Genomic DNA, 135,796 nt, shown 5'->3' with positions numbered 1-135,796 from the left:
TTTCTCCCAGCTCATTGCTGATGCTTTGGTTTCAAAAAACAACAAAAGATATTACATCTTAAAGTTCACTTTCCCAGTTTTCTTATATATTTTTTTGTTTTCTGTTTCCATTACAAATTTCAATTTAAGATTTTTCGTTGTAGCTTGAAATTCAAGCATTTATATTTGAGCTTTTCCATTTCAGGATTTGCATTTTTACTTTTCATATTCTAAACAACATTTAACAATATTCAAATGTCCTTTCAACGCCCATTTTCCATTTTCAGTTTCCTTTTAATATTCAGTTATGCCTTTTTATTCTTAATAGTGGAGTAGAATCATGTTGATTTATCACTCACACACAGGGCACAATCAGGGAGTGTATCTTTAACTAATGTAACAGTCAATTGCCTCATTTCCACTGCATGGTACGGCAGTCAACTCGACTCGACTCGCTTGGAACTGTTCATTTTTGGTTTTCCACTGACAAAAGTTGTGGATAGTACCTGGTACATTTTTTGGTATCACCTCAGTCGAGGCTCCAAGTGAGCAGAGCCGATACTAAAAGGTGGAGTTAAAACACTGCAGACTACTGATTGGTCAGAGAGAATCGTCACTAGAATCGTCATTTGATTGACATGGGACATCCTGCACAAACCCGCCATTTTTAAACCACAATATTTTTATTCGCTCGACCCAGATTTTAAGAAATGGCAGCTCACACATGCTGGAGTCAGCTGACGAAGTGCAGACTGTTTATCTGTTTGGTTGCCGATGAAAGGATCCAGCGAGTGTGACACGTTGAAGATGATGTCACTACAGTTTCACGTCGCTATGGCGATCAGCTAAGTATCCCGCCTACATTGAGGGGGAACTATCTGCAGTGGAAAACAAAATCGAGAAAACTACCTGGTACCAAAAGTGAGTCGAGTCGTACTGTGCAGTGGAGTGTTTGTAAATGCACACAGTACATAATGCAGGCAGCAATGGACTGTGTGTGCATAGTTATATTAGGCTCTTACCAGCCACTATAGCACACTACCTCCACACTAGAGGAATACAAATGCATTGTTATTCACACTCTCCTCTCCTCTGAGCAGTGCGTCTCTCCAAAGCTAAAATTAAACCCTCGTCACGGGCAGAGCTGAAGCTGGCCCGTGATGAAGAAGGTAAAATGTGCAAAGTTTTCTGTTTGTAAGTCATGTAAAATGCATGCAGTCTGTGACTCACTTAACATTATGACTCTGAATCCACAAACTGGTTGGGCTTCAGTAGGTCAACTAGCTAATGTTAGCATAGCATGTCATAGCCCTTGTGGCTAAACAAAATAAAACTGGTAACCGTAACAGTGATGAGTTATAGAAATTGTTGGTAGTGTTGTTACAATCAATACCACTAGTTGAAAGCTGGGAAGACATTTTGGAATTTAGAAAAACTGACTCCATGGCAACAATATACTTCCTGTTTACATCACTCGAACCCCATAAATTCTCCCGTAGTTCTGTGCTTTCCCGTTTCTCTCCTCTCTCCTCCTGTCGCTTTCAGCAGGTATTTCTGCCTCCGGAGCTGCAGAGTCTGGATCTGTGGTTGTGGGCCGCCTGCTGCCCCCGTGTTCCTGCTCGACAGCTGCTACTACAGTTGTTGTTATTGGCTCTGTTACTGATTAATATTAACACTATATTACTATTCTACTATATATTAAAAAAAAATATACGTGGTCTTTGCATTGTGCCTCCCTAACCCTATCCTCTTCCCCCAAACCCCTCTCTCTCTCTCTCTCTCTCTCTCTCTCTCAAAACCTAACACGGCAGCGGCGGATGGCCGCCCACCTTTGAGTCTGGTTCTGTCCGAGGTTTCTGCCTCTTAAAGGAAGTTTTTCCTTGCCACTGTCGCCAAGTGCTTGCTCATGGTGGGATTTGTTGGGTCTCTGTAATTAATATTATAAAGAGTACGGTCTAGACCTGCTCCATAGGAAAAGTGCAATGAGATAACTTCTGTTATGAATTGGCGCTATATAAATAAAATTGAATTTAATTGAATTAAATTATGGGAGCTGTAGTACCAAAATATAAAGCATGATTTTCCCCTAAATTGAAGTAAGATAAAGAATAATAATTACATAATAGTTACAAAACCCATTACAATTGACTTTTGGGGGGTGTTGTCTTAATTTTGTCGGGGGCAGAGTGTCAGTGGCTTTGAAAGCCAAGGGTATAGATATCTATGTGCGAGAGCATTGTTGCTACGGTGAGTGGTTTTACTTTAATACAGCGTGTGTCCTCAGTGTCGTGGCTGCCATTAATCAGCTAGGACCACCGATGTACCTCTCCACTACAGCTGACTGCCTGTAACATATGGGCGAACTGACTTCTCCAGCTGTGCGAGACAACGACAGAGGTCTCCTGAGGGCAACCACAGCAGACGGAGACCAGGCTTGACATACGGCTGTGTCTGGTAGGGATTCTCAGGGTAATGATGGGATGAAAGAGCTCCTTTCCAGATAATAGATTTGTAAATGAATCATTTTCAAGAAGGGTGTTATCACAAACAGACAGTGAAAAGATAACGTTTATCAATATAACCTTGAACTCAACGTCCACTTACTAGCTTTTCCCGGCGCTTTAAACGGCGCCTCACAGCTTTCATCCATGAATATGGTTCGGTTGTCATCAAATGAAAAACGTCATACATCATATCATTCGTAGGTCATGTGATAATAACTGAACCATCTACAGAACAACTGAGCAAGCTCTATTTGCTGATGAAGGCTGTGAGATGTGACCGAAAGCCCGAAAAAAGTAAGTAGTAAGTGGACCTTAAGATTATTTTATCGAACTAACTGTTCACTTGCTCAAGGCCAAGAAAGAACTGTATTACGTCTTCAAAATGATGTAAAAACACACACTAAAAGTCTACCTAGACAGCATAAAGGCTCATGTTCCACATAACCACAACAAGTTCATTGTCTTCTGTTTTAACAGTGATTGCTTATTATTAAAACACCTACACGCAGTGCTTTGCTAGACAACGATGGAGGACTGAAGACGGATTTTAGTGTAGATTTTTAGTTAGGATTTCACCATCTGATGGCACCCCTGCAACATTAACCACATGTATCGCAGGTGACACTGTTTCGCTGTGGCGTGGGCTACGTATGCACTTATAAAACCGGAGTTACATTCTGGTAACTTATGTTTCGCCTCGTCTCATCTATCGAGTCAAAATAATGAATTACTGTTACTGTGAAGTGAAAATTGTAAGATAGTAACTTTAAACTTTGATGTTTTTTATCTTTATAATGTCTAACTGTTCTTTTATCATGTCATTTTTTTTCTTTTCTAGGCAGGCTTCCACAGATTGCAAATCCAGGAGATGTAAATGCATATTTCTGTCTCTCCCTCTATTCAGCAGAGGTGTGTCGCAGCTCTGTCAAACTGTTCAGTTTGTCTGTCCGTTAGCAGCTCTACCTTTCTTGATGAAACTGTGAGTAGAGCAGCACACTGTCTGCTGTGCAGCCCAGTGAGGGCCGACAGGGGCCAGATTTGAAACTTGCAGGTGACAAACTGGCCCTGCGCACTACAGGGGACGTGACCAGTGAAGACTGAGTAAAGAAAGGCAGTGTTGACTCTGCTCTGTGACGCCCTCAGCTGAGTGCTGATGTCAACAGAGGGGGAAGGCTGGAGAGGAAACACATTTGTTTCCAAACAGCTCACTTCTCTTTGCTCAGGCAGCTACCAGCGCACGTGGGAGAAGTTTGCCTTCAGGGCTTTCTGGCAGAAAGGCTTTCTTTTTTCCTAAACCTAAGCAAGTAGTTTTGGTAGTAGTAAGGCTTTCCGGCAGAAAGATCTGAGGGCAAAGCCATTTGCACTGCGAGCATGCAGAGAAGAGTCAGAGCTGGAGATGCTGGGAGAGAAAAGACGTCACAGGTGGATCTCTCCTCCAGTCAGGACAGAGGTTTGGCAACAGCAGCTGAGTTTTCTTTATGGAGCTAATGACAAGAGATTGTTAGCCAAGTGGCCACTGCTCATCAAGGGGATTGTAGCCATTAATGGCCACAAAAGAGAGGCCAAAGTGAAACCAAAACTCCCAGGTTCTGTTCCACAAGTAAGAAAACCTCATTAAAAATCCCACTGACTACGCTAATAACCAAAGCTCCGGCTTGCTTCATATGTTTAGATAAGTTTAATATCGTTGTTTTTTCAATATTTATGTTTTTAGAGGCAAGTCCATGAGTGAGTCAAGGGGTCGCGGTTAGTTCACGTCACCTAGCTTTCCAGCGTTATTCTTCCTGCCTGATCTGCTGCTCTTTGACTCGTGCTTTTGGGTTCAAGCTTCTCTAATTTCTGAGCCGTTACAGATACGTGCCCACTTGATTTGGCAAACTTGAAAACAATCCTTTAAAGGATCATTCTAGTTTATTACAACTGGAGTCTCAGAGATCCACTTTAAAATACAAGGACGTTGCTCCGGACGGGATTTAAGTTTGAGTTCACAGAAAAACAGCAGGTAATTGTGGCTGTAAGTATTACTGGGTTGGGGGTGAAATATTACCCACACACGCGCTCTGGGCGGGATTAAAATCATTTATCAGCACACGTAATGTTAAAATCTCCTCCCCTACAGACACAAATCCAGTCTGAAGGGGGCTGTAAACCCTCTCACTGCAACCTCATTCAGGATGAAGCCTGTTAGTGGTCTGTTGTTTCTCATTATATACAGTCTAACATTACCAACATCTAATTAGCTTTGTGTATGTATGTGTGTGTGTGTGTGTGTGTGTGTGTGTGTGTGTGCATAACATATCATGACTTATACCAACACATGTGCCTAGCATCCTCTGTGGCCTCCATCTCAGCTCTGTGTGCGCTAGAGGAGAAACTCCACTCAGCTCAATGACTTGTGAAGTGGCCACAGACCGTGCTGCTGATCGAATCCAGGCCGCTGGCTGCAAACTGGCTTCCTGTTCCTTCAACACGCACAGATTTAAATACCTGTCACTGTAATGAACTGCTGTATCACTGCTGAGTCTCTAAGGCACAGGTGTACCCAGCGGGGTGGATTTCAAGTTTGAAATCAGTCTACTTGTAAAAGCCCTGAAAGATGCACGGACACAAACTTTCCTCAGATCATGTGTGTGATGACTGGATTATCGGGATAACCACATGTAATGAATGCAAATGCCAGTACACATGTCAATATGTACACAGTATGTACAGTTCTGCTAAATATCTACAGTTTTGAAATATTACCACAGAAAATATACAGTTATATATAATAATATATATATGTATGTATGCTCAAATAACAGAATACAAAAGATACTAAATATGATTAAATGTTAATCTACTAGTTGATCTGACTAAATGCTGGTAACGTACATTATTCCATCCGTCACATATGCAGTTAATAGATCGTGAATATGCAAGTTAATTCATCATGATAAAACAGTTCAAACAACCTCTTTGTTGGACAGAACAACATCCTTTTACTAACTCGACCCTACCAACTGGTTCTTAAAATATGAGACAGCCAATCAGAGTGAGGTATTGCCATGACAGCAGGTATAGGTGGGGCCACCGGGGGGATTCACTCGGGCGCATTCAACTTTTGCTAATAGAGTGTAGGAGCCGCTGGTTCCTGAAGTGTTTTTCCCATTTAAATGTTTCTTTAAACAATATTTTACTTACAGAAAAACACAGGACTCAGGATGAAATAACCGTCATATAGGTTTATGTTCTGACCACCACTTTAATTATTTCAACCCTGTCTGTCATTTTGGTGGACGGCTCTAAAAACTGCAATACCCATGAAACTCGGTTTCCGTTGCTATGGAGATGAGGCGCGAATTAGAGTGGCAGTTAATTCAAACACTTCGGCGTTACAGTTGTTAATGAAACACGGCAACACAGAATCAGAAAGTGAATTCATTTTGGCTGCAGATTTTAAAGTGATGTTTCTCAACTGTGCAAACTTTAGCTTTTGCTCACCGTTAGCAAAACACTTAGCAGAATCTGAAGTACTGCAATTTGATGCTTCATAACGAAATGCACCTCGAGAGTGGCAGTTAACTTCCTGGCACCGCCGCGGCTCTACGGCAGCGCAAACATCACTTAAAATACATTTGAAAAGAGTTTTGTAGACTTGGATATTGTCTAACTCTCACCACAAATTACTTTTAACAAATGCGCTTCATTCTGTCTCATTTTGTAGTGCTACATGAAGTCTGTCTAGCTCAGCCGTTGGTGATGTAATAATGACAAGAGCTGAACTCCAAGCCAATTCACTGCGAGATAAAGGAAAGCATGCAGCACGACATCAAACAGCACCAACAGATCCAGCTGCCAGGCGTCTGTCCTCTGCACACGTCCATGACTGGAGGGACAAAATACATTCGGATCAAGGCCTCAGTCTGATTTCCCAAAGGGGGTGTCCTGTCCAGCAGTGACCCAGCTCATCTCCCCTCCCCTTATCTCTCTAAACCTCAATTATAGAAGCTTACTGTGCCAGCAGATTCTCTTCTGAGGAAGTCCTGCAGCAGACTGGCCAGCAACGTGCCTCCATCTCCACAGGAAATCCCAGAGAGTGCGATTGTTTCTGCACAGAGTGCTGATGAGGAAAGCCACTTTGAGTGATGATGTGTCTTATTTTAAGCTGCAGTTTGTGTGTTGAAGATGCTCCAGAAATCCCTGTAATTTAACATGACAAGTACATGGAGATAAGATAAGATTTTTCCCACCGGCTGTTCAAGTCCCTGACAACAAGGCTGCTGGAGGGGGCTCACACACTGCAGCAGCAGACACTGTATATCAGCTCGCCTGGAAAACACAGCAGCTCTGAACTGCAGAGGGATTTGCTGGGCTTTCATATGGGTGACTCACTTTGCATACATTAGCATTAGTTTGATTTATAAGAAGAATAAACACAGAGACGAACAGAGGACATTTAACGAGACGAAGCTCAAGGATTTTATTTCAGAAGAGAGAAGAACCAGAAAGCTCGACTGGAGTTAAGAAGCGATGCTGCCTGAGAGGAGAAGGTGCAGAGAGAGAGAGAGTCTCTGCTCGTGGCCGAACGGCAAAACGCGACGCATCGCTGTCTCCCCCTCTCCCCCGTTTCCTTGGTTACCTGTGATGGCACACACACACACACACACACACACACACACACACACAGTTGCTATTTGTGAAACACAGACACACAGTGAGTGAAGAAGCATTTCACCAGGCTGGCATGAAATGTGGTGAACTCATTTTTGTGAACACCTGACACCTTGCATAATCACACACACACACACACACACACACACAGTCGTGTTTCCATCACTTCAGAGGACATTACGTTGACTTACATTCATTTCCTGGCGACTCACCCTAATCACTACTTGCCGTATCCCAACCCTAAACCTAACCTTAAACCCTTCACCCTAAAGTCTTCACCCGAGTCCCCACAATGTGACTGTGAAAACAGATTTATGTCCCCACAGCATGAGTAATACACACGCACACACACACACACACACACACACACCACAGTACTGTATATCTGGTTCAGTGAGCTAATGTTGTCATGATAGCATGAACTCTTCTTCATGAGCTCCAGTGTATGTATTGACATGCAGTGCATTCGGGTCACAGAGGGAACCATCGCTTTCTCTAAAACACCACCAACCGGTGATGTTAGAAAAACCCAGACGGTTGTTTAAAAACACTTTGACAGTATTTTCAGATGAAAAAATATTCCGTCCGCTGCACGATAAAGATTTTTAACCCATTTCCCGGGTTGCGACTGTTTCCTTTGTTTTCTTTGTTTTGAACAGTCTCAGAAACTCATTTCGACTGCTTCCAAACAGGAGAGTGTGTGAGGAAGTGACTGATAGACAAGCTTCACAAATGTGGGATTTACTTTTACGTCTTATAATCAGGGTCATCTGACTGTAAAGGCTCACTGAAGCTCACAGAGGAGCGAACGCTGTGTCAGTTTCTAGACAGCAGAGATCACAGCTAAAATGTTGGGGGAAAAATAACTTTAGAAGAGAGCGTTGGTGAGTTTTATGGGTGATTTTATATTTTTTTCTGTGCTAAAATAAACATTGTTTAATTTTGTTAAAATCACGAAATTTCTTATAGCAACTGCTGTAGTGGAGCGGATTTATCTTGGATTTGTCTCTGTGTGTATGTATGAATGCACTAGTGGAAAGTAAACTCCAGAAACACGTTTCCCTTTTTCAGAAAGACCGATGACAGAAATGCTGAATGAGAGACTGCGCGGAGTTACACAAACTGGTGGAACAGAGGCTGGTACGGTGGCCGACAAGGGCAACTGCACTGCAGCTTAAGAAAACATATGCAAATAGTCAAAACACAAGCAAATATAGAAAACATCTTCATTAATTTGGCAGCACATTCGCAGCATTTAGAAAACACGCTGCAAGTACACACAACACAACGGAAGTGTTTCCAGAGGACACTAAAAAGGTTTGTGACTCGTGAAGTCGGGTCCATATCGTCGTTCGTTGTTTTTCAGTTATTTTGTTTCTCCACTTTGTGCCGTCCAATCTGCAGCTGCACTTACCTCGTGGGAGATTCAAAGAAAAGGTTTATAAAGCATTTTTGAAACGGAAAATTACGGTAAATTTGAAGGAATTAAAAAAAAAATGTTGGAAAACTACTGTCAATCAGAGATAATAACCGGGTTCATCAGTGATGACAGTCTAATGTGTGGATTTCTGGTCTAATAATGCCTATATGATTATCAACACTGGTGGTAGGATAGTAACGGTTGCGAGGCACATGCGGCGGTCACTTTCAGCGCAGAGTAGAGCAGAAGTCAGAAACCCGACTTCAAGAACTTCATGAGTCTCAAACTGCGGCAACAACAAGTCGTGTTCCCGTGTTGTAAAATTAATGAAGATGTTTTCTTAATTTGCTTGTGCTTTGTCTATTTGCATGGGTTTTCTTGCAGTTGCAGTGCGTTTGCCCTTGTCGGCCACCGTAGGCAAGACAAGAAGTGACGTCATGACTTCAGATCTCCAGTCATTTTCTATGGGGCACGAGCAATTCAAGGCCTTTGCAAGGCATTGTGGGATTCCAGGTAATGCAGGACTGACCAGCGACCTGAAAAACTAAAGTTGAAACATATTTAATTGAACTAATTTGCCGGTAAACTCAGTAGTGATTTGCTGGAAACTCGACAAAGAAAAGGTGACGTAGTGTTGGGACAGGTCAACCCTTGTCAACCTTTTTGTTCAGCTGTATTTATAGGACAATAAGGTGAAAAAGACTACTCATACCATTACTGTTTCTTTTGAACGATAAGACCGTTAGGCCTGAAATGCAGATTATATAATTAAGAGTGTTTTAGGATTTTCAAAGACCCACAGGAACCCTGAAAGAAAACAGCTGCTAATTTGATGGCGGCATTCTGTTTGCCCGTAAACAGGCTTTCATTATTATTTGTTGTCACATAATGTTAACGTTAGTAACGCTACCGTTAGCCTCTTAGCGTTAAATAACGTTAGCTAGCGTCTACGTACGATGATGTGACCAAACAAACAATTTAAAATCGTAGTAACGTTACGCCTAGAAAAGTGAAAACTACTTGAATTGAAGCGTTATTAAGGTCACAGAGCTGCCTTCACGTATGTGGTCGCTGTCCGTCATTGTCCGTTATATTGTTGTCGTCACTACTGCGTTGCATTGTGGGATATTTATGCCAGCGTAGTGTCCAGTGTTGCATACTGTAAAATTTCCCAGAAAATAGTATGCATTTGCGTACTATTGGTTTCATACTAAGGATTCGGACACACTAAACGGCATGTTAGCTTGGGATTTCAGACGCAGCCTTATTCTTTACTTGCTGCTGATAAATGTCTGTGGAGGAGAGGATCACAACTTCATCCAGAGCTGCGTTCAGTTGTCTGCTCTGTTTTTCCTGCCATCTAACTCTGGTGTCATTACAGATCCAGCCACTCCGTCCTGCCCTGCAGTAATCCCTTTCCCGCCCGTGCCCTCACCTGACACTTACTCACCTGCCTCCCATTTCCCTAATCAGCCTGGCAGTACATATACCGGCCCATCGCCACTCTTTCCCTGCCAGATTGTCTGGTTTGCATAGCGTTCCTTTGTTTTTCCCAGCATGACCCCCATCTGGATAGGTTTGCATGTTTTTGTCTTCTTGGTTGCGACCTCAGTAAACTCTTATCTTACTCCGACTGTCTTTGTGTTGTGCTTGTGGGTTGAAACCTGCTGCCATTCTGAGCCATTGCAGAGAGTAGTAGTTTCTAAGATCTCTCTTTTATATGTCCCTTGCATCCAAGATTACACAAAAGCCAAGTGCTGATTGGCACAAAGTCACAGAAATTGTAGGAAAATGTCGCAGGTTTCTTTTATTTTTATTTTTACAAATTTGCAAAGAAGTAAGCTGCTCACTAGCTTGCGAGAATTGACTTGCCCACAGCGGCGAGTGAGAATTCAACCAAAACGGTAAGTAGAAACATCATTAAGCATCCATTAGTATCAAGTGTGTTACAAAATGACACTCCATGATGCTCATGTGTATTGAATAATCCTTCTATGGATTGTTTGCTCTCACCCAGTTCACACACTTCCAACACAAAGGCACACCAGGATATAAATACAATGGCACTGCAACTCAATTAATGAGCCACCCGCCGTTCAACTGTGTGGTCACTGAGTGCTATCTAACAGTGTTAAGAACCGTTTGCTGAGGTTTTTATGTGCTCTTTGCCAGACTGAACTGTAAATCTGCGTCTAATGTATGAGAGTAATTGAATGTTAAGCCGTCTGTCATGTTAAAAGGACCGTACCACGCACCCGATCCAAAGGAGACCTGATCCAAAGGAGACCCGAGCTCAGTCAGAATTAATAGGTGGATGAAACAGGTTAAAAGTGCCGCTGAGTTGTGACTTTGTTGTTGTACTGAGGTGCTGTGGAAATGTACATTATGCTGAATTTTGTGAGAGCCATTGTTGTTGGCTACAGGTATTTTCACACCCCTCGATGTTTGCTCGTGCTGGCCACGTCCCCGTTACTTGAGCCAGTATTTGAATACCGGCTTTTGTATAATACTTTTCTGTAAGAACCCAGTTGTAATAAAGCAGAATTATCCTTTTAAGATTTGTTTTTATGTTCTATAATGTAGATTGAACTCCTCAGACTAATGTAGCCAGTTTCCTTGTGGATAAAATGAATTTCTTGAAGCTGATGTTCTGTTGTGTGTTTGAATTCTCCTCTTTTGCTGTACTCTCGAAATACTCTTGTCCTCGACTTCTTCATCATTAAAAGTCCCAAGGAGACGTTTGGCTCAGCAGACGAAAACCTTGGTTTACGTCGTGTCAGGAGGACTCGTTCATCTGAGAGGATGTTGCTGCCCTGCACACACACTTTTTCCCGCGGTGCTGCTGGATTTCAAGGGTACATCTCAAGAGAAAAGATAAGAGAGCATAGTTGATGTGTGTCATTGTGCCACACCACATCTCCAGGATCAGTTCAGCAGACTGCTAAATAATGACAGAGAAGACTGATTAAATGACTTCCTCAGCGTCTCCCCACCTGCTGATTTCCTACTCTCAGATCTTCACCTCGCCCATCTCCTCTGGAGTTTGTTGCTCCTAGTCATTTTCTCAGGGATGCTGATATTTATCTGATAACTAATCCATAATTCATGGGGCTGTTTTCCATAAAATAACTGGGGGGAAATGTGCCAACTTAATATTTTATCAGGAAAGGAACCCACAAACAACCTACAGTGCCAAAACACCAAAACCTATTCTTACTTAAAGCAGAAGATACTCGCTCCAAAGTGTCTCCTTGTAACGCTTTCTACAACCTACTACTCAAATTACAAATCGCACACTCTGGACACGTGGTACTGACGCAGCAGGGACAAGTTCCTTTGATTAAGGTGGTCACATCATTTCCGTCCCCATTCACTTCTATTGAAGCCCGAACGACAGACAACGACAGACAAGACCAAGCTGTTTTGACCAATAGCAAGATAGCATGGTAGGCTAAACTGTAGGCTGTTGCCACTTGTATATATGCACTATTGCATATTTGCATTGCTCTAATTATCACAGAAGCAGTAGGCCTGTAAGCAGAAATTAGGTGCATTTCCATCCACCTGTTTTTAATGCACATTTTCAGTTTGTGCATAAAGAAACCTGAGTGGACTCGCCCAAAATATTCGGGGGAAAAAAATCTTGAAATATCTCACTAAAGTTTTTCCTCTTGGCTGAGGTGGAAAAGTTGGTTTATCGATAAAAGCAAAATATGACAAAGTGGAATGGAAACAGACTCAGTGAATAAATGATGACGTGCATGAAGAGCTGAAAACATCAGATCTGTGTGGAGCGATGAGGAGGCTGTAATCTTCCTCACATTAACACATGAAACTAACAGAAACGTCATGTTTCCATCATGTTTTCCATCGTCTGAGCTTTGGAGGTCTCTTAATGGCGTCATCTCGCTGCGTCCTCTTCTTCTGCGATGCTTTAACGGCAGCGAGTGGAGAATTAGCTCCACCAGCTGTTTACCTCCATCAGCCGATGAACTCATATTCACACAGCAGCAGCAGATCAAGACAATATATTTATATATTTATGTTTATGAAAAACAGGAATGAATGTACATTCAGCGTCTCTGTTGAATTTAAACGTTCAATCTAAACTTTATTAAGTCCGAGGTTTGTTTAGTTTTCTAGAGGATCTTCCTGCTCTGCGAGAAAAGAGACAGATTAAGTGGCTGAGCTGTTGGATGGAGTCTGTTTGCTTTTCTGATTCAGTTGTTGAGTAAATGTTACAGTCTTCTATAGTCGGAGTCAAAGCTTAGTGCAGCAAAACAGAGAACAACAGTTAGTGTGTTAGCAGAAGCCCTCAGTGCCTGCAGCTCCACCCGGCTAATCGCTAATTGCTGAGTATAATATGATCTACACAAACTAATTAACAGACTGTTGGTCTTCATGATTCAAAATATTGTCTAAAACATTTTCAAATCATTATGAATCAATTTTCACATACAAAATAGCATGTTGTGACTTTAATTGCATCTTCTGAATGCACCTATATGTACAGTTTTCACACACAGAGGTAGTGAACATATATATATATTCGTCGGGGCTCTGCATGAGATGGCGATGGAGAAATCCCAACGTAAAGGCGCAGAGGATTAATGGAGTTGGTTCTTCTTACTGTCAAACTGATCCTGGATTAGTTCTGTAGAGTGTCAAACAAAAAGGCAGTCAGGAGCTCACATGAGGCAGATCAGCTTATTTTTGTATTTTTGTTCAATCATTTATAGTCTCACTTCCCCGAGATCCCAAACTCCCATTTAGGTACGATGTCAAATAAAGCTCAGTGGAAACAATGAAATGATAAAAGTCCGTAAACGTGACACCTAAACCATGATGGTGAACCCCAAAACCATAAGCAGAAGAAAATAAATGCAATAACTGAAAAACATACAGGAGTTTTGTAGCAAGGGGGGGGGGCACACTATGAGTTAAACAACTATATATATATATATATATATATATATAATATAAAAACATAATATATAACACATACAGTATCTCACAGAAGTGAGTACACCCCTCACATTTTTGTAAATATTTTATTATATCTTTTCATGTGACAACGCTGAAGAAATGACACTTTGCTACAGTGTAAAGTAGTGACTCAAAATAACTCAACACACAGCCATTAATGTCTAAACCGCTGGCCACAAAGTGAGTACACCCCTGAAGTGAAAATGTCCAAATTGGCCCAATTAGCCATTTTCTCTCCCTGGTGTCATGTGACTCGTTAGTGTTACAAGGTCTCAGGTGTGAATGGGGAGCAGGTGTGTTAAATTTGGTGTTATCGCGCTCACGCTCTCATACTGGTCGCTGGAAGTTCAACATGGCACCTCATGGCAAAGGACTCTCTGAGGGTCTGAAAAAAAAGAGTTGTTGCTCTACATAAAGATGGCGTAGGCTAAAAGAAGATCGCCAAGACCCTGAAGCTTCGCTGCAGCACGGTGGCCAAGACCACACAGCGGTTTAACAGGACAGGTTCCACTCAGGACAGGCCTCGCCACGGTCGGCCAGAGAAGCTGAGTGCACGTGCTCAGCGTCGTATCCAGCGGTTGTGTTTGGGAAACAGACGTATGAGTGCTGCCAGCACTGCTGCAGAGGTTAAAGGGTCTGGGGGGGTCGGCCTGTCAGGGCTCAGACCAGACGCCGCACACTGCATCAAACTGGTCTGCATGGCTGTCGTCCCAGAAGGAAGCCTCTTTTAAAGATTATGCACAAGAAAGCCCGCAAACAGTTTGCTGAAGACAAGCAGACTAAGGACTTGGATTACTGGAACCACGTCCTGTGGTCTGATGAGACCAAGATAAACTTATTTGGTTCAGATGTTGTCAAGCGTGTGTGGCGGCAACCAGGTGAGGAGCACAAAGACAAGGTGTGTCTTACCTACAGTTAAGCATGGTGGTGGGAGCGTCATGGTCTGGGGCTGCCTGAGTACTGGGGTGCTGCAGCTCACTGGGGGGGACCATGAATGCCAACATGTACTGTGACATACTGAAGCAGAGCACAACCCCCTCCCTTCGGAGACTGGGCCGCAGGGCGGTATCCCATCGACCCCAAACGCACCTCCAAGACGGCCACTGCCTTGCTAAAGCAGCTCAGGGTAAAGGTGATGGACTGGCCAAGCCTGTCTCCAGACCTAAACCCTATTGAGCATCTGTGGGGCATCGTCAAACGAAAGGCGGAGGAGCGCAAGGTCTCTAACATCCACCAGCTCCGTGACGTCGGCGTGGAGGAGGACTCCAGTGGCAGCCTGTGACGCTCTGGTGAACTCCAGGCCCAAGACGGTAAAGGCAGTGCTGGAAAATGATGGTGGCCACACAAATTTGACACTTTGGGCCCCATTTGGACATTTTCACTTAGGGGTGCACTCACGTTTGTGGCCAGCGGTTTAGACATTAATGGCTGTGAGTTATTTTGAGGGGACTGCAAATTTACACTGTTATACAAGCTGTACTGTATTATATTATATACCTCTATTACTCTCGACAGTACATGCACCTCTGCTTATTTTGTTACATTGTATTATACTGTACTATCATCAACCGGTAAACCCACTTGGTACTTGACACTTTAAGTTTCTTATACTTATACCCACCTGATACTTAATTTATTTTCTGACCTGTTTTTATAGTGCATCATATTGTTTGCTAGTACTTTCTCCTGTGTGCACTGACGTAAAGGCGAGCTGCTGTAACAGTTTCCCTACGGGGATCAATAAAGTATTTCTGATTCTGTACACTCACTACTTTGTAGCAAAGTGTCATTTCTTCAGTGTCACATGAAAAGATATAATAAAATGTGAGGTGTGTGTAATCACTTCTGTGAGATACTGTGTATATATGCTTTTTATACATATAACCCCACTTCTGAAACCAAACCTACACCTAGTGAGGGGTTTCTATTATTTAGCCTCATTAGCATTGATGTCAGTGGGGTGGACAAAATAATAGAAACACCGGTCAGTATAACACAGCTGTGGTAGAAAAATTGATCAGGTATAAAGGAATGTGTTGTTCCTGACGTCACAGCGACCTTCACAGCATGCCGGCCATGTGAGGAGGCTCAGCCTGTCTGGGGGTAAGATTAGAAGGACCTTGCAGATGTTCCATGTGCCGCCATCCTCAGATATGCAGGGGAAGAAAACACGTGTATGTCTGTTGATTGCAGACGCTGTGGCTCCCTTTTCATGACAGACAGTTGAAAGATATAAGCTGAGACAAAGTAAGGGGTTTTTGGCGTGGGACTGTAGCGCTGTGTGTGCTCTCTGTACCGAAAGCTTCTCTGACATCAGATATGTGAGAAATAAACATTTATATTCAACTAAGGCTGATTGAGTTATGTTCCTTTTATTCATCAAACTAAACACTGACCTGGAAAGTTTTCTTCAACAGCACCACAAACTACATCCTCCAAAATAACCGTAACGTTGAATCAACACCTGAAACATTTGAACCTTCATGAAGGAAGATTTACTGCAGGACTGTATTAGACTGCATTCGTTTTAGCCGGGTGAACCTCAAACTGAGTGAATGTTTGAGTCACTTTATCTACAACGGCGCTGTTAGACTGACATCTGGTGGTGACCAAACATACTGCATGACTCACGTGTACACAGTTACAGTAAAATGTCTCATGGCGCTGATCCACCGGATGTGACTAAGTCCTGGACAAAAACCATCACCAGGACAACAGAGCTGAATTATTTATCTTTATATCTTCATATATTATGGTTTTAGTTTTCCACTATTCCACTAATACCATAATTAAGTTGTTAGGCCTTTGAAACCTAAATTAGTTTTAATCTGTGATTCATTACAAAGTTTTGTGTTTGGGAAATGCAGAAAAACCAATTTTCAGAGTTCCCTCCGTGTTTACTTCGTACCAGACACCTATGAACTATAAACTCCTTATATTAACTTGTTTAGTTATCACTTTCAGAATTTATAATCATGAGTTCAGCTGACAAAATGTCCAGTTGATCGTTTACTTAACTCATCAAATGAAGTCATTTAGAAACCTTGTTAGCAACGGCATGCGCTGTATTAAGGTAAAAGCCACTCCCTGCAGTGGGTTAGAAATACTGTACAGCAAAAAGCTGTAATGGCTAAAATATATTGCCCATGAGGGATAAAACGTAATACGATAAATGATCAGATGAAAATAAAAACTGGAAACCAAACTCATTTACTAGAAGGAGGACAGGGAGTGCAGGGCAGGCTGTCTGCCTGAGAGTAGTGGAGTAGTTTCTTTCTTGCCTACAGTATAGTGTATGTTTTCTTATATAGAAGTACGCTAAGTGTCTTCGTATAGTCTCAGTTTTCTTGCACAGAACAGTGTAATGGTATTGTAACCGAGCGTCCTGGGTTCGCCGAACTGTATAAATAAGGAAACAATAAACGGGACGAAGTCCAAACTTCCTGAATTTAAACATTATTTATTTAGAACATTTTGTTGTAACACACCACACAAAATATAACCCCTCCCTCCTTCCCTCTCCCCTGCCAAACAGAGAAGAGTTGAATCTCACTCAATTGTCCCTCCCGGCTCCCTTACAGCCAAGATGGCGGCGAAGATAACAAAAACGGGGATTTATTCATCTCGTATCGTGCTTAACTTTAGTGGATCAGAACATGTCGGCTATGGAATTAATCTGCAGCTGCTCCGGTTCCAGATGAGACCAAGCTTTTCGAAGGCCAAAATGTGGCCTGCAACAGGGCCGTGTCTCGATGGTAACCCTGGATTTGCGAAACTCTCACGAGATTTGCACGTGTTGTTTCTTCTTTGTTCGCATTCCTAAACCTAACCAAGTAGTTCTGTTGCCTAAACCTAAATCTCGCTAGAGTTTCCACAAATCCAGGGTTACCATCTAGACAGGACAGCCTTGTTTTTAGCCTAGCTGATTGCCAGAAATGCCTTTTGTTATGTCGTGACGCATATCGTAAAATGGCGAATACTGCTGCAAAGACGAAAGTCTACGCTTTACGATAGGCTCAGTCAATAAAATAGGTTTCCCAAAACTCTGAATCAACGCAACCACGAGAGCATAACGTCAAACGTGCACCAAAAAATATCAGGCTGATGGGTCCAGTAGTATGTGAGATTAGCTGCAGACAGATTCCCCCCTCCCCCACACACACACGATCATATAATAAAATGAAACATCCAAGTGGACACAGCGTTCAGATTTCAGCTACTTTAACGAACTCCAAATTTTGTAGAAGTTTGTTGCCTTGAAATTTTGAGTTTTCTCAGCTTCACTTTTTGCACAAACATAATCCAGAAAGACAAAGCGAAAAAACATTTTGTAAACACACTGAAAACTGACTTTTAAATAAATTTGCAGAACAATTCTCTTTGTCATTATATATGTGTAGAATTTATTGTCAAAAAAAGGACATTTAATCAATGTAATCTATAACTCAATAAAGTGTGCAAAAAGTGAAGGGGTTTAGAATACTTTGGAAAAACTTCCAAAGTATTCTGTATTTGTGTTTTTCACCGTCCTGAAAATCTAAAACCAGCTGACAAATCAATGACGAGACATTCGAGCAGCAGCCATTAACTTATTTATTATATTGAATTTACGAAAAGTAAAAGCAAACACTTGAATAAACAGTATTGTACATTTTTAGTCTGTTACCTTAATGGTTTTTGTTGTGGTTGTTTTTGATTCCACTGTACACAAGGCTGATGACATTTTACAACCTTTTTTTTTGTAATCTTTTTTAAAAACACCCAAAAGCAGACGACGTGGACGCTCCGGCGCAGACGCACTGGAGTAAGGCGGACACAGGTGTGGACACGACCCCTTCACTGCCATTGAGGTGCAGGGAAATCATAAGACCCAGGCTTTTACTAGTACAGGGGGGGGGAATAATAATCATCCGCAATGTTGGTTTTTTCTGTGGCCTCTCAGCGTTTAACCGTCCAGACTCCGGAGCCTGGCTTCCTGTCTCTGGAGCCTGGCTTCCTGTCTCTGTGGCTGATGGTGGAGATCTTTAACTGTACACGATTAACTGACATGCATCTGAGTAAAGAGCTTCAAATAGACAAGTGGGGGAAGTCGGACTGCTATTTTTTTTTTTTTTTTAAATCATATCAGCTGAATGTTACACTTAAAACAGAAGCATTTAAAGGACAAAATCCTGTATTTTTCAACCTGGGTCTTATTCTTATAATTGACTCTGGGTCAAAATAACTTTCCACTCGTCACCTCCGTTGTAGTTTTGAGAATCTCCAGAAAAAAAACATATCGGAACATGAGCCTCCTAAAGCTTTCTAAATATACACTTCAGTTTACAGGAAATATTTCAAACACTTGCCTTTGAGGCTACACAAAAGTAAACAGTATGCATGCTAGAAAAGTCATAGCAAACGACTAGAGCTGATAAATCAACTAGTCGATAGACAGAAAATTTATCTGCAACTATTTTTCGAGCAAAAAGGCCAAACGTTCACTGGTTTTAGCTTCTCAAATGAGAGGATTTGCTGCTTTTCTCTGTCACATATGACAGTAAATTGAATATCTTTAGGTTTTAGACCGTTGGTCGTATTAAACAAAGACTTTAAGACGTCGCTGTGGGCTCTGGGAAACTATAACAGGCATTTTCACTGTGTCTTGCATTTTATATACAAAATGGTTAATCGAGAAAATAATCGACAGATTAATCGATACTGAGGATAATCGTTAGTTTCAGCCTTACAACCGACAGAAAACTTGTGCACGTTACTTTCTTCTAAGGAGATTCGAGAAGAGCGACAGCTGGTTATCCAGTGGACTGTTCGAGGACGATCATGAGTCATTTCACTTTGATGGTCGACCGTGTTTATTCGAACCACAATCAAAGAGCAGATGTATGTTTCAGCCTTGAGGAGGAAATGATTGCCACAGAGTGGGACTTGATGCCAGACTTGGAAAATCTAGAGAGATGAGCGATTCCAGCTGTGTTACTACCACAAACCAACACTGCTGCGCACCTCCCCGAAATCAACTCGGAGTCGGATATCGGAGAGTTGTTTGAGTGTTTGAAATGATTTCTGTAAACTTTAAGTGTATTTGGAAAGCTTTCAGAGCCTCGTGCTGCTTGCCCCGATATATACTATACATATGACCCAGAGTCAGAACAATAATGAGAATAAGACCCGAAAAATACCGTATTTCTAAGTTAATAAGTGTGCATCTCGACCGCTGTAAACGCAGAACCCAAAGATGGATTAAAAATTAAAATAATAATAATAATCAAGGCATTTTTCTACACTTTGTTTTAATCCTGTCAGCTGAGACAAAACGCCGACTAAATGACTGAACATTTTCCTCATCAACACAAACACGTGACGTCATGTTTATGTAGAAACATTTCATTGGTAATAATGACAGATAAGATAATAAGATCTGACTTCAGTTCAGTCAGTTGATAAATTAACCGCATTGACTTTGCTCCCAGGTGGTAACTGTGCAGTTTGGGCCAGATATATAATACAGTGGTAATCTTTACCTTTTTGCCTGCTCACTGACACTAGCACTACATACTTCTATAGTACTTCAAACCTTTCTTCTGTACGAGCTAATCCATGTCAGAAACAGGAAAAAAAAAGTGTACAAAATGGACATCAAATAAAAACCTAAATCTTCGGTTTGGAATGGAAATTTCAACAGTAGCAAAAAAAAAAAAAAAACATTCACTTTTATTGACATTTCATGATATTCTACACCTTGCAGGGCTTTGTAGGCAAGAGAGCAATACCAATACTTCAATGTGGACTAAATTATAGTATAGTATGGCCTGTAGTAAGAGTCCACAGTGCTAATCCTCCCAGATACCCTGACGGCCCTCTGTGTGTGAATGTTTGGGATGTTTGGAGGTTAGCGGGTGCTCTCACCGTCACCCTACAGCAGGAAGAACTGGGGGGAAACAGGAGGCGAATGAAAAAGGAGGTAAATATGGAAACTACCACACATCGACGTGTGTGTTTCTCTGGGTGGAGGGGTAAAGCAGTAGACGGACAGTGGTTTAGAAGCGGTTGGGTTGATAAAGGATGATGCAGAGGTACCCGGAGATGACAGGTGCAGGAGTATGGGAGTCTCCGTCAGTATGATGGGGGAGATTTGAGGGCAGTTCTGGGGGCAATCGCAAGGCGCCGGCCCCTACTAGAAGGTCTTCCTGTGGATGGCACGTGCTCTGTCTTCTTCATATTCCCGCTTTGACACCCACATCTTTTTAAAGGTGTCCAATGATGCCAGGATAGAGCCACTGCCGGGAGGAAAGGATGGTCAGATTACACATTTTATCAAATGTCCCATATCTCATCCTCACGCACAGGTCAGTACTGAACTCTGAAAACTGAATTCTTCTTACCCAATCCACGTGGAGTAGAGCCTCTCTTGGGGAGCAGAAATCTGGACGAGAAAAAAGCAACCACAGGTCACAAAAACACGTTTTTACAGAGCATTCATATAATAAGCTGTGCTGACTGTTAACGCCTCATGTCCACTGGATCCGGCTCCATCGCGTCGTGTTTGCTCTGTCACATCTCAGTTCAAATGTCTACTGTTCTTCAGCAGACACATTGGTTATATAGCTCAAGTTGTTTTGCCCACATTTTCCGATGAATACAGATTTGCAGCTCATTTAGATGTGACAACATGCTTTGTGACTAATTTAAGACAAATTTAGCTAAGTTAGCTGTGATGCCAACTGAAAAGATGACGTAGCAGCAGGAAAACTGTCTGTCTCCCTCTCTCATTACATGACTTAAAATTTCATTAAAAACGTGTTTGCTGTGTCCGTAACAAATGAAATACACCATTAAATGATAATTAGTCAACTGCCAACAAATACAGGCATGTATATACATTCACAAGAGAATTTCAGGCTTCAGAGAGTGTAAAGATAGCGGAGCAGAGAAAAGAGCTGAGAATGGACAGCGGCCATTACTCATTGACAGCCATGACATGTAGACCCAGCGCAGCCCAGCTAACCGAACAACATCATCTGGACCTACCTTGATCTTCACGTCTTTGGGTGCGAGCTTCTTGACTTCAGTTAGTAGTCTTTCTCCAAAGCCTAAAAGAAAAGAGATGGATTCAGCAAGTGAGCATTTATATCAGTGAGAGACAGAGTGAGTGTTCAACTGGGGGGGGTGTCTTAGCTCCGCTAGAAGAGACCTGAGCTCACGAATTTGGGGTCTTGAAAAACAGATAAATACCCATTAGTATTTCTAATGCTGCAATGAATGATATAAGAAAAATATAAAATCTAATGTCCCGTCAGCTGTAATTTGAAATGTGTGTGCTGCTCCGCCCTGCTCGGTGCGACTGACTTTATCGTCTGTGTGTAACATGATCGATCTGGACGTGTGTTCTTTATGTGTCACACCTTTGCGAAGCAGGTTTCTCCTTGATGTCAGCCACAAACACAAGATTTCAGAATAGAGTGGATGTAGGAAACACAATGACAAATTAGACATGTTGAAACAGGCCAAAATTGTGAATGGTGATTTTTTTTTTTTTTTATTTCTCTTATTAATATTTGTTATTAGAGGCAGCGATAGCCTAAAGGCGTTTTCACATTAAAGCAGAAAAACAAGGGTCCTGCGCTGCTCGCTCCGTGTTGGTCGGCACAGTATTTACCACTCCGAACCTCCCAGTGGTGCTGCAATAAACTGGCACCACCTTAGCTACATGCTAATGTTTTAAAGTTTTGGCATCTGATAAGTTGAAAGCGGACTTCCTGGTTTGTGTTGCATGTGTATTTCTCACCAGTACATACAATGTGCCTACAGCAATGCAGCCCCAAGCACTTTTTCACACAGTGCTGTATGTGGCCTGAAATTATGTTTTCTGCATCCGTGTAGCCATGAAGCTCTAGGAGACGTCAACTTTGTCATCTTCGCAAATCTACGAGGGTCTGCACTGACATTCGTGAGTCGTCCCAAATTTACGACCACATGTGTGGAACGCCCAATGAAAGATGTACATGTGTTTCAACTGAAGTGTATCAGAGACTACAGTGTTTGAGAATGGGAGGCATTAACAACTGAATGACTACCTATCATCGCTTAACACCAACCTTTGATCAATGTCGATCCCCCACACAATACTATGGTGGAGAACAGTGTGCGTCGGAGGTCCATGTCAGACTTCTGGATAGCATAAGCCAGGACCTCGTGGATCCCAGAGCTTTCATCTCCTATCAGGTCGGGTCTGAACAGCAGCTCTGGAGCGCGGAACCTGGCCGGACCGATCTGAAAATGGAGGTCACATTTCAGGATTTGTGGTCAGGATGGGGAGGTGGTTTTAACAGAGGAATATTTGGAAATATTGAACGCCTTCCCCAAAAAACTTCTCAGTATCTGTTCGACTCACGTTTAAAGTGCTTCCATCAGGGAGAACATACTGGGCCTTCTCTGTTTCTAAAGTCTCGTCCTTTTGCGGGTTGAGAGATAGATAACAGGCTCTCTGCAAAGTTGGAAACACATTTGATTGGACAAAGTACTCATAAGTTATTCATATTTCAAACCAATTCACACCGACCACCTTACCTCTTTGACGGTGCGAACAACCTCGAACTCTGCAGAGGTGTTGAAGTTGTAGCCTTCCTTGCGCAGCAGCAGACGGAGGTACCGCGAGACGTCTCTTCCAGCAATGTCCACCCGCATGATGGAGTGTGGGATGGCAAAGCCCTCGTAGATGGGCACAACGTGGGTTACACCATCCCCTGAATCCAACACGACACCAGTGGTACGACCTGTGGCGTACCTGCATGAAACAGAGGCCAGTCGCATCCCATTTACAGACTACACGATCAGTTTCCACGCTTGTCATGTCCCTGTAACCTGGATCTGTCTGGATGTTTCTGTGTGATAAAGATTAAACTGGCTATTAAAGTGATGCAAAAGGTCAGAAACAATGTTTAGGTTCACTTCAGTCCTCAAATGATGTTGCACTGACACTAAGGAACACTGGGTACCAGCACAGACGACACCTGGCAGGATGGATTTATGATTTATGAACTTCCGACACCGTGTGAGCTCGTCACAACAAAGACGTGTCAAACCAGCTGATGATTCTAGTTTTAGTGGTCGCATCTCTGCTGTAGCTTAATGTTCTTCTCCTCTAACCGGGCTAACTGGATGGTTTCTGTTTATCCTTCAATATCAAGTACCAAACTCCCACTGGGGCGGCCGATTCTGCGATGCCAGAGCTGGTGCCTCTGTGGCATCAATGTTTTTTTTTTAAAGAAATGTTTGTTTTTGTAGACTTGGCAAATGTGCAGATACAGCTGTTCAGCGAGTGACAGTCATGCTGTATGGTGTGGTTAACAAGCAGGCCTTTCTGACAACACTAACACATTCTACCCCAACACGTAGCCTCTGCCTCACTCCAGCACTAAGTCAGCAGTCATGTGACAGTGATAACACTGTTTTTTTGTACTCAAACCACTAAGAAGTTGCAGAACTTGATATAACTGAGGAGTTGCACCTCATGAAGCGAATACTAAACTGAAGTGCAGAGCCATAAACAGGTGTTTCTCCATGAAACTAACAAGTACACAGAAAGGTGGACTTACAAGCTAAGGACAGCCTGCATGGAGATGAAGAGAGCAGGAACGTTGAAGGTCTCAAAGAAAACCTCTGCAGCCTTCTCCCTGTTCTTGCTGGGGTTGAGCGGCGCTTCAGTCAGCAGTACAGGATGCTACCAAAGATACCGAACAGAACGGGATTACCGACGTGCCGATATCAGATCTGCCAAACATGTAACCTTAGGAAGAAGAGGAGCTCACCTCCTCGGAGAAAGTCTGCAACTGCTCCTTGGAATAAACATACTGCCAGATCCTCTCCATGTCGTTCCAGTCCTTCACTATCCCGTGCTCCATCGGATACCGAACCGACAACAAGCCCCTGTGCTCCTGATGATCAGATCAGAGAGGTGGTGAGACACAGACAGCAGATATTAGTGAAGTGGAGATCAACACTACCAGCAACTAAAATCAAAACGTGAAGCTAAAATGCATTTGTAAATTTGCATTTCTTCACTGCTACTGGGTGTGTTCCTTCCTTTGTACATAAGGCCTTGTAATGCTCTGATTGGCTACTGAGACAAAGTTTGAGTCACATGCTTCAAAAACTGCAGAGATGATGAAAGAAACTGTACATGAATTCTGTTTACACTGTATATGAATGTATGCTTGGACATACAGATTATATTTTGAACTTGTGTTTGTATTAATTGCATTATTAGTGTGTGTGTCTACCTGCACACGGACATTAGCTAGTAGCTAAATCTGGTACATCTTAATGTTTTTTGTACATGATCTCTGACAACTAAATGTAGTAAACCGAACTACAGCAGCTGTTGCCTGGGTGCATCACCAGTTTTAAGGCAGAGTGGAAAAGACTCTCACATGACAGCTCAGCTAGAGTTTGCCTGAAGGCTCATGTGAGACAAAGTGGAAGAAGCTTATGGGATCTGATGAAAATGGAGCTTTTAGGATATCACACTAAATGCCAGTATGATTTGGTGTGATCCAAACACTGCACACAAGCAGACTCACAACACCATGAAGCCTGGCGGAGGCAGCGAAAACGGGCAGTGACACCCCACCTACCACCCTCTGTACTACATCCAGTACTCCTATCATGGAATAATACTTTAGTATTATAAAATACTTAGTTTGTGGTAATTTCACTAAACACACAACATGCACCATGTGAGCACAATATCAACTCAAATATATAAAGCTCTTAAAACTAGATTTTTTTACACAGGATCCCCCTACAAGACTGGGATATTAGCTAATATTGCCCGACCCACCTGAATTGATACTGCAATTAAAAAAATTACCAAATCCTATTGAAGTCAGTAAAAAATTGCCCACTCCGGGTAATCCATACTCTGCTGGAAAATATCCTTGCGGCATTATCTGGTAGAAATGAATACAATGAACTGATGTGAAGAAAGCAGGAAGTGTGTGTGTGTGTGTGTGTGTGTGTGTGTGTGTGTGTGTGTGTGTGTGTGTGTGTGTGTGTTACCTCTGCCTTGGGTCCGATGAAGAGGTCTCCCTCCAGGGCTCCTGCCATCACACGCACATGCTTGGGACGCCCCACACTGTATCACACACACACAGAAATGGACAGTCAGACAATTGACAGTAAACATAACACCGACAAATATGCAGAATTGAGTAAAACACAAAATATCTTGACACTACAGTAGAGCTGAAACCGTAAGTCAAGAGACAAAAAAATTAATCTGCAACTTCTTTGATTGTCAATTTACTCATGTGAGTCACTTTTCAAACAAAAAATGCCAAACATTTGCTTGGACCAGCCTCTTCAATGTGAGTACTTTCTGCTTTTTTCTATCTTATATATCATTGTAAATTATATATCTTTGGGATTTAGCCTGTTGGTCAAGCCAAATAAACAATCTGAATATGTCAACTTTAATTATGATGTGTATTTTCTTTACATTTCTGGCATTTTATACACAAAGACATTACGATTAATTTACTCGATTAATCGATAAAACACCTTGCAGATTAGTTGATAATGAAAAAAACGTTGCTATGAGTGCTGTAGGAAGAGGTCAAGGAACACTTACTAGTTAGGGAAGCAGTATTTGGGGATCTGGTCACCTGCAAAACCAGCCTTGATAACCCCCGAACCCTAAAGAAAAGAGAGATATGACATTTAGGCCCAAAATCACAGGGTTATGGTTGAACGAAGTGTTTCTGAGAGAGAGCGCGGTCATAAGACACAGCCTGAGGCCACCGGCAGTCACACACTCATGCTCCGACACCAGCAGCTAGCAGAAACACTGTGTCCTAGATCCCTTCTGTCTCAAGAGCTACTTTGTCCTGTGCTGTCATGACTAGCAAGGCTGACACTAAATATATATATATATATATATATATATATATATATATATATATATATATATATATATATAAAAACAGATGATGTTGTGCCAAAGTCTGTTTCTGTTGCATTAATTTGTGTACCCTAACCCCAACCGTGCTACGGGAAACACTATTTGAAGGAAAAGGGAGACACTTTTTGAGGGAACAAACTTTTACACAACAGCGATGTTACACCAAATTCTCTGAATTTCAGCTATACGGCCACTGCAAACAGTAAACATCACATACTATATTCTGATTAGTTTATATTGATCACACATTTTGATAGTTTGACAGTTCGATGTATGTGTTTACCAGATATTGACAGGTGAGGTGTTGGTGCTCTGCAGACAGACCTGTAGCGTTACTCTACAGTTTCTGCTATCACAGCTATCAAAATATGCAAGTTATTCTGTATCAAAGATCTGAATATTATAGATTCACAATCAGGGTGGGAAATTAACACCAGCCACCAGCCAAACACTGGTCAAATCTGAACGCGGCTGGTAGATTTCAGACACAAAATAATGATTTACTATTGAGTGGCTGGTGAATCTGAACATGTACCTGTCAGTAGCTGGTAGATGTTCACATTTAAAAACAAAAAAAAGTTAAATTTCCCACCCTGATCACAATGTTTGGATAATCGCGATTCAAGCGCTCTGTAAATAATAATAATAATAATAATAATAATAGAGGAGCGTGTACGTAAAATATGTGACAAACATTTGCAGGTGCGAAAATCCTATTCGGGTCACAGAATCTGGTGTAACACCGGCAAGCAAAGACGTCCACTGTGCAATAGTTTGTTTTCCTTTAACTGCGATGCTAACATCCGTGTGGTTAAGGTGCCGGTGCTCAAAGCAAAGCTACTGTTTGCGCTACATAATGAAGGCGCAAATAATCTGTATCACGTACAGCTAATGGCTCGGGATGACTCTTACATCCTCGCTGACAGCTCAGCCCGCTACGCTAGCTATTTAGCATTACGAACACAGCGGAGATTTGCAATGATCCCGCTACAGTACCACGGACAGCTAACATTTAGGATCTGGCAAACCGCAGCTTAGCTAGCCGGTTAGTGCTGTATGCTAGCTACAGCTTTAGCTAGCGCTTGCTTTGGGGCTGGATAAATCAAGGGACGCTACATATACTAGCAACCGGAGCAATGCTAATAGCGTTTAACGTGCAACACTGTAAAACAATGTTGGTAACTAGTGCACATTTAATGACGGTGGCCGAGGTCGACCACCTATATTGTTAGCTGTAACACAATAGTTATCTAAGCTAACAGTTAGCCAACGTTCCCAACCAGCGGCCTCGGTTTGGGTGTGGATGAATGACATCATCATACTTACATTATCAATCACAACAGGCTGGTTAGCTAAAATGTCATAGGATTCCATGACGGACTGGGTGTTTAAGATATGTTTCTATCGATCCGTATGTGTATTCCTCCCGGTTTAGTGTTTTAATCATGTAAAAGATAACGCCCTGTCACTCTGCACTCTGCCGTCTCGACGCCGCCGCTGCTCGGTGCTGCTGCCGCTGAGGGTTGGACCGCCTCCCCACCACAACAACATCAACGCGGCGTCGGGTTGACTGACAGGAGAATCAGCCAATCATGTTGACCAATGCCTTGACTGACAGGAGGGACAGCCAATCACAGTGTTTGACCGAATAGCCATGCGTTCCGTACTTGTTTGCTGTCAAGGCGCAGAAGCAGCATCTTTGTCAAACCTGTGGAAACCACAGCACGTCTTTGTGAGAATAATGCCCAGTTAATGGCTACTGGTTTATTCTGATCTACTGGGTCGACTGCAAAAATAACGGTACATTTATAAAGAGTACTCAGCTCTGCATTTACAAAAGGATTTATAAGTTGTAATAGTTGATAAATTAATTTACAGGTATGAGGTCAGCCATTAATAAGAACAACATTTGGATTGCCAGGAAAAATCCCATTGGCTGGTGTTTTTTTCCTTTCCATTTGGTAATAATGTAGTGGTAATCCATTAATCAGTGCTAATGGGGTTCACGCTTTCTAATAAGTCATTAAGTCTGCAGTTATACATGATAATATGTCATTAATAAAGGGGTTTTAATCATCAAGTCTGCTGTTGTAAGTGTTAATAAGTTGTTAATAAATGGATTTAGGTCCAGATCGTCTGCAGCACTTTTCTACAAATAAGTGGTCATACGATCTAACCAGCAAATGGGATTTTTTCACAACCTGGAAAACCAAAGTATGTCCACCAAAAAATGCTTTAATTTCTTATAAACATCTATAAACCATTAGTAAATTATTTATCAACCATCAATAACGGCATTAGTTGCGCCATGTAAACACTTGTTAGAAAGTGGTACCCAAATAACAATAATAAGTCAATGAAGAGCAAGGTACAGCCTGCAAGACAGGATGTGGATCTTAATATAGTAAATGAGGCAGATAGAACAAAGCTTATGACAAACAGGACAGCAAGTCAAAGTAGCAATAGCACACTATACAATTACTCCAATACAAGTTAAAGTCCTGCATTCAAAATATACTCAAGTAAAGTACAAAAGTATTAGCCCCAAAATGCACTTAAAGTATCAAAAGCACAGATCAAGAGTCAGTATTCACTATGCAAAATGGATCATTATTTTTGATGCAAGCAGGACTTAAATGTTGTAGTTTGTTGACTTTAAATACTGAGTATCTTAATCTATAACACTGCAGCATATTTTATAAACTGATGGTATGTTGTGTATTTAAAATATGAATCCCCATGAAATGTAGTGAAGTAGAGGTAGTGAGAAAATACTCAAGTAAAGTACAAGTTCCTCATGATGCTGAATGCTGACATACTGAAGTACAGCACTTGAGTAAATGTGCTTAGTTACTTTCCTCCACTGTCGCCAAAAGAATGACGCCGGAAGCTCAAGTTTTGTGGTTTCCCACAGCCATTGAATGCAGCAAGTACCGTCACAGCCACCGACCAATCAGAAAGCTGCTAAAAGCCTAGCTAGCATGCTATTGTCCCGCCCAGAGAGTCACATCATCGTATGAGCAAAACACAGCACACAAGTACGGGTTGAATAGTGAACATTATTATATATTTGGATATATTCTTATTTTTCAGGTAAGTGTTTGTATATATTAGTATCACACAGTTGTTTTCTAAACTGACAGGCAACGAGGGTAGCCATACTATTGGCTAACCTAGCTTGGTTGCTAGCTTAATGTAAAGTAACACCTTCTTAGCTGAAGTTAACTAGTTAGCTATCTCTCTTAGCGTTAGCATGAGAGTTTTGTCTCTGAGGTCAGGGCAGGTGACATAAGACAGTTAAAGACAGTTAAATTAAAAGACAGGGACAGTGAGTGGCGATGTTAATGTTCCTTTTTAAGCTGGAGCCATAAAGTAGCTAAATTAACTTATTTCGCAAGAGTCCTTTTACTGTTGGTTTCAGTTTGTAGTAAGTGTGTTCAAGTGCTCTGTCACATTTGGGCACAAACTTTGGGCTTGGAGGAATGTGTTTGGGGACAAAATTAGTATCACTAGTTTGGTTTCACGTTCAGGACGACCAAAGGTGGTTTCTGTCTTCACTGGGCTTAGATAAAGTGAGGGTAAAGCTATAACTGTCCAGAAGTACTGACTGAGATATTTGACTTAAGTAAAAGTAAGTAAGCAGCTTTCTAATGTTGGCAAAGTGAGGCTAATTTTTAACAACTTTCAATGCTGTTGGGTGGTATATTGTCTATAACAGTGCATCATAGTTTATCAACTGATATTTTACGTGTAAAATCAATATCTTCAAAGTAACTAGTAACTATAGCTGTGAAATAAATGTAGTGGGGTAAAAGTTTGATTATTTCTCCCAGAAATATAGTGGAGTAGAAGTATAAAGTAATAAAGTAAAAGTACCTCAAACAAGGTGATTATATGTCAATGTTATCAATTAATGCAGGTAAGAATCCAAGTTAGCGAAATGTACTCACATTACATTCCACCACTGTATCTTTCGCCCCAAAATAAGCCATTGCAAAGTGTATGCATGGGTGTCTATGTCCGTGATTATGTGAATCAGCCTGTAAATGGTCTCATTTCACAGGTCCTTGCTGCAGTTTAATGGGTTCACGATAACATCTTGGAGAGCAGAGCCCGTTCAGTACCATGGCCCTTGCTGAGGAGCAGCCCGAGAAGTAAGACCACATCTCCTGAGTGCGTGTCATGTCGGGCTTATTGCACCATTTCATTCAGCCATGAGTTTTTATGATGAAGGCATTATAATTCTTATATCAAGCAGATTATCTGTACATGACTTGTACAGATAAGATCTGGAACATTCAGGAATGTCGTTCGTACCAAAGAAAAAATTCTAAATACGAGAGAAGTTCTCTAAAATCAGTCATACGTTCCACTCAAGAACAAATCTGCTGTTACGAGTAGCTCTCACGAGGCCAAATGTGTTACTAAAGTCGTGTTGCTGTTGAATTTTTAAAATAGATTCTTTAATCCTGCGAGCACCACAAGTGAAATTCCATTCATCTCCATTGTATTTGGGTGGCGGTAGAAATGTCAGAAACAGAAATCTGGACAAATAAAACCAAAACTATCTGCGTGGCAAGATACCACCAGGGGTGAATGAGATTATTTACTATTTTATTTAGTTATTTGAGTAAACTGGCCAGTTTAATGGTCTTAAAAATGCAGCTCCATATCATGCAAGTGTTTACATAATACCTCTGATTGCATTTTGTACATACAGATAAGGAAGTGGCTGTGATTGGTTCCTGCCATAAGCTCACTGCACTGTAGCTTTTGATGGTTAATGTAGCCTGTGTGTGTGTGTGTGTGTGTGTGTGTGTGCGCTGTCCAGACACTGTTGGGTGTGTTTTGCCACTGAGAGAGACGACTACAGTGCAGAGTGGGTGAGCCCCTGCAGGTGTAAAGGCTGCACTAAATGGATCCACCAGTCCTGTCTGCAGCGCTGGCTGGACGAGAAGCAGAAGGGAAACAGTGGAGGAGCAGTCAACTGTCCACAATGTGGCACTGAATACCATATCAACTTCCCCAAGATGGGTAAGTGAAACTTTACATCTTTACAACAAGAAGGCCAAGTGTTCAGTTAGTCTCTCATGTCCTAAGTCCAGGGAACCTTCAGGTGCTCTTGAAGATGAAAAAACTGGTCACAGAAAAAAACAAAACTTCACTGACTTTTGGCAAAGCAAGGAGAAAAGATATATCAACGGCCTTTATTTAGTCGGCATATTGGTTTAACGCCGGCTGGTTTCAACCTCACAGCATCAGGGTGGAAATAGTAAAAAAGCTCATGAAGACACTGTGAGGTTGAAACTGGTTGCCATAACATCAATATACCCAACTAAATAAAAGCTTTTAATATCACTCCTTGCTCTGGCTGAAGTCCAATTTATAGTTTCCGCATCCACGTGGTCACGAGGGTCCGTGTGACGGAAATTTCTGCCCATGTCTGCAAAGGTCTACCGGACCGTCCGCCTGCAGCCCGAAATGTACAGGCCTGCTGACAAATATAACTCCACTGTGATCAAATTATTCTTTATCTTCTGTGCTATCATGTAAATAAAAAAAAAAAAGATGGACAGGAAGATTTAACACATTCCTCAAATTGTAGTAGTAACTGCAGTTCACCGTCTTTAAGGATAAAGCTGGCGGTATTCAAACTTTTCTTTGGTCTTTACGAATCCCATAAAAAGACCCAAACCAACAACATGTTAGTCCTTCTCTCAACTCTTTCTGACTTCCTGTCTGCGGCTCTCAGCTCCAAGCCCATTGGTTCCTGCTGAGGATGTAAATCTTTAAAAACACCTCACAAATATATAGTTTTTTTTTTTTTTTTTTTTTTAAAGGCTCAGTAATTTCCTCAAACAGCTGCTCGCTGTAGTTTTTATCAAACCAACAGGAGGAAACAGTGCATTTGTTGGGGACTATTTCCAGCGGCGGATGAATCCACATGTGGTGCTGTAGTGAGTGTTTGGGGCAGCAGGACGGTGTGTGTGGGACTGAGCCAGAATAAACTACAGTGTGTGTGTTCATGGTGATGAAGGAACATGTCACCCAGTGCAACAGTTATTAAAAACACATCAGTGGCTCACTGATGTGTTTTTAATAGTTTCTGGACAATGATGGAGCTCTGTGGCTCAGAGAAAGAAGGCTGTGATACACACACAACACCTGTTAGCGGATACATTCATGTTGGGTTTGGTCTTGTCATAAGATTTGTTGACAATAAAATATAGAATATGACCAGACATATCCTTTACGTGACTGTTTTTTTGCCTTTCCTCAGGCCCGTTGGTGTATTTCCTCCAGCAGGTAGACAGAGCTCTGTCACGGGTCAGTCCCTTCGCTGCTGTCGGGGTGGTGGTCGGCTCTGTCTACTGGTCGGCTGTCACATACGGAGCTGTGACTGTCATGCAGGTCCTCAAAGCTAACTATATATATCACAGAAAGACTGTAAAACCAGAGAGCGTTACAGTCTGTAGGACCTTCACCTCTTTATATGTTCATGTGCAGGTTGTGGGACATAAGAAGGGTCTGTATGTGATGGAGCGAGCCGACCCTCTGTTCCTGTTGATGGGGCTGCCCACCATTCCTGTTCTGCTGGTCCTGGGAAAGATGATCCGCTGGGAGGATTATATAGTGAGGCTGTGGCAGAGATACTCCTACAAAGGGAAGCTCCCGCCAGGTATATAAACAATTTATTTATGTCCTCATAGAAGAGAACAGTACAAGGACACAAATATTGGAGGTGCAGTAGAGTACACTCACAAGATCATGGAGCAGTGGCATAGGTCTTCACAATACAAAACATACAGCACTTCTCAGGGGTCTACGCCATGTATGACAGCTACCAATGATAACAGACAGCACAGTATTTTGCAAGCTGTTTAGCCCCTTTTTTGGGCATCACAAGTTGTTGAAGCCCTCTTACAACCAACCTGTGAGTATGTCCTAGGCTACCAAGTATGAAAACAGGTAGCCTGCACCTGTAACCGAGCCCTGAGATGGTATTTAGGAGTCGTTGGTATTTAATGACCTTGGTCATAAATGTTTGTATGCAAGCTTGATTGTCACGATCAGACACATAGTCCACAGAAGTTGCCAGTGCATCTTGCTTTGCAACTATTACATTAAGGATGGTAATTACGACAGGTGTAGTTGTTAGATTATATAAAACAGTTGGCATTCACCTGCACTTCACCCAATCACAGTAAACTGTCGGTAAGCTACATTGCTGGACAAAGTACTACCAATCACATCACATAGAGTGAGATTAGTATTTTGAATGTTATTGACCCACGACATTTCACGCTGCAGGATTTATACTTATATTTATATTACTTGTATTGATAACATGAATGTTTTTTGTAATTTAATAATTTAAATTGATTTTCTGTTTGAAGTTCATTTGTTAGGTTCTGAATCTACTACTAGAGAATCTGTAAGCTTTTAACAAACTTACTGACTTTATTTATTTTGAGGTAAATAATGATAGTGATTGATATGAAAAAAATATTGAAGATTATTTGCCATATTGCACAACCCTAAAACCTATTGTATGTTGTATACTTCAGTATACCTTTCCACCAGAGCCAAATCGAAAATAGTCTACAACTTTTTGGATCATTGATTAATCATTTCAGTCATTTTTCAAGCAAAGATGCCAAATACTTAATAGTTTCAGCTTCTCGTGGTAAGAATTAGCTCATTTTCTTTGTCTTACGTGATAATCAACTGAATATTTTTGGGTTTCAGATGGTTGGTCAGACAAAACAAGACATTGAAGATGTCGACTTTGGCTTTAAGACGTTTTATAGACTAAACAAATAATTGAGAAAATAATCGGCATATAGATCAATAATGGAAATAATAGTTAGTTGCTCCCCTACTATTCATCAATGGATGGATCAGTGATCACCAATGGAACAGATGAAGTTTATTAACCTTCCAGTTAAAGTTCAAGCAAGATGTTTGCTGACATCTGATATATAACCTTTTATTTAATCTCACTGAGACCAAGAGAGACCTGAGTTCCGCAGAGAAAAAGAAAAACAAAAGCACAAACCGCATCAGAGACCATCACAGACGTCCCTGAATAGATCTGAAGTTAAACGTTTAGAATCGGCCAGTGGGATGAGACATTCAAGCTCTAAAATCCTCTGTAATTCGTTCCATTTATACGGTGCAAAGTAGTGGAAGGCAGGATTTACCTGAGGGGCGACTAGAGCGCTTCTGAGCTGTGGTTTTAAATGTGAGAAGAGACCTGAGGCAGCTTTTGCAGGAGACATTTCTAAATATAAATGATAGAATGTAGTTCTCTTGTTGTTGCTAGGACCAGCCTACTTTTTCATGTAGTACACAGTGATGAGGACGACATCAGAATCAGAAATACTTTATTGATCCCAGAGGGGAAACTCTTTCATAATAATAATAATAATAAAACTTTATTTATAGAGCACTTATCAAAACAAAATACAAAGTGCTTCACAACAAGAGAAATAAAATACCACAGTGAATGACGAAATATAAAGAAATAAAATACACAAAAGCAATAAAATAAACAGCCAGTTCAAGTCAAATCAGGATCTGCTTTCAGATAAAAATGTGTTTTGAGACGAGACTTAAACGAAGACTCTGACTCAGACAGCCTGATGTCTTCGGGCAGGTTGTTCCAGAGCCTCAGGGCCCTGATGGCCAAAGCTCTGTCCCCCTTAGTTTCCATCCTGGACTCAGGATCAGGACATTTATCTCCCGTAATGAAACGCAATGATAAACTGCATCAAGTTGTTTTAAGTTGGAGCGAGCAGCGTGAGAATAAAGTTTATGTCCATACTCAAGCTGATAATCATTAAAAAACGAACTCTCAACTCTCTTCTGAAAACTGGCAGGATTTCACCACTGCTGCCACTAAAAATAATAATTAAAACATGATACTACTAATAACAATGATCATCATCATGTGCATCAGGTACTGGTGAGGAATACAGTCTAAATAAGAAAATGCAAATCACTGAATGATTTATGTAGTTTTGATGAATCCTACATTAAGTATGGAACCAAACAGACTTCGGAGAAATGACCGGGCTGTGTGTTTTACCTCAGGTACCAGCCGTTATCTGCCCCGTGTCCCTGTTGACGGGCCCAGTGCAGGAGATCACCTCTCTGTGTCCAGGACTCTGTGTGGAGCTCTCATCTTTCCCTCCATCGCCAGTCTGGTGGGAAGGCTGCTGTTCAGGCGGATGCCCTCTAATCTTCAACGCACTATACTGGTGAATATACCTAAGTGTTTTTGTCTGGACTAGAAGTCATTATCACGTCATTAGTCCACTTGTTTTTACGCCATTCTGTCCTCGTCTTTCCCCACAGGGAGGCATCGCGTTTGTGCTGATCAAGGGAGTGATGAAGGTGTATTTCAAGCAGCAGCAGTACATCATTCAGGCCAACCGGCACATCCTCAACTACCCAGAAAGAAACGGAGACGGACAGAATGAAGGTGCAGATGAGGACACAGAGGACAGTGGGAATGAATAGTTCTGCTAACTTGGAAAGAGGCCAGCAAAGGAAGCCTGTGGGGCAGGAAGGGAGCCAGACTAAAATGTATTACAATAAAACAATGCAGAACATTGATCTTTTAAACTAAGGTGAGTGCTCATGTAGATGAGGAGGAGGAGGAAGGTTTTTGTAAGCGGTGGTTTGTCTGTTAAAAAGGAGTTAGCTTGATCTGCCTTCATTGGAACTGTTAATAACCAGAACTCTTATCGAGCCGAAGGAACCTTTTACTTTGTAAGAAGTCTCCAACATCTGTGTTAAACACATCTAAGCGGCCAAATCTCAGATTACAAAATGACTACCTACTTCTCACTACTAGTACTAACACTGTAGTAGATACTGGTGGCCACTTCTGTCCCTCTCAGCCGTTCATTCTAGTCTCGACGACAACATACTTGAAGATATTTATAAAAAATGGTGTGTTGCCTTATCTTTTAATGAGGTCAACTTTCTGCATTTATCTGACTTCTTAAACGTCTTGTATACGAGAAACCCGGTCGAATTATTGGGGTGGGGATTTAGAAGATTTCTCCTGGAGGCTTTTTTTACACATGAGCGTGTGCAGGACAAAGACTTCAGACGGGGAAAGTAACTGTGACAGCAGAGCGGCTGAACGAAAGGAAAGATCATTATTGTCATTACACGTAGAGAAACATCCTCGTATTCAAAATAATTCCATCCAAAGTCCGACGGGCTTCCACCACTGAACTTTTGACTATTTGTTAAATTCACACACATACAGACACATTCGACAACAGAGTCTGTCCTCCGACACACACACACAAACAAATGCACACACACCAAAATAAGTAATTCTTCCAAAATAAGGTCAGGGGAAGGAGAGAAATCTCACCACTGATCTGCATGTATTCAGATTTACAGTAACCAGGTCACTACAGTAGTGATATTCTGATTACCTGCGTAACCTGATTCCTCTGCGTTACCTGGTATCTGGAGCCTGAAATGAACGGTCAAACACAGATAGATGTTGTGTTCATTATTCCACATCATTCTCACTTACCACTCATCACCTTGACCCAGTGCATATTAATGTCTTCCTTTTACGTGCCTTATTTGAAGCACTTTTCCACAACAAAACAAGCTTTACAAAGTCACTTGTCCTGGACTGTAACATGAGACAGACTTGCAGACATAATTCACTGTCTGCTGACGTTTCCCAGTTTGTAGCGCCCTCAGTAATCATTATTGGATAGTTTTCCTTGACGCATCTAAAGCTGGTTTATTTCATTAAGATTTTTTGATCTAATTGATAAAAAAATTGCCCCCTGACTATTTTCCTACTAACCAGATATTTAAATACTTGGTTGGACTCTAAATGTACTGACTTTGTTCTGAGTTTTTGCCTGCTTGATAAAAGGGCGGTGCTGCTGTTCACAAACACAATCAGTGACCTACTGTATTATGAACTTTGATCCTTGTTATTTGATGCAACTGACGTAACTTAAGGAACTTTTAACACTCACACACAGTTCACATGGTCTTCCTGACAGTATGGGTTGTGATATTTTTAATTTTTAAATATATTTTGAACTGCTGAATCACAGTTGCTTGCAGACTGAGGTATTTGATGCTTTAGGGATACGGCCAGTGGGATGTGAAATGCTCCCACAGCTCCCAGTACTAACAGGAGACTCAAACCAAAGCATTTCATAGTTGTATTGTACACGATGAGTCGAGGTTGTGGTTCTTGAGCGATTGTTTTCACTTGTTGCACTTCACCTCTTACGGAACAGCTAAAGCAGAGTTTCAGAGTTGTTTAGACTATGTTCAGTAAAAATAATTTAAGTTTGAGGTTTATTATTGGTTTGGAGCGCTTCATGCTTCTGAAAGTAAAGCAATGTGCCATGATCAAATCAATTTCTGATTTGGGTTAAAAACAAAAAAGGCGTAATTGGTCATCATAAGGCTGATTAAGTTTATTAGAAATTATTTCGTTTTCTTTGAAAATTGTGTCCCCTGCTTTTGCTAAATGAACATGCTCTGGGACTTTAATTGCACATTTTCCATTTAGTCATTATGTATATTAAAAGAAACTCTTATTTTATGTCTTGGTGGATGATTTGTTTAATAAAGCTCTTTGTAAAACAAGTGTCTTTTTTTTATTACTCCTCACAATGACAACTAAAGAGAATAATGTTCAAAGTAAAAAAAAAAAAAAAAAAAAGACCTTATTTCCCAAATAGACTGTTTAGTCTGAGGACCAGACAAGATTTCAGTCCCACTTAAGGTGCTAAATATAATTATTTTTGAAAAGTATATGTGGGTTATGTGTTGTTATGCTAACCGTTGCTGAGTAGCAGCTTTGTCACTCATCAGTTACCCACGCACAAACGTCGGTGTCCTTATTTAGGCTCAGTTACGAACATTTATGAATGTTTTACTTTAATATGTTTGGTATAATCTTAAAGAGTACATTGGCTTTCATTCAAGTCCAGTAGTGAGTCTGTCAGACACAACAGAGCTCATCAAACTCTGTTACATTTATTTTTCCACAATTGTCGTCTAAACTGTGGTGTTTGTTTTTGCACTGTGACAACTAGGAACATCACAAACACAAAAAAAGCTGAAGACTCGCCTTAACTCCTCCCTCTAAGTGTCAGTCTGTATGACCCGAAGTCACTAAACTGGACATTTATCATTAACATCACTGCAATACTTGACATAATTGTGCAATATTCTCTGTTTACTACTGCTGTGCAATATACTCTTTTCAGTTTAATTTATTGATATTTATTCATACTTCTATCACTGCTGTGCAAAATCCACCATCTCATAATCATCTTAAGAAGCTACACTTAACATGACAGTTCTCATTATTGCATTTATTACTTATTACTTATATTATTACATTGTAATATTATACCGTGCATACTTGTCAACCTGTAAATCCACTTTTGTACTTTATATCCACCTTGTACTTAATTTATCTTAGCTGTATTATAGTGTATTATATTTTGATTTGCATATCTCTTATTTCTTACTAGAAATAATTGTCTCGTTGCCGACTTATTTTATTATTATTTCTATTTCTATTCTATTAGTACTTCTATCCCTGTGTGCACTGACGTGACAGTGAGCAGCTGTAACGAAAGAGTTTCCCCTCAATAAAGATCAATAAAGTATTTCTGATTCTGATTTGTGTTTTTATGTTGTTGAGTTAAGTATTAGCAGACCATTTATGTTCAGTGACGGAAGAAGTATTCAAAATGTTACTTGAGTAAAAGTATTAGCATCAAATTATACTTAAAGTACCAAAAGTAAAAGTACTCATTATGCAGACTGGCCCATTTCAGAATAATGTATATTATATTATTGTATTATAATTACTGGTGCAATAATGTGTTCATCACTTTAATGTTGCAGCTGGTAAAGGTGGAGCTAATTTTAATTACTTTATATACTGCTGGTAGCTTGTGAGTCTCCCTCGAGGATCAATAAAGTTTTATCTTAACCCATAATAATACATCATAATTTATTTGTTGATTACATTTGGTATTATTAATCGGAATCTGCAAAGTAATTAGTAATGGAGTAAAAAGTACAATATTTACCTCTGAGATGCAGTGAAGTAGAAGTATAAAATGCAGAAAATGGAAATACTCAAGTAAATACAAGTACCAGAGTAAATGTACGTAGTTACTTTTCACCACTGTTATGTATTTGTTGTGAGAAGGGACAAGTAATGTCCCTGCTCCTTTTTTTTATTAATAAATGTATTCTCTGTTTATTCTGTTACAGATTACAGCTTTAGTTAGTGTAAAGTTTTGCTGTAAAGTTTTAGTGAAAATAAAAAATTAAAAATATTTAGTATTATATTATATATATTATAATATTTATATTAATCTGGTGATTCTGTGGAGATCCCGCCCACTCGGTTTACTGATTGGCTGTTGCGTTTTGATCTACATAGCTGATTGGCTAACACCGCTGCACTGGGCGTTTGAGCGGAGAAGAAAGAGGAAACGGATTGTTGCCAAAGAATGTATTTTAATGGATAAAAGTCAGCGCAGTCGGCAGTTTACGTGATCTTATTTTGCCATGAAAAGAGTCACACTGTTTGTCAACGGAACCTCAACAAATGGAAAGGTAGGAAAGATAAAACGTAAATAGGTGTGTTGGTTAGCATACACGCAACGTTACTGTAACGTTATTCGTGCTACACACATACACAAATGGCTAGTTTAGCTAACCTCACGTTAGCTAGCGTTACAAGCTAATGTCAGACATTTTGTTTAATGTACGGTACTGTAACGTGAGTCGACGTGTGTTATCGGTGTTATCGTACAGGTGGTGGCCGCGTACGGCTCTCTGGAGGATTTACTGTCTGTGGCCAGCTCGAAGCTGGGAATAAGAGCCTCTAGTGTTTATAACGGGAACGGCGGCCTCATAGACGACATAGCATTAATCAGGTGAGACCTGAACCTGTGCACCGGTAGCATCAGGTGTTCAGTTTGTTTTCATGTAATTGTAAAAGACTGTGCGTGTCTGTGCCTGCAGAGATGATGATGTGCTGTACATATCAGAGGGAGATTCATTTGAAGGTAAGTTGGAAGCAGTGGCGAAAGCGTTCAGATCATTTAAGTAAAAGTATCAATATCAATAACAACGTAAAAACTACTCCTTTACACGTTAGCAGCAAATGTACTTAAAGTATCCAAAGTAAAAGTACTGTTTTTGCAAAAACAACCCAAAACATCTCCTGTGACTGATATCTGATTCTGTCTGACATTATTAGATTATTAATACAGATGCATCAACGTTAGAGCAGCATTTTACTGTTGTAGCTGCTCGAGGTGGAGCTAGTTTTAACTGCTTTATATACAGTTAGCTAGTTTTAACTGCTTTATACACAGTTAGCTAGTTTTAACTGCTTTATACACAGTTAGCTAGTTTTAACTACTTTATACACAGTTAGCTAGTTTTAACTGCTTTATATACAGTTAGCTAGTTTTAACTGCTTTATATACAGTTAGTTAGTTTTAACTGTTTTATATACAGTTAGCTAGTTTTAACTACTTTATATACAGTTAGCTAGTTTTAACTGCTTTATATACAGTTAGTTAGTTTTAACTGTTTTATATACAGTTAGCTAGTTTTAACTACTTTATATACAGTTAGCTAGTTTTAAATACTTTATATACAGTTAGCTAGTTTTAACTGCTTTATATGCTGTTAGCTAGTTTGAAGTACTTTATATACAGTTAGCTAGTTTTAAATACGTTATATACAATTAGTTTTAACTACTTTATATACAGTTAGCTAGTTTTAAATACGTTATATACAATTAGTTTTAACTACTTTATATACAGTTAGCTAGTTTAGTCCAGTGGTTCCCAACCTAGGGGTCGGGCCCGTCCAAAGGGTCACCAGATAAATCTGAGGGGTCATCAGATGATTAATGGGAGACGAAAGAAGAAAAAACTGATACACAAATGTATATTTATTTTTTGGATTTATTTTGGATTCTTTGCTTTTTTTGTGAAATATTGGATCATTTTTACTCTTTTACCCACAAACAGTTATTAAAATACCTACCCCCCTACCTGCAAGTTAAAAGTGGCGTAAGTGCCATGCTGTTTTTATGTGGCATATATCAACAATATACCAACAGTCAGCAGTGAACTAAATCTGTAAGAATTGTCATAAACTGGTGGGGAGTGGTATGTGGCAGTGGAACACCAGTGACTTAACGTTTTCATAAACTATATGTTTGTCATACTGCAGCGACATACCACTAAGAATCAGCATATGACAAACGTCAGTGTATGAGGGTGTGAATGGTATCTGCCAGTAGAACATGAGTGACAAACTGTTTATGCCATAAGCCAGTAAAACGGCAGCAGCATACCAAACACCAACAGTGACAGATGACTCAGAAACCACACTAAAACAAGATTGTGATACCATCGGCCACTTTTCGATCTCGGCCTCACTCGTCATTCATCCTCTTTGTTATTCGTCAGTTTCCTTGATTGTATGCCAGTTACCTACAGTACCTCTGCCTGTGTGTAGATCCTCAGGAAGACCTCAGAGGCCTTGAAAGGGGTCAGACACACACTGATTGGCTGACGCTCAACGTTGGTGGACGCTGCTTCACCACCACGAGGTAAATATGACTTGTGGATGCGTCCCATTCCACTTTATGACACCGTGGATGGGCAGGATTGAGCCATTGAGGCCTGTGACTCTGCTGTTGTGTTTCTCCTATATTGGAGCTTTAAGCTGCAGTTTGGCATTAGTGGCACATGGTCGCCTCCTTGAACTGTATGGTTTTATTGTAAATAGGTTCTGTGTGTGTTTCCTCAGGAGCACGCTGGTCAGTAAAGAGCCTGAGAGCATGCTGGCCCACATGTTCAGAGAAAAAGGTGATGTCACTCAATAAACACATAACTTTTTATCTTAAAGAGAAACAACTCTTTATTTTACTTCATGCTGTTATACAATATCTGTTCTTTCACCTTGTGTTTAATTCAGATGTTTGGGGGAACAAGCAGGACTCTCAGGGGGCGTACCTGATAGATCGCAGTCCAGACTACTTTGAACCCATTCTGAATTATCTGAGACACGGACAGCTCATCATCAACGAAGGCATCAACCCTCTGGGTATAACAGACACACTTTTAAACATCCATTCGACGAGTCATAGATTGCAGCGCTTTCTAATCTTCAGTCTTTCCACTGCAGGTGTGCTGGAAGAGGCTCGCTTCTTTGGTATTGAACAGCTTGCTGAACAGTTGGAGACCCTCATAAAGGTGTGTGAGTGTGTATAGATCACACATTTTGTAGAATAAAGTGTATTTTCAGTGCCAGTGGTTTGACCTCCACATGTGTTGCTCCTGTTCAGTCCTCTCAGCCCCCCGATGACCACTCTCCTCTGAGCCGCAAGGAGTTTATTAGATTCCTGTTGGCCACGACGACCAAGTCAGAGCTCCGGTGTCAGGTAGACAAAAATAAAACACACGTACAGTCACAAACATTCGTACCACCTTCAGGGTTTCCCCTAACCCCGTTTGGGACTGTGTCATCCAGTGTGTGGGAGACAGAGAAGCTCAGGGAAGCGACCGTGTGCTGCTCTTAATCAGAGGTGGGGAAGTTAACCAGGCAAACATTTTCCAAACCAACCAGTTAGTCTTCATCAAGTCTTCTCTCTTGCAAAACTGAAAAATACAGTTTGACACTTCTGATAAAGCATAAATCTTACCTTTATGTTTTGTTTTTTTTCGAGCGTGGAATGGGCTCATTGTTGTCCCTTTGGCTGTTGGGGGGAAAAACACCCACTACAACTACTGTGATGTAATTGTGATGTAATAGTAGTAGTAATAATAGTTTTTTGAGAACCGTATTGTTTTTTTGTTGTTTTTTTTAGTTTCATACAGAATTTGAGTCTGATCTGTGGTTCTGTATCGAGGTAGCTGAATCTCTGACTCCTTATAAGACCATTATTTTATTACATAAAAATGTAATACTTTCTTTTCATGTTAGCGGAGGCTCTCTTTATTTCAGTTTAGCTGTCTCCACTATAAACACTGCGTGAAACCCTGGAAACATACGCACAGTCCCTCAGATGCTTTGTATGTTTGTGGTCTGTCAGGGTCTGAACTTTAATGGCGCGGACCTGTCTCGTCTGGATCTGCGCTACATCAACTTTAAGATGGCCAACCTGAGGGGAGCCAACCTGACCCATGCTAACCTGAGCGGAGCAAACCTGGAGAGAGCAGACCTGTCCATGGCGTGTCTCGATGTGAGTTGTGTTTTCATTTAATACCAGATTTGGGACAGTGAAGCCTGAATGCCTCGTACGCTGCTCTTTGTTAATAAGAACAGAGCAAGGAGAGATAGGAGTTTTGATAAGAGATTTGTTAGCCTCTCAGCGTGCGTAGTGGATTTGGGTATTCAAAATCAGTCTCGGTAATGTCTGCGCATCTAAAACGACACAGGTCAGACACAGAACCGGCGCGGGGTTCTGTGCGTAAACACACTGACAGCTCCAATAAACATTTATTCAAACAAGGTGGCAGCGTCCTCAAAAATGCAGCGCTACTTTGAGCAACTACGTTTTTAATGGAAAGTATGAATAAAAGAGAAAAATATGGAGCCACAGATGGCTGGAAGATGCAGACAGTCTAGCAAAGTTCAGTTTTATTTCACAGCTCAGTCTCAGTCAAGACTACAGTTTAACCACAACATGTAAAATATTACTCCAGTAATATTGAAGCATCTTTTGACAGCAGCCATGTTGGCAAATTCAAACTGCACATCAAACGACAACTGATGTGGCAGAAATGTATAATTCCGAAATTAGTCAGGGGTGACAAATTCAGGCTTAATATGTGTAGCTTAAGTCTAATATTCACTGGTTTGGTTTACTTCAGCTCTGCAGAGCTAGCAGTCCTTTCATATGACAGGGACTCATTTCATTCAGCATTCATAGAGAAATTTAACTTGATAGAGTTTTAATTTGCTTCTTGAAGTAGTGACATGTTCATGATGTGTGTGTGTGTGTGTGTGTGTGTGTGTGTGTGTGTGTGTGTGTGTCCATCCCAGGCAGCCAATCTGCAGGGTGTGAAGATGCTGTGTACCAACGCTGAAGGAGCGTCACTGAGAGGCTGTAATTTTGAAGATCCTGCTGGAATCAAAGCCAATCTGGAGGGTGAAGCAGCCAATCCCACGTGTTTGTCAGGCAGACCTAAGCAGGTGAGGTTTGTATTGAACTGATATGTGAATGTGTGTGTGTGTCTGCAGGAGCCAACCTGAAGGGTGTGGACATGGAGGGGAGTCAGATGACGGGGATCAACCTCAGGGTGGCCACACTGAAAAACGCCAAACTGAAGAACTGCAATCTGAGAGGAGCTACACTGGCCGGGACGGACCTGGAGGTGAGAACACACGCAGACATCCACGATTCACCTAAACCTGCGACTGTGAGACAGATATGAATCTGTGATACATTCAGGTGTTGTATGTTTTTCCCAGAACTGTGACTTATCAGGATGTGACCTTCAGGAGGCGAACCTGAGAGGCTCCAATGTGAAGGGAGCCATCTTTGAGGAGATGCTGACTCCTCTGCACATGTCTCAGAGTGTGCGGTAAAACACTTCCATATAGTGCTTTAAAATCACAACATACACTCCCAGGGGAGAGGAATTAGTCTCAATAGTAGGGACGAATGTACAAAGTACAAACAAAACAACGTGTGAGTAAATTATGGTTTTCATAAATACGTCTTCCTATCCACAAACAAATACCACCCGACTTAAAACATGTAAAATAAATCTACAAGGGCTGCAATAAACAATCATTTTCCTAATTAATTAATCTTTCAGTTGTTTTCTTGATTAATCGATTAGTTTTTTTAGTGTATAAAGTGTCCAAAAATAGTGAAAAATGCTCATTGCAGTTTCCTGTGACGTCTTTAAATGTTTTATTTGTCCGACCAACAGTCCAGAACCCAAAGATATTCAGTTAATATGATTAATAAAACAAAGAAAAGCAGCAAATCCTCACATTAGAAAAGCTACAACCAAAGAACGCTGGGCATTTTTCCTTCATAAATGACTTAAAAGATAAATCGATTATCAAAATTGCCAATTAACGTTCTTTTGATCGATTAATCGATTAATTGTTTCAGCTCTAAATTCTACAAATAACAACTTGAATACCCTTTAGTGTTCTGCATATATATTTCCAACTTCTTGTTTATTAATCAATAACACTTGCTTTTGAAGTGCTTCCGGTGTATTTCAATGTCTAAAAATATTAAAGCTTTGTTGCATTTATTTACAGATTGCTGAATCTGTGTCAAGTTTGAACGAATTCGAACAAACACGTAAAACAAAGCAAATGTTAGATTAATAAACTTGCGGTTTGAAAATTAGAATTAGAATACAGGCATTTATACAAGTGGTTGTTTTTGGATCAGAAGATACATTCGTGAACATCGTAATTTACTCACAAATCATCGTACACATTTATATCAGTGTTTTTATTTGTGGATCATGAAAAACCACATTTGTCAGCAGTATTGTCGCTAATTTCTGTCCACACACATCTCCCTCTGACGACGACCAATTAATGCCAAACTTTGTATTTTGCTCTGAACCAAACACCAACATGTCGACATGTATTTTAATAAACACCTTTAGATTTTCTACACATTTCTTTACATCCGTCAAAGATAGAAGCACGCAGCCTGTGTGTCTTCTGAACAGTTGGACAGCAATGACAAAGGGCGTTAGCGGTGGGCTTTTGAATGTAGTTTTGGATTGTTTATAAAAGTAATCTGAGTTTAACACAAGTTTATGATATTCATAAGCCTTCAAACCTCTTATGAGCAGAAAGTTGTTTCAAATGCATTTTAATTACATGTAATCAATGCAACACTTATTACTGTATATCAGAGGTCTTATTTTTCCAGTTGTGTTAAGTTGTAAACACATTTTTAGAACTGCAGTGGGATGCAAGTGGAAAGGAGTCTGAAATGTGAAATCATGGTGACGAATTAATCACAGTTTCAGTTTCTAAGATAGTTTTGTTTGCAATTTTTAGATTTAGTTTTACAGCTCCATATAAATTACAAAAAGTGTTGTTAAATGATGTTTTTTCACAGAACGACACAGACACCGGCTGCTGGTGAGGGAGGTTTGTTGTATTTTCACCAGGTATTAATTGGAAAAGGGTGTTTAATGTTCTCAGAGGATGACTGTAAATGAAACAGGCTATTTGAGACCAAGAAATACATACTGTAAAATATATTCAATCTTTGTGGAATTATGTGTATTTGAACAAGCTCCACCTCCATCATGTTACCTCTGACAGTTGCTTTCTGAAACATTTCCTGCTCGTTGTCTTACTTATTAAAGTAAAAATGACTTGTACAACAGTTCCAATGTAAAAAAATAAATAAATAAAAAGTGTGCACATTTATATCTGCAGTATGTGACAAACCTGTAAAACTAAAATTTAAAAGTCAGATGTATTTTAGAAATGTTTAAAAACCTTTTCTGAGTCTGGGTATGATGGTGATAGTTCTGCTCATTTAACTGCTGTTTTTACACATGATGTTTAGTTATTACTGTGCTAACGGGAACATTTAGATTTTAGTAAATGTCAAATCCTACTGAACGGTTCTGTGTGTGTGCGTTTTGTCTTTAAGTCTCCGGCTACAAGAGTCAAAGCACGTTACATGTAAACTGGTGTGAAATGTGAAACCATGAGGTGCTAAACCGTCTTTTCTGCTGTGTTGTGGTTATTTTATCACGTTTAATAAATGCTTTTCTTCAAACCTTATCTTGTTTGCTTTGTTACATAGTTTGTTGTACTTTATTATTTATTATACTATACTCATACAAAATTACATTTTATATTCTATGCTATATTGCTGCTGTACTACACTATATATTATGTTATACTACATTACTACATTTCACCATACTATATTATATTGTACTGTATTATGTTAATACTGTTTTTATTACATTACATAGTATATTATATTTCAATTACATTTCTATATTAATACAGACAAACACTAAGTATTATTATTAACCTTTTTAGATATTATTCTGGTGTATGCTGTTATAGTAGATATTAACATATTACTTTTCTGCTACTAATCACACCACTGTTGCACTTCACTGCAATAAAGTACAACACTGGTCGTGGGCTATGTATACCACTGGCCTGGTAACTAGCGATGCACCAGTCTAACACTTGGAATACATATAAAGGAGAGTGAAGTTGCTGCTGGATGTTGTATGTGAATAACCCAGCAGAGGGCAGTGTTGTCTCAGTGTCAGTGACTGCTGCCATCTCAACATGTTTACCACACTTGATGGCAGAAGTACTTAGATTCTTAAGTAAAAGTAGTAAAACCACAGTGTAAAAATACTCTGCTACAAGTAAAAGTCATGCATTTAAAATCTGACTTGACTAAAAATCAGATTTTAAAAAACAGCTCACAAATATATAGTCTAATTTAAAAAAAAAAATGCTCAGTAATGTCCTAAAACAGCTGCTCGCTGTAGGTTTTACCAAACAAACAGGAGTAAATTGTGCATTTGTAGGGGACTATTTTCAGCGGCGGATTAATCCACATTTGGTGCTCTTGTCAGCAGTGTTGTAGTACTCGAGATCGGTCTTGATCTCAAAACCCCTTTTTGAAGTCTCGGAATCGACCGCATTTTTACTCGGTCTTGTCTAGCAAAGCTAGCTAGCTAATGTTAGCAGTCTGCCTCTGCACCAAAACTCACAGAGGAAGAAGATACATCAGGCTGTGATACACACACACAGTACTTGTTAGTAGATACATTCAGTGTTGGTTTGAGTCTGCACGTGAGATTTGTTGGAAAAATATAGAATATCACCAGACGTGTCCTTTAAGTGCCTGCACTCTTCCGCTCTGTGGTGTTGATGGAAAACCTCCAGATCCGGGCCCTGACCCCGACCTTCCAGCTTCAGTTAGTTTCTGTCTCGTTTGCGACCGTAGCAGATGGTGATTTGGCTGCGGTTACAGTTTTTCTGCGGTTTATTTATGTACACATACACATTCTGGCTTGAGCGTAAACACAGGAACGTGTAAACAGGTCAACCTGAGCTCTCTGTGATGGCAAGAACATGATGGAGCTGTGTTCCCTCCGCTTTGCTATATCTGTGGTGCTGCTGTCTCTTATCCGACCGCTGCAGCACAATGTGGCGGTGTGTTTACATGGGGAAATGAGGCTGTGGGTGGAGGGGCTTGATTGGTGGTTTGTGGCTGAGATACAACGCCAGTGGCCAACTGGTCCAATCATAGTTCAATACACATCTGTAAACCGCAGTCACAAAACACAAGACCGTGTTTGTCATCTGAAGCTGTATCGCATCACGAACACTCGGAGAATTCGGGTCCTTAAAGCTGCAGTAAGTGATTTCTGGCCTCTTGACCGAACTGTAAACACAACGCTGACGTATTAGCACCTTCTAAAAGCTGTTATGGTGAACTTGTTTGCAAACAGTCGGTCCAGCAGCAGTGGTGGAATGTAACTAAGTACTCAAGTACTGTGCTTAAGAACAATTTTGAGGTAGTAACCTACTTTACATGAGTATTTCCATTTTATGCTACTTTCTACTTTCTACTCCACTACAGTAAATATTGTACTCTTTACTCCACCACATTTATTTGGCAACATTAGTTACTTTGCAGATTCAGGTTAATAATACAAAATCTAATCAGCAAATAAAATTTGATGCATTCATTTGTGAATTTGCGTTAATCATTGGGGGCGAAAAGTTTAGGTAATGTTTGATGACGTCATGTCGTGACCACATCGCCCACTATGCCTCGTCATGTAAATCCAACATTAATAATCTAAGAACCTAAGCTACGACTTTATTTGAGGTCATTTGTTTGATATAATTACTTTAGTTTTAAAGTTAAAGTTTTAAAATGAGGACATTTTAAATTATTCACTCCGCCCGCCCCCGTCAGGCTGAGCTCTGACCCGGCCACTGCTGAACGGTCGTGAAGGAGGAAAGGGCAAAGAGACAGAAAATCCTTGTCTGCGCAGAGTATGTAGTGTGCAGCTGTGTTAGTAAAAGAAACTGATTAAAAAGTCGTCATTACAGTATATGTGCCAATGTATGTACATGATATGTGTGTGTCAACAATTATGTGTTGAATTATTTAGGAATTATTGTAGGTTTATGTGTTTTTTGATGTGGACTCTTGGAAGATTTGCCAGTGAGCTAAAAGAGATCGAAAGAAACCAAACCAAACCACATATAAAGCGGTACATTTCTCTCAGGAGTTGGTAGAGACCAAAAACAGAGTTAAAAGCGAGTGAATATATATCAGGAGGCCACAAACACGACTTCAAACGAAGGATCATGCTGCTCCGTAACTGCTGGATGAGTAAATAAACAACTGTTTGCTAACAGGTTTGCCATATAGCGCCCCCAAGTGGCCAAAAAAAAACAGTTACTGCAGGTTTAAGACAAAAAACCCTCACATTATGTTTGCTACAAAAACACAATTTTGATCTCCTTTCCATTCTTGAAGTACAAATATCACCTGTAGAGTTACGCCCATCAGCACTGGTTCGTCTGAAATGTTCACTGATTGAATCACTTGGATCCATATCATGTGATGGTTTTTGATTCAACCAACGTCAGTAGTGTTGCGGCCTGGCTGGTATAAAACATCCTGCCAAACACAACCCTCCCCCACGCTTTACTCACTGTGTGTCAAAGGAAACCGGTGGGTGTATTGTCAGCGGGGATGTAAATTCTGAGCCCAACAGGAGAAAACTGTGTTGCTTCACTTCATGTTTGGTCAGCCTGGCCTCTTGGCTCATAGGAAGGAATGAAATGATTGACTGTGGGCTGGAAGTGTTTACGTAGAAGTGGCTGGTCTCTGCACACCTTATAGGGCTGAGTGCGCTCATTACAGTTTGGTCAGTAACACTGCTGGGTTTCAGACGGTGTTGGTGTATGCAGAGGGATGTTTGGACTGCGGGGAGAGAGGGTCTTTCTATAGGAAGTTTCAAACCAGCAAAATACACAACCTGGGTCAAAAATGCCAACAGACTTTTGGCTGAAGGCGGGGACCCACATTAGGACTGCTGAGCCGATGATGAATATGATTTGGGCGTGACGACTGATGGGAGCAAGTTGGACCGGGTCCGTTCCAGTCTGGGTCAGTTGGACCGGGTCCGTTCCAGTCTGGGTCAGTTGGTGTTGACAGTCGGCGGATAAAATCACGTAGGGTGTGATATGTAAACAGTCTAAGCTGAAGTCTTCAGATCCAGTCGCTGCCAGTCGTTCTCATACGTTCGTTTGATATTTGCGACCGATGTCACCCGAAGGAGCCGTCCCTGTAAATAAACAGCTTTACCTGAAGTTAGCATCGTTTTAGTTCAGTCATCTCCGGTTCCCTCTGTGGGCTCTACAGTCCTACACGCCTCTCCATCCAGGATCTCACCGAACTCTGAGCTTCTCTCCTCCTTTTGTGGCCTTTTCAGTACAAATGACGCTGCTATATATATATATATATATATATATATATATATATATATATATATCAGAATCAGAATCAGAAATACTTTATTGATCCCCGTAGGGAAACTCTTTGTTACAGCAGCTCGTCTTTACGTCAGTGCACACAGGAGAAAGTACCAGCAAAAAATATAATACAATACACTATAAAACAGGTCAGAAAATAAATGAAGTACCAGGTGGGTATAAGTATAAGATAAAATAAGTGTGAAGTACCAAGTGGGTTTACCGGTTGATGATGATAATACAGTATAATAATACAATGTAATAATATAAGTAATAAGTAGTGGTGCATGTACTGTCGAGTTAAGTGTAGCTTATTGAGATTATTATGAGACGGTGGATATTGCACAGCAGTAGTGGAGGTATGAATAATACCAATATCAAAAAATAGGAAAAACTAAACTAACTAAATATTGCACAGGTATATATATATATATATATATATATATATATATATATATATATATATATATATATATATATATACATAAACAAGCTGCTGGTTGGCATCCATGTTTGTTTTGGGACAAGAACACGTGACAGTTGGCGTTCTCGTGGGATTTTCGAGGTCATCTACCTCCAGAACTCCAGTGGTTACTGAGCAGTGGTTCAGCGTGCTGTCTGGTGTATTTACTCAGTCGTCAGGTTTATGCTTCTTCCTGACTGTCAAAGACAAAAAAATCTGTGGTGGAAACAGTCTTTATGTGCGGTTTGTCCAGTCTTCGTAGGTTTCAGATGGTCTTCAGCCTTGTCCCAAGCTCACCTGGAATTCCCTGCACTGCTGGCACATCAGCTACTGCAAAACCGCAAAATGCTGCACTGTGGCATAGGGAAAAGCCACAAAGAGGGTATATGCCACATACAGGAAACCTGTATTAGTACAGGAAGGAGGAACAGTGGTCACAAGCAGACCCCCGCTGGCACTGACTTAAAACCACTTAACAGAATATTTGACAACAACGATGTAAACGACAGCTGCAGAATTACCAAATGAATTGAATTTAGTTTCACTTCCCACACTTACTTTATTCTGCTTCCACCTCAGTACAGTGGAGGTGAATGGAATTTCATTTGTGATGCTCACAGCATTGATATCGAAGTATTGATCCCTGCGGAACACCATATTTAACCTTTGAACAGGAAGGTGTAGTGTTAAGACTATATGAGTGGAATCAGCTAAGTGGCAGCCGCTTGAGAGCAACAAGCTTCCCGAGACGGCTACATTTTGACGGCTGTTTTCATGAAGCCAAATAGAAAGACATGTTGTTATGGTCCTACATGGGGACATATGTCCACGTCCTGGGCTAGAGAAAGAAGATTCAAGCAAACTACGAGTACTGATCCTTCATCTCTCCCACTCTGTAAGCTCTAATCGACCTAAAAATAAGCTCAACTGACGATTCTAATTCAAAGTAATGTCAGCTGTTTAAATCTAACCGCATCCATCCACATGTCTGTCTCGGTGTCGTAATGACAGCAGCCCACTCAGATATGAGCTCATGTGAATGAACGGCTGAGTCACTGTTACGTCTGTTCCACTGACATCACTGGAACAACAACATCTGTCTGCCGCGTAGAAAACCATCATCCCTAATGCCGTCTGTCTTATCATAATGAACCTGCTGGGATGCTACCAGTGATACAGGAAGGGTGGAAGAGATAACATCAGCATGAGTGGGTGGTGTCAGGCATCGATATGCCCACTGATGTGCACATTGTTGTGTCTTGTTTTGTTTGTAAATTCAGTTTTCTGCTGTGGTACCCGGAGCTCTTTCACCAGAGATGAGCTCATGAACATCAGGGCGACAACACCTTTATCTTTCTTTATATTTTCTACTTACTGTGTTTCTTGTTATGCACCAGCGTATCAAAGCAAATTCCTTGTGTGTGAAAACCTACTTGGCAAGAAACCTGATTCCGATTCTCTTTGTAATTTCTCAAACGTGATAAATATGGTGTTTGCGTGCATGCAGGCTAACAGCATTTTCCCCGGGGGGTTATTTTGGTTCACATTAATTAGTAGTCATGGCAACCAACCGCAACGAAACATATCAGCGTACGAAACGCGTGGAAACAAAACCATCTCATATCTGTTGTCGTGTTGACTGCCAGGTAATGTATTTTCACGTTATCATTATCTATTGAGTTGCATTATGGGAAATGTAGGCTGCAGCGGTTTTGGAGCTTGACTCATACTCGGGACTAAAAGCCAGCACTTCTTTGATCATTCTTTTTTTTTTAACCTCTCTCTCGTGAGTCTCACAGATTTATGAAAGTGCAGTGCTAAATCTCTGGCGTCCCCCTTTAATACCACTTCACATGGTGCATGGTGAGCTGTCCAGTCCTGCATTTATCACAAGAGTCTCTGTCTGCCAGGCCATGATGTCACCTCCCACATCACAAGCTGACTCTGAAATGATTTGTCGTGACGACGCCATATATCCATAATCATATTCATTCAGCCCGCCTATATCTGTACGACACATTAAAAATAACTGGTCAGTCAACAAGAGTCTGATACTGATCAGGTCTTTCGTGAGGCTGTTTGACTGTTTGTCACAACACCTTCCTCTGTTTAGTCATTTTTATACATTTTCCTGTTTTTCCAGTCATTAACCTCTCCTGTCGTTTCAGATACCTGCCGGTCACCTGATCCCCTCATTCTCCAGCACACCTGTTCCCCAGTCCCTCATTAGCTGCATATATACCAGCCCTCACGCCCCAGTCATGTGCCGTATCGTCTACATACAACCCAGTCTTAGCGGTCCAGACTTCAGTCCAGTTTCTTTTCCCCATTGTTCCTGACCACAGCCTGTTTCCGGTTCCTCCTGCCCCTTGTCTGCTTAGTTTGCCCTCGCTGACTGATTACCTGTTGCCAAACTCTGCCTCAAACTTCTTACCAAGTAAACCATTCATTGCTAAATTGCTAAATTAAATGTTAATAACAGATGGAACTTTTTTTTTTACTTTGTGTGTGGGTGTTTTTAAAGCTATTCTTTATGTGGGTGGGTGTGGATGTGTGTGTGTGTGGGATGTGGCTTTCTGAACTCAATGAGGGAACATTCTCTTCAGGCCAAATAAAGCTGCCCATGTAAACTCCACATTCCTGAGCTTGCGGTGTTTCTGTCTCAAACTCTCTCTCTCTTTCTTTTATGGAGGGAGGAGGCTGCATATGTGTGTGTTTTTGACTTTTGAAGATCTGACATTGAGTTTCACACACTTTCTGCTTACTGTAGCAAAATGTCTCTGCACTAAACTGCACATGTTAGAGAACTGAATTATCTCTATTACTTATTAGTGTATTTAAAGCAGTTGTTGGGGCTATCATAAAGTCAGCAGCTGTATCATGAATGAAATCCTCTTGGAGATACTCCTCAGGGCTGTGCAGAAAAAAAACAGATGAATCCTGATATTTTTGCTCCTCATTAGCTCCACCACTGTTGGCATCGGTGGTGTAAAGTAACAACAAACTGTCTACAAACTTGAGTATTTCCATTTCTACTTCACTAAATATTGTACTTTTTACTTCACTACATTTACTTGACAGCTTTAGTTACTTTGCAGATTAAGATTTTATATTAAAAATAGTGATTCCCAACGTTTTTGGTTGTGACCTCTGACATAAAACATTATCTGGCTGTGTCTCGTTGTCATGTTTCAGATGTCTATGAATTGTTAGCAGTTCCACCAAAGAGACATTTCCCCTCCAAACTTCTCACATGGTTTCATTTAAATTATTGGTTTTAGTCCAAAGAGATAAAATGATCCAGTATTTCACAAAAAAGCAAAGATTCGACAAAAGTGCAATTTCTGTATGAGAAATGAGAAATTTGTTTTTTCTTCTTTCCTCTCCCATTAATCATCTCACGACCCCTCGGATTTATCTGGTGACCCTTTGGAGGGGTACGACCCCTAGGTTGGGAACCACTGGACTAACCTAGCTAACTGTAGTTAAAACTAGCTAACTGTATATAAAGCAGTTAAAACTATTTTACTGCAGAACCAGTACTTTTACTGCTGATACTTTAAGTGCATGAAGCTGATAATACTTCTGTACTTGTACTTACAACAAGTAAAAGATCTGTGTGACAGAAGTTTCAGGATGTAAACATTTAGATAGAGTCTTTGTATCGCTGTCCTCCCACCCAGGCACCAGCAAAACCTCCAACCAGCTCCACAACAATCTCCCTGTGGGTACAGCCTCCGTGACCTCAAGGGGGGAGCGCTCATCCAAACTCCTAGAAAGAACCACACACACAAACATGCATGCATGCATCCACACGTTCACAACTGAATTACAGGCATATGTGCAGTAAAAGACCACCCAAGGTGTTATCACACTATAAAACTATAAAACTCTCTCCACTTGATTCAAGGCAGTTCTGCAAATACATAGGCCTACTATCACTCACACACACGCGGCGTTATCGTGCGTTGCCCAGCCCTGAACCCGGACTCTGTCATTAGAGACGAGCTCAGCGGGGTTGGACATCTCGTCCAAATTACACACTTTCGTTTCTGAACCTGAGAAAGCCTTCAGGACGTTCCTGTTCAGCACAGCAGCATGCGGCCCGGACAAAGGCACAGAGAGGACACGAGGGTGTGCGTATATGGCCTGAACTCAGAGCTGCTCGGACGTGGCTGGCTCGGCCTTCGAGGTCACTTCAGCTCCAATTTGCATAAATGTTTTTTGGGCTTTCCACAGCTGAAGTGGAAAAAATCGCAACACACTACAGATTTTCCAAGAGTGACTGAGAAAGAGAGATACACAGGATCAGGAACTGAGTCATTCTCAGCTATAACAGAAACTCTTTTCATTGGCTCAGATCCTGTTATGCATGAATACTCTAACTGTCCCCAGAATATTAAAGCCAGTGTAATAAATCTTTAACTTTTGCCAACCTAAATGTTGAGCTCCGTGTGAAATCTCTGGTTTAGTCCAACTAATCATGCCAACAGCTCTGTGAGGCTGTACTTGAGCTAAATGCTAACGTCAGCATGCTAACATGCTGCAGGTAGAATGTTTACCATGTTCACCATCTTAGTGTTAGCATGCTAACATTAGCTAATTAGCACTAAACTGTGGCAGCTGTGGCTCAGCAGGTAGATTCAATAATAAATCCTTTGTAACTCTCATTAACCCAGATAAAGCTCACATCATTGTAAACAAACTATAAATAATAAATAACCACAATCTGAATGAAAATAATAATACATATGTAGCAGTAGCTGTAGAGTACATTAAGTAAAAGACTAAATTTGAAGTTTTTGTATAAAATAATATGCACCATACATTCATTATATGGCAACATTAGGAGAGTATTTTAAGTCGGGTCCAGGCAGACCGTTTTTGGACGTGGAAGGGACGACACCCGTCTGCTCGCAACCATTTTTCAGCCGAAACCGAACATTAGAAGGAGAATTTGAAACTAACACGTCCATATCTGTGTTCCAAACATGCGCACACGTAGCGATTTTACTCGATTTTCATGATTTCTCTTTTGCCGTCCGACCAGTGATTGCTGGGTAGTTGTTGAGATATTTCAATCAAGACCACAAATGTCAACCTGCTGGTGGCGCTAGAGGAAAGGTCAGAGGATCACCAAAGTCATTCATCCTCGGGGAACGGCTGAATGTCTGCACCAAAGTTCACGGCAATCCATCAAACAGTTGTTTCATTCTGGACTGACAGTTCTCGAGCGAGCGGCAGACCGATAGCATGACTGAAAACTAAACATGGACCTGCACCAGCTTCAGTTTCTCTCCACTGGCTCCCTGTTACTTTTAGGATTGATTTTAATGAAGTCATCACATCGTCCTGTCTCTTGAGTCGTTGTCCTCTGACCTCTAGGAGGAGCCTCAGGACCTCAGGAAGCTGATGGAGCTTTTGCTGTTTTTGCTCCAACAGCCAGACAGACAAACAAAACGGTCACATCTTTAAAAAGCATTTTCATTTGTTTTGTCTTGATTGTATAACTTTTACTTTGTGGGTCGTGAACTTATTTCTCCTTGTTTTTCATGCTGTTTTCTCCGTCTCTTCTATCTCCCCCCTCCCCTTCTCTTCTTCCTGTAAAGCACTTCTGTTTTCGAAAAGTGCTGCACAAATCATCCTTCTGTTTGCTTGTTGGAGGAATCTGATGAGAAGAGCACCTGTGTTTGCTGCTGAAGGCTGTAGGAGTTAGGAAAAGTCTTGAGGCCGGGTTTGGTGACTAGGAATGTGCTTTCTATTGGCCTGGCATGTCCTGGCTCTGCTCTGCTCCACTCTGGTCTCTCCAGAGTCTGGGGTTTGGCTCAGGCTCCAGGTTTGGGTGGGTCCAGACTGGTCTGACTGTGTGGTTTAGCAGGGTCAGTAGTTAGCGCTGGGCTGGGGCCGGGGCTGCTGCTGTGGCTTTGGCTCACCAACTCACAGAGACATCTGCTGGATGCTCTTATAGGGAATGTCCAAAATAATGAGTGAATATAACTCTCCTCTGCCGGGAGAAGACTGGACGACTGATCGCCGCCTCAAACCCATGCAAATATACACTGTGGAAATATAGAAGAAAAGAGAAAACTAAAAGCATTAATAAATAAATAAGGTAACCAGCAAGGCTTTTTGAGTTTGAATGGTAAATGGCTGCATTTATATCCCACCGATGGCAGTGAGCTGCCATGTAAGGTGCAGGACTGACGGTCTGTCTTCAGTGTAACTAAGTACTGTACTTGAGTATTTCCATTTTCTGCTACTTTACACTTCTACTCATCTACATCTCCGAGGCAAATATTGTTCTTTTTACCACACTACGTTTCTCTGACAGCTGTAGGTGCCAGTCACTTTGCTGATTAGAGATTTGAAATTAAAAAAAATCACGATACATTTATATGATATGATGCAGTACTGTAATCTACCCAGTAGTATATAAAGTATCTGAAATTGGCTCCACATTGACGAACTACGACATTCAAATGCTCTTGCATATATTCATCAGTGATAAAAGACTGAATAATAAAAATAATATAATAATAAAACACTCTGAAAGGAGCCATTCTACATAATGAGTAACTTTTACTTTTGATACTTTAAGTACATTTTGCTGATATTGCTTCTATACTTTAATTAGCATTTTGGACTTTACTTGTAAGGGAGTATTTTTAGACTATGGTATTTCTACCTTTTCTCAAGAGAAGTATCTGAATACTTCCTCCACCACTGAGCGTCTTGCCCAGGGACACTTCAGCGTCCGGTTCCAAACACATCTCTGTGTGTACTTGTGTGTACTTTCTACCTCTACTCCACTGCCTTCTTAGAGGCAAATGTTTGACTTTTTTTCTCCATTACATTTATTTAATAAATTTGGTTACTAGTTACTTTACATATTATGATTATTAACACAAAATATTGTAAACAAATAAATGGTATATTATTATAGTTTAAGCTACCTCCACCTTTACCAGCTGCAACATTAAAGTGATTTATTACATTAATCTTTCAATGATTATAATCCAATAATATAATACACATTATTCTGACAATAATAATAATAATAATAGTACTTTAAGTATATTTTGATTCTAATACTTGAATACTTGAATGCAGGGCTTTTACTTGTAACAGAGTATTTCTACTCTGTGGTATTGCTACTTCTACTTAAGTAAAAGATCTTAATACTTCTTCCACCAGCATTATTAGCCTGTTTACCAACCAGAGATCGTGGGAGCCTCACAGGAAATCCACTGAAGTAATATATGTTTCCTAGCGCAGAATGTCAAAACGTTAAACATGTTTCTATGATGTACATCAGTAATGTGCATAAGAAGACCAAGGAGAAGAGCTACTGGATCCAGTTCAAGCTCAGTTCCCAACATGTTCTGCATTTCATCCAGTTCAAGCTTCCCAATGTTTTTGTGATTCGGGACAAGCCCAAAGACGATGTGTAACAAGGAACGAATCAGCTGAAATGACTCTGAATCACTGACTGAATCATCAATCATTATGTTTCTATACATGTGCTTATAATCCTAGATCAGATCAGATCACACACACACACACACACACACACACACACACACACACACACACACACACGTGGATTAGCAGACAATACCTACATTCAGAGCAGCCCACAGAACAACATGATGAAATGTGTGTTCACTACTTTCTGTCCTGTTTATTTTGAATGAAACCCAGTTTAGCACAGACACTGACTCATATATACACACACATCCAGTATATATATATGTATCTACTGTAGATGGACAAAGACAAATAAACAGCCCGGAGTTAAAAAGGCCTATAGCACCGTATAAATAAGGGTATGTGGAAACTTCACGTTGGGTTATTAATGGATGCTGGAAATGCTTTTGAGCCTAATTTAGCAAAACAGGAAATATCGGTCCACGCCGCCCCTCACCCTTCATCCATCACACCAGTGGTCCTGTCTACATTTCATAAATGAGATACACGAGCCAGAGAGACGCAGTTTGTGCAGCATGTTTCAATGATTGGATTATTTCCTCTTGTCTTGGAGTATGTTAGATCCATAATTCAGACAATATGTGGAGCTCAAAAAGGAAAAAATGTGTCTGTTTTCACATTATGCTCCTTTACGTTTACTCAAGTATTTAAGAACACATTTGAGGTACTTGTACGTTACCTTTTCTTTTCATGTCACTTTTTACTTCCACTCCTCCACATCTCAGAGGGAAAAATTTGACTTTTTACTTCACTACATTTATCTGTTACTTTACAGATTAAGATTTTTACACACAAAACATTTAGTTTATAAAATATGATGTTTTGTTATAAATTAAACTCCCCAACAGCTTATACAAGTACAGCTGAAACAATTAGTCGATTAATCAATAAGTCAACTGACTATTAAAATGATTGGCAACTATTTTGATAATCGTTCAAGTCATTTTTCCTGTAAAATCACTTCCTGGCTGCAGCGTCTCAGATGTGCAGATCTGCTGCTTTTCCTCTGAACGACTGTAATAACTGTGATGTTTGTTAATAACGTCGAGCTTTGGACTGTCGGTCGGACACGACGACACGGTGAAGGCGTCACTTTGGGCTCTGGGTCGTCGTGACGGCGTTTCTCACTGTTTTCACGAGTTTTCCAAACCGATCGACCGATTGATCGATGGAGAAAAGACTCAGCAGATGGATCCAGAATGAAAAGCATCATCAGCTGCAGTCCGATACAAACCGGTTCAACATGAGCTCCAGCTCCACCAGCTGCAGCAGCAACATCCTGCTTTACATTAATGCACGAGGAATAATAACCTGATGATAGAATATATAACAGCACAGCAGCCACAGGGACGCTGCACTGCTTTAATACTTTAAGTACATTTTCCTGATTAAACTCACATACTTTTACTGAAGTTACATTTTCACTGCAGGACTTTTACTTGTGGAGTATTTGTACAGTGTGGTGTTAGTACTTTTACTTAAGTAAAGGATCTGAATACTTCTTCCACCACTTGCAGCTTCTATGTACAGAAACGTCCCCCTTTGGCCTCCTCTCTCTCCCCTTATTTACAGTCGTCTCTCTGCTGCTGTCCAGAAAGGGCATAAAATGCCCACAATTGAATAAAATGTAAATAAAAATGTCTCCAGGAGTTTCTACAGTGGGCTCCATCTGCGTGAAAAGAAAGATGTTTTGTCATCCACCAACAGTCAGTAACCGAGCAAGAAAGACTTTACATCTCACAATGTAAAACTTTGTGCACAATAACCGTTTTATTCTGCCTCCATCTTCAGATGTTGAGTAGCTCTTCATTAACTAGCAGCCGTAAGTTAAACAGTCATGTTCTGCACAGTTCAAAGCCCCTCCCTGCACTTGTATTTCCCCTGTAACAGGTGCAGAAAAATGACTACAGTAGGACCTCTAAAGCTACAAAATACTGTAACCACAAACATATAAAGACAGTAAAGCCTGTTCAAGTCCACAGCAACACTTCATAACCCACATTTCAACAGCAGTCAAACCCACATCCTCAGGCTTGTGGACAGCAGCACATTTTTATCCTCCAGTGTTTCACCACAAAATGGCTTAATAACGTCCCGAGGCATTAACAGTTGAATATAGCCCAATGAAAATATTGATTTGGCTTTAAATTCCACCCTTCCTTTGATACTAATGTGATCCATGTGTTCCCAAACTCTCTTCTTTAAACTAAACAAAGGAATATTTTCATATGTGGCATCGTTCCGAAATCTCCAGCAGACTGAGAAATCACTGACAAGCTTATCTCATTCATACATTCATACACTCATACTGTGTATATGTATATAATACACAGTCAAAGAAATTCGTATTAAGTTGCACCACAGCTACAGTTATTTCTCCACTTCAACACGCTACGATTGCAAAAGGTTTTACTCGACCTCAGAGTGTGTCAGTCATTCATATCTCATCAACCAGCAGCCAGATTGCCGGTGAAATTCAGTGTTTTATTGTTGGTCCTCAGAGGATTATTTCATCCACATAGATAGATACTGTATTTATCCCCGGGGAGAAACCCAGCAGTACACGAACAAACCACATGGCGCAAGAATAGTACAAAAACAAATGTCAAACACTAACATAAAAGTAAAAAAGTATGCCCCTTTTAAGCACAGACACGCATACAAGTGTGCAAACTGACGTAAGGGGTGCAAAATGAATGTAATTATAAGTTAAAAAGTAAACAAATAGGTATTTCACTAGGCCAGAAGTTAAGGAGAAGTCCAGTTAATGAGTCCAGTAAGACCTCAGCAGCCTCCCAGTCCGCTGATGCCCCCCTCCCCCGCGACAGAGCGGGATGAGTTAAAGTACAGTGCTTGAGTAAAAGTACGATCCTGTTCCACATTTTGTGGAATGTGATTGATGTTTGTGGGAGTTTAAGACGTTTGCAGTCATTGTAAAATCACTGGATATTAATATTCAGCTAAATGAATATGAATAAATGATGCCGAGGACAACGTGACAAAGATTTGGTGAAAGATCGGCCATGCAGAAGTGTCTGTTTGGTAAAAGTGAACCGCACAATAGGCTCTCTGTCTCGGCCCTGCGCTCTGCTGTGCACTCACAGACACCCAGAGAGAAACACTCAGATGCATTGTTCACAGCCTGACACTCTCAAACACACATTATGCCAATCTGCCAATGAATTCACAATGGAGTCCATCTGTGGGACATCCACTGTGTGTGTGTGTGTGTGTGTGTGTGTGTGTGTGTGCTGGGTGGTGATGTAACCAGGGCTAGTCTAAACAGCTGATTATGATCACAGGAAAGTGCAACAGAGACATTCAGAAACTTTCTCCACCCGGTCCTCGTGCGTGCCTCGTTGAATCATCAAGTTTTTAGGTCATAAACAAACAAACTTCATGATTAATTTCTGCAGTTTTAATATTCCAAACAACAGTTTACTACGTAAGCAGTTACTAATGTCTGATTGTGTTTTGCATTATTCCTTAACAGCAGTGGCAGAAGTACATTTACTAAAGTACTGTACTTAAGTACAGTTTTGAGGTACTTTACTATTTCTGCTACTTTATACTTCTACTCCACTACATTTATCTGATAACTTTAGTTACTTTACAGATTCAGATTATTAATACAAAATATAAATCAACTCATAAATGATGAGATATTATTATAGATAAGCTACCCAGCAGTATATTAAGTAGGCGCTTTGAACACCACAAGCTGAGCGCCATATAATCCCATTATATTCAAAAAATGCAGACATCTCTACGGCCGATATCTCCAAAACTCTGCACATCACACCAAAACGATCCAGATGGATAAACAGCGCTGCAGGTGAGAGGAGAAACGGGTAGTTTTGATCTGGGGGTGAACTGTCCCTTTAAGTAAAGGATCTGAATACTTCCTCCACCACAGGTTAATCCCTAACCAAACGGCCTGGGTATGTCTGCAGACGGAGACTTTGAATGGGAGGGGTAGCTGTCAGTCAGAGGCTTACAATCCTCTGTCAATCAAAAACTCATTTCTAACTTTCCGAAGTTTTCATCTCTAGTCAAAGGATCAAAGTTTTGAGCAACGTTTTTAATCAACATTTTAAAGTTCAGAATATGGTAACTTTCACTGCTCATTTAAGAAATCACACGTCGTGAGTTCATTAGAGTAGCTGGCGGCTAACTGCGAGCTAATGTTAGCTAACCCGCTAACCTCTATGGGAAATTACAGTAGTAAGCTAACGAGCTAGAAAAGCAGGGGAAACCGGCAGTGCCTCGGTGCCCTCGCCTTGCGAAAGTCGGAACAAACTTGTAGATCTAATATGAGTGAAGATTCAGAAACTGCATTGCTTATTTCTTCATTAATTTGTTCAGAAACAGATTTTGGTGGACTGCTAAGGTGAAATAAGTGAAGTTTATGTAGCCAACATCATAAAACAGAGGGGCTAGGGGCCTCAGGAGGGAGGACTGCAGTTGGACCCCACTCCGCCCACCGTGCACGATCCTGGGAAAGTGAACGCTAGCTACGCTAGCTAATGCTGGAAGCCAGAAACAAACATCTACGATCCATTGTTCGTTTGATAATCTAATCAAAGAGCACGTTTTCTTGCGGTGGCCTTTCTAAAATGAGCAGTGGTGAAAGTTACTATATTCTGTTACGCTCAAGGAGCGTTAGCTAGCGCACTAGCTAGTTTTGTTTTTGTTTTTTTTATTGCAGAATTTACGAACAAACATGGCAACATATAATCCATTTCTCCGGTATAAAGATATATAGAAAATATAGTCAGAGGGAACAGCTTTAAATAAAAAAAAAAAAAGTCTTTGGTAACATAAAATCAAATAAAATACAATAAATTGAAATAAATTAAAATAAACGACTGATAAGAAATTATCATACAAGGGGAGAATTCAGTCTAAGTTCGGTCATTTACTTCAGCGGGGAAATATTTTAGGATGTCATGTAAGCGAGCTAGCTAGTTGAAAAGTTGTGTACAAAACAAATGACGAGTTGTTAGTCCCGCCCCCTTATAATACTAAAAAGTGATTGACAGTGGATTGTAAGCCTCTGATTGGCCGAATTAACAGTTACCACGCCCTCTCAAAGTCGACCACAAAGTTGACCCAAACCTAAGCGACCAAATGAAAACAAGTCGATAGGGAAAGCTTGTTGACAACGGACCGTGCACAGCAGGAATGTAAAGGAGCAGGAAATCCTTCCCTTCCTGCTCCTGCAAGACAAAGAGGAGGGGGCTGGTGGACACACGGTGCGGGGCACCGGGGGGGAGGAGACGCGGGTTCGAGGCTCGGTTGCGCCACTCGGAAAATGGAGTAAATAAAATGATGGCACAGTTGGGGGTGTGGGGGGGAAGGAACCTCCCACTGTAGGCGTTTCTCCTCTGTGAGTGTATACTGAGACAATACCGTCAATGAGCTGCACTTTTCCCACGTTTCCTCTCCAGCAGCAGCAGCAGCAGCACCGCCGACATTTTCTGCCCGCTGGCGGAGATGTGTTGAAGCAAGTGTGAGTCACTCAGAGAGCATTAATAAAGCCCAGCGACACGCCTGGCCCAGAGGTTAGGCTGTCTGATGAGGTGTGCTACAGCCGGGAAAAGTTGCTTCCAGTCAGTGTTTTACTCACAGCCGGACTAGCGAACCTTTGATTTTTCCAATTCTGCCTTCCCCTCCTCGGATATAAGCGAACAGCTCACTGTGGATAACTCCTACAGGTACGGCTCCAGTTCACCTTTAAATGCGAGTTTTCTACAGAAAATAAGCTGTTTGCGTGCTGCATTACTTTTGTGGGTCTTTGCATAAGTAGACTTTGTCGCAGCTGTGTGTTTGTTGTCTGTGTTTTCCAGTAAGTGTTCAGATCCTAAAGGCTACTTGAAGCTAAAGTAAAAGTAGAAATCATGTAAAAATGCTTCATTGTAATGTCAAAGCAATGTCCCAACGCTGTTATTTCATTGATTTGCTTGAGTAAAAGTAATACTGCACTATAAAAATACTCCATTAAAAGTAAAACACCTGCATTGAAAGCTTTGTTTAGGTTAAAGTACATAAGTATTATTAGCAACATGTACATAATGCAGAAAATGTCTCATGTGAGTGTTCAACCTACTCTCATATATTATACTATTAGTTTTTACACTATAGAAATACGCCATTACAAGTCAAGGTCCTGCATTGTAAAGGCTACTTAAGTAAAAGTATGTTGTTGTTATTATTATTTTTAGCAAAATGTACTTAAAGTACCAAAAGTGAAGGTACATAATGCAGAAAATGTCTCATGTGAGTATTAAACCTACTTTATATATTATATTATGAGATTATTATGCATTTTGCTGTTGAAGTTGTCTTGCATTGTGTATATTTTGGATTTGCACCTTCTTTATATTTTATATTTGCACTCACATACTTTGTACTGCAAACTTTCTCTGGGGGATAAATAAAGTTTCATCTTCAGTTGAGGAAAAAGGCTTATGTGAGCGTTAGACCTGCTTTTATATGTTATATTATGAGATTATTATACATTTATTGATGTCGATGGTCCAGGTGGAGATACTTTTAACTATTTGAAATACTGTTGGGTACTTTAATCTGTAACAAACCGTCATATTTTATAAACTGATCATATGTTTTGTAAGAAAAATCTGAAAGTAACTAGTAACCAGTGGTGGAAGAAGTATTCAGATCATTTAGCCTACTTAAGTAAAAGTAGCCGTACCAGAACTATATAAATACTCCATTACAAGTAAAAGTCCTGCATTGTAAAGGCTACTGAGGTAAAAGTATGTTATTATTATTATTATTATTGTTAGTAAAATGTACTTAAAATATCAAAAGTGATAGTATAATGCAGGAAAATGGCTCATGTGAGTGTTTATATTATGATATTATTATCATTAGTAGGTTGTTTTAACTAATTTTAACTATTTTATATACTGTTGTGTAGTTTAATTTATAACAAATCATCATATTTTATAAGCTGATCATATGTTTTGTTTGTAAAATCTCAATGTGTAAAGTAACTAGTAACCAGTGGTGGAAGAAATAGCCCATTCAGATTATTTACTGCAGTCAAAGAGGCAATACCACACGTCAATACTGGTAAAAGTCCTGCATTTAACATTTTACTAAAGTAAAAGTACGTAAGTATTATTACCAACATGTACACATCAAAAGTAAAAATATTGCATTACACGTAAAAGTCCTGCATTCAGAATGTACTTTGAGTATCAGAAGTTACCCCACTGGTTTTTACAGTGTAGTATTGCTACTTTTATGCAAGTAAACGATCAGAATACTTCTTCCACTGCTGTAAATACTCTTCAGGTGAGTTACATCTGGTATCTGTCTGATACTAATACAATATGGCAGATAAATCGTGTAGTTAAGGCTCAGTGTGTCAGTTTCTCCTGCTCTGGTATTTCCCAGCAGCAGCGTGGTTAATGAGAGTTTTACAGTGCATAGTTACTGTCGCAGTGATTTGATAGTAATCTGTCTCTGCTAGGCTGTTAAATCCAAATATGTGGAGTGTGCATGAAGAGTCTGACTCACTTTTCCACTCAGCCCAAACCAGTAACCCCTACTCTGAATCTCCTATTCGTTTGTTCCTATTAGTTCATCTCTTTCTGCCGTTTCCGTTATCATTTGAAATAGTCAGCTGCACTCAGACCAGCACAGTTTCTTCTTCTTTCTCCTTTAAATGAACTCTCCGTGAGGTCTGCAGCCGTCTACGTCCAAATCAGCATCTCTTCCTGTTTGGCACGCGCTGGCTGTATGTTGTTTTCCACTCAGATGGATGGCTGGCAGCAGTAGTTGGTGTGTTAGTATGACAACTATTCAGAGCTGCCAGCCTGCTGCAGAATCTGGTGTGTAGGTGAGGGCTTCAGCACAGGAAGCTTAGCAGAGAGGGTGGGCGAAAGTGACAGAAGTTAGTTAAAAGCTGAGGAATAGATAGTGTGTTAGACAGGATTTAAGGATTTGCAGAAAGAGAGAAATAATAATCTATGAAGTACTTTGCTGTGCAGTCAGCGACCCCATTTACATGTAGTCACTTCCTGCGTCTTGGGCGGATTGGATCGCTCTGATCGCAATAAAGCTGAGTGTAAATGCATCCAAGTAGCATTCAAGGCGGATTGAAATCCGATTGCTCAACTACCTCTGGAGGAGACGCATAGCCAGATGTTGAAAAGGTGTAAATAATAATAATCTTTACTCCTCCCATAGTGTTTCCATCCACCTGTTTTTATGTGCTTTTTCCATTTGCGCATAAAAAGCAGCTGGATGGAAACGGCGAAAATTCAGAAAAGAAACATCGGAATGGTTTTTTTTTATGCTTGGCTGAGGCGGAAAAGTTGGTGAAGCGTTAAAAGCAAAATGCGACAAAGTGCGATGGAAACAGACTTAGTGAATAAACGACGTACATGAAGCTTGTCTTCTTTTAAGTAAAAACGTTTTGGTGGCTGTCGTTTCTCAAATGCGAACATTTGCTGGTTTCCCTTTTCGTCTATGAAAGTAAATTGAAGATCTTTGGTTTTCTTTTTTAACGAAACAACCAATTTTGATGAGCAAACGATTAGTCGATTAATCCAGAAAACAACTGGCTGATTGATTGATTGATTGATTATGAATATAATCCTTACTTGCAGCCACCAGACCAAGATATGTAGTGAGCAGGACATTTTACAGTTGCACGATTGACTTGTTAGCGCTCTCTGGTGGACAAACAGTTTCTAAATGACCCCAAACATATTATATATATACATATTATATATATACACAACCTTTTCTGTACTGATATTTCTTGGTACTGATCATCTGACATATACAACGATACTGTTATCTGTGATCGGCTGAAATTGGCTCTGAATCGAGCTTTGAACAGCTTCAGCTTTCATTTTGGTGCATGATGCTGTATGTGAATCTGTTCCCGGGCAGTGTGTTTGCTGAATATGTTTGTGCCTTTTGGAGGAGCTGTTCACATTTGTGTGGAAAACAAGAAAAAGTTGTGAAGGTTTTTGTGAGGGGCTCTCGTGTGCAGCAGCCCGACTTTCACGTAAAACTCTTCAATGCTCACAAAAAGCCTAATTAATTTAAGTGTTTACTTCATATGTGCGTGTGTAATGTATTAATTATGTCTTCATAAACCTGGAACGCTCCGCTGTCATGCTCATCATACTCGGGGACGCCACCCTCAACCACATGCTCCGCACGCTCTGCAGCATGAAGCTGAAGGACGGACTCCGTAATGAGATGGCTGAGCGTGTCAGCAGCTACAGGGCCGGCAGGTCTCCTCTGTGATGTCCCGGCTCTCAGAGCTGGAGAGAGTGCGAGCTGAGGGCTCAGTGATGGCAGCCAACCAGCGTTCATCTTGTTTACGAGGCTCATAAGTTGATGAGTGTCCCACTGCATTTACTGTCCTCTACTACTCCTTCACTGTTCAAGTCACTTTCCAGCTTAACGTCTTCCATCGAGCCACTGATCGATCTGTTCTGGTATCATCGTTTAGTGCATAAACTGCACATCACAGTTTCTCTTTGTGTCCAAACACTGTCCGAAATATAAAGGTTGAACTGATTATCTTTGATATAAAACAGAGAAAAGCAGAAAATTCTCACCTTGCAGAAGCTGCAGCCACAGATTGATGAGACATTTTCCCTTGAGAAATAAAACTGATTGATGCTGCCCTCAGCAGCTGCAGATGGTATGTAAATCCATCAAAATTGAACTTCCAAGTCACAGATCACCAAATTATATAGCTGCGAATCAGACCACGAGCATTTTCTGTCTCCCAGCAGCTCTGGACTGCAGATTTCTTTTTGTTATTGTTCTGTATAAAGTGCCGGTAATACGTCGGCTCAACTGGAGCGATGCCTGCACTTACCGCCACTTACTGCAGAACCCTCCCAATCAGTTTAACGCAGTGAACCAGTATGGATCCATCCCTCACCTGAGCACCATTTTTCAGCAACACCTTCTTCATACTGACACACCTCGGAGCTGCTTTCTTTCTTTTACCTTCTTCCAGTGCAGCTTCCTGATAGCCGATTCATTGTTTCAGTCTTTTTTTTCAAGCAAATATGCCGAAACATTTGATGGTTCCAGCTTCTCAAATCTGAGTCCTTGCTTTGCGTTGTCAAACATGAAAGTAAACTGGATATCTTTGGGTTTTGGACTGTCGGTCGAACAAATATCTAGAAATATAGCAACTTGCTGGAAAACCTTTTTTTTTACTACACTCCACACGCTGATCGACATGTAGATAATCCATTTTCAAGCAAAAATGCCAAACTTTTCTATTGCTGTAAACTAAATATCGAACGAGACATTTGAGGACGTCTCCTTGGACTCTGGGAACTTTTGATGGCCATTTTGGCTTGATTTTCTAAAATTGAACAGTTTTTGAATTCTACATATTGTTAGAAATATGCGATTGCCCTCTACTGGTTGAAACCTGGCTGGTGCAATTGAATTTTTCTATTTGCCACCTATAAAACCAACATCTCCTGACTCTGCAGACTGTGGAGAGGAGTATTAGTGAAGAGTGGATTGAGCAAATTGCATGGACTGAGTATAGTGATCAAGTAGTTAGATTGTATTGTCAGCATAGATTATTTACTCCCGAACAGTAGCGTTAACTGCGATAAACAGCATGGCTACGACTATGTGCTGCCACTCCCCCACAGAGACACACCGGAGAGCCACGAGCTCGGCTACAACACAGGGACCCACACAGGGACTCTCTCAGGGACCCACACAGGGACCCTCTCAGGGACCCACACAGGGACTCTCTCAGGGACCCACACAGGGACTCTCTCAGGGACCCACACAGGGACCCACACAGGGACCCACACAGGGACCCACACAGGGACCCACACAGGGACTCTCTCAGGGCCATAAAGGTGCTTCTCGTGATGGTCAAAGCTCCAGCAGACTCCCGGTCTTTCCAGCGGACGACAGGAGTCTTGACAGCAGCTTCTCATGACTGACGACCGCCCCCACGTCGCTGTCCATGCAGCGCTGAGCTGTCCTCCGTGCCCCCCGACCCTCCGCGTCATACGCTACGTAGCCGCGGTCGTTGCTCCCTCACTCCTCTGTTGCACTTTTAAAATACGCTGGGAGGAAGGGTTCTAGCTAAATTTGAGGGTGTAGTTGCCCTTTAATAGAGGAACTAGTCGGCAGATTAATTGATAATAAAAATGATCGTTAAGTGCAGACTTAGTTCCGTGATTATGGGGGAAAACACTTTCGCTGATAAATTGTTATTGCATTTGGCTTATCTGTTTAAAAAAATCCAGGTTTGGCCGGGCTGCAGTCGTCTCTCCTCAGCTCCCATACCAAGATAATGCATTTACCCGAGGAGGAGGAGCGTTTCACACCCTCATGGCGATGCATGCAGCAAATGGTGTTGGGGTCTGCCTGGGTGTTTGTTTTAGGTCGCGTGCACATCTGTTTGTATGTGTGATTCACTGCTGCACTGTTTTGGTTGACACTTGACAGTTATTTAGTAGTCACAGGTGAGCTAAAGGGGGGGGTGGACTCCCAAGTGTCAAAGGTTTATGGATCCACATCGCCATGTCTTCACCTACTCGGAGAAACAGCTGCACAAGTGTGAGCAGCCTGGGAGAAAACGCCGTGGAGCAGCAGGGTGCTGGCGTCATTCATTTCATTACGCATGATGTCGCAGAGACCCAAATGCTGCTGGAGAACATTTAGCTGTCTTTATTTGTTTTGTCATTTATTATCATGTGGCAAAGCGAGCAGAGACCGATGTGAAGGATTTTCATTATTGATTAATGTGTAGATCATTTTTCTGACTAAGCAGTCGTTTAGTGCATAAACTGCACATCACAGTTTCTCTTTGTGTCCAAACACTGTCCGAAATATAAAGGTTGAACTGATTATCTTTGATATAAAACAGAGAAGCAGAAAATTCTCACCTTGCAGAAGCTGCAGCCACAGATTGATGAGACATTTTCCCTTGAGAAATAAAATTGATTGATGCTGCCCTCAGCAGCTGCAGATGGTATGTAAATCCATCAAAATTGAACTTCCAAGTCACAGATCACCAAATTATATTGCTGCGAATCAGACCACGAGCATTTTCTTTCTCCCAGCAGCTCTGGACTGCAGATTTCTTTTTGTTATTGTTCTGTATAAAGTGCCGGTAATACGTCGGCTCAACTGGAGCGATGCCTGCACTTACCGCCACTTACTGCAGAACCCTCCCAATCAGTTTAACGCAGTGAACCAGTATGGATCCATCCCTCACCTGAGCACCATTTTTCAGCAACACCTTCTTCATACTGACACACCTCGGAGCTGCTCTGTGCAGCTTCTTCCAGTGCAGCTTCCTGATAGCCGATTCATTGTTTCAGTCTTTTTTCAAGCAAATATGCGAAACATTTGATGGTTCCAGCTTCTCAAATCTGAGTCCTTGCTTTGCGTTGTCAAACATGAAAGTAAACTGGATATCTTTGGGTTTTGGACTGTCGGTCGAACAAATATCTAGAAATATAGCAACTTGCTGGAAAACCTTTTTTTTACTACACTCCACACGCTGATCGACATGTAGATAATCAATTTTCAAGCAAAAATGCCAAACTTTTCTATTGCTGTAAACTAAATATCTGATGTGTTTTTAATAGTTTCTGGACAACAATGCAGATCTGTGGCTCAGAGGAAGAAGATCCATCAGGCTGTGATTCACACACAATACCTAAAATCTAGAATATAATCAGACTTATCCTTTGATTGAAAAAATAATCAGCAGATTAATCGATTATAAAGATAATCATTAGTTTTAGCCCTACTTCTGTGAAATGAATGGAAACCATTGGCTGCCGTGAAGGGAGGAAATCAATGTTGAAAGTGATTGTTTGCTTTGGAAAAATGGTCGTCAGTAATCTTAAGAAAACACAATTTGCAGTAAATTGCCTAAACCATGGGGAACGCAGCAAGGGTGATGAGCATCTTGTCTTCTTGTGAGTGTAATTTTACTGTCTCTGTTCTCTCGCTGCAGTGTGTTCCCACTCTGGAAGACACAGTAAGTTGATGTGTTGGGACACAATGTCTTCCCCCCGCTGCTTCCTGCTGCTGCTGCCATGCGTCCTGCTGGTTCTGCTGGTCCAGTTTCCTCAGGCTCAGTCCAGACCGGCCACAGAGGACACAGACACAGGTAAGATCCTTCGCAGATGTCTGAGTGTGGATGTCAGAAGTCTTTCTGTCTGTTCTGTAGAGCTGAACGACTTGAGGAAAATATCTAAATGTGGTTTTACCGATTGATATGCTGTGGCTTAAATTGCGATTATTTACTTTAAATTAGATGAAACCCCAGGCCTGTCTTTGTTAACGATTGCACCAAAGCAAAATCACCAAAATCTGTTGTTTCTACATGAACAGAATCCGATAAAATAAGGCTGTTGCGTGTTGTTTCAGTCCTCCCGGGGTTAAAACTAGTAAGTCAGACTAGTGCTGAAACGATTAGTCAATTAATTAGAAAATGAATCAGCAACTATTTTGATAATCTATTAAGCATAAAAAAGTGCCAACCCCCCCCCCTGGTTTTGTTGCTTTTCTATCTAATGTGAAATTAAACTGAATATCTTTGGGTTTTGGACTCTCGGTCGGATGAAACAAGACGTTTGACAGACGCCAGAGAGCACATTATTAACCAGACAACAAGGTTTCCTTTTTGTTGTTCGGCATACTCAATATAGATTTATATTGTACTTTTAGATTATAACGTCACTGTGGTATTTTATTGATCTTGTTGTGAAGCACTTTGTACTTTGTTTTGATAAGTGCTCTATAAATAAAGTTTTATTATTGTTAGAAATGCTGATGCGTTCATGTGTAAGTAGCATTTTCTATGCTGTAGCTGGCAGAGCTAACCGGTAAATCGGCCGATATTAGCTTATTGCAGATATATCGGTATTGGCGGCAGATAAGTAACAGAAATGCCAAACTACTGTATGTTTGCGGTCATTTAGAAACAGCGTCACCGTTACACATTGGTCCTCCACAGAGAGCTGTGACAGCTTTGTAAAATGTCCCGCTCAGTATGTATCTTGGTCACAGTTCTTTAAAAACAAACAGATATATGGGATCCGAATCAAGATTGTTCGTTCAAATTACCATCGGCTGATATATCGTTATCAGATTTCGAAAACTTCCAAATATAGATATCAGCATCAGCCTCAAAAATACAGTATCGGTCGGGCTTTAGTATTATAATCTTAACTGTTTGATGTACTGTCAGGTAGTTTAATGTATGTGTTATCTTTGCATCATATTTTATAAACTTACAATCGTTAGGATTGCATCTTTATCTTATCCATACTCTTATCGGCCGGTTCTTTATCAATACTAAAGAATTGGGTTTTTAAATTATATATATATTTTATATATATATATATATATATATATATATATATATATATATATATATATATATATATATATATATATATATTTTTTTTTAAGAATAAATTGAACAGGATTAGAATTTATTTATATTTTAAATATAACTAAATATTGTATGTAAAGTAACAGCAAAGTCACCATATAAACTCAATAATATCTCACTGGAAACAAATCTAAATTGTCAGTAAAATAAATCATATCCCTGACATCGAAATACTGTTTAGAAAGAATGAGGAAGTCAGACATCAGTCAGTGTCGGTCCCTCCTCCTGTCCTCCTCCCTCTGCTGCTGCTGTGATTCACTGCCTGCAGCGACCGCTGGTAGAGGGGGGGGGGGCTGCCGTCTCAGCCGGCGGCAAGGTTTATGAAAATCTGCCAAAAGTTAAGATTTGTGGCAAACTAAGATAAACAGTTAGGCTACATACAGACAGCTTTCATTTCAGCTTGTTCATAACAATTCACTATTAGGTTGGGCGGCTGTCAGGCGGAAGGTCGGCGGTTCGATCCCGGCTTCCCCCAGCCCGCATGTCGAAACGTCCTCGGGCAAGACACTGAACCCCAAATTGCTCCCGAGGTGTCTTCAGTGTGTGAATGCTTAGTTTGTTTGTTTGAACTGATGAGCAGTTGGCGCCTGCCATCAGTGTGTGAATGTGTTTAACCTGAACACTCATCCATGGGGACGGTGGTGTCACCGCGGGGACAAACATTGAGGTCCCCACAGGTGGAGACTGCTTTTTCAGGGTTAAGACTTGGTTTTAGACACCGGTTAGGGTAAGGGGCTAGGGAAAGCTTTATGTCAATGACCGAGATAGTGAAACAAAAGTGTGTGTGTGTGTGTGTGTGTGTGTGTGTGTGTGTGTGTGTGTGTGTGCAGCAGGGTGGGGAGGGGCAGACCGACTGGCAGTGAGAGATGCTTCGCTGAAGTAAAAATATTTTCGGTTCTTTTTGAAACCAGGTAATTAAGGTGAAGCGCTGTAAGTTATGATTCAAATCTTGGCTCTTGTGATTTTTTTTTTTTCCAATCACGAGTTTGATGTAAAACTTCCTTCTGTTCATTACGTCCCTCTGCCTCTGTACACGGATGTAACGTTCAGTTACCAGTTCTGCCGGTGTGTTTTTAGCCTTTTTTAACTGGTGTGTGTGTGTGTGTTGTTTTAGACCTTTCCTCCTCTCTTTTGTTTGAGGGCCTTTTCATGTCTGATCGCAGCTGTGGTCGTGGTGACTTTTATTATATAAAAGACTATAAAACTTTCCAATGAGCGAATTTCTTTAATAGGAAAGTGACTTTTTTTCAAGGTTTGGCTGTTTTTGGCTTTGAGGCATCTGAAACTAGTTAAAGTGATTTTTCATGGTGTAACCGAGGCTTGGCTCTCAGCGTGCTGGTTATGGTCTGTGTATCCTGTCCAGACACAGTAACAGATGCACACAGTCTGGTGTGTTATGGCCACTCAGGCTCTCTCAGACATAAACACAAGAAACCCCTTTCAGAAAACATTCATACTCCTTCCTGCCAGTATTTGTGTTTGTGTACATATGCATGTATATACCTTCTGCGGGTGTGATTGTTCCAACCATCTGGACTCCAGCTGAGTGCGAGTCTATGTGATACTGTTGTTTTTGAGCCCATAAATTCTTGTTTTTCTCTCAGTCAAGAACACATCAAATTTAGCCTCTCTGCTGCAGACTCCTTTCATAAACAAAGCCTGCTTTTAATTTCCCACCTCACTCAGTTATATTCTCTCAAATGAAGGTTTAGTCTTTTGAAATCAAACCGCTTCCCTCCTTCACACTGTCCGCTTTCTGAGACTGAGGATAAAACCAGTTAAATGTAAAATATTCCTGTAAAGGGGCCATGAACTCTACTCAGTTCTTGTAAAAAAGCATCCCTAAAACCCAACCCTGTCTTTTTATAAACTGTTTGATGTGTGTAACAGAAGCTGCACATTAGCCATAATCTATATTTTCAGTACCACAACACAAGGGTTTACAGGGATTCCCAGCTTTACATGTGACTCAGTGGGTTGGGTTTTTTTGTTTTGTTTTTTGGCTTCTCCTGTTCACCTTCACGCAGACTTCAGGGCCAGAAACACGTACAATGATTCGTTTTTCTTAAGGGAAGGTAGTCTGACTTTTTTTTTTTTGGAAGAGCAGGGGAGGGTCTTTTATTTTTTTCTTTACCACAGAGTTTTTAAAAGATTCATTGTTTTAAAAAAAGGAATGACGCGTTACAAATTATGGCTTTAGTGTCGGGCAGTGGGTCGTAAAACAGAACATTTAAGCACTTTGTACTTTGTTTTGATAAGTGTTCTATAAATAAAGTTTTATTATTATATTATTATAACATAACAGTCCTGTCTCTGTATTAGGGCTTTAGTGTTCCCGTACCAATCACTAGTTAATAGGACCAGTATGTCAGCTGGAGAAACAGACTCTTTATGGATATAAGAGATTATCTCAACCAACTTCCACAAAAAGGAAGCCAGAGAGAGTCTGCAGCCATGTGAGCGGCTCTGTGAGGCTGAAGGAAGGCACAGCGCTGCTTTGAGCTAAATGCTAAACATCAGCATGCTAACAAGCTCACACTGACAATGCTAACATGCTGATGTTCAGCAGGTATAATGTTCACCATCTTAGTTTAGCCTGTTAGCATGCTAACATTTGCTAATTCGCAGTAAACACAAAGTACAGCTGAGGCCGATGGGCCGCTCGCACATCATGGAACTGGTTTGATTTTGACGGACGTGTCGGGCTACAACTAATTCATATTTATTTTTTATTATTTGGCTCCAAAATATTCTGGTTGTCGTCCAGCAGCAGCCACAGAGCGGCTGCCTGCCGGTTCACTCATTCAGTGGCGGTCATAAGTATTTCTTTATTAGAAGCTCGTTATTCAGAAATAGAGAGTGGCTGGAATATTCACCGTTTTTTGTTGTTTGTTTTTTGCCATAGGGATGAAACAATTAGTCAAGTAATGGATTGGTCGAACGACAGAAAACGTTTTTAAGCAAAAATACCAAAAATTCTCTGTTTCCAGGTTTTCCAGTGTGAGGATTTGCTGCTTGTCTGTGTTTTATATTATCGTAAGCTGAATATGTGTGTGTTTTGGTCTGTTGGTCGGAGACACCTGGCTTTGGGAAACTGCACCGGACATTTTTCACTCTTTTCTGACATTATAGAGGCCAAACGATTAACTGATCACGTAACGGCTGCTGCTGGTACATTTTCACTGCGTGTGTTGATAAATGTTAAGGTTTAAGTTTGGTTACGCAATTAAAAATGATTTATGCTTTTAGTTATTAATGATGAAACAAGTTGCACTTGGGGGGGTCTTGTAGTCAAAGAGAGGGTTCAAAGGAAATATTAATAACTCTGGGGAGGTTGTTGCTTTTTTTAAAGAAAAGTGCAGGGCTCGGCCCCGCTCCCCACAGTCCCTCAGCAGGGGAAGACTGGAGGGATGTGTGTGTTTGCATGCTGTTAACGGCCGGGGCAGATAGGGAGGAGGTCTCTGAAGTCTCGGAAGTGGTTGGGTGTATTACTGTGCTGCGGCGACAGCTCCTGTCTGCCCGGCTGTCGAGTAGGACGGCTTAAAGCCTCATTCACAGCGAGCCTTTTTACTGAGCCGGGGTCAGAGGTCAGAGGTTAATCCACAAACTGGTTTCATTGTCTGTTGGAGGGAACATCTGAGACTCCCGGTAAGAAGCCTTAAAATCCTGTTTGCACACATCAGCTTTTAAACATCTAACTTCTTTTTTAGCTGACGCAGTTAAATCCTCTGAAGACGAAGAAGACGATGAGTCATCCTCGGAGGAAAATAAACTGTCCAATGAATTGTCAACAAGCAACGAAAAGTTCCAGTGTAAGCCTCAACCTTTTTGTTCTCTCTCTCTGTTCCTCTGCTTTTGTGTTTAAAAACATGAATCAAACACAAATGATTGTAATTATGGTGTTTACCTCGTTGCGTCTCCTCGTTAGTGTTGGCGCCGCAGTGGGTGATGCCAGAGAAGATGGAGAAGCAGCTCCACGCCGTTCCTGCCAGTAAGACCGTAAAGTTTCGCTGCCAAGCAACTGGAAACCCCGTTCCCTCCCTGCGCTGGTACAAGAACGGGAAAGTTTTCAGGAAGGACCAAAGAATCGGAGGGTTCAAGGTGTGTTTTTGACAGTTCTTATAAACAGAAACCAACAGAGGGCCAAACAGTTGTTTTTTTATTAAACTTTCTTTCTTTATCTATCTTCAATCTTTCAGATCAGAGACCACATGTGGACTCTTATAATGGAGTCAGTGGTTCCATCTGATAAAGGCAACTACACCTGTGTGGTGGAGAACGAATACGGGAGTCTCAAACACACCTACCTGCTGGATGTAGTTGGTAAGAATACCTAGCGGTTGCGACTGCGTCCACACTAACGTTTCCAGGTCCTTGTCTCTGTCCAAACTCCTGAACAACAGGAAAACGGCTAAATCTCTTCTTCTCTTCAATTCGCCAAACAACAAAACTGTTCCTCACAGCCAACGTCTGGTAAAGAGACAGACACAGGAGGCGGTTACACTGCAGTCTCAGCCTCCTGCTCTCTGTGATCATCTACACTGTGTTTTAATAACGGACCCGATCCCGATGTGAGTCTTTTAATATCCGATACTTGCATTTACATAGCAGCAGACGATATGCAGTGTTGATTAAATATGTATCAGGCACATTGGATTATAAATGAAAGTCAGTAGGCTTCATCTGTTATTTCAAACACCCAAGGTCCTGGTTCAAAACTGTTATGTTTATAAATGATTGATAAGGTATGAATGAAGGTTTAACTGGGAGAACTCGTGATATTGACGCGATCAGCTCGCTCGCTCTGTTGGAGTTGTTGGAAGTACAGAAACACTCTGACTGTACAGAGGTGTTACGCAGTGGAGCTTCTTCCCTCACAGAAGATCTTTGGCCGAGTGCAGAAACGCAAACCGACAACAGACAAGTTTCATTTTGTTTTGTCGTCAAGTTACCTCAGAGTTAACGTTAATTAGTGGCCGCTGACGTGACCTGCCGCTGGAGACATATGCTAAACTCTCATAAAGGAGAGCAGCGCTGCAACACCAGCAGGCTGAGGGGAAACACAGGAAAGTTAAGTAAAGGAAGGTTCTGCTTTATTTTAGCCGATACCGATCCATTAAAATATGCTCAGATGGGCCCCGAACCTGATCCAGACGATCAGCTGAGGACATCTCTAGTTTTAATGGTAACGAGACCAAGCTGCCTCACTGTGCTGCTGATAAAATCATTATTTTATGACTGTGACGTCGTCTAACACTGAGATTTACACACTCTGGAGACCAGTTGAAAGTTTTAGGTGTGGACTGAGGGCTGAAATGGAGAGAAAAATGTGTGGGTTTTTATTTTTTTATTTAACTGGCTTACTGTGGACTTCTTCATCCTCTCTTAGGATGGTAAATGACTGGCACCTCTGACATGTTTTAAACGTTCTGTTCCAGAGCGCTCTCCTCACCGGCCGATCCTGCAGGCGGGTCTGCCGGCGAACCAAACCGCAGTTGTTGGCGGTGACGTGGAGTTTGTGTGTCGAGTGTTCAGCGACCCGCAGCCTCACATCCAGTGGCTCAAACACATCACCGTCAACGGCAGCAGAGAGGCGCCGGACGGACACCCGTATGTCCTCGTTCTCAAGGTTTGTGTGTACAACTGTTCATGTGTTCAAGCCAAGTTAAACCACAAGTGTTTACCAAGTAGTTTAGATTCACACATCAGTAAATTAAAACAGATTTACACCCAGCTGCAGTGACGTCCTGTTGATTTAGTTTGATTGGACGGCTCTACAGATGTTTTCTCATTTAGACATTACTAAAGTCTTTACAAGCTAAGATAATCCTCAAGTTTTAATGGTGCAACTTAGAAAGGACTGTACACGACCCAGTCCTGGGCCTGAATAGTATTTGAAAACGTGGTAACATTACACTTTAAATTGGATACTAAGGGAAAACACAGTAAGCTACATTATGTATAAACTGATTTTTTGAGGTCTGCTGTTAGTCACTGACATAAAAGGGATGTGTATTTGTTATAACCTTCACTAGCAGTGGTTTCAGTCTTTATTGCATGACACTGGTTTCATATCTCTCTGACAGAGCAGAGAAAAACCACATCTGTGATGTATTGTGGACTTCTGATGAAAGACACTCAGCCAGTGTGGTTTGTTGTGTCTGGCACGTAGCCAGGAGCTTCGCACGTATTATTATGTTCCTTTTCCACAAGAAAGGCTGAATACAATGAACGTCTGGTGATTGGATGGTAAAAGAGCGAGTTTAAAACTGAATCTCATCAGTTATTTACTCATTTCTGAACCGTGAATGTCAGTAGCACCAGTCGAGTCTAGCAAAGCGCAGTACCAGTTACCCGCAGTTATCCCCGAAGCAAACGCTCGAGGTGCCAGTGTACTGTAGGGGTGCACAATGGATCACCACAGTGATCTGTGCAGATTGCAGAAGCACCTTCGATGGATTGAGTTCACTTGTGTTTCTGCCAGCAAAGAAACAACTATCCAAAATTGTGCTTATGTTATGCACAGCTGGAGCGTGTGCATACTGTCAATAATTATCTTCCTGCATGACACTGGGCTTTAAAGCTGCCCTGTGGGGTTTTCTTGAAAACAAACAAAACTCATTGTGTGTATCCTTGATGTCAAACAAACGGGTTGAATCCTTCTCCAGAAAATATTTGCAGGGCTGAGTTTTTGAGTACTTCAAATATTGCAGTCTTCTTTTTCTTTCCCTTTTGTTGGCGCATCGCTGCGCTTCTGTGCTCGTTCCCGCTGCCGGCTGTCAGTTGTAGTGTCAGTGGAACAGTGTAAACCTGACAGCAGGAGTGTGCATCGCCTGATAACACTACTAGTGTTCAAAAACTCATCAGGGATAAGTTAAAGGATACGTCTGGTGATATTTTATATATATTATATTTACATACAGACAGGAAGTCAGAAAGTAGACAGACTAACACATTGTTGGTTTTGGTCTTTTCGTGGGATTTGTTGACTATAACACCAGCCTTATCCTTTAAATAAACACGTCCACCTGCACACAGTTCTTTAATTCACCTTTCTCTCTCTTCTCTCAGACTGCAGGTTTGAACACAACGGATAAAGAAATGGAGGTTTTGATTCTGAGGAACGTAACTCTGAACGATGCTGGAGAGTACACCTGCCTGGCAGGAAACTCCATCGGAGTCTCCCATCATTCTGCATGGCTCACTGTAGTCGATGGTATGTGACGATATTCAGAAACTTCAGAAGAGAGAGTTGATCCTGCCAGAAACGATCTACAATATTGCTGTGACCTGAGGATTTGACTGTCTGCTGATCTGGTGTTTCAGACCTGCCCCCCTCCCCGCTGCCCTCTCAGACGTACTTGGAGATCTTCATCTATTGCCTTGGGTTTTTCATCGTCATCATCCTCACAGCCACAGCGGTCATCTGCAGACTCTGCTGCGCCCCGAAGAAGAGCGACTTCAACAGCCAGTTAGCGGTCCAAAAGTTAGCCAAGAGCATTCCTCTGAAGAGACAGGTAACACGTCCGTCTCTCTGGCTCATATTCGCCTTACCATTGCCAAACCATTTGTTCAGTTTCCTGTTTTGTCTCTTCACGTCCTGTTGCTGTTGCTGGCTGTAGTAAATACAAGTCAACAGTCCCAGTGCCGATCGGTTCACGCAGCCTGCTGTGCATTTATGAAGGTTGGGAACACACGTCCGCATTTATGAGGAGGTCATGTGACCTGACGACACCACATCCACCACACCATCAGATTAACCTTTAAATGCATATCTCAGGTCTTTAGTGACTCAAGACTGTATTACACCCTGTCTAATTCATTCATTTAATTCAGTTAAGCACCAGACTCCCTGGTATTCCTCAGACTGTGTTTTTAACAATGTCCTGGTGTCAAAATGATAGAAAGCATTGTTCTCTAATGTTTTTCTCTGAGGTATGTTACATTTTTTTATTCACGGTATGCTGGATGCAAGTGAGAGCGGGTAATGTTTTTCCTGTTTGGCCTCATGATGGCGCTGTTGTCTCACTGTTACTACGAATACATACAGACGCAATGATGAAAAAGTTGTTAACATTAGCTTACTGTCGCAGTAACATGGTGCAGCACCTGGGTGTCAGGTTTAGTACACAAGGTACAAAGTGATCACAAGCAGCAGATGTGACAAATCCCGACTTCCGGCGCAGACAGGAAGTTAAAAGGTCGCTCACAGCTTCTCTGGCTTCTCTGCAGGTGTCAGTCGAGTCCTCGTCCTCCCTTCAGTCAGGGATGTGTTTGATGCGTCAGTCTCGTCTCTCCAGTGCAGCCACCACCATCCTGGCAGGAGTGTCGGAGTACGAACTTCCCTATGATCCTGTCTGGGAGCTGCCTCGCGACAGGTACGACAGCCTATAACATATAATCTGTCTCTCTGCTTTCTGATCCACGTTCCCGTGTTTCTTTTACACTTGATGATAAATTGTTTATTTCTCTTTCCTGCATTTAGTGAGTCACTTGACTTGCTGCAGTCTGTCGGTGGCCCAACCTACACTAAAGGCTACACCCTATATTTAGTCCTGTCTTCTGTTGTTACCTTGTGTAACCTCATGACAACGTCTATCTGTCTACCAGGTGGCTATAAAGTGCTGCCAGTAGATCCTCAGAAACCCACAGGAGAGTTTCTAACTTTTTCTAATTTCATTTCTACTTGTGTGGCCGTTGTCGACCTTGAAGCGTCCTTAAAGTACAGAACAGAACAAAAGTCTTGTTTCACTCTGCCTCAGGCCGTGTTCGGACACCAAAACGACTCAGAGTCCAGCAAAAAGTTGAACCTGGCTCAATCAAAAAATCACATTCCTGGGAGATAACGTGAACGCTGTATTTCTACTGTTCACCTAACAGTCGTCATGGAGAAGGATACAGTGATTTCTGCTGTGGTAATTTTACAGAGTTGTAAAATCCTGTCTCATAATAACCTCTGTGCACCTCTCAGGTCTCTTACATGCTAATGCACAGGGCGCTATGTATGGTGTTTGTTTTGATTTGTGAAACGTGCCAAAGTGAGCGAGAGGAAATGATCTCATCTTGCAAATCGCAGCTTGCATGTCGCAGGGCCCCTGCATCATATTTTAGTCGAACCGGCGCCTGAGACAACACTCCCCCACCAACGCGGCCTCTAACGCAGGTCTCTTTTCAGTCTGAACGTCCACTTTTTCATTTCTCAGTCGAGGACAAAAGTATCACAGAAACGTTCAGGAAAAGGGTGTTTCAACGAGATACAGTATGTAATGGATCAAATCTAATAAGCGCATATATGTAGTCCACTTTCCCAGTATTTTACATATAGATCCTATCGAAGTCTTAAGGTAAAGGTCAGTTTCTCCACACAGTTTATTTGTTGACAGCTGCGGTCCAGTTGTCCTCTGTCGGAGGTCATTTCTGTCTGGCTTTATTGTTATTCCCCGCCTCCTTCATTTGATCTTTTCACTCTGACTGTGATTTCAAATAACTTCTTAAAACATACCTGTTTGTATATCTGTAGGTATGTTGTGTGCCTGCATATTTTTGGATTCATGTATTTGATCTTTGCTCCTTGAAGTCCTGTAAAGCACTTTAGATTAACTGTACTGGACATTATACACCGATTAGCTGTAGCATGCTTGTGTCTTGTGCCGGTATCCTCGCAGTTGAAACGCACCGTGCACTGACGTGATGGTAAAGTGTCTGCTGCGTGTGTTGTCCTCAGGCTGACTCTGGGGAAGCCTCTGGGAGAAGGCTGTTTTGGTCAGGTGGTTCTGGCGGAGGCTGTTGGGATCGACAAAAATAAACCCACTCGCCTCACAAAGGTGGCTGTGAAGATGCTTAAAGGTGAGAGCTACTTTCTAAACTAAGCGACTTAATTCTAGTCTCTGGATTCAGCCAAAACAGCTTCTACTTAATATTTTTATTGTAATCTTGAAAAATAAATAGATAAAAGAAAAAAGAAAACAACATAAAGAAAGAAAAGGGGAGGTGATACACATTAATAATAATAAAACTTTATTTATAGAGCACTTATCAAAACAAAGTACAAAGTGCTTCACAACAAGAGAAATGTTAATGCTTCTTTTTCATCTCATTTCATTCATGAATCTCTGCATCATTTCTTTCCAGGCGTGGGTGCAAAGAAATTAGGATGTAAACCATAATTTAGTTATTCATTTCTAAGCAGACATCCTTGAACACACAAACCTCCATCCAAAACAATATATTTTTTAATTTCCTTAATTATTTTGTCTTCAATGTTGGGGCAAAACCAAAAATATGCCTAAATGAAGCGACTGTGACTAAACGAGCGCGGCTGTATTTGTGCTGATTTGTAAACTTATTCCTGCATCTGCTTCCCATCTTATCTGAGCTTTTACATGTTCATATAGTCCCTGTTCTGAAATGTTGTTTTAGCTTTCAGTTTGCTATTTAACATTAGTTAGGTTATATTCTTTCCATAAATATTTAATTAGTGGATGTAGATCATTTATTGACCTTTCTCTAAATCCAAGATTGTGTAAATATCATCTTTAGCGTGCAGATATCTAAAACTGTCCAAATATAATTAATACTTTCTTTTGAGAGCATTTTTCAAAAACATTATCTTCTTGATTTGGAGTAAAAATCTGGATCTTTGCATATTTCTCTTGATGACAAATCCTTCGTCCACATTCAGTGTTTCTCTAGTTTTTACTCATGATGTTCTATTGTTTCCAATAGTTTATTAATCCGTGAGTGTCGTTATCAAGTTGTTTTCTTTTGACTGGTTATTGATCCAAACCCCGACACTGAGCGGGACGATCAGGAAGAATGAATCCACCTTTTAGTTTATTCAACTTTAAACCTTTCACCCCTTTTCTCTCCCCGTCCCATATATAACAATGCACGAGAGAAAGATATCTTACCTTAACACGAAGCTGAAGTCATCTTCGCTTGTTGTGTGCAGCGGACGCCACAGAGAAGGACCTGTCTGACCTGATCTCTGAAATGGAAATGATGAAGATGATTGGCAAACACAAGAACATCATCAACCTGCTGGGAGCCTGCACTCAGGACGGTGAGTGTGTGGATTCTGTGTGACGCCTAAATCAGTAGTGAGGTGTGTCGGACAGACGTTAAAGACGACGCCTCCACCTCCTGTGTGTCTCCGTCAGGCCCTCTGTATGTGGTGGTGGAGTACGCCTCGCAGGGAAACCTGAGGGAGTATCTCCGGGCTCGTCGACCGGTCGGGTTGGAGTACTGGAGCGGCTCCAGGCAGGCTTCTTTGGGCAGCTTGGAGATCAGGGAGCTGGTGTCTGCTGCGTACCAGGTGGCCAGAGGAATGGCGTACCTCGCCTCAAAGAAGGTCAGTTTCTGTAACCATCGTATTGGACGATCCTGCTCTACGTGATTTATGTCCAGTGGCTCAGTGCTAACACAAGAAGTCATGTGACGTCTGGTCAAAAGTGAGGAAAAAAGAGGAAATTATTTTTTTAAAACGGCACCAGGACTGACGGCACTAAAATCAAGTTACCTGAAGTCGGCCACAGCCAGTTAGGCAGACGGACGTCCAGCCCAGAGCGGTCGAACTGACAATGAGAACAAGATACATTTTCACCAGCCTCATCCTTTCAGAATGATCTTGGTAATCCTTTATTCCTCTGCTGTCTCTTATGAAAACTGCGCGTCTCCTCTCTGCTGTGCAGTGTATCCACAGAGACCTGGCAGCCAGGAACGTGCTGGTCACAGACGATAACGTGATGAAGATAGCCGACTTCGGCCTGGCCCGAGATATCCACCACATCGACTACTACAAGAAGACCACCAATGTAAGACGGATTGAATGGACTGAATATTAACATTAGGATGATTAGAAGAGATGTGTTCTGACTGACATGTTTCTGTTCCTGCAGGGTCGTCTGCCGGTGAAGTGGATGGCGCCAGAAGCTCTATTTGACCGCATCTATACGCACCAAAGTGACGTGTGAGTTTTAACTTTAAAGACTTGTGATTGCTGTTTTGTCATTTTTCTGGACGCGTGTTCTTGTGCGAACAGTTGTTTTTCTTTCGGGCACCTCGTTACGTAAATGTTGCAATTGTTCATGTACGTACAAGGCAACTTTATTTATACAGCACATTTCAAACACAGAAGTGCTTTACATAGGCAAACAAAAGCATCAAAAAAAGCAATAAAATCAATAAAAAACAATAAAAGATAGAAGTTAAGATAGAATAAAAAGACATTTTAAAATGAGATAAGTGGAATAAAATACATATAGAAAAGACCAGAAACACTGTCACAGTTGCAGATGAAACAAAGGAAATATATAAGTGCGATAGAGAAACCAATCAGTCAAGTCGCAACAGCAATCTGGGCAGCTGATTATTTCCCCAATTCATTGATTTGTTTTGTCTATAAAATGTCAGAAAATCCAAAAAAAATAACGGCAACAGTCCGAAACCCAAAGACATTCAGATTACAATGATATGAAACAGGAAAAGAACCAAATCCTGGAGCAAGCAAAGATTTAGCATTTTTGCTTGAAAAATGACTCAAACGATTAATCGAAAATAGCTGACAATGAATTTTCTGGTGATTTATTAACCGATTGATCAACTAATCTTTTCAGCTCTGAATAAATGTATCGCTTAATTATCATCTCTTAAGCACAAAGAAAAAAAGATGTTTAATTAAGCACGAAACACTTTGACTGGACCAGTTTTAAGGTGTTGAGGAGATTCTTCTCACGTCAGAGCAGTCTATCATTTTGTTCCCTAGCGGAGCAGGAAGAACATAATCAGACCAGCACTCCTTCCCCAGTCTCACACTGGGGACCTCACACTCTGCTTTATACACCACTGGAAAGGGTTGGTCACATGGGGCAGTTACATATCCCGTGTCTGAAAAGGTTTTTGTGATGTTTCCCGTGTGCTGCTGCTGCTGCTGCTGCAGGTGGTCGTTTGGAGTCTTGCTTTGGGAAATCTTCACCCTCGGGGGGTCTCCTTACCCCGGAGTCCCCGTGGAGGAGCTGTTCAAGCTGCTGAAGGAGGGGCATCGCATGGAAAAACCCTCCGCATGCACTCAGGAGCTGTGAGTACGCCCGCACACCTCACCTCACCCCATCCTCCACACGCAAACACAGCTTTTAAATGGATAACAACAGTCATTTCACTCACACTCTGTCTTAAGATAGTTCTAGTAAATCTGTGTTCAGGCTCCAAATAACTTCAGTGGTGGAAAGTAACTAAGTACATTTACTCCAGTACTGTACTTAAGTTCAACCAAAGAGACATTTCCCCTCTAAATGTCTCACATGGTGTCATTTAAATAATTGTTTGAGGCTCAAAGAAATAACAAGGAACGAGTATTTGATGTTGATACTTTAATTACATTTTGCTCATAAAACTTAATGTACTTAAAGTGGGAATATGAATGCAATGTTTTTACTTGTAATGGAGTATTTGTACACTGTTGTATTGGTACTTTTAAGGATCTGAATACTTCTTCCACCAAAGATCAAAGTAATTTACACACACAAAAAAAACTTGTTCTGTATAGTTGCTTTTATATTAAAAATATATTCTATATTTAAGTGTTTTATGGATTACACAAAATAGATTTCTTACATTTACGCATGTGTTTATATTTATTTGGTGTACAAATGTTATTGGTAATCAATGTTTCCAGTTAAAGTGACCTTCATTCATGTAAATGTACAACAGTAGTTAAGTTCATCAGTTGTTAGTTTGTGTGATTTACAGTTTTTTATTTTGGACTTTTAAACATTTCTGAGACAGAGAGGCAGAAAATGTTTGCTTACTTGTGAGAAGAGGGGCAATAGTCATTAATTAAGGCTTCAACAGCAAAAACCATTTTAAAATACATCAGTAATGCAGGTAGAGAACATAACATCACCAACACCTGTGTCTGAGTGGCACAAAGCCATGACTGTGACAGGTGAATGAATCCAGTAATGTCTGCAAACGGCTGAACACTGGCTTGGGTTTCATCAGGTACCTGATGATGAGAGACTGCTGGCACGCCGTCCCATCTCGCAGACCGACTTTCCAGCAGCTGGTAGAAGATTTAGACCGCACCCTTTCTCTCATGGCCAACCAGGTAAAGTGTTGTTTATCAAGACTTTTCATTCAGTAAAATAGATATGAATAGGAATTATCTTCAGCATATTCTCACATACTGGAATCAGAATCAGTTTTATTGCTTTAAGGAATCTGCTTTGGTATTTTGGTGCTAAACAATAAACATAGTAAAAATATAAGAAATATAAAGCAAGTACTGCAGGTCAAGAATCATCAATAGAAAATTGACAATAAGATATTAAAGAATATAAAAAATATTCTAAGAAAATAATAAAGAATATGTATAATGTGACTCTTATTTAATGGGCGTATGAGAGTCAGTGGGGGTCCCGGGCCTTGTTGATGCGGCCGGCTGCAGACAGAAAGAAAAGAAAAACGGTGTAGACACACAATTCTAACTTTTTAAAATGTTCAGCTTAATTTGGGCATCTGATTATCTATTCAGACTTTGGATTATTTCATACTTTGATATATTAATATAATTTAAAATATTCATTTTCTTTCAACATTTTATTTCATAGAAATAAATGGGCTGATGCGTTCGATGACAGTGGGAAATTCCACTTTCTTGAACTTAAAGTTCAGCTGTTTTCAGCACTTGCACATAAACCAACACTAACTTCTTTCACTGCTTTCACATTAACTAACCCTTTCACCCGTTACATGTCAACTGACACTTGAACTGCTTTAATCTCTTACATTTCAGCTGACAGTTCAATTGTTTTCAGCTCTTACGTGTCAACTAACATTTTAACAGTGCACGCACTTGAACTATCTCCAGCGCTTCAACTGAAATTTCAACAGCTTTCATCTCTTACACTTTAACTGGCAATTCAGCTACTTCCAGCAGTTAACACCTCCACTTACATTTCAACTGCTTTCATCTCTTACTCTTCAGCTGACATTTTAACTGCTGTCACTGCTTACACTTCAGCTATCTCCAGCGCTTCAACTTCAGCTGAAATTTCAAGCGCTTTCATCGTTCATAGTTCAACTGACACTTTTTTTCATCTTTTTTTCTTTAAACGACACTTCAACTGCTTTCATCTCTTACACTACATCTGACATTTCAACTGCTGCTGTCGACAGCTTAAACTGGCAATCCCACGTCCAACCCTCTGATTCTGTCGCTTCAGGAGTACCTGGACCTGGCCGTTCCTCTGGTCCAGTATTCTTCGGTCGGCTCTTCTGCCTCGGCTCATTCCTGTAACTCCACATAGGCGTCCTGGGACCTTTTCCCTTCCCGGATCACCTACATCCCGTTTCCTCTGCTGCGCGGGGCGGCGGCAGTCCCAGACGAGGCCCGACGGAGGAGCTCAGACAAGCTGCTTCACTGTCGTCTATCACAGCAGCAGCCTGATGTGAAGAACAGCTGGACTGAGCTGGACTCCCCAGCAAGGCCTCAGGAAGCAGCTCGCACACCATCTCATTCATAAAGGGTGTAAAGACTGAGTTCACCCACTGATAGAAGACTGTGAGAGCTGGGTTTGGCTCCTGTACTGCCTATTGCATTAGTGCTTTGCTAATGTTAATAATAATGTTCTCAGTGTGAATACTGTAAATAATAGTTTGTGTTATATGGAAGACCAAACTGGATATATAAGAGAAATATGAAATGAAAGAGAGATGTAAAAGGGAGAAATAGGTACTAAAAAACATAAAGGAATGAATAAAATAAACAAAATATATATATATAAATATGTAAAAACATATATTTCATATTCATTTTACTTTTTACCGTTGCATTTGGATTTATTTTTCCATCAGCAGACTCCCTAATGCCTCTGGAAATAATTTATTACTCATTTATAGATTTATTTTTCAAGTTTTCTTTGTGCGTTTTCCACCAAAATGTATGTATTTCTCAGTCAGGTTTGGTCCTTCGCAGTAATGTCATGTTGCCAAAGATGATGTCTGACAGTGTTACAGTTCAACATTGCACTTATCCTCCAGCTGATTGCAGCCTGCCGTTTGCAGAAAATCTAGCTGAATGTGTAACTGATTAACAGTATTAAAATCCTTTTTGAATTTTTACTCCGGTTCAGACTTTGTTGTGGTTAAATGAACAAAAATGTGATATTTGACAAATGTAATAATGACAGTTCGTCCACATTAAGTCGGTCACATTGGAAAACACATCTCGCACGTGACCAGGGGGAAAATGTGGAGAGCATGTAAAGATTCATAAAGCAACAATAAACCAAACTAACCAAAGTTTTTATCAGACAGAACGACACGGACAAGATGGAGGACAGAAAAGAAAAACATTGATCAAACACATGAAAAGTGACTAAAAAGAGCTTGAGAGAGAAGTTCAAACCCTGCCTCCACTCAACTGACCAATCACGCGTAAAGTGGTCGTGATCGGCAGATTGTTGGTTTCGTAAGTTTACAACAATCGTCAGACCCCCCCCCCCCGAAAGGGGTTTCAGATGCTGTTCGACCATGTGACCCCCTTTCCTGTTGGTCAGTTTGGACAAAGATCTGGAAACACTCGAGTGGACGCGTGTTGTTTACACACGAAAACAGCGTTTTATAAATTAGACAGCTTAAGCGGCCGGCATGCTTCTTCTGAACTGTTTGTCGGAGCGTCGGACGGCTTCAGAGAGCCCCTCTGTCCGACCGTTTCTGTAACTTTCCAAAAGCGACAGTCTGTCATTCACACCCACTTTACGCCGTGATTGGTCAGCTGTGTGGAGGTGAGAAAGTAAGCAGGGTTTGAATTCCTCTCAGATCTCTTTTTTCATTTTTAACACAAATATTTGTGCAAACTGTGTGCAACACGATGAATGTCTTCCAGGAGAGACTGTCTGAAAACGGGACCCCCCTCCGACGACCAGCTTTTCACCCAGGGCCCCAGGGCCTCCAACAGGAAGCATCCACTTGTTGAATATGTGTGTGGAGATGGATTGTGGGAAGAGAAGCGTAGTCAGGGCCTCTGCACCATCTATCACACACCTTCCTCTGGCTGGTTTTCTGGTTTTCTCTGCGGAGCCTGAAGCAGCGTTTCCTTCCCACAGAGAGGAAACGTTGCGCTACATAAGACAGGAGGCTCCGTACATCATGCAGTTCTTTCTGTCTGTGACATTTTATTCCCTCTGTAGCTCCTGGCTGACATTACAAATACATAACTGGTGTGCAGTGTATTTTGTTACAGCCTCATACTAAATTGAATCAGTATGAACTGCCTCTGGCTCCCTCATCCCTCTCCTTACTGTTCTCTACAGTAAACCATCCATTTTCTCTTTCTGAAAATCTGAATCATTTCCAGAGAAAGCTTTCTTTTTTGTCTCTCATAAACGTCTCTCATTGTTTTGAAGCTACACGGAGACGCAATCTCAAAACTGCCTTAGTGCGACAGAAGAATGGATGTCTCACAATCGACATTTTATTCATTATTTTATTCGCTTTCTTGCCGAGAGTTAGATGAGAAGATCGATGCTACTCTCATTTCTAATCAATTTGAAGCTACAGCCAGCAGCTGGTTAGGTTAGCTTAGCTTAGCATACAGACTGGAAACCAGGAAACGGCTAGCCTGGCTCTGTCCGAAGGTAATGGAACCCACCTACCAGCACCTCTGAGTAAGGGCTAATGTACAGCGAGCCGGCCATTACTGCGAAATTAACCACGACAGGGTGATGCAGGTCTAGAATCACCCTGAAAGGGTTCATTTCACAATAATGACCGGCTCGCTGTACATTATCCTGCTTATTACACGGATACTTACTAAAGAAATCAATAATTTGACACCAAATATTAATTTAATTGATTTAAAAAGGATTTAAAAACGTTCTTTCGCCACAGGACTTCTTTCTGCAGATTGATATGATTGGACTCCAGAGTCAATGATCAGAACTGCGTCCATAGCAACTGTCTGTTATTCATAGCAGCGGTCTGCTCCTCAGAAATAACAGAGCGTAGAGTGCCGTAATCGACGAGTATTCAACAAAGCCGTGTAATAAAGCTCACTGATTAACACCTTATATCTCGTTTGTTTAATTCGTACAAAAATCAAAGTGTAAAAACAACACGATGTAGTTTTATGAGGTACGTGACAGTGGTATTGATCATCAAATACTAAGTATTTCTTGCAGAAAGAGAATAAGTATTTTCCAAAATATGGCAGCGTCAGTGTGTCAGTTGGTCGGTCCACCAATCTGGTCCAGACTGAAATATCTCAACAACTACTGAATGGATTGCCACGAAATGTGGTTCAGACATTCATGTTCCCCAGAGGATGAATCCTAATGACTTTGGTGATCATCTGACTTTTCCTCTAGCGCCACCTTCAGGTCACAATGTGTCCAACACTTTGGTTTATGACCAAATACCTGCAGAACTAATGACATCCCCAACAGCCTCAGTTGTACTTTGTGTTTACTGCTAATTAGCAAATGTTAGCATGCTAACATGTTAAGCTAAGATGGTGAACATGGTAAACATTGTACTTGCCAAACATCAGCATGTTAGCATTTAGCTCACAGAGCAGCTAGCATGACTGTAGACTCTTAGTCTGGTTTAACTTTAATTTTGTGGTTTGTTACTTGTAACTGCTACAAAAGGTGCTGTAGAAATAAAGTTTGCTTCCTTGCAATTTCAGATAACCAGTGGTGGAAAGTAACTAAGTACATTCACGCAAGTACTGTACGTAAGTACAATTTTGAGATACTTGTACTTTACTTGAGTATTTTCTGCTACTTTATACTTTTACTCTTTTTACACTACATTTCAGAGGCAAATATGATACTTTTCACTCCACTACATTTATTTGATAGCTTTAGTTACTTTGCATATTAAGATTAATAATACAAAATATAATTAACAAATAAATGATGATGTAAAATTATAGATTAAGATAAAACTTTATTGATCCTGTGGGGAATCCACAAGCTACAGAGCACATAAAGTATATAAAGTAGTTAAAATGAGCTCCACCTTTACCAGCTGCAACATTAAAGTCATGAACACATTAATGTGTCAAATAATATATATTATTCTGAAATGGGCCATTCTGCATAATGAGTACTTTTGCCTTTGGTACTTTAAGTATATTTTGATGCTAATACTTTTGTACTTTTACTTAAGTAAAAATTTGAATCCATGACTTTAGACAGTATTTCTATGCTGTGGTATTAGCTACTTTTACTTAAGTACAAGATCTGTGTACTTCTTCCACCTCTGCGGTAAACACACACAGAGCAGTGTGTTTTCTGCTGTTTAACAGCTCTAATTCCTGGAAATGAGGGCTGTTAACAGCCGTCTGCTCTGCTGTCAGCAGTGACGCCTCGGCGGACACTCAGAGCTACCAGAGCCCCCTGCTGAGCTGCTGTAGGTAAACACACCTCCATAGTAAAGAGGGGGAGGCTGGCTATCTTTCTCACCCTGCCTGATGGAAGTTAATGGGCCATAACACTGAGGTGAGGAGCCATTAACGGTCAGCCATTACCTTGTGTGACAGATGGCCGAGCGAGAGCCATTGTGGTGTCACTGAACACCTCCGCCACCGAGCCAACAAGCCTGGACAAACACTGAGGAGTCATCAAGTTATTTACCTTTCATAGTGTCCTCTGTCACCTGCAGCATTTAAATGTCTGTTTATACTGTAATCTTTGTCTTTCATTCAAGTGAGGTTAGAGTTGAAGATTGTGAAAAAAGAATTTAATTGTTCTCCATGTTTTTCCTAACAAAACTTATATTTTCTTTTCTTTCAATGTCTGTTTGGGACATTTGATAAGATCCATATTTTCTATTTAGGGTCATGATAATAAACAGTACTGCCATCGTGTGGCCTGTCAGGATATAAAGAGCCACGTTACTGACGTTCCATGACTCAGTAAATGGAAAACTGCTGTTGTGCTTCTAAAACAAACAGGGTTTTATAACCACTATTATTATAGGGAGGAAGTTAGAGCAGAGCTGTGATGCTGATGGTCTGTTTATCATTTGTGCTGCAGGATAAAGGAGCTCTGTTCAACGGTGGAGGAAGAAGTATTCAGATCTTACTTAAGTAAAAGTACCAGTACAACAATGTAAAAAATACGCCATACCAAGTAAAAAATATAGCATTGATTTTCTTACTTAAGTTCATTGTGTATTATCAGCTTCATGTACTTAAAGTATTAGCAGTAAAAGTACTGGTTCTGCAGTAAAATGTCTCCTGTGACTGATATCTGATTCTATCTGACATTATTAGTTAATAATGATAATAATAATAATAATAATAATAATAATACTGATGCATCAATGTTAGAGCAGCATTTTACTGTTGTAGCTGCTCGATGTGGAGCTAGTTTTAACTGCTTTATATAACTGCTTTATATTAGCTAGTTTTAACTACTTTATATACAGTTAGCTAGTTTCAACTACTTTATATACAGTTAGCAAGTTTAAACTGCTTTATTAACAGTTAGCTAGTTTTAACTGCTTTATATACAGTTAGCTAGTTTTAACTACTTTATATACAGTTAGCTAGTTTTAACTGCTTTATTAACAGTTAGCTATTTTCAACTACTTTATATACAGTTAGCTAGTTTTAATTGCTTTATATAACTGCTTTATATACAGTTAGCTAGTTTTAACTGCTTTATTAACAGTTAGCTAGTTTTAGCTTCTTTATGTACAGTTAGCTAGTTTTAACTGCTTTATATACAGTTAGCTAGTTTTAACTGCTTTATTAACAGTTAGCTAGTTTTAGCTTCTTTATGTACAGTTAGCTAGTTTTAACTGCTTTATATACAGTTAGCTAGTTTTAGCTGCTTTATGTACAGTACGTAGGGTGGCCATTTCCATAACACCAAAAAGGAGGACACTTTTTCAGTGAAGCTAGGATAAAAACTGAAAAATAATCCTAAATCCATAACACATAATAAGACTCATAATAAGAGAAGTGTACTCACCACATAGTCGAATGTCTATTTGCCATACGTTTGCCCTTTCCTGGCTGCTTCCAAGAGTTTTTGCAAGGAATTGCTGGTGCATATCTGTGCACTCAATTGTGAAATTGACACAAATTTTACAGCTCTGCCTTGACACTGTCCAAATCCAGACGGTTTCTCTCATTTCTCCATGCTGAGGTCATCATTGAAAAGACAGGTCCAGTATGTGCATTGCTACATGGGATGGAGACGATGTAGGCGCTGACCTTCAGATTCACAAGTGGGGCATCTGCTTTGGAAAACAGTTTCAGATCCCACTCCTCACCGTGGCAACCTTCCATTTCTGAAGAGCTGAGAAGAGCCTCCACCACGCCATATTCCTCATTCCTCCATCCATATCAATGGCTTTCAGACTGCGGGCCTGGACTGCATCACTGTATTCTTCATAAGACACAGCAGTTGTGAGGCCAAGCTTTGACAGCTATGAAGGCTGTTCTCAGAGAAGTCATACCTTTCATCAGCCTCACATTTCTTAGCCAGATCAGGGGTTAGCTGCTCGAGTTTGTTGTTCACAGCAAAGCCAAAAAATGTGTCCTTAAGCCTTCTCTCAAGTTTCCCTTTCAGTTCAGTCATTACCTTAAACACAGAGGTAATGCTGAATGATTTGACCTCGAGTGCTTCAATGCAGTCTGAGAACACTTTTAGAAAGTGACTGAGAAAGAGAAAACACATCTCAGATACTTCAGTGCCATCCTCTCCGAAACATTTCCATAAACTCTTGGAGCATTCCTCCTCACCTAGACTCTGAAAGCAGCTGGTCAGGGGTTTCCAACACTTCAGGATTCTGTCGATGGATGGCAGCAGAGACAACCACCTCGTGACAGCGTGCCGCAGCAGATTGCATTACTCCACAAACTCGCAGAATTCCTTCAACTGTGCCGTTCTGCTACCTGAGATGCTAAAATGGCTATAAATCTTAAGCACACCATTTTCAATGTCAACATCCAAGCTGCCTGCTGCATATCTTGTTGCATTGTGCAGAGTGTGGGATAAACAGTTTGCAGCAAGCACGTCCCTTTGAGCCAGTTTCAGCTTCTGATAAACACTGTTGTGTTCTCCATAGTTAACGCTGGCGTTGTCGGCTGCATATGCTGACATGTTTTTTCACCAGTTTAGCCAGCAGCTGATTTGTTATAGCTTCCAACGTTTCGTTGCTATCACTGTGAAAATCCAGCAGTGCATGATGCAAAGAACAAAGTGAAAATATCTCAGTACGGTTGTTTGATGCATCAGTTGCCACTGAATAATACAGTTCATTTTCTTTTATATAATCAGAATCAGAAATACTTGATTGATCCCCGTAGGGATCCCCGTAGGGAAACTCTTGCTCCAAGAGTTTATGGAAATGTTTCGGAGAGGATGGCACTGACGTATCTGAGATGTATTTTCTCTTTCTCAGTCACTAAAAGTGTTCTCAGACTGCATTGAAGCACTTGAGGTCAAATCATTCAGCATTACCTCTGTGTTTAAGGTAATAATCCACATGTGTCTGGACTCAACAGTCCAGACCCCTCCAAAGGGTCACCAGATATCGAGGTTTCTTTTTGCACTAGTTATGCACTTTATTTGCTTTTTTGTGAAACATTGGATAATTTTACCTCTTTGGACTAAAAACAATCATTTAAATGAAACCATGTGAGAAGTCTAGAGATTAAATGTCTCTTTGGTGGAACTGAAAACAACTCAGAGACAACATGAGGCCCAAACTAAACACTGGTTGTTGTAAGTGGAACAAGCGAAAAAGGTTGGGAACCACTGGTTTAATCTTTAACAGTGTGTTGTTTTTTATAAGCTTCTCATATGCTTTTATGTAAAATCTGCATCTGAAAAAGCAACTACAGCTATCAGATATATGTAGTGAAGTAAAAAGTACAATATTTCTCTCTGAGATGAAGTGAAATAGAAAGTAGCATAAAATGGAAATACTCAAGCAAAGTACAAGTAACTCAAAACTGTAGTTAAGTACAGTACTTGAGTAAATGTACTTAGTTACTTTCCACCACTGTGGGAGTAGTTTTGGGCAGCTAGAAAAAAGGAGAGACAGTTTGAGAAAACACAAACATTTTCATGTGTATTCATGCCACCTGGTGGTTCTTCTACAAACTGCATAAATAAAGTTTAGCATGAAAATTCGTTCTTGACCTTATGGTGGAGTAAAAAGTACAAAAGTTCCCTCTGAATTGTAGTGGAGTAGAAGTATAAAGTAGGATAAAATTGTACTTACGTACAGTACATGTATTTAGTTCACCCTTCACAGCTGACAGGATTTACTGTTATTTTAGAGAGTTTGGCAGTAAATTCTGCTGATCTTTGATAGTTTATTGAGCTGTTTTTGGGCTCCACTCTGGTGTTTTGGTTTCATCTCGGTCGCCTTTGTGCTGCTATCAGACTGATGTCACTAAGTTGTACTAATTAGAATTTGACGCCTGATGTGTTGATCCAAGACTTACTGATGTATAGCACAGTGTGTGTAACAAAGGAAAGATTTAAATAATATTAATATATACACTCATTATCATAATGTGAACCGTATTTATTTAATTTTGAATAAAGTTTATACAGGGGTCTTGTATTGTTATATATTGTTCAAAGGTGGGGCCCTGTCGGACTAAAGTATGTAAAGCAGTTTAAATTCCCTCCACCGGCTGCAAAATTAAAATGCTGCTTACATGTTAATGCATCAATATTAATAATACAATACAATAAGTCATTTTACTTTTAAATACTTTAACTACACTGTGCTGTAGTAGAGTAGTTCTGCACTGTGGTATTGCTACTTTTACTTAAGTAAAGAATCTGAGTACTTCTTCCGCCATTGCTCAAGGTCCACTGACTAGGTTTCCCCAAGCTTTCAATCACATCTCGTGGTCTTCATCAGTGGATGGAGCTGAGTTGTTATCACATCACCTCAGTAGATACTGAACTTTCTTTATGTGATAACAGTTATCAGTCCATCTGCTGCTGATGACCGTAAGATGAAGTTGAAAGCTCAAGAAAAAGCTAGTAAGTGGACCTTGAGTTAGGATTTTGTTTGTCAAAGTACACAAGCGAAGATAATTGCCACTTACATCATCTTTTAAAATCCAAAAACAGCCCATTAATCGATCGGTTTTATTTGTTTATTCATTTTTGTTCTTTGTCTTCTTTCAAGCATCATCTTAATAAATAATAATGATTACAGGTTTTGATCAGTGACAAATTAGTAATATTACAGCGCAGACATCATCAAGAAATTCACAGGAGCCAAAATCAATCATATAACATCATTTATTTCTAACACAAAGCAGCCGAGTCGGCTTCCAGACTTTTCCGTCACTCAACCGCAGTAACTTCTCATTTAACATGACATACAACTTTAACTAATAAAGTGATCTCAGACCAGCAAAATGGCCCCTGCCAGGAGTCACAAAGAGCTCCACGACCAGCATGAAAGCATCTTCTGACCTCCGCAGCCTCTTTTCCTCCCACACTACATTAAATATAACTGCATGACAGCCTCATAAATTAACTTTAAGAAAATAAATATCAATTATAATCACTGTAATAGGCCTCTTTTCAAATGTCTGTAACACAGGTTGCTCAATGAAGCTTGTCAGTAACATCAGGTAGTCGGACTGAGCAAATCACCCCAAATAATAATAATAATAATAATAACAATAATAACATGTAAGAGTAATTATTACCCCAAATCACCATCTAAAGCTCTTGGCTGCAAAAGGTAAAAGCTGCATGTATCAGTGTGCATATGTGGAAACAATATTCAGGATTGCATGTGAGTGTGTGTGATTGCGAGTGTATGTGTGTTGTCTAGTTCTCGGCATTAACCCCTCCCTCCATGTTGTCCACGGATCTCTTCCTGGCGAACAGGTGGGTGGGGTCTCGGCCCCTGAAGCCGGGCTGGATGTTGAACACGGGCATGTTTCTCCAGCTGGACGGGTTGTTGAAAGCGGCGGAGCTGGAGCCGGTGGCGCAGGGTTTGTTCTGGACGAGCTGGAGGAAGGTCTCCATGTCGGGGCCTAACCTGGCCATGAGGCCGGCCCTCACCGCCGCCACGGTCTGCTCGTCGCAGGCCTGCAGGCTCTGCAGCAGAGTGCTGTAGTATCTGGACACACAGGGAGAAGTTTCAGCAGAGTGTGGACACAAAGTCAGACAAAATGTGCAGGCAACACTCTACCACCTGTTGAGCATTTCTAAGCAGTATACAAACATTTAATAAATTGTTTATAAAAGACTATAATGTAGTTGTATGCAGCTATTGACCTTGTGTGTTTCAGCAACAAGAAAGAGCTCCGACTTGTTTTGTCTTCTAACTTCCTGTCGACACAGGAAGTGGGAATCTGTGGCGTTGTGTGGATTGCCGCTTGTGATCACCTCGCGCCGGCATTTGATCAAATATCTGATCAGTTTTGTAATCTAACGCACAGCTGACGGAGCTGACGGAGCTGGAAGACCATGAGAGACTTTCTTCTTCAGCAGTCTGACAAACATCCACTGATTATTACATCAGCTCTCCTGCACAGCTCTGGGATCAGCTGCTCATGTTTCTGTTATAATCGTCATGGTGACGGGTCCGAATGTGCTGGTATTTGTGTTTTATTGTGTGTTTATAACAATATGATATCATAACAGAGGTTGTCTGCGTGGACGTTCAAAATGTGTGTTAATACAATATTTCTTCAGAGTCACAGTGATTAGTTTCACGTTATTACATGGGCTTATTATTATTATTATAATATTATTATTATGGTGTAACAAGCTGATTAATTCAAAATGATATTATCGTTAAAATATATATTATATTACATAGTTGGGTGAGAGGTTTTGATTTGTGTTGATAAATCAGTTTCCAGACCAACAAAAGTAAAAATCAGCAGGTGATCGTTTGTGGCAAATAATATTAATAACTTAATAAACTGCATCATCGTACTGAGTTAAAGTTAAACATCAGAGATCTGCAGTCTTCCACCGCAGAAACCGCTGCTGCAACACACAGTTAGCTAGTTGGAAGCTAGTTAACGCTGTAGGTAACTTTAATCTGATATCTGCGGTGCATGTGGCGATGTCAGGTCACATCTTTGAGAAATGTATAGCAGGCTGTGTGAACCAATCAGGACAGAGACGTTCTGTATACACTAAAGTCAGTGACCGGAAGTTAAGAGACAAAACAGGAAATGGAACAAACAAATAAATTCTTAATGTACAGTATTTGTCATCAATTAAAACTTTTTTTCTATTTTTACAACTGTGTTTTAATATAATGTCATTCATCATCTGTTTATACAGCAGCCTCCACTTAGAGTTATAGTTGTTGACAAATATATTAATAAACACTTATATCTGCTTACAACTACATTATACTGTTACGTGTGTGTGTGTGTGTGTGTGTAAGATCAGTGCCGACCTGTTGGGGAAGTGAGTCGGCACCTGCACCACCTCTCCGATGGCATCAGGGTTAGTCCGAGCCACAGTGCAGATGTCAAGACTGGAGTAACACTCTTCTTGCACCTTTAAAAAAAAGACAAAGACTGTGTGACCGAGCAGCAGAGAGGAGGGTTGTCGCCATTGTGTCCGAGTTTCTCTGCTGACAAACCTCTGCGATCATCCTCTGGAAGATGTTGCAGCGGCGGATAGTTTGGAAAACCTTCGCCGTGATTCCCTGGGAGATGCACTGCAGACTTTTCTTGACAAAAGTTTTACCCTGTAGAACAACACACGCAGGTGAGACAGACAGACAGACAGGCAGGTAGATGGACAGCTGGATGGACAGAGAGACAGACCGACCTCTGTGTTAAAGGTAGCAGCTGTGTGGAGGAAGACTTCACAGATTTCATGCATCCCGTCGGTGTCACAGGTTGAGTTTTCCAGACAGGAGAAGAATCCGCAGCCGACAGCCACGGCTCCGTTCAAACATCTGGCCACATCAGCTGCAAACAGGTTTACACACACGGACACATAAATACACGAGTACTGCCTCCGATACGGGCAAATATGTGAACACACAAGTTCACAAATAATGTCAACTGTCAATGCAAACTATCAACACAAAATCACTCTCCTGAATGCAGAAACCTTTAAAAGACTGTACAAAAAGACTCTGCTATAAGGAAAAGTCCTGCAATGAAAATGTCACTTAACTAAAAGTCTAATCAGGAAAAAGTATTCAAAGTAAAAGTACTCGGTGCAGTGCAGCGTCCCTGTGGCTGCTGTGCTGTTATATATTCTATCATCAGGTTATTATTCCTCGTGCATTAATGTAAAGCAGGATGTTGCTGCTGCAGCTGGTGGAGCTGGAGCTCATGTTGAACTGGTTTGTATCGGACTGCAGCTGATGATGCTTTTCATTCTGGATCCATCTGCCGATTCTTTTCTCCGTCGATCGATCGATCGATCGATCGGTTTGGAAAACTCGTGAAAACAGTGAGAAACGCCGTCACGACGACCCAGAGCCCAAAGTGACGCCTTCACCGTGTCGTCGTGTCCGACCGACAGTCCAAAGCTCGACGTTATTAACAAACATCACAGTTATTACAGTCGTTCAGAGGAAAAGCAGCAGATCTGCACATCTGAGAAGCTGCAGCCAGGAAGTGATTTTACAGGAAAAATGACTTCAACTGTCAAAATAGTTGCCAATTAATTTTCTGTCATCGACTAACTGATTAATCGACTAATCGTTTCAGCTGTACTTGTATAAGCTGTTGGGGAGTTTAATTTATAACAAAACAGCATTTTTATATAAACTCTTCATGTTTTGTGTGCAAAAGTCTTAAATTGTAAAGTAACTACAGCTGTCAGAGAAATGTAGTGAAGTCAAAAGTCCAGTATTGATGTAGCAGAGTGGAAGTACAAAGTGGCATGAAAACAAAAGACTCAAGTAAAGTACAAGTCCCTCAGATTTAGGACAGTACTTAAGTAAATGTACTTCCACCACTGCTAAAGAAGAAACAATGACAAACAGTTTTCCTGCAAAAAAAACAACAACAATCCCCAAAAACAATAAATCAGAGGCTGCTGGTTCAGCAGAACCGTGACTCACTCGGGCTGTTGGAGGAGAATCGTGCCCGGCGGGGAGCAGCCTCCTCCGGCAGCAGCTCGAAGCACGCGGCGGAGCCGAGGACGAGGAGCAGGAGCAGAGGGGAGCCTGGCAGCATGTTGTCTCGCGGCGCTGAGGAGGATCACTGGGTTCTGGGTCAGGGCTTTCGTCTTCCTGCTGGTCCCGTTGCCTGTCCTGCCACACCGTGCACAGCCGCTATTTGTATCCGGTCCGCTCGAGACTGGCCAATCAGAGCGCGCCGGTCCCGCGGGGGGTTAATGGTTTATTCAGGGCTGTAATTAACCCGCACAGCTAATTGGATATTTCCACACGTAGGCCTGCCGCAACACAAGGCGGAATTTCCGAGCAGGAGTGAACTCACGGGATAATTTTAGACTTTGCTTCTTTTTAAGCACAATAGTACTGACATAACCAGCTGATAATAAATAATAAAAAAATAATAGATGATGAAAATTAGAACAGTAGCCTATGTTTGGTTTGGGCAGAATCAATACTACTAATCATTATCATTAACATTATTTATATTTTGGTTAAAAAGAAAGGACATTTGAATAAACAAATACCACAAAATACAAATGAATCACATACAATGTGTCCACAAAGCGCGTTTTAATGCGATTTAATGTAATCTACAACTGCAGTATGTTCTGTTATGAACGAATCAGATAGTAAGGAAGAACTGAACTAAAGCTGGTTTATTTGTGGCTGCTTGTTATCTGTAATAACTTTGTAAAATGGGGAAACAGGATGAGTCAGTTTCTAATTCCAGTCACGTCTGTTGTTTTTCCTGTGAAGTGGTTCAGTCCAGTAGAAAAAGCTGATGAGTGATTGTGAACACACTCTGCGTGGGACAGACAGAAGTACTCAGATCCTTTAAGTACGAGTACCAGTGGTTAAGATTGTGCTGCATTCAAAACCTCACTTAAGCAAAAGTACACAAGTATCAGCTGTAAAATGTAGTTAAAGTATCAGCAGTAAAAGTACTGGTTGTGCAGTAAAACGTCTCCTGTGACTGATATCTGATTCTGTCTGACATTATTAGATTGTTAATACTGATGCATCAACGTTAGAGCAGCATTTTACTGTTGTAGCTGTACACAAAGTATATTCTTTTTTTTTTTGCACTTTTCTCTAATCTGTTATTTTTTTTGGTGAAACGTTGGATAATTTTTACCTCTTTGGGCCTCCAACTCTTATTTAAATGAAACCATGTGAGAAGTTTAGAGACGAAATGTCTCTTTGGTGGAACATAACAACTCAGAGACATCTGACGCATGACAAGAGGCCCAAACTAAACACTGCTGTTTTTATTATAAAAGGACACAATCCAAAAAGGTTGGAAACTTCTGGTTTGATCTTTGACAGCGTGTTGTATTTTATAAGCTTCTCATCAAATGTTTTTAAAAAAAAATGTAAAATCTTAATCTGTACAGCAAGAGCTGTCAAATAACTGTAGTGGAGTGGAAGTACAAAGTAACATAAAGCGTTTTCATGTCAGAATAATTATTACTATCAGATGTTCCAGCAGGCTGGTTTTGTGAGATTTCTGAATGAAGTCTGGACTTAAAGGTTCCTCTGAGTCTGATCCCTCAATCCTCTTCATCCCTCCTGGATCCTGTCCTTCATTTTTTAGTTTTTCAAAGCTTATTAAGTGCTTAAAGCCAAACAAAAGTGCTCACAGTGAGCTGGGTCGAGGTGAATCCCAAACACGAGCTCATTTTCAGATACAAATTTCTCACCTTTAGAGGCATGTTGAGAAATGTTGATGTATTTATGATTTTATTATCTGTCATCAACCGTCGTTGATGATGTAGCCTACTCCTGGATATGCTTGGTTTGAAAAAAAATGTTTAATATGAAGTCAGTTTATAAATTATAAGTAAATGATTGAAATCAGATCGATTACAGAACTCACTTTGCTGAAAAATGGTCATAAAATGTAATGTACTCTGGTGTTAAGAGTGCCTTTAATGTGCTTTATATGTTAGCATGTGTTTAAGATGGTTCTTCAGCTTTAAATGAACTACTGTGCAGCTGTGTTAGAAATGTGCTGTCTGTGACTGTGGTGACATGTCAGCCAGTCACACGGCTGATTATTATCCACTCGCCTCATGTTGCCTTTTTAAATAAGAGCGCTCTGTTATTCAAGATAACGTCACCTAAGATTAACAAATCAATCCTCAAAAGATTCAAAGACCCCAGGCAGAGAAGGTGCAGAATTAACAGGATAAAATGAGGCTGATAATAACAAGTTAGCCGGATTAGTTAAACCAACATGGCCTTGCTTTCTGCTGGTTTCCAAACAGTACACAGGGGGCTCAGTTTTCAACTTAAACTTTATTATTATTATCCCGAAGTACATCAGGTTTGCAGACATTAAACACACAGGAACACACTGATGAGCAGAAACCATCTAGAATCAAAGACAAAAAAAAGCAAGATAAAAAAAATAGACAATGTCATAAATAAATATTCCTAAAAACAAAAAAAAAACACGGGAACACACTGATGACAATGAGCGGCACAGATATAGGTATAGCCAAAGACATAAGAACAATATAGAAAATATTTATTAAAAAAACAATTATTAAACACACTATATAGTAGTTGTAAGCAGATATAAGGACATTTAAGTACTAATTAGTGTATTTGTCAACTATTTTAGAAACAGTTACGGATAATTCCCACAGTGTCAAACTTTTCTTTGTCTAGTTTGAACTTTGCCATCTGCTCCGCTCTATAACTCCTGCCTGTAGTGCTCTTTATCCATCTAGATTGTTTTGGTTCAGTTTTGGTGTTACTCCAGATAATCCACAGGTTTGCTGTGAGCAGTTTCATGTAGGAACTATTTTCTTTCTACAGATAGTTCCTACATGAAACTGCTCACAGCAAACCTGTGGATTGTCTTGAGTAACCGGGTCGTGATTTCTGGAAAGAGACGTTGCTGTTGAGTTTTTCAAACGTATTTTTTTTGGCGCTTTGTGCTCCACGAGCCGAGCGCCATACAGTCCCATTATATTCAAATAATGCAGACGTCTCTACTGCTGATATCTCCAAAACTCATACCAACTCACACCAAAGCGATCTAGATGGATAAGCAGCTCTGCAGGTAAGGACTTTGGGGTGAACTGCCCCTTTAAGGTTTTGTGACACAGGTGAATAACTGATTTAGATGTCAGTGCTGCACCGAACCAGCTGTGCTTGTTGTTGTAGGAGATGTGGAAAAATCTGTGTGTCTTATCTGCGAGTAAGTTATCAGCGAATTGTGGGAGAGTCGTTACTGGAGGCGGCTGCGTTTCCATCGTGGCCTGGTTTACCACAGGAACCAGTGAACCTCGCAGCACTCTGCTGACTTCAATAGCCCGGAGGTCAGCAGGCGCCGATAAACATCTCACACTTTAGTTTTCATTAACTCCCCCTCCAGCACACTCACCTCTCCAAACCAGAGCCACGTGGAAAAAATGATCAACTCTGAGGCTTGTTAAAGCAGCATAGCTCCACTTATTTCCAGTCAAATGTATTGTTTTAATCTTTAATTAATTCCCTGATTCAATACAAATACTCAAACTGAACACAGTGAAGTCCTCATAAACACACAACTCAGTCACTTACATGAAACCACAACCACGTTACTGTCAGTGTGAAGCAGTGGTGGAGGAAGTACTTTTAAAGTATGTAAGTATAATCAGTAAAATGTACTTGAAAGTAAAAGTACTCAATGCAGAAAAATGTCCCCTGTGACTGGGGAAGAAGGTTAAAGGAGGATTATCAAAATAGTTGCCAATGAATTTTTTTATTTTTAATTTTAGCTATATTTGTATAAACTGCTGGGTAGTTTAACTTATAGCAAAACATCATATTTTATAAGCTCTTCATATGTTTTGTGTGCAAAAATCTATAAAGTAACTAGTAACTAATGTTGTCAGATATATAGTGAAGTAAAAAGTAGAATATTTCCCTCCGAAATGTTGTGGAGTGGAAGTATTAAATAACATAAAATGGAAATACTCAAGTAAAGTACAAGTACCTCAAATTTGTACTTAAGTAGCCTACAGTACTCGAATAAATGTATTTCAGCAAAATACCCCAAAAAAGTATTTAAACCACCTCCATGGCAAAGTATACAATACAAAGAGACCATAAAGGAGGATAAAATGGTCCAAAAAATATAAAACCAAACTAAACTAAAATGTAGCTTCATTCTTGAAAACTAACATTTGTGGTTTCAGTGCAAAAATACTGAATTCTTTTAGCACAAGCTGTCAACAACACTGCTAATTCAAACACTGAGGAAACATAAACCACATACAAACAACAACCTTTTCTAAGCCCACCAACAAAGGGCTGTTACTGGTGTTTTGCCTGTGAAAGCTCTCGTGCTTGCAGGGGAACATATATACAGCTCACAATGATAATGGTGACAGATTTACCATCAAAATTCATAACAACTTTTTAAAAAAAGGGTCAGGCTTCTCATTTCTAGCTGACGACCGCTGATTTTGCTGAAATTACAACAGGGGGTAGCAGATTTTATCAGATGTAGCTAGCTAGCTAATTAAGCTAACATTAGCTCCATTAGTTGGTTTATGGACTAATGAGTACAGGTAATGTAATGATATCTAACACAAGTTTGGCTGGAGTGTAAACTTCCCCAAATAAACAGCAGGACAGAGCCGCTAACGTTAGCATAAACTCTGATATATGGCTTTGTTGAACACTCGATTCTGATCGGCACTCTACGGTCTATTGTTCCTGAATAACAGACCGTTGCTGTGGGCGCAGTTCTGATCATAGACAATAAAATCTTTTTAAAATCAATATTCTGTGTCAAATTATTGATTTCTTTAGTACGTAGCCATATAATTAGCGGGATAATGTACAGCGAGAGGGTCATTATTGTGAAATAAACCACGAGAGGGTGACGCAGGACCCCGACGCGAAGCAATAATGATCGACACGCTTGCTGTACATTATCCCTTATGTATCATCCAGTACTACAAAAAATACTACACAGTGCTAATTGTTAACAGAGGTTTTTCTAACGTATCCTGAACCCCACAAACTAATTTAACCTAGTTAGTTTATCATATGAACTAACTTCTCCTTGGAAGTAACGCTGAGTTACTACTGTAGGTGGTAAGCTAGTTAGCCGAACATGCTAACGAATGCATTTTAGAGCAGACAAACGTTTAATTCATTCACTCCTGTTCTTGTGTTTTGTGACGGCTACAGAAAGACACGACCCTCCAAACGCTTTAAATGCTGAGTATCTCTTCATCAAGAAATACAAAGACTGGCAGACCTGCTCTGGTTGTTAAACTATGATTAGCCAATCGCTGTTCGAGGACGGGGTTTAGCAAACGGTCAGTTCCTGATAAACTCAAATCTACTTCGGTGAAAATGTGACTCACTGGGGACAGAAGACAAAGGTATCATGAGTGACAGTGTTAAATTGAAAATATAATTGGAAAATATAGGACATATCCTTTTCCTGTCAGTTGCTGACAAGATTTTCCCTCTCTCAGCTCATAAATGTCACATCTTGGTAACTTGGGGATTATAGAGACGCTGTCCCTGTCATATTTACCCCTGTGGCTCTATTGTTTAATCAGCTCTGATGTATCTCTGATACGCCAGCAGGCCTGGTACCTGAAGGCAGCACAATGCTCATTTGTCCAGTCAGTATGAATTGATGTTGATCTTCTCATCTCACTCAGAAAGAAAGCAAATTAGCATATTTCCCAAAATGTTGAACTACTTCTTTGCGGCACCTCATAGGGATTGCAATACAAGTTACATATTGGCTAAGAAGAATGAAAACTAAATCGGAAGGAAGCTTGGACCGGCCACCGAATTTACCAATCTTAGAATAACAGAATATGTCAAATACTGATAAATTACAGTGAAAAAATAATAATATTGGCAACAATGAAGTAGAACCAATGCTGCATGAGGAAACTGCATTTTCTCTCTTTTTAAAATTAAACCTGCCATTAAACCCGTCTTTTTCTGGATTAGATGGACCTTGGACCCTGATAAGAACCGATCTGGGAAAATGTTAAACATAATAACTTTGTGTAATAATTTATAACAAAGAGTCTGCTGGCGGTTTAATCTATGTGGAACTTTCTAAAGTCAGGTTTGAAAATAATGAATCTGATCGATCTTTGTTGAACGGAGTATTAGGGCCACTATTAGGGAAACAAATCGGAGATTTCAAAAATAAAGTAAAAAAATTTTGAGAAAAAAGTTGTATGTAAACTTTTTTTCTTAAAATATTACAACTTTATTCTTGTCATTTTACAATTTGTTGTACGATTTGTTTTCGAGATATTATGACTATTTCTCAAAAAAGTACATTATTCTCAACATATCTGGATTTGTTTTTTTTGTAAAATTGTGATTTTATTCTTGATATATTATGACTTTTTTCTTTTAAATAGTATAATTTTATTCTCTACATATTACGATTTTTTTTTGTAAAATTTCGACTTTATTCTTGATGACTTTTGTTCTCGAGGTAGCATGACTATTCTTAATATAATATGATTATTCTCAGCACATTATGATTTTTTTTTCTCATTAATTTACTTAAATATTACAACTTTTTCTTGTAATATGACTTTTACTCAAATTTATGACTTTTTGATTCAAATATTTAGATTTTATTCTTGAAATCTCAGATTTGGTCCCAATACAGTGGCCCTAATAGTCACTGTGATTATTGTACACTATGCCTTTTCACGACTTTGTTTTGCCCTTTGACTTTTGCAAACATTAGTAAGAAATGAAAAAGCTGTAGTTCTTTCTTATATGGCTTCACTTCCTCTTTGTGAAGAATCCTGTTCCCACTGTTTCCTTTGTTCAGTCAGCTTTCAGACGGTCCTGCTAAAACTCGAGGTCCCAACCGGACTCTTCGTCAGGAGGAGGGCCTTCTATGTCCTCTGGGAAATAGTCAAAGTTGCTATTGTCCAATGGCCCGTTCACCTGATAGAAGAACACATGATGTTAATAATAATAATAATAATAAAACTTTATTTATAGAGCACTTATCAAAACAAAGTACAAAGTGCTTCACAAAAAGAAAAATTAAATAACACAGTGAATGACGAAATATAAAGAAATAAAACACATGAAATACAGAAAAGCAATAAAATAAACAGTAAAATAAACAGCCAGTTCACGTAAAATCAGGATATGCTTTCAGATAAAAATGTGTTTTGAGACGAGATTTAAACGAGGACACTGACTCAGACAACCTAATTTCTTCGGGCAAGTTGTTCCAGAGCCTCGGGGCCCTGATAGCAAAAGCTCTGTCCCCCTTAGTTTCCATCCTGGACTCAGGAACAGACAGGAGACCCCTGCCCGAAGATCTCAGACTACGTGAAGGTTCATAAGGGATTACAAGGTCTAAAATATAATCTGGAGCCAGGCCATGAAGAGCCTTAAAAGTAATCAACAAGATCTTAAAATCAATCCTAAAACCAACAGGGAGCCAGTGTAAAGAGGCTAAAACAGGTGTTATGTGGTCATACTTCTTGGTCCTGGTTAACAGCCTAGCAGCTGAGTTTTGTACAGTCTGCAGTCGTGTCAGAGCTTTTTGATTAAGACAAGTGAACAGGCTGTTACAATAATCAAGGCGTGAGGAGATAAAAGCATGCACAACAGTTTCTGCATCACTAAGATTTAAAATAGATCGTATTTTTGCAATGTTTCTGAGGTGATAGAAACATGTTAATGCTCTCTCCTGTGTACTTCTACCTCTTAGAGACACTGAAGGATACTCACTGTGGGTATGAATGGAGAGTCTATGGTTCCCTGGCGGAGGCCGTCCCAGTTGAAGCCCTCAAACCACCTGAAGGACAAGGACATGTTACGCTACAGTCTTATCGTATAAATATCTCCTACAGAAAACACTCAGAGTGAAATCTCATGATGAGCATCTTTACTGTCATCTCATCTTTACTGTACTTGTGTTTCTGGATATCCTTCACTCCATTTTTCTGATTTCCCAGCCTCTCTGAAGGATTGTCCCTGAGAAACACACACATCAATTGTAAAGATGTTTAAAAGCAGCCCTCTGTTTTACTTTATCTGTACAGTTAAGGTGCACTGACAACCTGCAGAGTCGTTTGATGAGGTTAGCAGCACTCTTGGTGATCTTCTTGGGAAACTCGATCATGTCGATGCCTCTCAGGATGATGTTATAGGTCTTCATGGGGTCAGAACCTGTAAATGGAGGACTGGAGACAGAGTGGGAAAGTTTTATTTATTCAACCCAGAACCCAAACTGGGCCCACAGAGTTCCTACATACAGACATAATGGGGGGCCAAGTCTGGATTACCAGCTGGGCAAAGCGGACAACTGTCACCCTCTTCAGACCGTCAGGATCCCTGCAGGCCCTCGATTTCGACACTTTGTGGCAGTTAGTTGTGGTAGTTTGATTAATTGTAAATTTGATTAGTAACATGCACAACTAAATCACAATCTAAACTGAAATGATAAGGGCCTTAAAAAGAACAGCACCAATTTATTATTTATTGTCGTCTTTTTAATTCCACACATTCTTCTTCCTTGTGAAAACCTGGCGCCTACATTACCCACAATGCAACTCGACCACCAGTCGGAGATTTGGGTGTGTTATGCTAGTAGTTGCTAATGTAGCCTGCAGCAGAGACGAGCAGCGGGCTGCAGAAGTCTGGGAAGCTCACTTCTTTCTAACTCCACACCAGATTTGTTTAATTTTCAAACTTGTAGTCTTCAGCCCCGACCGACGTGAGGCAATTTATCAGACTCGCTCTGATCAGACTCGCTCACCCCAGTGAATTCATGTGTAGGAAACGATGTAGAAACTAGATTTATATGCACTACAGTAACATCTGGAGTCGCTTTTGTAAGGGAGTTGTCCACCTCGAAGAAGACAAATTGAACATAACACTTAGTCTTGGAACAGGACTGTTAATGTTGGCCTTCATATTGACTCAGTCTCAGACTCATTTGGAGTCTTGACTTGGACCACCTGGCAGTGGGCAATAATATTGCTTCATTGTTCTACACATTTCTGTCGTCCAAATGAAGGATTTCAAGCAAATCGCAACAAAAAGCTACCAAGATATGCTATTTAAGGTTTTGTTTTAGACTCCTGGGTTCTTTCATGTAATTACTTGCTTTAAACATTTTGATTATTATATTTTGATAATTTTCTATGTGATTTTGCATGAAGATTCATATAAATTCTTGGATAAATATCCATATTAACATCGTGACTGATGCCGAGTCCTAATGTGCATTCATTCTGCTGTGTAGAGAGTTTTCAAAACATATTGAAGTGGCCATGTGTACTCTGCTGTGTGCTCTCTATTTGTTAATCCGCACAGGTCCGGACCTAATAGGTAGAAATAAATAACCCAGTGGAGGAAATGGTTATTACTATGTCAGATTTCAAGGTGTCCTCCATACAGAAATGTGATAACAAAAAATTTCTGGTACTTACAAACATGCTGACATTAATGAAAATGTATAACATCTTACTGGTGTACCTGCCACTGAGCAGCTCAAAGACCAGTATTCCCAGAGACCAGCAGTCAGCTGAACTGTCATGGCCTTTGTTCAGGATGATCTCAGGGGCGACGTACTCAGGAGTCCCACAAAATGTCCACGTCTTCTTACCCAGACCCACCTTTTTAGCAAAGCCAAAGTCCACCTGGGCAAAAGAAGAAACACGCATTAGGAATATTTTCTTTGTGAAATATCTGACCCACATATCTTGAAAACATGTGTCCACACCAGCTTGGCGTATCCTCGGTGGTCCAGGATGATGTTCTCAGGTTTGAGGTCTCTGTAGATGATTCCTCTGGAGTGCAGGAAAGCCAGAGCCTCGATGACACAGCCCGTGTAGAAGCGAGTGATGCAGTCATCAAATGATCCCCTGCAACAGAAGCAAAGGCCGACGCTGAGGATTTCATGGTCTTACAGAGTTGAACACACACACACACGATCACACACCTGTCTTGCAGTACCGTCCACAGCTCTCCTCCGAGGCAAGCCTCCAGCAGCATGTAGAGATATTTAGAGTCTCTGAACGTCCGATACAGCCTGCAGGAAGACAAAGAATGTGTGTTTTATAAGTTAAATTTAAAGGAGTAGTTTTAGTTCCCAAAGTATGGATGCAACATGTTACTGACACACCGTACATTAAAATTAAATAACTTATTAAGATATTAAAAACAAAAGAAAGATTCATATTCAAATGACAGAAGTTTTGCCAGATTTATGTAGATGTAAATAACTGTTTTGTATATTGCTCTTCATATAAAATAGAGGAGAAAAACAAAAGGAGATAAACGATTTAACAAGAGATTTGATATCAGACTGCAGCTGATGATGCTTTTCATTCTGGATCCATCTGCTGATTCTTTTCTCCATCGATCCATCGATCGATCGGTTTGGAAAACTCGTGAAAACAGTGAGAAACGCCGTCACGACGACCCAGAGCCCAAAGTGACGCCTTCACCGTGTCGTCGTGTCCGACCGACAGTCCAAAGCTCGACGTTATTAACAAACATTACAGTTATTACAGTCGTTCAGAGGAAAAGCAGCAAACCTTCGTTTCAGCTGTACTTGTATAAACTGTTGGGTAGTTTAATTTGTAACAAAACATCATATTTTATAAACTTCATATGTTTTGTGTGGAAAAATCTTAATTTGTAAAGTAACTAAAGCTGTCAGATAAATGTAGTGAAGTTAAAAGTCCAACATTTCCCTCTGAGACGTGGTGGAGTGGAAGCAGAAACTGCTATGAAAAGAAATAATTCAAGTAAAGTACAAGTACCTTAAATTTGTACTTTGTACTCCACGACTGAACATAACACCAAAGAAAAAGTCAACTCTTGCCACTATTCAGATCATCTAAAGTGTTAGGTAGTGCAGTGCACTTTTAATTAGACCTGAATAAATGCTCCGTGACCCCGGAGACATAAAAATGCAGTGTGACCTGATGATGAAAGGACTGTGAGCCTCCATCATGATGCGGCGCTCCGACAGGATGTGGCCCTGCTGGCTGGTGTCCAGGATGTGGCGCTTCTTTAACACTTTCAGGGCAAACGATCGAGTGGAATCATTCTTTAATTGCACCTGAACGCACAAACACACACACATTCAGTACAGACAGACAAGACTAGCATGTATTTATACATTATCGACTGCAACACGACATCGTCATATCCACATATACTCACCAGCTCCACACGACTAAAGCCTCCCACCCCCAGAGTGCAGATGAAGTTGAAATCACTAAGTGACACACTGGAAAAGAAATCTGCCTCTGCCTGCAGTCTACAGAGCACAGGGAGGAGACATTAAGAAGGAGAAATAAAGGACAGGACACTGTAACACTAGAACATCCACTTACCTACAAATTATAAATGATGTATTTATAGTTTAAAATATAAAACTATGCTTTAACATGTACGTGTCATCCATCTATAAATCCTGCACACTGTATATTCTGTACATTGACACGTATACATGCATATACTGTACATAACGACCCACTTCGTGTAAATAAGGTCATCTATCCTTTGTATTGTTTACAATCTACAGAACATTTGACTTGTATGTAGACATTGTATGTTGTTGGTTATTGTTTCTTTTTATTATTATATATTATATATACACCTATTTTTCACCTACTTGTACATAATAGTTAAATGTCTCTGTTTACCTCTGATTGTTCAGCTTTGTTGACTTTGTTTTTAGCTGTAAATTGTTCTGTGTAAGTAAACTGAGAGCAACTTAAAACCAGAGTCAAATTCCTTGTATGTGTGCACACGTACTTGGCCAATAAAGCTGATTCTGATTCTGTGTTAGAGGAATATCCTTAGTCAATTTTCCATCTCAGTGTAGCTCCGATTTCAACCAAACTGTAGTAAAATTGCCTGAACTTTTAACGATCTACATGTCTGAAGAGAGCTCAAGAGCTGAACTTCTCAAGTAGGAAAAGGTCAACTTTTGAAACTTTCATAGTGCTTAATGTTCTTCCAACTTTCCAAACACAAATACCTTTTCGAAATATATCAGTGAGCTCACCTTGCATTGACCTCATCGCTGTCGTACTGCTTGTTGTTAACATCATCCAGTCCTCCAATCAGCTGTTTGAAAGACCTGGGACACACGTGTGAATGAGTAGCTGAACCAACAAGTAACACAAAGATGCCTTTAACGGGTGAGTGCGAAGTGAACCACAGACTCCACCACCGTATAAAAACCGATGTTTATGGTTAACAAAGACCCTCACTCACTCTCTATCAATGACCAGACATGTGACGTCTCCCACAGCTGTGACACTGGCTGTTCGAACATCCTCACTGCAAAGGAGACACAGAAATGAGAAATTAAATTAAGCGCAGATTGTATGGCTGCTTACTGATTTAGAGTTTACATACAAACAGAGTTGTTCTAACATTTGTGTTATTGTTGGATTGACGTATAATCTGTGTTTGTGTACCTTTATATACTGCATATGAAATACATTATTACATTAAATTGAAAATGTTTTTTGCGGAGGATTTTAATGTCAAATCCATACCATAGGTTTGTAGATAAGCTGTCACATTCAAACCACTGGATCCTGCACCTGCCTGTAAATCATTCAACTGTCCCAGTCTGCCTCGGTTGTCTGCGTTTGGGTCCTTCCCCTGTTGCCTCGCGTTCACAACAGGAAGCCATTGTTTTCCACTAATTTCAGCGTTAAATGAACATGAGCTTGCAAAGACCTAAACCTTGCTTGAAACAGTTATTCTGTTATCGTACACTGTTCTCTGCCTTTACCCCTTTTTGGGGTTCTCCTGTGGATTCACAGCATATTGAGTAACATCACACAGACAGATTGGGAAACACGAAGCCCTTTTGTTCACTGCTCCGCTGAGTTGTGTTATTTTCCAGGGAACATTTGGCTGTTCGTGTAAAATGTGTCTTTTGTCCGGCACACTAAGCCCCCCTCTAAAACCACAACTTGGGATATTGGACAGATTAAACCAACGAGATATAACGCGTGAATTTTAGAGTTGCTGGTCGGTGGATTTTGTTACCTTTGCAGAGAGCCAGGCTAGCTGTCCTTTAAGCTAACGTGCTGCTGGCTGTAGCTTCATATTTATGCATCATACAGACATGAGAGTGGTGTCGATTTGAACAAAACATCAAAATATTCCTTTAAGGTTAGGGAACAATCGAGGACATGGTGAAAAGAAACCAACTTTGACTGTTGGTAGAAAATGGGGGTGCGATCTACAGTCAAGGTTCTCCGATGATTTTAAAATCATAACTTCTGGAGAATGTTTTCCTCTCTTCCTGGGATTCCTTGCCATAAATGAATCGTGATTTTAAACACAGAACTGTGGATAATCAATCAGAAAATGATGTTTATTCTAATTTTCTGCCCTTATCCTTTGAGATTTGTTAGATCACATGGTGATATTTTTTTAGCCTCACACTATCTGAGGTGGAAAAAAAACACACCGCCAACATGCAGAATTGTCCGATCCTTTATTTTGCAGGATATCCTCTTGCTGTTACCAGTTTCAAATCAGGTCGGATCGGGTCTTGAAGGCACAGGCCGGGTTCGGTCTTGGTTTTAGGCCCGTGCAGTACTCTAAAACACACAGGCACACTACCACACTCTCAGTCGTTGTGTCCTTTGCTAGCTATCTTATGGCTAATGTCTGTACAGTTGGTACATTGGCTATTTGGGACAAGCGGGCAAATTCACATGAAGGACGAGAGGCTAAAATTCGCTTCACTTTCTGTCTAAATACACCTTTAGAAGTTTTTGCGGCAACACCTCGCTACTTCCACCTTTGGTTCTGAGATAACAGACATGACACGTACGGCCACTAGAGGTCCCTGTCATGCACACATTTTAGGCATTTAAACAAATACTGTGGTTTTCTGCAGAGGACAGTCTCTACCTTGTAGGTGGAAAATCAATATAAAAACATATAGTATGTTAAAGTATGAATGAAGTATGATTCTCGGTGAATTCTTATAATTTGTGCGTGTGTGTGTGTGTGTGTGTGTTTCACCCTTTCAGAGCCTGCTCTCCAAACCAGTCCCCTTTACAGAGAGTCTTCACGGCCACCTGCTCGTCGCTGGGTGAGTTCTGCTGAGACACTTTCACCTGCGCACATCACAGATCACAACATTTTTTATCTTTTACTTTTTAGGTTGTCACATATTTGTCACGGTAATGCAGTTATGAGCTAAGACTGACATTTGACATTTGAGTCAGCTGCTGAACAGACACAACCAATATCACATTATCCTTTTACACAATGTCGATTTGTACTTGTTTGTCTCCTGGATTAGATTTTACAGCTGCATATGGAATCTCCTCAGAACCAGCTGCACCTTAAGTACATGGCGCAGTCTCATCTTTTCCCTTGGCATTGCACCCCGATGCCCCCCTTGTCGACGTGCCCGGTGGATCCACGTAGGCCAGATTCAAGCCTAGAAACTTTCTCTTTCCCTCTCTGTTATGTTCTCTTCTTACCTCCTAATAAATCCTTCATTCTCTTGTCATCCCTCTTCCTCACCTGTCCTTCACTGATGATGAAGAATGTGTCTCCGGTGGCTCCCTGACGGATAATGTAATCACAGTCACTGTAATGAGTCTGAGAGAGAGCAGAGAGAGATGTGAATCATGTGTACACAATACCTCAGATTACTGAACAGAACATTTCTAAACGATTTGTATTTGCCAGATGGAAGAACAGATGGCAGAAACATATACTGTATGTCTGTGAGCGAGCGCTTATAATAGAAAAGTGTTTGGAAATCATCACCTCCTCCAAAACATCAGCCAGTTTGCTGAGAATGTCCTCAGGTAGCGACTGAAAAGAGGGAACGCTGGGAGGAGAGTACAGAGTGAGAGATGTGAGTCATCCTCATGTGGCGAGAGCTTGAAACAGTGAAGAGGTGAGCACATGTATGAGCTGTACCTGCGGAGGAAGTCCGTGTACTGGGAATGTTTGATGAGACCAGTCCTCATCATAATGGTCTGGAAACCCTGACGGTCAATCGCCCAGAGCTTGATGTCAGTCAGAGCTACAGACATACAGAAGAAGACAGAAATGCCAAGCTAAAAACTTTTGTCTGCTATGATTTGAAGTGTTTTACACCAGAAAAGATGCTGAACATGTAATTCAAGTAATTCAGCATCTCATCAGGTGCTGATGAGAGTCACATAGCCCTCGTCTCCTTTAAATTGACCAGTTTTCCACTTTATTTCCGTGTGTTTGTCATCATGGTGGAGCGTCTGTAACGTCCACTGCAGCCAGCTGTATAAGCACAGTGTGAAGCACTAACAAACACACTAATTCATGAGTCAGCCAGTAGGAAAGGTTTTATGGTTCCAGATGACTTCAACGGGGAGGACTGATTGCTCTCCTTTGAAGAATGTGTTTAAAGAGTGCTTTAATGTTACTGATAATCTTTTCCTATTCCTATATTTTTGCTTTAAAAGCGCTCAAGGTGAAATGAGGCCATGATCTCATAGACCGCCCATTGGTTACTTGGTCTCTGTCTGTATTTATGTACAGTGCCCTTACCTCAACCTCACCGCGATCCCTATGCCTTACGCCAACCACAATTTTCAGCAGCAGTGAAACAGGACAGGTTTAAAAATCTAAGCAGGTTTGAACCTGGAGGAAAAATATACAGAGTTTGATAGGCTGGGATCACCGTTTTATTACCCCACCCCTAAAGCCTAACCTTATATATCATTGGAGGAGTGTTATATTTAATACTTACATACCTGGGATGTATTTCGACCGCATCCTAATCTAAACCTAATGCGAACCTTAATCTTAAAAGCAAGTCATAACCTTCAAACAGTCCTTTGAGGTAGTGAGGACCGGACAAAATGTCCTCGCAATGCAGAAATGTCCTCACTACGATTGCTTAAAACTGAAATTGGTCGTCAGAAAGACACACAAACACACACATAGCGGTGGCTCTTCTGCAAATGGAAATATTAGATGTAAGAACATTTTTCCAATAACTGCTATCTCCCCCTGTTACAATCCCATCAGAGGTTTAATTTCACAACCTGTTACATCCTGCCGCTTTGCTTCGCAGCGGGAATCAATACACAGCATCTTACAATCTTGTCTCATAAAGGACAAGTGTTTGAATCCAGGAGGGCAGGTGACACTGAGCCGGTTTTCTCTGACTGGCTTCTCTGAGTTTTCCTGTCGACCTCCATGTTGCTCTAGCGACATCATGTCTTCCTACATGTTTATTTGCATGTAAACCCATTACCCATTAAAGCCTTATTCATTCTGCCTCATCCTCCACTATTTTCATTATCATCCTCTGTATGGCCGCACCGCAATATGGACCTCGTCATCCACTGTGCAGGCTGAATCCTGAGCGTGCTTTTCATATATCTCATTCTACAGTCAGGGCTTCATTTTACAATTTAAAGGAGCACTAGTCCTACTCAGACTGATGTATAACGTCTTCTGTGGTTCTGGAGGGCTTTCAGGATCATCTCAGCTTGGGCATGGAGCGGTGGTTTCAAACTACCGGCCCAGGGGAGAGATTCAGCCTGCGAGACAATTTCGTAAGGCTCCCCACATGTTTAGAATTTACTGTTAAATCCAACCAGCAAATTTTTTTCCCCATTTTTCCATTGCTATAATATATTAAAGTAATAATTAAATTTTCCAGTAAGGTTGCAAATTCGGAGCATAAAAATTGCCTTTATATTTCACATTTAACAAGTAGCTGTAAGAAACTACACAACCTATCAATATGGGCCATTTTGAAACCTATAGTTGGTTTGTGTCAGGGCGGAAACGAGAAAGGAAACACACGAAGAGAGGATCGGGTCGGATCGCGAACCGCTCCAGAATTCGTGACCAAACCGAGACCACTTCATCTATAGGGTCTCGTTAAGTTTTATTTGGTCTGCACCTGAATACAGTCGCTGTGTTCAGGCCTAAACGAATCGTACCGAGGGGGGAAACGCCCATCGACACTCTGATGTACAATGGTCAACACGACAACGACATGTCTCTTTCTGAACCTAAAAGAAAAGTTGACCTGGAGCACAGACAGTTTAAAGAGACGTGGACAACTGATTCTTTTTTCTTGTAGTTTAATGCGACTAATAGTTGTCTCGTCTGTTCTCCAGGAAAACAACGTGACGTGGCATTAGTCTACTAAACATGCAGAGCAGAGTGATCGGCACAAGGGAGAGGAGAGAGAAAGTGGAGTTATGCACCTTCTCATTATGTTATTGAAATGTAATGTTTAAGCGTAACTTGAGTTAGTAAATTACACATGTACAGTCGCTTTATTACACCATCAATTGACCCTCGTCCCGTTCTATTGTGTTCATTACAACAAAATCCAGTCCCCATATTTTAGACAAAAAAAGAAATCTGTAAATAAAAGTTGATGACGTTCGGCGTAAGACACTATGGCCCCAACTACGAGACAAGGATACGTCCCCCCAATAGAACGTTTTCACACTTTGGTTTAAACTAATGAAATATAACGTGTTAACTTTAGACGTGCTGGTAGGTGGATTTTGTTACCTTTGGACAGAGCCAGGCTAGTGGTTTCCAAGATTAATGCTAAGCTAACAGGACGCTGGCTATAGCTTCAGATTTAACGTACATGATCACCACATTGGAGGCGTGTTTGTGTCCACCCGATGAGTCCAATATTCTCTCTCTGTCAGCTCTGTGTTTGGTCTCCTGAGGGAAACATCCGGCTCTTTAGCTGCTAAACGCTCCGCTGTGTTCACCAGCTGCTCTCTGACTGTCCGTCTGCTGCTGGAACCGACGCTGATGAGAGCGCTGAGACTGAACCAAAACATCAAAGACGCGTCTCAGAAAACTAAAACAACGAGCTGAAAGACAGTAAAAAGCTCCGTAGAGCTGAGGGGAACTGCAGAGTCGGTGATAACTCTCTGTGGATTCTTTCACATGACACATAGTCATTTCATCAAATGTTAATATAAAAATATTGGTGCTGCTTTAATACTTTAATGAACTAGACCTGGACTTTCTCATTGCTCGGACTGGCTGATTTCTTTAGTGCTTATAAATGTGCTGCCTCTCTTTCATTCGCTTGAATGATACAAGGACACTGATTGAACAGAGGTGAGCTCAGAACCTCGTTTAAAGATAAACGGGTTGTAAAGTGCTGGCTGATTTGCTTTTTATACCTCACACAGCCACGAACAAGAGTGCTGTAAACAAATTCATGCCCGAGGTGCCAAAAACACAGTTTTATCAGTCGGGGTCTAGTCATCCCAAAGTGATACAAACAGAAATCAGTTTGACACCGCATTTAAAGCCGATCCATCACCTGAAGCACAACTGTCAGCCAGGAAAATAAACTGATTTGAATTGCAAAGTGAAAACATGCAGAGTCACAACATCGACAGAGAGGTGAAGGAAACGGGATGAAAAGGGACAAGTGAAAGTCTTAAGGCATATCCAGAAAGCTTTCACTAAGAGTTTTCCCCTTAAATCAAAAACACATTTTCCAGTTTCTGATCCTGCGTCCCTGTGTTACTGTTCAGGTATCTCTTGTTTCAGGGGAAAACTCTTATATAAGCGTAACTATTCCTTTAAAGTTTATCTTTAAAAAAAATGCAAGTAAAACTTATAAATAACTGAAACTTAAAATATCAGTTTACATCTGTAATCACTTTTTGTTATTTGAGAAGCCAGAAACACTGCAGTTTTTAGTGTCAGCCTAATGAATGTCGATAACCTGTAGCTCCAACCTGAAAACAGAAGATAAGAAATGCTGATCAGATGTTTTATTTACATTAAAATAACAGCTTTAACATGCTGACTTTTATGCTTTATTTCACACGAGCTACTTGCTCCAAATACTGCAGGATTCAGAAATAATAAGTTGATATGGCTTCTGAAAACTTCAGATCTTAACCATTTCTCTAAAACATTGAATATTCATTACTTAATAAGCAATAATCAGAGGTGAAAATCATCTTACGGTATAATCTGTCAAAAGTTTAAGATTCATAAACTCAGGACTGCGTGGGTGTGGTTTGATCAGATTTGACTGACAGGTGACCAAATGACTCACCAACTGAGGTGATCAGCTAGATCATTTCTGTAGAGAAGAGCGGTGGTAGAAAAGTAACTCAGTATGATGTCAGTTACACAGCAATATCTATCTTAAGCTAACATTAGCCAACATGCTAGTGGTCACACCAGGTGAAGCAGCAGCACTCCTGAGTGTACTGAACGGAGCGAGGGTACATTTTATTGCTCATGAATTCAACGTTTCATCTGTAAGAAGAAAAAGTAATTTCTTTATCCAGAAATCACATAGAACCATATTAAAAAAATCTTACTAATGGTTTCGAGCCATGCTGACAGTTTTATTTACTCAGGTTTTGAGATATCTGTCTCTAAGATCTCTTCTGACATTCACATACAACGAAGAGGAAACCACATTTGAAAAACTCAACAGCAACATGTCTTTCTAAAAGCAGAAAGTGAGAAAAATCTGTTTTTTTGTGCGTGTGTGTTTGGGTGAACCGGCCTTGAAGCGGCAGCGAGGAAGACTTTTAGACAGATGGGAGTTTATTAATAAGAGGAGAAAATGAGACTGTGCAGGGATGATGTTTGTGGCTGACCTTCATCGCAGTTTCCGTTTGTCACTGGTTGAATGAATGTTACTGCTTCATTAAAGCGTTTTCACAGCCTGAATTCATTTCATTTCCAGCAGATGTAGTGGCCTTCACCTGACACTGACATATTTGACACTGACTGACAAAATCGTAAGCCATTTTCACCGGTTCGGAACATCAAACTGCTAGAGAGTAATGGGCTCGTTGCTGGGAACAGCTGGGTTGCTAGTTCGAGCATGTAATAAGTGTGTTTATGTGTTTACCTGTCACAGTTGCTGTGCGAGTGCAGTTGTACAGGATCGCCAGTTCTCCAAACACTTTTCCTTGACCAATGGTGCATAGTTTCTTTCCTTGTTTAGTCACCTCAACCATTCCCTCTGTGAACACACATTAAAGGGTTAACAGGCAAAGAGTCCACCACCTCACTAGCAGGCAAAGAAGTAAATGCTAACATCGGCATGCTAACATGCTCACAATGCAAATAATAACACAAATGTTTAGTGATTTGCAGGGTTGCCAACTTTTTCAACCAGCTGGAGTTTTGTTTTTACTTTTAGCCACGCTAGCAGTATGGATGGTAATGTCTCAGTCGGTTGGTCCGCCGCTTTTAATTTCAGGAACTGGGTCATGAAATTTGGTTGACATCAGGTCGACATGTTAATGTGTCCAACACTTTGGTTTCTGACCAAATTCCTGCAGAACTAATGACGTTCCCATCAGCCTCAGCTGCACTCTGTGTTTACTGCTAATTATCAAATGTTAGCATGCTAACACGCTAAACTAAGATGGTGAACATGGTAACTAGGGTCGCCAACCGTCCCATAAAATACAGAATAGTCCCGTAATTGGAAACTAAAAGACGTGTTTCGTATTGAACTGATGCACTTTGTTCCATTTTTTTTGAGAATCAATTCATTGCAGGTCTATGAGAATATTATTATGAGAAATATTACAGGTTAGACTATTAAGTCAGGGCGATTTGGATGAGATAGAAGGAAACCCTCCTAGCAGAGCTCTAAATATTTTCTGAAATTATTCGATTCTCTGTCGAAATCAGCAGGGGGAGGCGCGTAGAAGCAGCTGTTTGTCGCCTGCAGCTCTCTCTCGCTCAAATCAATTCAAAGGGCTTTACTGGCTTGAAAGTTTCAAGAACAACGTTGCCAGAGCATCAAAATATAATTTGTCCAAATGTTTGGACAGCACACAATAACAGTAATATGAACATTAACACCACATAAAGATTGATTTATATATATATATATATATATATATATATATATATATATATATATATATATATATATATATATATATATATATATATACAGTATATATACACTCTCACTCTCACTCTCACTCTCTCTCTCGTTGACTGTCCCTTCACTTCAGCTGAGGCTGATGGGAATGTCATGCCAAAGTTATTACAATTCATCCTGAGGGGAACATGAATGTCAATCCATCCAATAAATGTCGAGATATTTAACTCAAAACCACAAATATCAACCTGCTGGTGGCGCTAACAGAAACATCAGGGGCTCGCCAAAGTGAGTAGGATTCATCATCTAGGGACCATGAATGTCTGTACAAAATTTCATGGCAATCCGTCCGATAGTTTGACCGACCGACAGACATTGCCATCCCTATAGAGCCATATAGCTGCCACAGCCCAATACACACTACAGATATGTGCACACATGCACAGACTGAGAGTAGGGATCCGCCATCCTCACTACACCGCTTCGTGGAAATCCATGAATTCAAAAGAGATTTGAGTTTCTGTTGAAAGAGACTAAAGTGAACAATGTCAGTTCATCAGAAGCTCTTGCGTGGAGAGAGATGAGGGAGCAACACAGCGCAGCAGTAGTGCCTTTCAGTCGGAGTGTGTGAAAGACTGGCTGTCCTTGGGAGTGAAGAACAAGTAGATTTTGACGCCAGAGGAGTGAAGGTGTCAGGAACATACGACTGAACTGGACTCAAGCTACAGCGCACAGTTGCAGTTTTTGTGCATTGATTCATGCAGTATGTGTGTGAGTGTTTTATCACTTTACACACAAAACACCTACCAGACAATGACCGTGACATCACCTCAACTACTGGCATAATATGTCCTATATCCATAATATATCTCCTCCTGCTATTTTCTCCCTACCAGGCTTTGTGTCACACGCTGTCTGTAATAGAGCCTCTGTTTACTCTGGCTATTTTGCAATCTTGTGTTTCCTGTGCTCAGACAAATGGGCTGTCTGTCCACATCAGTCCAATTCAACGTTTCACCTTGGATTAGTTTTGTCCCATTGAGCAGAACGGCATCTGCTGCACCTTGACTGCTTCTGTCTGTCTGTATGGAGCGTTCGGTGGGTGCTGCTGCATCATGTGACATGCGCCAGATGATGCACCACCCTACGATGTGTGTTGCACATAAACCTGCAATAACTGATTGTTTTGGCCACTTGGGGGCAGCGGAAACAAGTTGCAAACTTGACATTGACATATCATCATTCATTTGGAGGCGTGTTTGTGTCGCCTGATGGACGTCAGTCCGGTCTTCTCTCTGTCAGCTCTGTGTTTGGTCTCCTGAGGGAAACATCCGGCTCTTTAGCTGCTAGATGCTCCGCTATGTTCACCAGCTGCTCTCTAAAGGCCAATTTACATTACAGTGGAAAAACAAGGGTCTTGCGCTGTTCGTTCCGCGTCGGTCAGCTCAGTATTTATGACTCCAGACCTCCCAGTGACCAAGCGGCACCACCTTTAGCTACAATGCTAATGTAGCTAACAGCAGATTGCTACGCTTCAGAGACTCTCGCAGTGTTTTTGTGACAAACCTGGTACCTGCATCTGCTTGCCGATATTTCAAGCAAAATGTGTTACTTTTTTGTTGTTGTTGTTGACCTTGTTAGGTCATTTTGTTATTATACAGTTCTGGAAGTAATTCGTTTTTCATCCATCTTTCAGATGCGCCCACAAAAGTCAGCGCAGCTTGGCTCAAAGTTCAACAAATTTGAAGCTTTAACAAAGTTTTCTGACATTTTTTTAGACTCAAAGAATCCTCAAAAAAATATTGATTAGCACATTTATCGATTACGAAAATATTCATTATAATGTCATGTGAAATATACACAATTTTAACCTGATTCTGATTGACCAACAGTGAACAGAGATGCTGGCCGGCCTTACCCTCCAGAACGTAGACTGTGGAGCCGTCATCTCCCTCCTGGATGACACAGCAGCCCTTGGCCAAGCTGGTGGGATGCATGCAGTCCATGATGGTGAGAATCTGCACACGTGAGCCAACAAATGATAAAATCATACACATGAGAGGGATGATGGTCCGTTAAAAAAAAGCAGCACAGGTGTGTCGCTACCTGCCCGTGTTCCAGATGTTTCATGAAGTCATTGTCCATTAGAGCCCTCTGGATCAGCTCACTAGACCTACGAATACACAAAAAGGTCAATCCACATGTGTGTCTGTGTTGGTGATGTGTGTGTGTGTGTGTGTGTGTGTGGTTTCCCGTGCTCACTCTTTGGTCTTGCAGTAGCTGGTGAGGGTGACATCAGTGAGCTGGGAGGGGTCCAGCGCTGTGGGCTCTGCAGAGATGGCCTGTCTCTTTATTCGCTGAGGCTCATCGGGTGCTGCCGGAGTCTGAACCGCTGCTCCTTGTAGACACATCCAAAGAGACGATGGTTAGTTAGGCACACACAACTGGTCTGTCACATCCTAATGCATGAGCTGCTGGGCCCCCATTAACCCCTCGCCCCCCCCCTAAATACATTAAAGGGGAACTCCAGTGATTTTACACCTCAGCGTGAGTTTCCAGGTGTTGTGGAGTACGACTATGTGTTATAAAGCCTTTAGTGTCTCCAGAGGGAGCTGTGTGAAGTCTGATAAATGTCCTCAAGTGATGTCACTTGAGTCAGCGTCGGTCGGGGCTGAAGACTACAAGTTTGAAGGTGAAACAAATGTGTTGGTGTGGAGTTAGAGAGCAGTGAGCTCTGCAGCCCGCTGCTCGTCTCTGCTGCAGGCTGCAGGCTACATTAGCCGCTGCTAGCATAACACACCCCAATCTCTGACTGAACTGTCTGCAGTCGAGTTGCATTGTGGGTAATGTAGGCGGCAGGTTTTGACAGGGAAGAAGAATGTGTGGAATAAAAAAGACGATAACTCTGGTTCTGCTGCATCGATTTTGATCCTTTTTTAAAAACTGTCCATCGTGAGTCTGACAGTGTTACAGGAGTGCGGTGATAAATCAGTAGAATACAGATAGGAATATGCAACATGTAAGCACGATACGGAAATAATGAATGTAAAAAAAAACAAGATCTTGACAAATGGACTAGTGTTTAAGATGCGTCCATATAACCACAACTTCCCAATGTTTGATTCTGGCCAGGAACCTTTGTTGCATAATCTATTGTGTCTGTTGTCTGTCCATCTATTGTGCACGTATCTGTCGATCTACTGCAAACACCTGCCATTACAAAGTCTGTCCACTGAACTACAGTAGTGACACTCAGGAAACCAGGAGCTTTCGGGGCCCCTGGCGTTCTGGATCTTGTTGCCCAGTTGATCATCCAGTCATGGTCCTTTATAACCTTCAAGTTACAACTTCACAAAGTGCAGCTGTGGATGCAGAGGCTGGTGGACAAGAACAATATAACGGATCCTTCTCGAGAAAACATTAGCACTCACATATTACAGGTGGTATTTAGAGGCAGTGCGGTAAAACTATTGACAGAAACGTAAAGCAGAAATTGGCCCTTTCTTTTGGTGGAAAATGTCAACAGTTCTGACATGGTGGAGGAGAAAAAGTGAAGCGAGTGAACATGACTCTAGAATTAAAGCAGGGGAGTCGACGTGAGTAAATTACTTGTTATTCTTATATTTTGTTATAAAATGAAATATCACGTCTTCAGGACCAGGGTATAAAACGGACAAAATAAAACATAAGGCATCCCAGGTGTGTGTGCATCACAAATATATAATAATAACCCCCGCCACATATTTATAGGCTGTATTTTTAAATTTTGAATTATTTAAACGGGACTGTTTTTAGGCCAGGAAATAAATGATTCAGTGTTTCCTCACCAAAATTTTATTCCTGAAAGTATGAGAGGACTTGCGGATGTATAACTGAATGGTTAACGGAATGAATAAAATATGAAAAATCACCTCATTTAGTGTCTGGTGAAGGTTTTGGGGGATGGCGGAGTCGGCTCACTACCTCAGTATTTGTTCAGTCCTGGCTACAGACTTACAGACAGCGGAGGATCTGTTACTTAAGTAAAAGTAGTAACACCACACTGTGAAAATACTCTGTTACAAGTAAAAGTGCTGCATTCAGAACTTTACTTAAGTAAAAGAGTGTAAGTATAATCAGCTACATTTACTGAGTATCACAGTAAGAGTCGTCCCTGTGCAGTAAAACGCTCCTGTCAGTGTTTTATTATATCTGATGTTTCTGGATTCATATTCCTGCTGCATTCATGTGTGTGTTGCATTTTACTGCTGCAGATGTTTAAGGTTGAGCTCATTTTAACTGCTTTATATACTGTTGGGGAGTTTAATCTGCAGCAATGCATCATGGTCTATAAGATCATCACGTGTTTGTGTAGCGTTGCTGTCCTTGAGAGAAACAGCCTGTTTTCAGCTCTGTGACGATGCGTTTCCCAGCTGATCCGAGGGGGGGTTAAAGAGTTTATTCAGCTTCAGGAGGAGGAGAGTTTTCTCAGCACGTGAAGGAAACTCTTCATCCTTCAGTTCATCACAAACATCTGGAGATACGAGGTTTTCACTGGACAGGAAATGAAAAACTGTAATCTGTGAAGTGACTAAAGCCGTCGGACAGATGTAGTGGAGTAAAAAGTCCAATATCTGCCTCTGAGATGTGGCGGAGTGGAAGTAGAAAGTTGCATAAAATGGAAATTCCACCACTGCCTATGGGACAAACAGTGAATCCACCTTAACTGGCAGGTGTGGCGATTGCACTGCCTCACCTGTGTTTGCCGTCTCCCCGGTGTTGGCTGCGTGCTGCGAAGCGCTGCGGTGCTTGTCCAGCTCGATCTGCAGCTGTCTGATCAGATCATCCTTCGTGTCCAGCTCCAGCTCCAGCTCATCGATGAGAGAGTCTCTCTGCCGGAGCTCCTCGATCTTCAGCTGCAGAGCCAGCTGCAGGTCCCTCAGGGTGCCGGTGCTCTTCGACACAGCCATGTACGAATACATGTACAGATATACTGGGTGGGAGGAGGAGGAAGAGGAAGATTACAAAACTTATTACAGCTGGGGAAAGCTGTATTGTACACAGTGGTGGAAAGTTACTAAGTACATTTACTCAAGTACTGTACTTCAGTACATATTGAGGTACTTTTTATGCCACTTTATACTTCTAATCTACTACAATACATACAGAGGGAAATATTTACTCCACTACATTTGTCTGACAGCTTTAGTTGCTAGTTACTTTTTACAGATTCAGATTAATACAAAATATAACTAATATTCAACAACAATCAACTAATAAATGATGAATTATAGATTAAGCTACCTGGCAATATATTAAAGTAAGTATAATGAGCTCCACCTTCACCAGCTGCAACATTAAAGTGATGAACACATTTATGCATCAATAATTATAATCCAACAATATAATATACATTATTCTGAAATGGGCCATTCTGCATAATGAGTACTTTTACTTTTGGTACTTTAAGTATATTTTGATGCTGATACTTTTGTACTTTTACTTAAGTAAAAGACCTTAATACTTCTTCCACCACTGATTTGTTCCCCAGCAACAACAATAATAATAAATACTCCATATTCAGAAGCATTTAACAATGTAGTTTCCCAAAGAAGATAACACCACAGCTAATTTCATTGCAACAGTTAATAGGTTAATACCCTGTAAATATTCAGCTAAATTATACTTTTCTACTGCTACTCACACAGTCCATGTGTCTCAGTAAAGGCACCCACTACATACTTTATTGGCACCTCATCAACAGTAAATAATTCCACTGTAATATAGTCTGTAATCTGAAGCGTCACCCCATAAATTCATCATGTACTCACTTTTTCAGTCTGAAGTACGGATCGTTACAACGAAGAGTCCAGTCCGGAGGAGCAGATCCAGTCCCGGTCCAGGCGGGGAAATAAAGAAATTAATCAATTATTGGAGTTATTAATAAACTTACACGAGCAGGCGAGGTCATGGTTCTTGATAAAACAACATCCACAACAGCGATGAAGCAGAGTCGGACAGAGACTGAGCTCAGAGGATGAAGAGGCGCAGCTGAGGCTGACAGCTACTACAAAATAAAAGTCCAGTGGTGGAGGAAGCATTCACAGCCTTTACTTCAGTTAAAGTCTAATCAGGGAAAAGTCCTGAAAGTGTTAAAGCAGTGCAGCGTCCCTGTGGCTGCTGTGCTGTTATATATTCTATCATCAGGTTATTATTCCTCGTGCATTAATGTAAAGCAGGATGTTGCTGCTGCAGCTGGTGGAGCTGGAGCTCATGTTGAACCGGTTTGTATCGGACTGCAGCTGATGATGCTTTTCATTCTGGATCCATCTGCTGATTCTTTTCTCCGTCGATCGATCCATCGATCGGTTTGGAAAACTCGTGAAAACGGTGAGAAACGCCGTCACGACGACCCAGAGCCCAAAGTGACGCCTTCACCGTGTCGTTTTGTCCGACCGACAGTCCAAAGCTCGACGTTATTAACAAACATTACAGTTATTACAGTCGTTCAGAGGAAAAGCAGCAGATCTGCACATCTGAGAAGCTGCAGCCAGGAAATGAATAGTTGCCAATTAATTTTCTGTCAATCAACTAATTGATTAATCGACTAATCGTTTCAGCTGTACTGTATAAACTGTTGGGGAGTTTAATTTATAACAAAACAGCATTTTTTATAAACTCTTCATATGTTTTGTGTGTAAAAAGTCCAATATTTCCCTCTGAGATGTGGCGGAGTGGAAGTAGAAAGTGACATGAAAAGAAAAGACTCAGGTAAAGTACAAGTACCTCAGATTTGTACTTAAGTTCAGCACTTGAGTAAATGTACTCAGTTACATCCGCCACTGTAGCCACACTAGATGCAGAAGAATCTGCTCTGAGAGTATCGCGGTCCATGGTGTCATGGTTTTATCTTAATAAAACATGTTCAGCCATGGTGTCAATGCGAAACATGTTTCTGAAATAATATCCTAAAAATATTAATATATACAGCGGTGTGAAAAAATATCTTGTTTTTTTGCATGTTTGTCACACTTAAATGTTTCAGATCATCAAACAAATTTAAATATTAGTCAAAGATAACACAAGTAAACACAAAATGCAGTTTTTAAATGAAGGTTGTTATTATTAAGGGAAAACAAAATCCAAACCTACATGGCCCTGTGTGAAAAAGTGATTGCCCCCTAAACCTAATAACTGGTTGCTCCACCCTTAGCAGCAACAACTGCAATCAAGCGTTTTGCAATAACTTGCAATGAGTCTTTTACAGCGCTGTGGAGGAGTTTTGGCCCACTCATCTTTGCAGAATTGTTGTAATTCAGCCACATTGGAGGGTTTTCGAGCATGAACTGCCTTTTTAATGTCACGCCACAGCATCTCAATAGGATTCAGGTCAGGACTTTGACTAGGCCACTCCAAAGTCTTCATTTTGTTCTTCTTCAGCCATTCAGAGGTGGACTTGCTGGTGTGTTTTGGATCGTTGTCCTGCTGCAGAACCCGAGTTCGCTTCAGCTTGAGGTCATGAACAGACGGCCGGACGTTCTCCTTCAGGAGTTTTTGGTAGACGGCAGAATTCATGGTTCCATTTATCACAGCAAGGCTTCCCGGTCCTGAAGCAGCAAAACAGCCACAGACCATCACACTACCACCACCATATTTTATTTATTTTTCGGTGTTACTTTTACGCCAGATGTAATGGGACGCACACCTTCCAAAAAGTACATGTACTCAAGTACTGTACTTAAGTTCAACCAAAGAGACATTTCCCCTCTAAATGTCTCACATTGTGTCATTTAAATAATAATTTTAACAGATGGTATGTCTTGGTATTAGTATTATTTGGAAAAAACATATACATGAAGTGTGAAGTGATTAAGATAAAGACATCTTATCTTCTCTTATCCAAGTAACTAAGTACATTTACTCAAGACCTGTACTTAAGTACAATTCTGAGGCTTATGCTACTCTCAGGGGGAAATTTACTCCACTACATGTATCTCACAGCTTTAGTTACTTTGCATATGGAGATTTTAAAAACCTATGATGAGCGTATAAAATACAAGGCATTGTTATACAGTAAATGAAACCACCCAGCAGTATGTAAAATACACCGCAGCCGGCTACAATATTAAAATGCTGCTTACATGTTGCAAATTGAGTACTTTTACTTTGATACTTAAAGTACATTTTGCTGATAATACATTAACTCAAGTAAAATTGTGAATTGAGGACATAATACAGTGTTTTTACATTGTGGTATAGCTACTTTTACTTAAGTATCTGAATACTTCTTCCATCCATGATCTTATCTTATCTTATTATAGGCGACATAAAGCCTACTCGTAAATTATATTTCTTGTATCTTAAATACCTAGAGTGTCTATGGTAGTCTATATAATATTATCTTAATCATATTTTATTTTATATTTTTATTTATTATATTATTTTCTTCCCTCAGCCGCTTTTTTTTGTTGTTGCTGTGAGACAGTTGTATTACTACACTCCGCCGCAGGCTGGCAGCAGGGCGCCATCACTGACTCTGTTCTGCCGCACAAGAAGAAGAAGGAAGTGGCACCGGAAGTGGCACCGGACGTGCTTTTTTACCTCCGGAATCAACACAACAACCACGATGGCGTCGACAGACGGAGAAACAAACCATGAAACAGGCAAACTGGAATTGTATCCTTTAATATCAGCTCCGGATATTTAGCTTTCAGTCACATTTGTGTTATTAAGTCCTGTTTTGGCATTCATGAATGAAAAACGCCACTATACCAGTCAACCATTAGCCTAGTGCACGTTTCTCTGGCTAATCTTAGCTCAGTAGTTCAGTAGTTTACTTTTACTGTGACTGATGGATGAGAATTGCTCGGATACCGTTTTATACTGAGTGTGAATAGTGTTTCATCCTGGGTCCGGACCGGGTGTTATTGGTACTGAAACGGGTTGGTTTGGCTAGCCTAGCTAAAATGTCCATGTTTTGATACCAGCTGCACTAACGACTTTTGTCCGTCAGTGTTCGTCATGTCTGCTGATTAGGATTACTGACACATCGGTGGAGTAAAAGTACTTAAGTAAAAGTACTAATACCACAGTGTAGAAACACTCTGTTACAAGTAAAAGTCCTGCATTCAAAATGTTACTTAAGTAAAAGTATTAGCATCAAAATTTACTTAAAGTACAAAAAGTGAAAGTACTCATGATGCAGAATGGCCCATTTCAGAATAATGTATATTGTATTATAATTATTGCATTAATGTGTTCATCACTTAAAAATATTTACTGGGTACCTTTACTGAGACAAATGAGCCCTGTGAGAGGCACTTATATAATAATAATAATAATACACTAAGTGTTATTTAACTGAAGAATTACAGGGTATTAACGGGGTAACACTGATGGTATTGCAATGAAATTAGCTGTGGTGTTATTTATTTTAACATTATGAAATATGTACAGTAAATCTTTGGGAAAATACATTGTTAAATGCTTTTGAATATAGAGTATTTATTATTAATATTGTTGCTGGGGAACAAAACGTTAGGCTAAGTCTAGTAGTGGAAGAAGTACTCAGATCTTTTACTTAAGTAAAAGTATTACACTAATGGGTTTGGTGAGGTACTTTATAATAAGTAATAAATAGTAAACAATAGTTGGCTAATGGACTACACCAAAACTGCATACATTTAGGATGATAGAATAGAGAACTATGTTTTATAGAGTATATTTAAGATGTGCCCAGTTGAGATCTTGTATTTTACCACTCAGTGTTGACAGTTCATCTTAATTTGTTCAATGTGACGTCTCAAGTATATAGAAAATTGGTGCCATTTTGTTTTGTGTTGAACCTTGAACCAGTACTTTGTTTGGTAAGAGAAAAACAGAAACTGATTTTTTAAAACGTGGATGATGCACAAAGATGTTACACAACAAATTCCAATTTAGCCGGTTACTTGGAGAAAGCCCGAGATGCGAGGAAAAACTTGTCTCGTATCAGGATAGACTTTGGGCTTGTATCTTTTCTTTCTTCTGCCACTCAGGGCACAGACTCAGCGAGCTCCTCCAGTCTTCCTTGACCCTCTTGCAGCTCTCTGGACGTTCCCTTCCCATCGCCTCGCGAGGCCGCCGTCGCTCTGCGCTCCCTGTCTCCGGACCGAGAGCCGAGGAAGGGCGGCATCAGCAAACAGCTCGCAGTGTCCGGCAGCATGCTGTCTGTGTGAGAAACTGCTTCTTCAGCCTGACAGTCACAGTGTTGATGTCTGTAACCTTCTATTTAACTACTTCTTCATGTGTTTCAGGAGGTGGAGCGCAGACGAAGCTCGAATCCTCAGAGTGTCTGTGAGCTCGTTTCTGGATCATCTGTCGCTCGTCATGGAGACCATGGAGATGTTTGGTCCCCCTGTTTCCCCGTGAAGTGACTCATGACTCAGGACTGTTTTGATCCTCTCGTCCTCCACTGGAGTTTCCAGTCCTGGGACACGACTCAGGTGTGACGTCTGGAAGGAAAACCGGTTGAAAGTGTGACGGATGTTTGAGCAACTGGCAGCTTAAACTGTGCGCTGTATGTTTATTTTAACCAGTGAAATCTGATTGTTTGTGTAAGTGGCACTAAGCGGCCGGTGGTCTGACTGTGGTTTGGTTTTCATTTAAACTTCTTTTGTAAAAATAAAAGGCAGCAGATCAGAAAGGTGCCAGCTGTACTGGAGCTGACAGGAGTGGTGGATTAACCCGTGAGCTGGTCGACAGGAAGTTAATTGGCCATTATTATATAAAATCCTGAAATGTGAGGATTTTGTGTTTTGTGTCATTGCAAATCAAATATCGAACAAAACAACTGGGAAACTGCGATGGACATTTTTCACTATTTTCTATCATTTTATAGACTAAACAATTAATCGGTAAAACAATCAACAGATCAATCGTTTACACTTTATTTTAACCCCCGATATTTATAAGCAGCATATAAACATTTCATAAATGGTTTATAACACACTAAACTGCAGTTTAAAGGTCTTTTTAAGTGTTTATTAATATATTTGTCAACAACTATAACTCTTTCTGTGAAGCGTCCGTAATTGGATGCAGGCGTATGAACAGATAATGAATATAGTAAAACACAGTTGTAATAATGTAAAATATGTTTTCATTGTTGACAGATACTGAACACTAATAAACACTTAACAGTCCTTATATCTGCTCGTAACTACATAATAATTGATATTATTATTTATATTTGAAGATAATAATTAATAATTGCTTATAAGTGATAAATAGGGGGGTTTAAGTAGACCTAAACTACAATAAGATGTTTGGTGGGCAAGTGAATTGTAATTGTGATACATTTTAATTTGTGTGCTGAACAGCATTTTTTCATTAAAGAGTAAGTTGTTGAATTTGTAAGTTTTTAAAGATTTTTATTATTCACACTGAAGCAGATGATCGACATTATTGCAGATCAAAATCAGAATCAGAAATACTTTATTGATCCCTGAGGGGAAAGTCTTTCGTTACAGCTGCTCACCGTCACGTCAGTGCACACAGGGATAGAAGTACTAGCAAAAAATATAATACACTATAATACAGGTCAGATAAATCAAGTACAACGTGGATATGAAGTATAAAAGCTAAAATAAGTGTAAGTACCACAGTGGATTTACAGGTTAATAAGTATGTACGGTATAATAATACAATGTAATAATATAAGTAGTAAGTAATAGTGCAATAATGAGAACTGTCAGGTTAAGTGTAGCTTGTTAAGATGATTATGAGACGGTGGATTTTGCACAGCAGTGATAGAAGTATGAATAAATATCAATAAATTAAACTGAAAACAGAGTATACTGCACAGCAGTATTAAACAGAGAATATTGCACAATTATTTCAGGTATTGCAGAGATGTTAATGATCAATGTCCAGTTTAGTGACTTAGGCTCATACAGACTGACACTTAGAGGGAGGAGTTAAAGAGTTTAATGACTTCCTGTGGCGCTCTGTGGTGCATTGTGGGGGGATGAGTCTTCCGCTGAAGGTGCTCAGAAGGTTATTAGCATTATAATGATGTTCCAGAGAAATAATTATCCATTCATAACAATTCACTAAACTTATTTTATTAAAAAACATATGAGAAGCTTATGAAATACAACACACTGTTAAAGATTAAATCAGTGGTTTCCAAACATTTTGGCTTGTGACGTCTTACAAAAATCAGTGTTTAGTTTGTCACATTTCAGATGTCTCTGAGTCGTTATCATGTTCCACCAAGGAGACATTTCCCCTCTAAACTTCTCACATGGTTTCATTCAATAACTGTTCAAAGAGGTTAAATTATCTTATGTTTAACAAAAACTTCAAAGATCAGAGAAAAGTCCAAAAACTGAAAACAGATTTGTGTATCAGAACTTTGTTTTTTCTTCTTTCCTCTCCCATTGATCATCTCACGACCCCTCAGATTTACCTGGTGACCCTTTGGAGGGGCCCGACCCCTAGGTTGGGAACCACTGGACTAAACTAGCTGACTGTGTATAAACCAGTAAAAACTAGCTAACTGTATATAAAGTAGTTGAAACTAGCTAAACGTATATAAACTAGTTAAAACTAGCTTGATTGATGCATCAGTGATAACTATGTAATTTAGCTGATAATACTTATTTACTTTCACTTAAAGTCCCCCTCCAGTCTTGTTCCTTCACTGTGATGTTTGAGCTTCACTGTGATGTTTGAGCTTCACTGTGATGTTTGAGCTTCACTGTGCATGTGAATGATCAATGTGCAGAGTTTGTAGGATTTTAAAAACAGGACTTTTACTTGTAACAGAGTATTTTGACATTTTGGTATTGGTACTTTTACTTAAGTAAAGGATCAAAATACTTCTAACTTCTATCACTGATGCTAATTGAAGAGGCCATGACACACCGATGCAGTGATACTGACGCACTGTCAGACCAGCAGAGGGCGCTGGATGATCATAAATTCATCCACCTGTTTGTTTTTACCTGCTTTTGTTTCCGAGCGTCACACAAATGTCCCTTTCTCCCAGGAGAGGTGGAATAAAAACATCACATTTCTTTGTTAAAGAAGTTCCACCTCTCTTTCAAGCATGTGGTAACAAGTTACATCAAATCAAATTAAAAACATTAATTTGTCAGTCCTGATCATAAACGGCGTGAGGTAAACGCCTTAGTAACTAACTGACAGAGTAATAAGAGGAAGACTTCACAGTGAAAGGAAATGAAGTGCCACAGTGAGCCGCAGGACTGGCAGAGTTATAATGAAACTGAGCTACAGACGAGACGGAGAGACGAGAGA

At 40.7% G+C, this 135,796-nt stretch overlaps 7 protein-coding genes and 1 long non-coding RNA gene across 9 annotated transcripts; 4 read left to right on the top strand and 4 right to left on the bottom strand.

Annotated features, from left to right (window-relative positions):
* Positions 1-18,117: 18,117 nt before the first annotated feature.
* actr1b (actin related protein 1B) lies at positions 18,118-28,030 on the bottom strand. The gene is made up of 11 exons (XM_044173916.1): positions 27,827-28,030; positions 26,171-26,235; positions 25,600-25,675; positions 24,351-24,476; positions 24,138-24,262; positions 23,110-23,326; positions 22,934-23,026; positions 22,638-22,812; positions 21,571-21,632; positions 20,925-20,965; positions 18,118-20,819 (listed from the first exon to the last, which is right to left on the bottom strand). The coding sequence occupies exons 1-11, from the start codon at positions 27,872-27,874 to the stop codon at positions 20,717-20,719; spliced, it is 1,131 nt and encodes a 376-aa protein (XP_044029851.1). The 5' UTR covers positions 27,875-28,030; the 3' UTR covers positions 18,118-20,716.
* A 1,408-nt stretch (positions 28,031-29,438) lies between these two features.
* On the top strand, positions 29,439-38,153 carry march5l (membrane-associated ring finger (C3HC4) 5, like). The gene is made up of 7 exons (XM_044174455.1): positions 29,439-29,593; positions 30,564-30,654; positions 31,332-31,534; positions 32,781-32,911; positions 33,008-33,179; positions 35,597-35,763; positions 35,861-38,153. Exons 2-7 carry the CDS (start codon positions 30,626-30,628, stop codon positions 36,023-36,025), a joined length of 867 nt encoding a protein of 288 aa, XP_044030390.1. The 5' UTR covers positions 29,439-29,593; positions 30,564-30,625; the 3' UTR covers positions 36,026-38,153.
* A 1,833-nt stretch (positions 38,154-39,986) lies between these two features.
* kctd9b (potassium channel tetramerization domain containing 9b) lies at positions 39,987-47,350 on the top strand. The gene is made up of 12 exons (XM_044174556.1): positions 39,987-40,150; positions 40,352-40,473; positions 40,562-40,605; positions 42,077-42,170; positions 42,371-42,429; positions 42,539-42,667; positions 42,749-42,816; positions 42,909-43,004; positions 43,656-43,805; positions 44,609-44,714; positions 44,807-44,940; positions 45,038-47,350. The coding sequence occupies exons 1-12, from the start codon at positions 40,103-40,105 to the stop codon at positions 45,152-45,154; spliced, it is 1,167 nt and encodes a 388-aa protein (XP_044030491.1). The 5' UTR covers positions 39,987-40,102; the 3' UTR covers positions 45,155-47,350.
* A 17,002-nt stretch (positions 47,351-64,352) lies between these two features.
* fgfr1b (fibroblast growth factor receptor 1b) lies at positions 64,353-89,631 on the top strand. Its single transcript, XM_044174553.1, has 17 exons — positions 64,353-64,768; positions 72,067-72,222; positions 77,223-77,324; positions 77,441-77,613; positions 77,712-77,835; positions 78,951-79,141; positions 80,584-80,728; positions 80,839-81,029; positions 81,745-81,890; positions 83,237-83,358; positions 84,464-84,574; positions 84,672-84,862; positions 85,203-85,325; positions 85,410-85,480; positions 86,450-86,587; positions 87,511-87,616; positions 88,734-89,631. Exons 2-17 carry the CDS (start codon positions 72,099-72,101, stop codon positions 88,815-88,817), a joined length of 2,142 nt encoding a protein of 713 aa, XP_044030488.1. The 5' UTR covers positions 64,353-64,768; positions 72,067-72,098; the 3' UTR covers positions 88,818-89,631.
* On the bottom strand, positions 89,305-95,105 carry LOC122865730. The gene is made up of 2 exons (XR_006375535.1): positions 94,494-95,105; positions 89,305-90,632 (listed from the first exon to the last, which is right to left on the bottom strand). It is a non-coding gene; the product is annotated as an uncharacterized LOC122865730 (long non-coding RNA).
* A 2,676-nt stretch (positions 95,106-97,781) lies between these two features.
* Positions 97,782-101,768, bottom strand: stc1l (stanniocalcin 1, like). The gene is made up of 5 exons (XM_044174971.1): positions 101,566-101,768; positions 100,314-100,456; positions 100,123-100,230; positions 99,934-100,037; positions 97,782-98,634 (listed from the first exon to the last, which is right to left on the bottom strand). The coding sequence occupies exons 1-5, from the start codon at positions 101,678-101,680 to the stop codon at positions 98,340-98,342; spliced, it is 765 nt and encodes a 254-aa protein (XP_044030906.1). The 5' UTR covers positions 101,681-101,768; the 3' UTR covers positions 97,782-98,339.
* A 2,133-nt stretch (positions 101,769-103,901) lies between these two features.
* LOC122865919 (cGMP-dependent protein kinase 1-like) lies at positions 103,902-128,644 on the bottom strand. Its single transcript, XM_044174955.1, has 21 exons — positions 128,326-128,644; positions 127,251-127,487; positions 124,778-124,913; positions 124,622-124,688; positions 124,434-124,533; positions 121,523-121,636; positions 116,578-116,683; positions 116,422-116,485; positions 116,173-116,250; positions 115,663-115,757; positions 113,884-113,949; positions 113,672-113,746; positions 112,822-112,918; positions 112,578-112,717; positions 111,590-111,679; positions 111,371-111,512; positions 111,124-111,287; positions 109,704-109,826; positions 109,555-109,617; positions 109,372-109,438; positions 103,902-108,570 (listed from the first exon to the last, which is right to left on the bottom strand). The coding sequence occupies exons 2-21, from the start codon at positions 127,474-127,476 to the stop codon at positions 108,472-108,474; spliced, it is 2,112 nt and encodes a 703-aa protein (XP_044030890.1). The 5' UTR covers positions 127,477-127,487; positions 128,326-128,644; the 3' UTR covers positions 103,902-108,471.
* Positions 128,645-131,016: 2,372 nt separating this feature from the next.
* Positions 131,017-133,884, top strand: LOC122865856 (EKC/KEOPS complex subunit LAGE3). Of its 2 annotated transcripts, none has more exons than XM_044174799.1 (3): positions 131,017-131,170; positions 132,579-132,701; positions 132,790-133,884. In XM_044174799.1, exons 1-3 carry the CDS (start codon positions 131,121-131,123, stop codon positions 132,902-132,904), a joined length of 288 nt encoding a protein of 95 aa, XP_044030734.1. In that variant the 5' UTR covers positions 131,017-131,120; the 3' UTR covers positions 132,905-133,884. The 2 variants fall into 2 exon arrangements, with proteins under 2 accessions (XP_044030734.1, XP_044030733.1); XM_044174798.1 differs by having other exon boundaries at positions 132,579-132,707.
* Positions 133,885-135,796: the final 1,912 nt, after the last annotated feature.

Source organism: Siniperca chuatsi, linkage group LG18 (genome assembly GCF_020085105.1).
Source record: "Siniperca chuatsi isolate FFG_IHB_CAS linkage group LG18, ASM2008510v1, whole genome shotgun sequence".
Lineage (NCBI taxonomy): Eukaryota > Metazoa > Chordata > Actinopteri > Centrarchiformes > Sinipercidae > Siniperca > Siniperca chuatsi.
The sequence above is the reverse complement of the archived record's forward strand: the minus strand, read 5'-3'. Positions and strand labels throughout refer to the sequence as shown.

Coding starts and splice junctions, on each gene's coding strand:
- actr1b (XM_044173916.1), bottom strand. CDS start 27,874: ATGGAATCCTATGACATTTTAGCTAACCAGCCTGTTGTGATTGATAAT. Junction 26,236..27,826: donor AGCCTGTTGTGATTGATAAT/GTAAGTATGATG, acceptor TCTTTTCTTTAG/GGTTCGGGGGTTATCAAGGC. Junction 21,633..22,637: donor GGGATCGACATTGATCAAAG/GTTGGTGTTAAG, acceptor CTTTTCTTTTAG/GCTTTGGAGAAAGACTACTA.
- march5l (XM_044174455.1), top strand. CDS start 30,626: ATGGCCCTTGCTGAGGAGCAGCCCGAGAA. Junction 32,912..33,007: donor GAGCTGTGACTGTCATGCAG/GTCCTCAAAGCT, acceptor GTTCATGTGCAG/GTTGTGGGACATAAGAAGGG. Junction 33,180..35,596: donor CAAAGGGAAGCTCCCGCCAG/GTATATAAACAA, acceptor GTTTTACCTCAG/GTACCAGCCGTTATCTGCCC.
- kctd9b (XM_044174556.1), top strand. CDS start 40,103: ATGAAAAGAGTCACACTGTTTGTCAACGGAACCTCAACAAATGGAAAG. Junction 42,171..42,370: donor CGCTGCTTCACCACCACGAG/GTAAATATGACT, acceptor GTGTTTCCTCAG/GAGCACGCTGGTCAGTAAAG. Junction 43,005..43,655: donor AGTCAGAGCTCCGGTGTCAG/GTAGACAAAAAT, acceptor GTGGTCTGTCAG/GGTCTGAACTTTAATGGCGC.
- fgfr1b (XM_044174553.1), top strand. CDS start 72,099: ATGTGTTGGGACACAATGTCTTCCCCCCGCTGCTTCCTGCTGCTGCTG. Junction 77,836..78,950: donor CTACCTGCTGGATGTAGTTG/GTAAGAATACCT, acceptor GTTCTGTTCCAG/AGCGCTCTCCTCACCGGCCG. Junction 81,030..81,744: donor GCATTCCTCTGAAGAGACAG/GTAACACGTCCG, acceptor GCTTCTCTGCAG/GTGTCAGTCGAGTCCTCGTC.
- stc1l (XM_044174971.1), bottom strand. CDS start 101,680: ATGCTGCCAGGCTCCCCTCTGCTCCTGCTCCTCGTCCTCGGCTCCGCC. Junction 100,457..101,565: donor ATTCTCCTCCAACAGCCCGA/GTGAGTCACGGT, acceptor ACCTGTTTGCAG/CTGATGTGGCCAGATGTTTG. Junction 100,231..100,313: donor CTGCTACCTTTAACACAGAG/GTCGGTCTGTCT, acceptor GTTGTTCTACAG/GGTAAAACTTTTGTCAAGAA.
- LOC122865919 (XM_044174955.1), bottom strand. CDS start 127,476: ATGTATTCGTACATGGCTGTGTCGAAGAGCACCGGCACCCTGAGGGAC. Junction 124,689..124,777: donor AGCTACTGCAAGACCAAAGA/GTGAGCACGGGA, acceptor GTGTATTCGTAG/GTCTAGTGAGCTGATCCAGA. Junction 109,827..111,123: donor TTTGAGCTGCTCAGTGGCAG/GTACACCAGTAA, acceptor CTCTGTCTCCAG/TCCTCCATTTACAGGTTCTG.
- LOC122865856 (XM_044174798.1), top strand. CDS start 131,121: ATGGCGTCGACAGACGGAGAAACAAACCATGAAACAGGCAAACTGGAA. Junction 131,171..132,578: donor GAAACAGGCAAACTGGAATT/GTATCCTTTAAT, acceptor ACCCTCTTGCAG/CTCTCTGGACGTTCCCTTCC. Junction 132,708..132,789: donor TCCGGCAGCATGCTGTCTGT/GTGAGAAACTGC, acceptor CATGTGTTTCAG/GAGGTGGAGCGCAGACGAAG.